Source organism: Fundulus heteroclitus, chromosome 2 (genome assembly GCF_011125445.2).
Source record: "Fundulus heteroclitus isolate FHET01 chromosome 2, MU-UCD_Fhet_4.1, whole genome shotgun sequence".
NCBI classification, from domain to species: domain Eukaryota; kingdom Metazoa; phylum Chordata; class Actinopteri; order Cyprinodontiformes; family Fundulidae; genus Fundulus; species Fundulus heteroclitus.
In genome coordinates, this window is record NC_046362.1 from 11,838,567 (window position 1) to 11,973,245 (window position 134,679).

Below are 134,679 nucleotides of genomic sequence, written 5' to 3' on the forward strand. Positions count from 1 at the left end.
TGCATACTAAAGTCACTGGATAGGACTGACAAATAACAGTTTGAACTGTGGCAGCTTTCATCAGGAGGTGAAAGACGTTATTTGCCGCATTTTAATGTTTTTTGTTGAGCCTAACTTTAAATCAAATCAAATACCTTGATTTTTTTTCTTGATATGAATGATGCATTGCCAGTTTTTGAAACAGTGATGTGAGTTTCTCTCACTAAGGGTCTGTGCCAATAACTAATACAAATACATTGGTTTTGCACTGATTGCACAGAAAGGTCAGAGCAAACTATGATTTAATGCCTAAAATACAGTTAAAAAGGGCATTATGTGTTCTTGGCTCATCAGGAAACTTGACAAAATACATTCACTTGTCACTTCATTAGCTTTTAACACAAATAGCACAGAAGTCGATCAAACTACAGCAACACAAAGCAGCGGTGAAGCGTGTTTGGACTTTCTACGGTTCAAACGGAGCATAAGAATGGGGAAGAGTGGAAGATTTAGGAACTAAAAGCGGCATTGTTGTTGGTTCCAGATGGGCGGCTCTGGTTATTCCTGAAACTGCCGATCCAGTAGAACTTCCATGCAAAACCATCTCTGAGATCTATGGGTAATGGTCTGAAAAACAGAAAAATATCCAACAAGAGACAGGATGATATTGATTTTGTCAATGTCATAGGTTAGAGGAGAAAAGGGCAAACTGGTTTGAGATGATAGAAAGACAACAAATGTAGGTGAGTTGTGGAGAATACCATATGTGAATGTCCAACCTGTCCATCCTGGAAGCAGATTGAGTACAGGAGCAGCGGACCAAACTCGGTGCCCCTCATGTCAGCTATGAGCAGAAAGATGATGCTATAATTCACACAGATTCACCAAAGTTGCACAATAACAGGTTATAAAATGTTTTCTGGTCCAATCTGGATCCGGATCTGGTGTGAACAACACAAAATCTTGTACCATTCATTCGGACTGGTGGTAGTGGTGGTGTGTTGGTGTAGGGGGATATTTTCTTGGCACGCTTTGGTCCCTCTTTGTCCCAGCTGAGCATGTAACACAACAGCACACCTGTATATTGTTGCTGAACATCTCCATTCCTTTATGACCATAGAGTCCCCATCTTCTGATGGCTGCTTACAGAAGGGTGGTGCGTAAAGTCAAAAAAAATTCACAAAATCTCAAAGTAGTTTGTTGACTGTTCTCTAAAGGCATCCACAGTCATCAGATCTCAAACCAATAGAACACCTTTGAGATGGAATAACTGCACATTCAAATTATAGATGTGCAGTCAGCAGATCTGCTGTGGCTGTGTGATGCTATCATGTCAATATGGTCCAAAACCTCTGAGGATTGTTTATGACGCCTTCCTGGATCTATGCCACAAAGACTAAACAAACTTAAAGGTTAATGGGGGCCAACCAGGTACTATCAAGGTGTACCATTGAGCGGCTAGTGAATGATGTGGGACCTGAAAATGAGCCTTGGGTTACACCACAGTTCAAGCTTTAACATTGTGAGGAACCATTTTTCCTACATATGTAAATGATTTTCGATCAGTGAGTTGTGACTTACTCCAGACATTTGAATCTATTTGAGACTATCTGTGGTCAAGAGTGGTAAAAGCTGTGCTTGGGTATAGTAATGCCAGTAATAATGGTTCGCTCTAGTAATCACTGTAGATTGCAACATGAGCTTTTTGGCTCTGCATAGCTCCCTGTTAGCTGTTAAATGAAGCTGTTTAATGGGAAGAAATAGTATGCATGCATGCATGCATGTCTATGTGTGTCTGTGAGTGGGAGGACCAGCTGTGCTTCATACATTTGTGCAGCACCCAAGTCCCCTGGGGACGAGGAAAAAAAAAATACTCCGATTTGTGCCATGCAGAGATCCTATTACACACTGCAACACCCCCACAAACACCAGCGCTCACATGGAGGCTTAAAAACAGGGATTATGGGCTATATTTGTAGGTGTGAATGTAGAGCAATATTTCCTCTCAGATCTCTTTATCACAGGACCAAGCGCTTCCCTTTGATCTGAGCTCCAATTCAGAGCGTTTTCCATTGTGCGGTCCTGTGTGGCTCCCGGAGCCCACTGGCCTATTCACTGGGCTCCATAATAAGCTGCTAATTATCCCAGGACCTCATCAAGTTTCTTTGGGGGCCGCCGCAAAGCCTCCTCCTCGCATAGGTTGGCATGGCGACTGGAGGGGAATAAGGACCTGAAGGAGGCCACCAAAAGGACCGCGGCAGTGTCTTCTTTTCTTTCAGAATAGGACAAAGGACGTGAAATGTGTCATGTGCAAACAATACAGTGCCTTGCATAAATATTCACAGACCTTAGGGTTTTTCAGATTTCATCATCTTACTTACACAGACTTTAATGTCTTTTTATGGGGGGGAGACATATTTGATAAAGCCACACAAAGCAGTGCACATTGGTGAGGTTATAAAACACAAAACATGGTTTCAACTTTGTTTGCAAATAAAACCCAACATGCGAGTTCTGCACATGCATTCAGCTTTCTCTACTTGCATATCGCTTAACTCAGTTTGCAACCTTTAAAAGTATGTTGCTTGTCATTCACGGATGGCATGACTCTGGGAAAGTTCTGACCTCTTTCAGCAGCTTCCACCCAGATTTGCGTCGCTTTTTCTGGCCGTGCAGCGCCCTTCCCATTTCCTGTTGGTGGTCTCATGGAAAAAGTCAGGGCTCCTTCCCTCTGCTTCCATGCGGTAGGAAGCACAAAAACTTACCATATGTAATGCAACAAGTCTCAGCCACCCACCCCAACAAGCAGCTTTGGTGACGCTGCAGAGTCTGGGACCAGAATTAGAACTTCCACCCGTGAACAGATATAAATAGCTGGTGGAAAATTTGGGTTTATTTTAATTCTATTTTTTTTTAATTCAGGGACATTTGTCATTACAAGCAATGTACTAATCGTCTCCCACAATGCCCTAATTCAAAGGCACCTCCGAGTTCCTTCAGTTGCTAGGCGACCACGTAGCGCCACAGCGATGCTCGGAGGCTGACAACCCAGCAGAGAAAAAGTCGATTGTTGGCTGAATCACTATCTTTTATAGCTCTGAGGTTCCATTACACGGCCAGCTGACAGTGACAATGATACACTGTCACTGCTGAGTAATTACCCAGCCCTGTTCATTCCTCTAGCGTATTCACTAACAAATTATGGCAGCTAAATGTTTGTCCCCGAGCTCTGCGACTTGACCACTGACATCAAAGAAGACAGAACCGGTTAACAGTTGCGGCGCATCTTTGACAGACTGGGTTGAGAAGCTGTGGTATTTAAATAGGTAAAAAACTGTAACCTGTTGTAACCTCAGAATCTTTTGTTTTACCAACTTCCTGCAAAAAGGGTATGCAATGTTGCAGAGAGAAAGTGCCTCATATATCAGGTAAAAATGAAGTTAAATCATTGAAATAAGACTTTAATCCCTAAACAAAATATGACTTACAAAAAAAAAAAAACATAGTTCTAGTTGAGGGAAAAGGGATCTTGCCCCAGTTTAAGCAGTACATTGTTTGGTCCTTTGGGATTTTATGTGCTAGACCAACACAAAGTATTATTCAAAATCTATAGTTATTCAAAATCTGGAATAATATGCCAAGCATTTGTATTCAGCCTCTTTTAGTGCTACCTAGCTAAATTAAATCCAGTGCAGCCAAATGCATTAAGTTACCTAATTATTAAGTAGAATCCAACTGCTCCAACCAGGAGCAAAGGCAGGAGAGGTTCAGTGCGTGCAGGGGAACCTCCAGAAAACGCTACCCCTAGGGGGCAGTAAAAACTGCAAGGCCCCCTCCCAGGGAGATCTGCTCTCGGCCAATCTGAGCCTGAAAACCCTGTATTGAATCTAAGTGTTAACATTACCAGCTAATATTAAAAGGATCTTTAGAGCCAATCCGATCCTGGTTCTTCCTATATCAAATCAAAAGGTGCATAAACCATAGATCCTTGTGTGTCTGAAGCAAACAGTTTCCATTTTTTTACCCCATAAAACCATATTGATCAACATGATGTAATATTAAAGTGTAGATCTCATAACACAAAAAAAAATCAAACATGTGAGTCAGCGGAACAGAGCAGTTAAACAAACAGCAACACAATATGAGAAGAGTCCTAAACGTCAAGACCGCAAAGTTAAGAAAGCCTTCAGGCCATTCATGGCACAAGGCAGAAAATAATCTAATCGCGCTTAGGGTCTCTTCAGGCAACTCCTCCCGTTGAAGAATAAGGAATCAGAGTTCTCTGGCTTCTTCATCCCCAGTCCTCTTCTTGGTTCCTCCTCGCAGGCTGGACGATTGAGCTGGATGGTAATAAGTGTTCAGTTCTGGATGGGCACTGAGCATTTTATTTTGCATTTCTTTCTAATAAAACACTTTGTGAAGATGGTCTGCAGACACGAGTCCTTGTTCCCACTAGAGAACAGAAACAAGGTGTAATTAGTGTTCTTATCAAAAAAAACCTTTCATGTGTCATTTATTAAAACATTCTTCAAGCACTTTCACATTCAAGATATTTCTGTGCACAATTATTTAGCTCTCAGAATTCTGCAATTTAAGTATTAGTTAAAAGAGTAATCTTTAAGTTCAAATGTATCTGCAGTAAATTCATAATAATTCTTAACAGAATGCTTTCAATGTGTGTCTTAACTGTTGTTGTCTGACAGTTGAAGTTCTCTGCAACATAATTTCATCAATATATTCGTTTCATGACATTTCCCATTTATTTTGAAAACCCAACTGAGAAAAAGAAAGACTTTCCATGTGAAAGCCTTTTCCCTCTCTCCCTCTTTTTTTTTTTTTTTTTTTTAAAGAAAGCGAGGTGCTGTTCTGCACCGAAAAGACAAAATATTTATACCATGCTGTTACTGTTCAAGGACGCCATGGTTCTACAAACAAAGCAATGAGAGAGAACAGGAGCTTTTGAAAACGCTCTAACATTGTAGAACAACTAAAGCTACTTAAGCAAATCAGAGTTAGTTCCCAAATTAATCCTAAAATAAAGTAAACCTTACATTGTGTACATCGTGATTATTTATTTATTTATTTATTCTTAAACTGAGGATTAAGGACTTTGATTAAGAAGTTGTTGGATGAACGCGTCTCTGCGTTCCTATTTGTCTAGGCCTCTGCAATCTGATCTATGATCTATGTATTCTGAGTGCCAGGTCAGGAAGGGTTAAGGTTCTCTGAAGCTTTCTGTTTTCAGCAACCCTGAAAACCCAGAACCCTTTACAGTCAGTGTAAGGTGTCAGATGACATGTGGGACCACCTTGTCGTCCCTCTGGTTCCACCAGCTGTGTCAAGTCCACAGCAGCTCGTCCTGGGTGCCATGCCCCAGGGGTCTCCACACCCCCCTGTGTGGAACGTCTCTCATTGTAAGGATCTCACCTTACGTCCCGTTCAAAACAGGAATTCCAATGTGGGGTGTCTTTGCTGCTTTAATGTTCCACAGAGAAAACCTTCATTCATTGATATCACCTTCAAGCTGTTACCCTTTTATCATCACAGCCCCCAGCAATCCTGACCAGATCCAAAATGTCCCCATAATTTAATCTAATTAATTACTTATTTTTTGTATGTAAGATGATAACCATTAAATTATCCTGATCTAAAAGCTGTCAGGTTAAAGGTTTGCTAAACTCAGTGTTGTGTTTTTTCCCTTAGGATTTTTAACTGGTTAAAAAGACTATTGAGATATTTGTGTTCTAGTTGAAAGAAATTAAATCTCCATAAATATTGTAACCATTGTACCCTGATGCTTTAATCCTAAATTTACCCATGTTAGTTAGTAGGATGTGTCATTATGCTAATTTTATTGCAACATTACCCATTTTAGCCAGTAATCTTTCTTTGCGTTTTATTGATGCCTGCCAGAGTAGCAGAAATCAGCTTACACTAAGATGTTCATTAAATGAAATGCTATTTAAAAGTTCACATTACTCTACTTATATAGTGAAAACTAATTAATTCATTTATTTATTTAACTGTTGATATAATACCCACTTAATTTATTAAGTTGCTCCATGATTCCATCAAGGTGCTTCTTTAAAAGTTTTCACCTTTACATAATCTTTATGTGTTTTGTAATATGTGTTTTGTTTTAATTGTGTACAACAAAATCTGAAGTGAAATGCATGAAGTCGTGTCTGCAGAACTCATCTGTGTTTGTTGTCGAAGGGTGTCCGATGCCTCAGTCATAGTCCTTCAATGTCCTTTTCCAGTCCAATGTCTAAATTCAGCAGCCCAACATTCTCCTTCTCATCAAGAGTCCATCCTCCAGTCCTCACGCCTGCAAACAGAATGAATTCTGCCAGCATTTTTTGCCAAAGAAAACGCTCCATCGGTTGAAAAGAAATTACAGCAAAACAGTCACAAACATTTTAACTACAGTGTTCCCTCTAACATGACAAACATAAAAGAAACAAAAGGATAGAAAAAAATAAATCAAACTTTGTCTCTGACAAAATAAAACTCAAAACTGGATCAGGCTGAAGTCAATGACATCACCTTTAGTCCTTGTCCCAAGGATCAGCCCCCAAGCCAGAACACACAGACCCAGCCTTGCCGTAACATTCAGATGTTTACATCATGGTCAGATTTGTTTATCATATCTATTGTCCTTCTCAGGTTATACTGTCCCTCTGAGGTTCACCTCAGTTCAGCATAACTAATAACGTCAGATGATTTTGTAACTGTTGACACGTGTAACGTGGCCTTCTGATATTTTGACGCTTTTCAAAATTTCTCATTAGTTGCATTAAAATTCCAAGTAAAAAATAAATAAAATAAATGAATAGAAAAACCTTAGAAAAGCAACCATATTTAGTTCCATACAGTTTGTTCAAAGCACAGTTTTCCCTCATCTATTTAAATCAAAAATCTTGTATATCTAAACTTCTTTCAACTGGACTGGTTTGTGATGAATCATTATTATTATAAGTAATGAGATCTCAGTAATTTTAAATTACTTTAGGGCTAAAAACCAAGTGATAGGATCTCAGCCTAAATTTGTAAAACAGTAAACTTAACAAGCTTATGTAAAGCTTATTTCCAATTTCTAACAAAGCTGAAATATTTCCGTTCAAGCCATGTTAATTTCACCGTGTATCAATTTAATTTGGTCCTGATATTTAATGTTAAAAAACAAACTTTGTTATTTAAATCTCTCTTTTACTGTACCTCTATTGTTAACATAGTCCATGCTTAAAATGTCATTTGAATTACGGAGCTGCAGTTCTCCCAAAACAAATGAACATTCTGAAACCATGAACATTACTTTTACCCCGAATTAATTCACACAGACTGACGTTTAGTTACATAGATACATACACACGTACGGTTACATACAAACGATGACATTCAGACAGACAAACACGTGCAGGCCTGCTTTTTCACCATCTTAAATAGTTCTATGTTTTTCATAATTTTTAAACGTCAACGCCGAAAGATGTTTTCAACGCGTTAAGTTCCCGCTTAGTTTAAAAGGTGGAGAGCGTGCGCTGGTTACGACCTCCCGATGCTTCGTCCACACGCGGTTTTACGCTTCAGTCCCGCAAGGATACAACTCTGTGTCTCGCAGACACTTGGACACTTACCCATTTTTGAAAGTTATACGTCGCTATTAGCAGTTTAGACCCATTTTATCCACAACGGAAGTGCCTAATCGGTCCCCACGTAAACGCTTCCCCGGTGCAACGCCTTTTTAGTTTCATTTCCGTTTCCTTGTTTTTATCCATTTTATTCAATTTTCGCTTTTCTTTTTTCTCTTAATTTTATTTTTATTATTTAGTAGCAGTACTGCAATAAAATAAAATAATAGTAATAATAATAACCCCTATGTGAGAAATATGCATGTTTAATCAAATCATTTCAAATCATTTATGCATGCCATGCGTCTGGGCCCCTACGTTTTTCAGCATGAAATCGAACGTCTCACCCTGGGGCAAGGCTGGACCCTGAAAAACTCTGCCTTTGACCCATTACACTGACTCTTCTGCTTCCAGACTTTTTTTTTTTGTTTGTTTTTATTTATTTTATCCTTTTTTTGTTTTTTATTATTATTTTTTACTCGTCTTTAGCACGATCGACCAACTAAATGAAAGGCCTCACATCCGATGGTCGCCTTTTTGGTATAATGGTCGGGGTCCCCACTTATCAAAGCTGCAAACGTCTTCGCAACAGTCAAGGACTTAAGCATCCCTGCCGCTTTCATCCACAACAGAAGTGGACAGCCTCTTGCACAAACCCAAGACAAGAGGACTTTAAATGGACCAGCTGCAAACTGCTCAGCTGGTCACCTGTTCTCCAGGTGAAAATCACTCTGCCCCTCCTTCCCCCTTGTGGGAAAGTCCGTATTTCAGCTGAAAACGTATTCTAATTAAATTTTGAATTTTAGTTTAATGTTTAAACCTTAGTCACCGTTCGGTATTGCGAACCCTGTTTTATTTGCCTTAAGGATTAAATATAATTCATTATTTCTACCGGCTTTTACTTTTACTACCTTTTAGGTTTACAGTTTTAAATTTAAAAATTTCTTGAGGTATACTTTAAAATGGGGTTTAAAATTTAAAAGCTTGCAAGCATTTTTGACCAATTGCGTTTGTTTTTAAAAGAGCTGGAAAATAATCCCCTTACCGTCTCATGAAAGAAAGGTTCGGATCTTCGCGCCGACGCCCAGAGACGCTCCGAGACCAGGAGCTCCTCCACATCCCTTGAAAATCCATTCGGGGTACCAGAGGCCGGATAACCTCTCCGGGCCGGCCAAAGCAGCTCCTGTCCCCGGACTCCCTCGCTCGTCGGTCGGAGATCTTGTTCGTTTACGCCAAATTGTTGTGGGAGTTTTGGATGGAATATTAAACAATAGTAACTGAGTTCCCATCTTTACTAAATGACGAGACGGTGGTATAACGTTCCAGCAATTTTATTGAGAAACAGAGCAGAGATTCACATAGATGGAAAGTAATCGCACCCCACGGTTCCGCTGCGGTCTCTGTCTGCCCTGTCTCTGTCTGCCTCGCTTTTCGGGCTTCCCCTAATACTGCACCGTGGCCTTCCCATGAGACAAAACAAAGACAGTCTATCGTAAACAATCAGTATCCCTCAGCAGCTGCAGCATTTGGCCTTGCAATCAGAAAACAGTGGATCTTATACACAGACATCAGGTCTCCAGGCCTCCTCTGTCCGAGTGGTGTGAGGCCATAGTGACTTCAGAATAATAATTCTTATAACAGTGACATTTAATCTCAGTAGTATAAAGGCAGCTGTTCTATATAGGCCTCAGAGGTTTGATAAAGAGCATTAGCAAACGCACAGCATCCCAGAGACCAAGGAACACCGCACAGGTCAGTTGTGGAAAGGTTAAAGCAGAACCAGATTATAAAGCAATATCGTTGTTCAATCCATCATCATCTGAAAATGGAAAAATGATGGTACAACTACTGACCTACTGAGACATGGCTCTCCAAACTAAACCGACAAGGAAGCAGCCAACAGGCCCATGGTGACTCTGCAGAGATCCATGACTCAAGTGAGATCTTTTTAACAGAACATCTGTTAGTTGTGCGCCCATTCATGTGGTTTAAAAAAAAAAGCATTTTGAAAAACTGCATTCCTCTCTTGTCTCAGATAAGATTACAACAACAAAATGGCATCCATGGGAGAGCTACAAAGGCCAAAACACAGCAGGGCCCAAAAGGATTGCAGGGGCCTGTCTCACATTTGCCAAAAGAAAAGAAAAACTTGATGATCCTCTAGACTTTTGGTGTACTGGCGAAACTAAAGTGGACCTTTTAGAAGATGCACACGCCTTTACATTTGTTGTTATACCAGCACAGCATTTACAAAGTGAAGATCACACCAAAGGTCAATTGTAGGGGTATAAGTGTGTTGGTGTGGGGATGTTTTGCTGTTTAAAGCTGATCTGCACCTCAGCTATGCAGCAGGACAATGAGCCAAAGATTACCAGGTCAGTTTGCAGCCTTTGAACTTTCCTAATCAAAGCCTGCACTCAAACCATACAGTTTATAATCAAAAAAGGCAAAAATAAGCAATCTTTAAAGTAGCAATCCTTTTTTTTACAAAAGTGTCCATCCCCGTTGAATATCAGTGATCCATACATTTCATTGATAATTAATGTCTCTGTGGATGACAAGTCTGTGGGTTGTTGAATATGTACACAGTTGTGCTGCATAAAGTAAATATCATCGTTCTCTAAAAGGACAAAAAGACAAATAAAAAGCTGTTTGAAAAGTTTATTTGCGCACGTGTCGTTCAAAGTGAAAAAGAAAAAGTTTGATCAGCGTCACATGGGATCTGCATCCCCTCTTTGCCCCCTCTGTTCTGCAAGCAGACTGCCGCCGCTTCACAGTGACACTCATGGATTGAAGCCAGACATTGTCAGCTCATTATCGACACCCTGTCATGTGTTGTCACCCGCTTCTCTCCCTTCTCCTGTGAGTGTGGTGAAAAGGACTGTGGGAGGGTTTTGAACCGAAACACATCTCCCTGCTCTGGCACCTCGTCTGGGAATTATGACTGCGGGAGCAGCTCTGCGTGGGGCCATAAGCAAGCGAAGACAGTGCCTTGGAAATGTCATACCACCTGTTGACTTTTTCACATTTGCGTCAGACGTTAATGTGATATTGGGATTTTTATATATCAGAACAACACAGAAGCAGAAGGGGAGGGCGTTTGGTGTTTCTTTTCCCCTCCCCAAATAAAAATCTGAATAGTGTGGCGTGCACTTAGATTTATTCTCATCAATTGCAACTCCGTCCATGTTCTCATCCACTCTGACCGTCTCCTTCCTTCCTTGGTAAGAAAATGCATGATGTTGTCCCCACCATGGGGATGTTTTCAGGGCAGTATGCAGTTATTTTTCTGCTATTCGTTGAGTTTTTTATGTAGAGAAAAAAGATGACTATTGGTCTTAAATTACCAGAGATTACTCCATTATATGGTACTTGTTTTGATAAGAAGACACTGATGAGACAAATGGTAAGTTGGGTTCAAACAAGTTTTAATGTGCACTAAAAATGCTAGTGGTAGATCTTAAAATGTTGGTGTTGCTTTAAAAGTCGCAGAATCATTTTGGGCCTAAATCCATTTCTGAGGGGCTGGTCAAGGATGAACTGTGGGGACCAATCAAATTAACCGAGACATCTTTCTGCAGCGTTTCCAGGACCAGAATTAAACAAGGGGAGGCAGCATTTAGGTTCTGTGCTCCTCAGCTCCAGTGCAAAAACTAAGTATCTAACCCAGAGCTTGCTCATGAAGGTCACAGATATATTTATCTGGTCATTTTTACCACATATAGCTATGACTTTGTTTTAAATCTGCATTTGATCATTTCTTCCTTTTTGAGCATGATATGTTAACTGAAACAAAAATCTGTATTTTCTCTTCTTTCTTATGCACTTCTTGTTACTGTGCACTATTTTATTTTTATATTTGTATCATGTTCGAAATAAATAAATAAATAAATAAAAATAAAAAATAAAATAAAATCGCTACATACATTTTCCCACTACTGTTTTAATATATTTATTTTACTTTTATTTTGCCGTGATGCACTTTGTCTTACCTAACATGTGAATGGTGCATCATGGTGAACTTTTGTTGTTGAAAAAGGGCTCCGCATACTTTTGCAAGGGACAGTGAGATGTTTGCGGCCTTTTTTTTTTTGAAAGATTTCTTTTCATAGATTCATTCATCTCTTCCTTTTTTTGTCGTTTTCTGCTAAACGATTTGCAGCGTACGTACAGCAGGTGCCAGAAAAGCTCTTGTTGTGCGCTCCTTTCTATTTCCGTCTCCGAAACTTCTGCTTTCCTTTTCGACGTTTCCTCTTTCAGACGGCAGCAGGTTGTACATGAGAACACGCGTGTTGGCGTCTCGTCGCAGTGTCAGGGCGTCTGCAGAGCTCTTCCTGCTCCCTGACAGCTCTTTGATAGGAATATCCTCCTACAGGGACAGACAAAAGTTGAGCCTGGCCTTCTCTTTTCCTCCATGCTGACAGGTCCTCTGACTCTCCTTATACACCTCACTTTTCTGAATCCTCTTGTGCCCCCCCATCCACCACCATCCTAAACAGAAGCTGCCGGATGTGATAGCAGCTGAGAGACAGGAGTGAGGGACCGACAGAGATAAAGAGTATGTGTCAGGGTGGTGTTATGGTTCTACTCACGCTGTTTATAGCAGGAGTTTGCAAGCAGCAGACGGGGAGAAACAGTCAGCACGAGGAGGGGAGGAAATGAACAATAGAGGGGAAGTGATCAGTAATCTGCAAAGCTAGCTGTCAGCCTCTGTCGCAACAGCCTGCCTGGATCTCATTATGGGTAAATTAGTTTGGCATAGAGCCCCCGACCAAAATGTTCATGAGCAAACGAGGAAGTAACTGTGCCTCTGTGTGATTGCGGAAGCTATGAGAAACAGTGAGCGGTAAGATTTGGCACACTTTGTTTTTTTTTTTGGTCCCGTGATTTCCCCGAGTGGCATACAGAAATGAGTTTGCTCTATTACATCTCTCTGCACTCATTACGAGACCTTTTCAAATCCCCCATGTGGCTTGACTGGAACTAGAAAAAAGCACGTTAAAATTTCCTTGCTAAAATATTGTTGCAGGGTTGCCACTGTGTGTTGTGTTGAACGCCTTGACGTTATTGTATTCTGTCAAACAAAAGACTCTTAAACAATAAAGCTGACAGGTCGAATTTAGAAATCAAAGAGCGGAGCGCAGAAGGGTCACCATTATAGAAGTGTTTGTTCCACATCAGTGCGATGTTTTGAAAGAAAACCTGAACTTTTAACAGATTAGCCCTACTGGTGTAGAACAAAAATATATCACCATGATGGCTCAGGAACCAAACAGAAACGCAGCTAAGTTTGAGCTATTGTTGTCACGTTGTGTTCTGCTGCCAGCTCCAACTGGAATCACGTGTCAATCTGGAGGACTATGAGCTAAGAATAAGGAAATGATCATAGCTACACAGACAGCATTAGCTCTTTCTCTTAGGTCTGCTTGAATTTTATTTCTACCTCTGATAGACATATGCCAAATGAATTCACGTGCAAATTACTACTTTTATTACTATTTTTCTCTTACTTGTGATTTTTGATGCCATTCTTTGAGACCATCTTCCATTACCATATAACATAGTAAATATTCCTGGTTCAATGTGTGCATCTGTGCTTTTTTTGTGTCTCTGCTCTGTCTTCTATAACCCCCAGTCGGTCGAAGCAGATGACCGTTCATACTGAGCCTGGTTCTGCTGGAGGTTTTCCTTCATGCTAATGGGGAGTTTTCCTCTCCACTGTCGCTTCATGCATGCTCAGTTGGAGGGATTGCTGCAAAGCCATGGACAATGCAGACGACTCTCACTGTGGCTGTACGCTCTTTCATGAGGAGTGAATGCTGCTTGTCAAGACTCGATGCAATCTGCTGGGTTTCCTTAGATAGGAAACCTTTAGACCAATCTGTATGATTTGATTAAATTTGACTTTATAAAGTACCTTGAGACTACATGTGTTGTAAATTGGTGCTATATAAAGAAAACTGAACTGAACTGAAATGAGCTTCCTCTGTAGGACTCAAAATTAGAAATAGGATGAGGAGTTCTGTCATCTGGGGAAAGTTCAGACTACTCCTCTGCATTGAAAGAAGGCATCCTGCAAGATGCCTCCTGGGTGCCTCCCCATGGAGGTTTTTGCAGCATATCTCACTAAAATTAGTCTCTGGATTCAATTCAATTCAATTCAATTTTATTTATATAGCGCCAATTCATGAAACAAGTCATCTCAAGGAACTTTCCAAAGTCAAATTCAATCAGATTATACAGATTGGTAAAATAATTTCCTATATAAGGGAACCCAGTTGATTGCATCAAAGTCTTGACAAGAAGCATTCACTCCTCCTGATGAGTGATCAGATGGATCAGATCCAGAACTTTTTGGAGAGACTATTATGTATTCCTTGTAACACAGGAGCATATTGGGATGTCCCAAATTGGTTAAATTGGTTAATCTCTTGTTAGTCTCACATGGGCAGAAAGTTTAGAAGCTTTGAGGCATTCGCCATTGAGTTTGTGCTACTGATTACTGGGCTCATAATTGGACTAATTTCTGACACTTGAACAAACTTCTTCCTAAAGCCAGTCGTTCTCAAGTCAAGTCTTACCTCCATCTCCCATCCTCAATGTTCACAGTCTATGCAGCAGCTTAAGTCTGAAAAGTATCACTGGAGGTTAGTAGAGGTTTAGCACATTCCATCATATGACATCATATATAGGGCTTTGGGCCCCATGTGAGTTTGAGCAAAAAAGAGCATATAAATGGCCTGACATCAGAGGCAGAAGAATGATGGATAAATATTCTGTAAAAACAAGATTTGTTGTTGAGACAGGGTTTCCATGAAAACAAAAGATCGAAAGATAAAAGATGAAATGTCTAGACATGGAGAGTGGAAGAAAGACAAAAATGTAACAAAACATAATGGAAACATGGGAGTACTGAGACACAGAAGTAGATAAAAAGTCACATCAGATAGATGTGAAAGCAAGTAGACTGAATCAGGGTGTGCAGGGGAGCATGAAGCAAAACTGACTGGGAAGAACAGACGCTTAAAATAAAAAAAAGGAAACACAATCTGACCGCGAAAGCAAAGAGCAGTAAAATTGAGATAAATTTAACAAAACTATATATAGAGCCATACAACTCACAATGCCGTGCACACCAGAAGAAGAAAACAAAGCCACAAATAGCAGAAAACCACCAGACTGTGGCACAGATCCCTGAGACCACATTTCTCAAGGTTGTGTTGCCAGTCGAGCGCTCCCATGGTGCTGAATTAAAACCGAGTTCATTTCAAGAATCAAGGAATCAAGAATCTCTGTTGTCATCATGCAACCATAATGAAATGTTGTAGAAACATTTGGCTCTGAATGCATACATAATACGGAGACACAAATCAAAAACACCCATGGAAAAACGAAGAATAAGCATTCCTAGAGAAGGTCTTCAGAAATGTAATAACACAATATGAAAAAAAGCCACATTTAAGTTTAAGCTGTACAACAGAGGATAAAGATTTATCAGAAAAGGAAACATACTGTGATTTGTTTTGATAAATATTACAGAATAATCAGATAATAATGAGCTGTTGAAGTTATAAATAAGAGAAGCAGCAGTCGATTAACAGAGTGGTGTAGAAAACTGCAATTTGCATGGTTTTGCCAGGCAAACACTCCCTGAGAAACTAAAAAGTATGCAAATAGTCATTAGCATCTTATAAATGTGACATGTTCATGTTAAAAAAGAGGAAGAACAGCAGTCTATTCATAGAAAGATGTAAAAGAAATGTGTACAGTAATTTGCATGGATAACTAAACAAACGCTCCCTGAGGTGCTAAAGGTGTAGCTCATTCTCAGTTGGATCAGGAACATGTGGAACCAGTGCCATTTTTGTAAACACGTAACATGACCATGAACTGGACTGGTGCTTTATTTGATTCTCAGCAGGCGGCGATAGCCTTCACAGCTTTGGGAATGTAGCTGTTTTTAAGTGAATTAGTTTATGATTTAATGTTCCTCAATTGTTTTTTTTTCTGATGAAAGTGGGACAAACATAGCATTGCACATGTGGGTGGGATCTGTGACAATACGTCTGGCCCTTTTCTGCACGCTTTCGACATTAATTGTGTCTAGATCTTGTAGACGGCATCATATAGTCCCCTTGTGCTGTCCTCACCACGTACCTGTGCTAAATCCTTCCTCTTCTGTACCGCACAGCTCACTGTCACAGTGAGACACAGGATGTTGTCAATTGTAGCTCTATAAAAGTTTGTGAGCAGCTGAGTAGAAGTTTCCTGTGAAAGAAGAGCCATTGTTGGGCCTTCTCCACCAGGCATCTGATTGGTTCTTTCCATTTGGACCGAATGACAGGATTGGTCAGAGTTTTTACAGACCTGCAACTTTCAGAGAGATCTAAATTTTTAACCTCCTTTTTCTGAATACATACTATGGTCAGGATGGAAGGACCATTTCACAAAGTGTTTCTGAACAGTATCACCATCTATAGCTTTAAGGAGGTCACTCTCTTTTGTTTGGACCAAGCACGGTAAGCAGGAAAGGCCATTAAGCATATTAATCCACGATGATTTGCCTAGGGGAACAGGGCAGATCCTCATTCAGTCTCAGCCTTTCCTGCAGATTGTCCCCCATATTTCCACATCTACAGCAGCCACTACTAGATCATTTTGCTCAGAATGTCTTCCCTAACAAGAAGGAACTATGACTTTGCGAAACGATGCCGATATTTGACTATGATCTATTTCTGCCATGTTTCATCGGATTCTGATGTATGGAAACCATTAGGAAACGTGTTGGTGTTGATTTATGGGCCCCATGCCCGGCCTGTGATGAATGGAAGTAGCTGTGTTCGTGAGTATGGGGCGCACGTCCATAAGGAGCAAGAGGGTGAGGCAAACGAGAGAGCCAAAGTCACTGGGAAGAGGGGCGAAGGGGAGAGGAGAACTGCTCGCGTAGTAAACAGCGAGCACGCCATGCAGACAGGAAGAGAGAAAGAGAGAGAGAGGGAGAGAGAGAGAGAGAGAGAGGGAGGGACCGTGCAGAGGGAGACGGAGCTTGCCGTCTGGCAAAACAGCATCCTTCCCTCCCCTCTGCTCCTCCCCTCCGTCCTCTCGGCATCTCTCCCACGGTCCAGCGCTCAGCCTTCAGCTCCCCGGATCCTCCCAGATCCACCCGTGGAAAACACAGCCACCGCTCAGCTCTGGGTTACTGTGTGGTTTTTTTTTAATCATTTGTTTCCCTTCCGTGTGAGGCAGCCACTTGACTCTGCGCAGCTCGGTACTTTCCGTGTGTGCGTGCGCGCGTCTACCTGCGGCGGCAGCAACAGCGGAGGTGGGCGTGCGTAGTCCTCTGACCCTCTGTCGCCCACTCGCCTTCTCCAAGGAGGGGGGTGAGGAGGGGGGGGATATGGATGGACTGCGCCTGCCTCCACTCATAGAAGAGGCTCTGGACTCTACAGGTCGGTGCTGCTCGTTTTTTGTGAGTTTGTTTTTAGTCAGCGTTGCTTTTCACGTAGGATCAGGAGAGACAAGGTAACGGCGTGATGTTTATCTCAGCTGAGGAGAGTGTTTACTCCAGGGGTTTCGAGCCGGAGCTGAGCAGAGGAGATCATGCGCCAAGAGACAGGAGGATGATTGTTTTCGTCATGGGGCTGACTGAGGAGCGGGCACTGGAGGTCAGCTGTATGGGCACATGCAGACATTTGATGGAGGCAGCACGCTGCGAGGTGATGCATATGGCTGCCGGCCAATAGCAGGGAATCATTAAGGCCCCGGTGCTGGCTCTGTTACTTCAGGAGCATATGTTATTCTCAGGCTCAGCTGTTTTCCTTTGCAGGGTCGTAGCTTTGTTCTGCTGAGCATTACTACGTTCAACGCAGAGCATCTTGACTTTCTGAAATAACTGCTTTGTTCAGAGGAAAATCTCAGGAATGTTTTCTCTATGTGTGTGTGTGTGTGTGTGTGTGTGTGTGTGTGTGTGTGTGTCCAAACAAGGAAGAATCTTGTTTTGCATGTTTTGAATGGATGTGCAGACAGGGCGGCTCTGTGAGGGACTCTGCTTGGAGGATGTTTATCAGAGGACTCAGAGAGAACCGCAGGTCCAGAGGCCCGCCGGTCCGCCTGAGTCCAGTGCTTCCTGTGAAGCAGTGCCCTTACACTGAACTCTGGAGGGCTGCGTCCGCATGTGAACAGGATGCAATGTTAAACATAGATAAGTCGTATACACGGCGCTTGTAAAAAAGAAATATGGAACGTCTTCACGTTTTGTCAAAAGCTAGAGCCTGTTTTTGTGGAATTTCATCTGGTAGGCCGCCACAATAGCCCATGACTGAGAGGTGAAAGGAAAGTTACATATGGAATAGTACAGAATGATCCTTTCTTGGAGAAAGTTCAGGTGTGTCAGCAACGAGTAAGGGAAAATCACTACAGAAGAAAAAATAGTCCAGTTTAAAGGTATAGGATTTATAACCTACATCTCTGGCTGTAGGTTTAGAGTTATCGGCCTGCTAGAACAGGACCAGCCTCTATTCATCCTGGTGAATAAAAGCATCCCTACAGGATGGTGCAGCCACCACCAATAATCCCCATTGGGATGATGTGTTCAGGTTGATGTACTGTGTTAGTTTTAAGATGATGGATTGAACAGTGCTTCCTTAGCTGGCCCAATCTTGGGAGATTGTTTTATCAGCCAACCCTTCTTTCCCCACTGTTTTCTCCCTGACCTGTCCCTGGTGTTTTTTGATGCTGTTAGGTCACTAAGGTTCTCCCAACAACTTCTCTGATGCCTTCATAGTTGTATTTACACTGGGATTAAATTACACTGGTAACTAGTAAACTTGTGAAGGCAGCTGATTGCAATGGATTTTGTTTAGAGGTACGAGAGTATACCTGGAAGGGATACAAATCCATGCTAGTTTTTGATGGTTTTATTTGTAAAAAAAAAAAAAAAAAAAACACACACACACACAGATGTGTGCTCCTTTTTTTTTAAACCAGATTAAATTTCAACAAAACACATTGAAGTTTGTGATTGTAAACATTTCGATGGCATCCCTGTACAGCGTCCTCCGTAACTGTACAGTTCCATATATAAGTGATATCTAAACTGTGCCACGTCAAACAAACTTCCATGCATTTCCTGACAGGAGAGAAGAATATTGGACAAAGCCAGAGTTGCAATTCTTGTCACAGTTTCAAAGGTTTTAAGAACTCTCTCTGCTGTTTTATTTGAATCACGTGTTACCATCAGCAGTCAGAAAAGAATACACATTTTCTGTTTTTTTTAGGGATAAAATGTTAATTATGTTCGCTCTAAAAAGCAGTGAGAGAGTAAAACCTGCTTGTTTTATTTCTTTATGCAATGCTGAGCCAAAATATCACAAGGAGAGACATTTCTACCACCAGAGCTTGACAGCAGAATATGTCTTCCAGTGATGTAACTAGTGAAGTATTTGCAGTCACAATTCGCTTATCAGCGCAGTTGTGATAGTAGATCTTATCTTCCTATACATACTTAACCTTAACTGAGAAAAAAAAAGTCCTCAAGTGTTTTAAGAGTGGAAAATTTATAATACAGACTTATTGAATCCGTTGTATTCTCAGTGATGTTGTTTAATACACTGCTGAAGGCTGTGTATTAAACTGTATTGACCATCAACACATGGATGCCGTCTCAGGAGAACATTCTTCCTCCCTAACAAGCTTGTTCCTGTTCTGGTAACTCCAGGGACCTCTTTCCTTTCATCATAGCCCGGGGCTTGTTGTTAACGCGGGAAATTCGGCGTGTAGTGATGGCAAGTGTGTGTTCTTCAGTAATAACCATCCTGATTGTTTCACCGTAATAACAGCAGCCGTCAAGCGAGCGTAAAGTGGACAGAATGATGGCTAGTAATAACTCTTATTGTTCAAAATTACACACAGACTTGCGGGTCTAAATTGCTTAATGTGCCTTTGCTCCGGCTGAGGTCACGTCTGGCTAGACATCAGTCATCAAAGGATTTTCTTGTCTTTCTGCTTGGAATGATTCCCTAATCCACGTGGGAAAAAAAAAGCTCCTCCATCCATGTGCAGCGAAGGCAAAACACAGAAGGTCTTACACAAACACATGCTGTCGCTAATCAATAAAACATCATCAGATGTGCGGCTGACATATGGAAGCTGTCTAAAAACATTATCCTCTGCTGGTCCTCCCACTAGCACGAGCCGCCAAAGCGCTTCTCTCCTTGCGTTCCCACTCAGTTTCTTATTCCCCCTCCGTACCGCTGCCATCCTCTGCTCTCTCCAGCGCCCACACACGCACGCCGACACATGCACACCCATGCACTCACGCACAAACCCTTTTGCACCTGACAGTGTCCTCAGCCCACACAGGCTTTTCTCCTGTGTTCGGCACTCGTGGTGCAAAAATTCCCTCATCAGCGGCGAAAACTTCCACGCGAAACTTCTACGGCTATCCGCTACGGCTCTCTGGACCCAATAAACAGCGGACTTAAGGAAAACTTTGCGGATGTGGGAAAGGCTCTGACAAAATCAGTGAAGGAGAACAAATCATGCATGCTTTTCCAGCCTTCGGGGGCGTCCCAGATTCTTCATTCTCAGGCCAGACTCATTTGGACTCTGTGTTTTTAAGCTGATCTCTCATGACTTCAGAATTACAGTGGGGAAAATAAGTATTGAACATGTTTTTTCTCCTTTTCTAAACAATCAGCGTTCAGTTCTTTCCATACAGTTTGTATTAGCATGTTTGGGATCACTGTCTTTCTAAAAAGAAAAAAACCTTTCTGTAGTTTAAGATTCTCATCAAGAATTTCTCCAAGCTCAGTAAATCTTTTTTTAATCAATTTCCTTCAATCCCAAAAGACTTGCCCCACACCATAGTGCTTTAACGATCCATGGTGTTTTGGGAGTTTATGTGCAATGCCATTCCTCTAAATATCACACATAGTTTGTGCAATGATATCCAAAGTGCTCTACATCAATTTCACTTAACCAACATCTTCTGGCTTCAATGGCTTGTTCAAATGTTCTGCAGCAAGCCTTTTCAAGTTTCAACAGGCTTTTTCTTCGGGAGTGGAGTCTTGCGCAGCGAGGGCACATAGAGGCACCGGCGATTGAGTACATTACTTGGAGTTTTTGTGGAGAAAAACTCTCTGTAAGTGGTCCTTGGCTGTTGAGAAACTCTTTCTGGTTACTTCACATAAGATCTTGACCATACTCAGATGCTCACTGGAGCATTCGGTATGCTTCTGTCATCAATGCCATCTGCATATGTTGCAGAGGTTTTGAGAGGGTTCTTTGCTTTTACCCGTCAGAACCATCTAGGAAATGAGAAATGTTTTTATAGCCCATCAATTACGACTATATCAGCGTATGTTACTTTGCAGTAATAGGAAGCAAGGTTGTCTTCAATTTCAGCTATTTTCTTGGCTTTCTCTGAAATGTTGCAAGCAATTTCCTTCATGTCTTCCATACTTTGTCCATGTATTGTTCTGCTTTATCACACACAACTTAATTTATGGAGTTATTTGTTTTTTGATTTATTTTTATACGTTAACTAATAGGGCTGTTACCAACATTTATTGCAAATTTTGTTTGAATAGATCCATTACAAATATATTTACTGGGAAAAAAGTTTGACATACTTATTTTACCCGCTGTAAGTGCTTCATTTAAAAGTTGATTTCAAAGCACTCTGCGAAACTAAGTGGGCCATATGTAGCTTTGTCCTTGCCTTTTTCCATAAAGGGAGCATTTTTGAAGCTCTCAAGAGAATTGAGAAAGTTCGGGAACTCATGGAGGCTCCTTTCTGCTGATTTCACATTTTCCCAGCCTCTTGGAAAAAGTTGCTGGCAATGTAGCTGTATCATTAGCGCACCCCTCCTCATCCCCAGACTCTTTATTCTTTCTCATTTTTTGCCGCTTCACTCTGACTTTGTGCTCCCCTCCCTCTTGTTTGTGTCACTGAAGCGACATGAAACCTCGCAGAGAGATTGCTTTCAGGTGGGATTTGCCGAATTGTGATCAAACGGATTATTGCTGCATCACTTGTTTTAATGCTTTGTTCTTTCCTGCCATTCATATCTCCTAATGGATTAGTGCACAGATGCACAAAACACACACATTGCTTCAAAAAGACATCCCCTGCATAAATCCCCCACCCAGACGTGCACGATTTTTCTGCATGCTCATTTAATGAGGCCAAATTGTGGCACATTCCACAACATCTTTCTCTTCCATTGACCCACTTTCCTTTTATGGCTTTTGGAAAGTGCAAACATAGATTTTTTTTTGTTGTTTAATTCACGCTGTGTCTAACTAAGTCAAGTCTTGAAGGTGCGTGGCTTTTCTTGTCTCTTTCATTGCCGTTGTTCCTCGCTCTCCCTAGAGTTCTTGGGCACGAAGCGCAAAAAAAGAGACGGAGACAGTCTTCCATTAAGCTCATGGGACCTCCACCCCTCGGTTTAGCTGCCCACTTGACTTTAGAGTCAGCAAATGTCCCGCAGCGTTGACCCTACTCAAGAGGCTCATGATAAGTTCACTCAGGACACGGAGGGGGAATATAAAAAAAAGCAAAAATGACAGACAGAAAGGTTTCCATGGTGCACCAAACTGTGAGCAAAAACTCAGCTGGATCACCATGGAGACATTCCATACGTTGAAGCTTTCACTGCTGGTTTGCAATGGTCACATGATCCTGAGCACATGCCTGCTCCTTATGAATGTTTAATGGACAGGGGAGCAGCATTTGGAGCCTCCATTTGAATTATGCCTCTTTATCCATGCTTGTTTCTTTTTGTCTTTGCTTGTTGCTCCCATTCTCTCATTTGTACAATAATCCACCCCCACCCCCCTCGCCCCGCCCCAAACTCCCTCCCGCCTCCCTGCTTATTTGTTGCTGAGGAAGTGAGGCAGTGCAGGGGGAAAGCTATTACGTCAGAGGAAAAAAGGCCTGCTTTCAGGGGGGGTAGGTGGGGGCGGTGTGCATTATGCATGACCCCCTACACAGACATTCAGCGCTTATGTACATGTTGAACATGTGCAGCTTCTGTATGCTTGTCTGGTTGCTTATAAGCTGAACTAATCATCATGTGCCTTGCAAAAATGGTCCTGCCACTTAAACATTCACATATTTGTCATTTTAAAACAAAAACAAAAAACCAGAGGATTTTATAGGGATTTTATGTGATAGACCAATAGAAAGCAGCACATAATTATAAAGCGGATGCTAAACTTGATGGTTTTTAAACGTTTTTAAATATAAGAAAAATAAAACGTGCCGTGCATTAGTATTCATTCCCTTTTCTCTGATGCCCTGAACATAACAGGCTTCAACCAACTGCTTTTAGAGGTTGCCCAATTAGTAAAGCAGGCTAAGGTTATAGTATACCAGTTTCTCAAAATGCAAACATTTTACAAAGATCAACTAATCCATTATTTGAAAAAGGCAAGAATATGGCACGGCTTCAGATCTACCAAGACATTCACCGTGAATGTAAATAAGACATCATATGCCCATTCCTATTTGTCTTTGTATTTTTATTCTTATTTTCTCTTTTTCTTTGATCCACTGAATATATGAAGATTCACTATATATAGCTAATGCACGTTTCCTACTTTTGCACCTTCTCTTATGAGCCGATGTGGCAAGTGAATTTCTCCAATGTGAGATCAATAAAGCCTATCTTATCTTATCTTATCTTATCTTATCTTATCTTATCTTATCTTATCTTATCTTATCTTATCTTATCTTATCTTAAGACATGGCCGCCCTAAACTGACAGGCCAGTCGAGGACGGCGTTGAGCAGAGAACAACAGAGAGGCCCATGGTAGCTTTGGAAGATCTGCAGAGATCCACACCTCATGTGGGAGAACCTGAATACAAATGCAAGCCAAAGGTTTCTTTATTTCTTATTTGGGAAAAACTTTATTTGTAAAAACATTTGAAAACCATGTTCATAATTTTCCTTCCCCTATTCATCTAGGTTATCACATAAAATCCCAATAAAAAAAATAATAAGTTTGTGTATGTGACGTTACAAAATGTAAAAAAAAAGGTCTACGGTTGAGAAAAAAAATATATAATTTGTTGTAATTGTTTGAAAACTTGCACCCTGGTAGTCACATGTGAGCTACTGCAGTAGCAGCTTCTACCCTACGGCAGGAAAGCAGCGGGGCCACAGAAACTGCTAAGGAATGCCTTTAATAAAACAAACAAAAAGGCCACATGGATTTACATAGGGTCCAAGCTTTCCATATACGATCCAATGGCATCTGTAGAGGGCAAGAGAGGTTCATAAGGACCCTAGTCTTGTAAAATTTCCCATATAGAGATCTGTTCAATGTTAGGCCATAATTTCAGGTCATAATGTTTTGAGAGATCAGTGTATTGTGGAAGTTTTCTGGTGTGAAATTGTCTAGCGCATTTAATCCTGGACTTCTGGATATTCGCATATACAAGGAGGCTAAGGAAGCGATCACAAACAGCGTCTTCACAGCTTTAGACACATATGTGCAGACACACACATAAATCACTGACACCAACACTTGCCTAATTATATTTTCATGCTTCAGCACAAGGCACCATCACACCACACCTGTGAAAACCTGCAGCTCCAGTTTTCTTCTCGCTCTTGTTTTTTTTTTTTTTTTTTTTTTTTTTTTTTACAGCCAAATGTTGCTCTTGCTACCATAACCTAAGATTTGATTTAGCTCGGGAAATGATTAGGGTACAATCTCGCATTCAAATAATGTTTTTGCGCCCAGCTTCGGATCACATTAGACGTGGCTCGGAGATGCAGAAAAGTGAGGATGAAGCCTGTCAGAAGAAGTCAGGGTAAAATGACAGCTCCTCTGTTCTGAACTTCTCCTTCTGGAAAACTCCATCCATATTTAATAAATAGTTTGCTCCAGGCTTTAAAGCGCCGGGCTCACATCAAATGGTTTCCACTGTGACCTTGCAACATGTTCAAAGGTATACAAAGGCTAAAGTTGATGTAAAACACTGACACAAAGTTGTGCACAAGTGAGAAAGAAAAGGGATATGTAGTTTCCAACTGTTAATACAATTACAAACCTGTGACTTGCCTGTAATTTAATGTCAGTATTAATTCAGCTGCTCTGTGTGTGTTTTAGAGGTTTGTTGGGGAACAGCGCAGCTGCAGTCACTTTTTGACGACGGAAACTTCAGAGCACATCATTCAGCGATCGACACTATGTGGACCTTGCTTTTTAAACAGCGGGTTGTGTGTGATTTTTTTTTTAGTTGTAAAAGTAGTGAATCGTGGCAGTGATGGCTTGCCGTACTTTTCCAACCTGCCCTATTCAGAAGCGAGTCGCATACTACAGGGCAGGATGACGATGAATAATTAGAACATCCCGTTGTTCCATCTGCTTTATGTACCGCTCTGTTTAGATAAGATAACAATAAAGTACCAAAACGCTCTGGGTTCTAATCTGACACATTAGGAAAAAGTTAGGGAGCGTAAATACTTTTGTGAGGGGATGAAGGTCTTGAATGCCAGATTGGTAGAGTCTTGTGACATTTTCTGGGAGGTGCTTGGTCACGCTCTCGTGTGAGTTTGGATTCATCACATCGGACCATTTGTCAAATTTCTCGATGCTTTCATCAGAGGGTTTGTTGTTTGGTGAGAGTGCAATGAAAGAGAAGTGTGCTCGCCAAATGGGATAATTGTGTTGGGGAATAAAGTCTGCAACAAATATGTAGATTTACTGTAACTATCTAAAGTATTCCTGCCAGAATACTGGACGTAAATGTTTTATTGGCCCTGTGCATGACGGCAGGAGAATTGCAGCGTCCTCTCTGAACAGCTTGTCTGTATGCGTCACGCACTTCCCTCTCACTGCACGCCTTTGTTTGCCAAATTTTCACTTTTCAATTCAAATTTGCAAAGTGCAAATTCCATTACGTTAGCCGCTCCAGCACTGAGCGCCCAGTCAGAGGGAAAACAAAGAGGCCGTGTTGCCTCATTAATGTACAAATTTAATTTCAGACAGGTATTTTGAGATGCCCACAGAAAGCACTTGACCTGCTTGTTTTCCCTCTTTTCCAAAGTGACAGATTGTTTGTTCCAACGTGGCGAATGGGTTTTGCTGCAATGCGATTAGGAGGGAATGTGGCATGCACAGATAAAGCCACCCTCGGCTTGGAGCTGCAGAGATGACTGCGCTGTCCATCCCTGCTCCTGTATGCGTGCTGCGTCCATGTCTAACACGGTCGCTGCGTGACCGAGGCCCAGCAGCGCAGACATCACAGGTGTGACCGGAGCCAAATTAACTTTCGCTCTCAAGGTGAGGTGAGGTAGCATCCCTACGTAGTGAAGTGAGGGTTTATTTATAAACGATTCCTTGCAGAACTAGTCATACTCCTTGATTTTTTCCACATTTTGTAGGGTTAAAACCATGGATATTGCAGAATTGTATTGGGATCTCATATAACAGACCAACACAAAGTGGTGCTTAATTATAAAGTAGAAGGAAAGTAATGAAAAATTTAAAAATAGGCAAGGCAAGGCAAGTTTATTTATAGAGCACTTTTAAGTAACAAGACGATTCAAAGTGCTACAGGGAGTCAAAGTAACCTAGCTGTAGTTCAGCCAGATGAAATGAGGGCCATATACTGTTTGTGAACAGAAATTTCCAAGACTAACAACAGATTCTGCATTAGTTATATGTCTCGTCTTTGACTCTGGCCAGTCGTGGCTCTGCTGGAAGGTGAAACACAAAACCAGTCTTGAGTCTCTTGTAGCCTCCCAACCGTTTATTTCCCAATATTAAAATGTATTTCGTTCTATCCATCCTAATAACTACATTTTGAACAGCTTCCTTGTCCCTGCAAAAGAAAAGCATCCTTAAAGCATGATGCTTTCAGTCCCGTGTTTCATGATGGAGATAGTGTCTTGAGAGTGATGAGCACTGTTAGTTTTCTCCAAAACATAGACTTTTGCATCTGATGTAAAACATTTGGCCTCACCTGACTAGTGCACCTTGTTCTGCATAGCTGCTGAGTGACTTGTTTTTGGTCAACTTTAAATAGGAATTCATGGGGCCTTGCTTTGTACAATGTTTTTTTTCTTTCTTTCTTGTCCGTCATCCATCTTAGTCTCCCTGTCAACAGATTCTCCTGCATGAGCTGTGGATCTCTGAGGCTCTGGACTTACCATGGGGCTCTTTGCTGCTCCTCTGATTGCTGCTCTCCTTGACCAGCTTGTCAGTTTAGGTGCACAGCCGTGTCTTAGTAGATGTGCCATACTCTTTCCAGTTTTCAGATGATGGACTGAACAGTGGTAGGCAAGATGATTAAAGGTCAGGGTGTTGTTTTGGCATGTCACCCTGCTTTAATAAACCTCCCCACATCATTCTCCCTCTGCTGTGTTATTTGGCCTTCTCAACGCCGTTTGTTGTTCTCTAACAAACCTAGGAGGCCTTCACAAGCGCCAGTAGGGGTTATACATAAATTAAAATGTGCACATTTAAGCTCTGCTAACTATTTAGGTGACTTCTGTAGGTAATTGTTTGTATATGGTCTAATTTGGGGGAGTCTGATAAAAAGGGGCTGAATGCAAAGACACAGCATACTTTTCCAATTTGCAGTTGTTAATCTTTTTGAGACCAGGAGAGAGCATGTGCAATTTTGTTTATCCCATCAGATCCTAATAAAATCCGCAAAATGTGTACAGGAAATGAACAGCTCCATACGAATGCAGAATAAAAAGCAATAGGAAGAAAAACAGGTGGAAATATCTTGAAATAAACAAACACAATTGCTTGAATCCAGGATGGAAATGTGCAATTTCAGTAAAAATAAATAAAATGCAATAAATTCAGCAAATGTAACTACTGAAATAGGAAGACACAAAGGAGAATGTGCCATGCTGCTCAGAAGCAGAAGGAAAAAGAAAATGTATTTTTTAAAGCAGCATTGTTTTAAACCGAGTTGACTTAAGGAATGGGGCTGAGTCCAGCAGAGAGCAGCTTAATGACATTTTTACCATACTGTTTGGGCACCATGAGATCTAAAATACCCTTCAGGGTTGTAGTCTGTACTGTAATATAATGATTTATCGTAGTCAGAAGATTCAGAGACTCATTATGAAACCTGCTGGGGGCCAAGGAGCGAAATGATAAAAGTTATGAGATCCCTGTTCCTCAGTTTAGTTAATTCGTACAACTGGGTTTGTTGAAAGACATTCTGTTGGAGAACTAGCACTGTTTGGGTTCATTAAAGCTGTAAAATTAGGTGAATTCTTACTTTGAGTGTAGAAATCATCTGTCCTTCAACAACAAAAAAGAGATCTCACTGGATAAGACGGATGAGTAAAATCCACTGTCACTACATGCTCTTCAGGAGGAGTGAATGCTGTCTGTGACTCGATGCAATCTGTTTGTATAATTTGATTGAATTGATTTTGTAAATTGCCTGAAGATGACATGTTTTGTGAATTTGTGCGATATACATAAAATTAGATTGAAATTTGAATCTAATTATTTTTTTTTGCTCCAAATTTGATCAACAGTAGGGATGTCCCAATCAGGATTATTTTCTCCACAGAACCCCATTCCAAGTAATTTAAAATGATACATTTGCTGATATCAAGCCTCAGTCTGATACAAGCATATGGATACAGCTGTTCTTCCTGACATTGACAGATATTGTCTTTTCTTGCTACAGTGTTGCACTGCTTTAATTGTAGTTGTTTTAAACTGTTTATTAATTAATTATTTATTAATATATCCCTTTGTCATGTCATTTGTATGCACCAAGGAAACATACATAATAGGTTACTAATTAAACGTTTGTAGACTCTAATTATCTTAAATAAGTACAATTTAAATTTAAAACTAGGTTGAGTTACATTTAATTTCCAGGAATTGTTAGTGTTGTTTGCAATTTTGGATCAGCTGATTTGGCAAAAAAAAAAAAAAAAGCATACAAACATACAAAAAACTAACAATAAAATCTTAGCCTGGAACATATTTTTTAAAATGTATTTAAATTTAATACAACCTTTTTTTTTTGGAAGTTTCCAGTGTAAGATCATGCTGCTGCATTAAAAGACACGTTCGTATTGAGGCTTCCTACACATCTTTTCCCTATGGTACCAATAATTGTGCTCTGAGCAATGAATGAATGTGCTGCTAATTTTAGGGGTCGTGCACTATTCTCAACATTTTGTTATTTCTCTGCATGAAGAATGTCACGTGTAGCGTGAGACTTGGAAGCTCCGCCTATTAAGTTTGTTGCAGGAGAACAGCAAAATGAAATACGGGCTGTATTTAACAAGTCATCATTTAAGCATAAAACCTTGACCTTGTGAACGACCTCTTACTGAGTTGGCCAATAAGAGTTGTTCTGTCATTGCCCTTTTGACAGAAAATGCAATAGCTTCATTTATCTTATATTCATAATACTTCAATCCTAGCTGTGTTACATGCCGTATTAGCCTTGTTTTTCCTTATTTTTCAAAGTTTTGATTTTTTCAGACTTAAATCCTTCATGCAAATCTCTGTTACTGGTCTCCTGAGGTTTTTTTTTTTTACAAGCACTAAGTCTTCTTTCTTCTTCCTAATAAAACTGTCCTTTCTTTATTTTTCATTTATTTAATTCATAAAAGTTAGTCATCGCATGATCCCAAACCAACTTTCCTGAGTACTTAACAAATCCTGCCAGTCTTAAAATGCTGCACTAGTCACATTTAATAGCTGCAAGACTAATGCATCCTCTGAATCATTACCGGGAGGGAAAAATTGTTTAAAGTCGTTATGAAAGGCATTTGAGTGGAGGAAAGATGAGCGAGAAACTTTCCGAAAGACATAAACTTTCTCCATCATAACATTTATCAGGCAGAAGACCTGTAGTTACTTTGTGTTGAAGGTGTCTTATTTTCAGCTATTGCTGTGACAATCGCTGTTTTTTTTTAATGATGATGCAAAAGTGCCTGAAGTGAGGAACTGAAGTGAGCCATTAAATGTGTGCCGCACATGCTCTCCCAGCTGGTAACAGCTCTATTTATGGAGCTTCTAGCAATCAGGTAGACGGCAAAACATGTTGCACTATGGGTGTTGTTGTGTTTTTGAGGAATTGTGTTATGGCACTGCAAGATGTTTAATGTTTTGGTTTTTTTTACAATCAAAACTAAAATATTACAATAACTACGCAGCAGAAAAGAGTATATATTTTGTGTGTGTACAAAACCTTTAGAAGTTTGTTGCCTTTAAGGAAGAACTGTGGCCTCTCTGGTTGCAGAAACAAAAATTCGGGCATAAGAGGAATCTAGAGAGACTGCGGAGAGAGGCTTTCGATTGGCCTCAAGGAAGTTCTGGAAAGCTGTATGGTGGTGGAGGGAGCATTTTAAGTCAGTCTCCATGGAGGAGGTTGGGCCTGAGCATTCGGGAGAAGGCCATTCCATTGGTATGGGGTATCTGCGTGGCTTTTAAGGGCTATCCTATCCCTGTGTGCCCCAAGCAAGAGCCGTGTCCGCATTCTTGGCACAAAGTCAAGCCTGTTCCTAGTGTAGGTTGGACTCTCCTGAGGCTTCCCCTTTTTCACGATACCATTTGTGGTGTTCATAGATAGGATCTCAAGACGTGGTCGTGGAGAGGATAGTGTCTTGTTTGGCTTTTCACAAATCTTGTGGCTCTCTTGTCTTCTTCGGGCCAATGACCTTCGGCGTGTACTGGAGCGCTTCACAGCTGAGTGTGAAGCAGCTGCGATGAGCGTCAGCTCCCTCAAGCACGAGCCCGTGTTAATTATTGACCGGAAAAAGGTGGGCTACTCTCTCTGGGTTGAGAGTGAAGGAGCGGATGAGTTTTAATTTCCTTGCTTTCTTGTTCCTGAGTGATGGTAGGATAGAACACGAGATGGATAGACAGATTGGAAAGTCGTCTGCAGAGATGCCGGTGCTGATCTGGTGTGTTGCGGTGAATAAAGAGCTGAGCCAAAAAGCAAAACTCTCTATGTTCTGACCCTTACCTATAGTCATGAGATATGAATCATGGCAGAAGGAACGGGCTTCTACATACTTCTCCGTAGGGTGGCCAGATGCAGGCAGGGGGGAGGAGCTTCATCACCAGGGGCGGGGTCGAGGTAGACCCGCTGCACTCTGTATCAAAATGAGTTGATCAGGACGATTCCTGGGCACTTCCCTTTGGTACTTGGAGGGGAGAAGACCCAGGACTCACTGGATCCAGTCTGGACTTGGAACGCGTTGGGAGGCCCCAGAATAAGCTGGAGGGTGTTTCTGGGAAGAGGGATGTCTGGATTTCTCTCAGGTACCAGTTACCCCTGCGACCGGGTCTAAACAGAGGAAGATGGACGGATGGACAGAGGAACGGACAGGCGCATAACGCCGAGTTATGCTACATTACACTCAGCAACAGCAGACACCACTTGAAATAAATCCTTCTTCTAATCATACATCCTAGAGAATCTTTGAGTGATATTCAGTGGGAAGTGTTCGGTCTCTTGATGGCCTTTATCCGCCGCTGGCTATACAAGCAGCTGAGCCTCTCTCCCTGCTGCTGAGCTCTGGCTCTTTATGACTAACTCATTACACCAGCATCAAAGTTTAATGACAAAATAGCCCAGTGTTCTCGAAACCTCTCACATCCTTCTCAAGGGCTGCCTTCTTTGAATGAACAGTGTCATGAAAAAAGAGTAAATGAACACCTTAGGATAAAGCATGGGGAGGTTTTGCGCGTCCATAGCGGCCGTGCAAGTGCGGTGAAAAAGTTTTCACACCCCTTTAGCTTTTATTTTTACATTCTGTTACAACCAGCATTGGTATTCATGCGCTTTTAGTCAAAACTTTGTGGAACCAGCTTTAACTGAGATTACGGCTGGAAATCTTACGGGGTATGTCTACCAGCGTTGCACGTTTTAAAAGCTGCACATGTTCCCACTCCTATTTGCAACTTGGTTCAAGCTTAGTCAGAGTGGATGGAGATTATCTGTGAAGATGAACTTTCCAGTCTTGCCAAAGATTCTCAATTTGATTTACAGTAGGTCTGACTTCTAACTACAGTAGACTTTTCTCGATCTTAACCAGGGGTCACCAACCTTTTTGAAACTGAGAGCTACTTCATTGGTGTTGTGTCATACGAAGGGCTACCAGTACTGTCCTTTGAACTAGAAGAGTCAAAGTTCACCTGAACTTAATGTAAAATACATTTTTTTCATGCTTTATTATAGATATTGTCATTTTTAAATCTATATAAATGCAAGTGTGATTAAACAAGAAGAGTAGTGGAGTAAAATGAAGTTTTGGAGGTGGATTGTGTTTTTTTTAAAACGTGGCTCATGGGCAGCACCTGTGGTCCTCGAGGGCTATTGGTGCCCGCGTGCACCATGTTGGTGACCCCTGATCTAAACCCTTTCATTCTTGGTCTGAGTGCATATTTGTGGCCATTGTCCTGCTGGGAGGTAAACTTCTGCCCCTGTCTTAAGTCTTTTTGCTGCTTCTGGCCTCTTTCTCTTCCAGGATTTCCCTGTTTTTATTGTTGCAATTCAGATTATTCAACCCATATTGCAAATTAGGCTTGTAGGCAAAATGTGCCAATCAGCAGCTGTTTTCAACAAACAACTCACAAATAATTTAGAAAAGGTAGGCTGACTGATTTCGCAAGAGTTTTTCAAAGATTCAGCACAAAATGCAACTCTTAATGATCCCTGGCATGAAGAGCTTTTCAATCTCTTCAGGGCTCCTTAGTACTTAGTAGAGCGCTCTTTGCGGTGAATACCTGCTAGAAACGGCTCTGTGGCTATGATTGATGTACCTGAGAGCATTCTTGAAGAATCTTGGTTTAGTTTTTAAAGAGGAGTGATGGCCTAGTGGTTATAGCAGGGCACATGCACCCTGGGAAGACTGCAAGTTCCCTGGCTTGAATCCTATTCAGGTTCCCTGAGCAAGGCCTCGTGTCCCAGAATGCTCCACGGCTGCAGCCCACTGCTTCCTAAATCACATTGGGTTAAATGCAGAGGGCCAATTTCATTGGAATGTACAAAAAAATTGCAATGACAAAGATGTTGACTATTAGTACGTCACTTGGTTTGCTTACTGCAGCTGCCTTTTTCAAATCCCACCTTTCAAGAGAGTTTAGGTCATGCAGGTTGGATGGTCCCTCTGGTGTGACTCAGGACTTCTTCTGAATGCACCTCACTGGACTTTGTTTGGGATCAGGGGGTTGTTTACGGTCCAATGACGCTTTATCTTCAGGTTCCTCACAGACTCCATTACATTTTTTAACAGGAGTTCCTGATATTTAATTAAATCCCTCAATATTCCTCTACATGCTGTGGGTTTTAAATACCAGAGGAAGCAAAGAATTCCCGTAGCATCACTGATTCGCTGCCATGCTTCACTGTTGGGGCGGGTGTTCTTTTCAGCACACGCTTCATTGTTCCTCCTCCAGACACACTGCCGACCCAAAGAAAGGAGATTGTTTTAATTGGTACTGACTCTGTTTTCATTTTGTGTCAGTAGGGGTGTTTGTCTAGGAGTTCATGGATGGAGTCCTTTTATGTGAACCTTACTGTGGAAACAGAAACCTCAGTGGCTACTGCCACCAAGTCTTTTTGGACAGTTTTCTGTACTTTTATTTCTAGCTCTCAATGAAACATGCCTCTTAACAGGTTTTTTGCATCATCTTGTCTCAAGCAGACTTGTTGCACCTTAATGACGCTCTGGATTGTACTCAAGACCAAATCTGAGTTGCAAAATTTGCTCTTTTGACAAATTATCTACATGGGGCAGACCAATTTTCAGAGTACAGTGGTAATTAAAAGCTATACTTTTGTGTAGAATTTGAAACGAATACTTTTACTATTTAAACTGTTCTTGTATAGATTATGGAGCGCAAATGCCAAATTATAACTTATTATTTGAAAACAAACCTGATTTGCAGTACAGGTTGATTAATTTCAATGGCTGGCGTAGTTCTATCCATCTCCCCATCAACTCTGACCAGCCTCTCCGTCCCAGCCAAATGAAAGCCTCCCCACAGCATGATGCTGCCACCACCATGTCTCACAGGGCAATTTGCAGCGTTAGTATGGGTCTTTTTTAAGATATATGAGGCTTGGGATAATGTAATGCTACACTTCTCCATGTTTCTGCTCTGTAGTTACATCCAGTCAGGAGGGAGGGGGAGAAATAATTATCTCAAGAAGCAAAAGCATCCCCAGAGTCATGATTACACACCGGCGTGTATGGCTCCTAATTAGGTAGATCTGTAGTTAATGCACCACCCTGTCCCCCGCTGCACGCTCCTTCCTCTGCGCATCTCACTCTCACACTTCTCCCTGACCAGCTGTTCTGTGGCACTCAGGAGGCACAAATTTGCAACGGTACATTTTCATTTAGCTGCGAAACGAACTCGACCTTAAAGGAGCTCGCTGTCTAAGAGGTGAGGGTAAAAGGACGGCGGGTCAGCGCGTCTGTGGCGTAGAGCAGATTTTCTCGTAGTGAGACTGAGCAGAAGCGTGAGCAGTCTTTTCTCTTTAAAACTCGGCCTTTTGTTTCCCCCTTTTTTTTTTTTGCGTTTGTCTGCGCAGCCCTTCTCACGTCCAGATATAAAGTCTCCGTGCGTTGCTCTACACCATGTTGCTTTGGTTTCTCTGCATAAACAGTCACGCCTGCATCGGGCTGTGAAATAAGCAAAGAAAAGGCCTCGGAGGGCCGTGTAATGTGACACGGCGTATAGTGAGAGTCGCATGTGCCTCATCTCTCTTACTATGAGCGGTAGCTGGTGTTGTTATGGACTTTGAGGTGCATTGCTGAGTGGTGAGTCATAGTGATTGCTTCAGCATACTGGCTCACCCCCCCTCTCTACTTTTCTTTTGCCGCAATGTGTCAGCTAACTCACTCCACCTACTGGCTGCATATTTGTATTCCCGGCGCAGCTCGATGGGTTTAACTCTACCTCCTGAATGTGATGCTGTGCGTTTTTAGGTGAATGCTATGAACGTTTTATTTATGTTTTTTTCAAACCGGGTTTACCCCCCCATTAAGATATGGATTCCTCAAGCAGATCGTTGTCATCCTTTTCACACACAGAGCTCACACCTTTTGTTTTGGGGGACTAAAGCGGAGTAGGAGCTGGTATGCAAAATCATTTGTGCCACTTGGATCTCACAAGATGGTGCTGTTGTTTCAGGCATGGCTGGATCCAGAGAGTGACAGAGATTTTTGTAACATATCAACCTCTTCTTTCTCCCCCCCCCCACCTCCCTTTCTATTATCCGCATCCCTCCATCAGATGATCCCGGCGATCTGAAAGTCGACAGCAGCCTGAACATGGACAACGAGATGACAGCCAAGGAGAGGGGCGTCCTGGAGGAGGACAACGAGAAGGAGGAGCTTGACCTGGAGCGGTCCCAGGAAGACGAGGGGGAAGAGAGGAAGCTGAGGGAGGAGGAAGGGGAAGGGGTGGAGAAGAGGAGGAAGGAGCAGGAGCCTCTGACTGAGGAGCAGGAGCTGGAGGAGCTGAAGGCCCAGGTGCTGCAGCTGCTGCTGGAGCTGGACGAGGCCAGGGAGACGTCCAACAAGCACCAGGAAAGTTTCCATGAGTTGCAAGGTGAGCGAATCCGGTCATGATGCAGACATCTTAGCTTCGCGCTGATCGCTCATCATGATTCAGTTAAACGAGCAAACAGTAAGCACAAACTGTTTGGAAAAAAGTATTCACACCCCTTGAACAAATTTGTGTCTCTTTACCTTTTTTATGTGATCATCATGAAACTGTTCAGTGGGAGAAAAATAGCTAAATGGTTCTCATTTCTTAATAAATAAATAATCTGAAGTGTGTATATTTGTATTCAGCTCCTTCTACTCTGACACACCAAGTCTAATCAAGTCTATTAGTCAGACGGTGTCTTTGGGGTAGCTGCAGATATCCACAGCTCCAGTGGAAGAATATCTCAAGAACAAATCTGGCCTTTATGGGAGAGTGACTCAGAGAAAGGCCTTATTGAATGACATTTACATTTTGCCACGCAGAGAAGACCTCAAACATATGGAAGAAGGTGAACTGGTCTTGCAAGATAGGTGGAGAAGAACTGATACTGCTCCCTGAACCAGTGGTGACACATGGTGGTGGCAGCGTCATACTGCGGGGACGGCAAAGCTGATCAGAGTTACTGGGAAGATGGCTGGAGATAAATAAGGGGCGGGGCCTATTTACCTGTGAAGTGACTTCTGAGGGCAATTTGTTTAGAGCCGTTAGAGCAAATACCCTTTTGGAAATAGCTTCCAGCTTTCCTCTTAAAAAAAAGCTCAAATCATTAAAATATTTTAAGCAATATTTCCGGTTTAGAATTTTTAACATTTCCTTTAATTGCCATAAAAGAATCTTTATCCAGTTTTTTTTTTTTTTTTTTGCTCAGCTTTTCCCATGTAACATCTATACTGTCACAGCTAAGTGTGCATGTCAAGACCAGCAAGCAAAAGTGGACAGAAGAACGGCGCTCCTGCTCCTCTGAACAGCTTAGCTTTCCTCTACAGACATTTCAGACTGAGACAGTCTAAACACGGCCATTTAAACGCAGTCGCTGACGAGCGCCGTTGTTCATAGCTGGTGGGAAAAGGGTGTTGTATCACACCCTAGCAATGATGGTCTTGCAGTGAGTAGGGCCTCAGGAGTAAGGTATGCGACCGCACTGAGCTCAGCCTGTGTTTATGAGTGCTTCGCATTAGAGTTCACCATGAGCTCAGTGGTTTGTCTGGCAGCGGCGGGGGTGTTCCTTTGACAACTGCGGGTCGGCTGAGAGAAGCTTCTAGACGAAGTGTCCTGGACCACAATGACAAATGGCTGTTGGTTAAGTCAGTGTGGGAACAGCCGGAGACTCAGTGCTTCTAGCAGTGGGATGATTCAGATGGATTTTTTTTCACAAACAGTGCAATCAGGAAGAAGCTAATTAGCCACGTTTGTTGAGTTATGATTCTCAGGGTTGAAAAAAGAAAGTATACCCCCTATATTGTTAGGTTTAATGTCTTCGGTAGGTTGTGTTTTATGTTTCGGCTTCGTGTTGATTTTAATCTGTGTGCATTGGGACATGTTACCAAAGCCTAAATGGTATTTCATTCTCTGTTTTATTTCTTGCCTGCAAAGAGACTGGGAAAGAGTTTTTGTTCTAAATAAATGGTTCCTGTTTTTAGCAAAAATGTGTTAGTTGTACCAGGTCGTGTTTGGAACCGTTCGATTTCACAATAATTTACACAATTGGTGCCTTGCAAAAGTTTTCGCAGCCTTTTAACCTTTTCACATTTTCTCACATTACAGCTGCAACCCTCAGTGTAATTAAGTGAGAGACTAACACGAAATGGTCCATAATAGCAAACATGATAAAAAAACTAAGTATCATTTTCAAATAAAAATCTGAAACATGTGGCATGCATTTTAAGATGAATCTCCGCTGAGTCAATACTTTGTTGAACCACAATTTGGATCGGCTCCACGGATTAATATTTTGATTCAGATCTGGACTGAATTTTTAGGGCATTTGTTCTGCTGGAAGTAGACCTTCCCTGTCTCTATTGAAGAAAAGCATCTCCACAGCATGATGCCGCCACCACCCTGTTTCACCAATGTGTCTAGTGTCTTCAAGGTTTGGTACAGTTCTTTACAAGTTATATAAAGCTCGGGATGTAGTTTTATACCCTCATTCTGCTTTCAGAAACTGTCGTCTGTGTTCCTTGAGCTTCATGATGCTGATTTATCACCAGTGTTCTTTAGCAGAGCTCTGAGGACTCACACAGCGACTGAATTTATATTTACATTCAATGACAGGCGAATTGTTATTACTAAATAAGTGACTTCTAAAGGAAATTTGTGAAGCTGGATTTTATTTATGGGCACCAGAAATACAAGTTCCTAGTTTTGTGATTTTTCCCAGCAAAATACTTTGACTTCTTTGTATCATTGTCATGTGGCTTGGCTTAAACGGAGTGAAAGGGTTAGTCAGGTTGTCTGACTTTAAACGCAGGTCATGTCTGAAGAGTGTTTCTTGCTTTTTTAATTCCCATTTGATGCAAATTAAAGGAAGGTGTGTATTCTGCAGGTGTGACTCTAAAAACCTTGAGCCAGGGTCAGAATTGCTCCGCAGTCCCACTGAAAGAGCGACACCTGATAACCCTACGGGTGTGTGGCTTAGCAAACTTGGTGTTATATTCAAATACTTTTAGAACTTTTAAGATCAATTATTTATAAAACCCTAAAACTGACATATGGTGTACTTTCTTTTCTTTTCTTTTTTTTTTTATACCACAGTTATATTAGCCGTACACATTAAGGCATTTCCTTTGGCATCTTTATGCCTGTTCAGGATAATAAAACAGTATTAAAAATGAATCTGGTCGCTCTTAAAAATATGTCTGCTGCAATAAAACTCTGTCTTCAACTAAAAGAAGCACAAGGAAGCTGAAGACAAAGACAGTTTAGAACCCTAGCTATGGAACGACCCATATTGAATAAAATTATTACCCCATAAGAAAATGCTTGTAAAGTGAAAAAGGGCACCTAAAAATGTAGTCATTATAAATAATAAAAAGAATAACATAAAAATGAGCTAAAGTAAACAAATTTCAAACTGGACAGGATTGAACCTTATAGATGATAGAGACTAAAGAGGATTTTGAAATTCAACCCACTTGTTAACCATCTAAAAATGGCTTCGAGTGGCAATAAAAAAAGACGCGTGACCTTGACTGAGACATGAGACCACCAGCAGGAAGAGTAAAAGGCACAGAGTCCTGCTACTAAATACTGCTTGGCTTATAATACCTATCAGATTTATAGAGGGTTTTTACAGTCCTGAGGCTTTTTGTTTTCTCCATCTTCCACACAGCAGTCTTAGCAGTTTGTTGTTCCTCCTCTGCTCACTGTTGCTGCTCTGAAGCCAGTAAATCTGGTTGGAAAATCAAAGCTGGCACAATTTGTACTAACAGGAACCAAAAGCTAATAAAATGCCTAAGAATAACAGCAAAGTTAAGCTGTAAAAATAGCAACCTAATGATTCTATTTTTTTTATATTATCATTATGAGCTTCTATAGTAAGAAATATGCGAAAGGTTCAGACTGTGGCCTTCGGTCATGCTTCAGGTTCCAGCCGCTTATCAACATCTCTCTGGTGGCATTCTGATGTGTTTTTTTTTCTTTCTCCTACCTCTCCGCACACTCCTCATCTCTTCTCTTTCACGTGTCTGCAGGTCTGCTGGAGGACGAGCGCCTGGCTAGCGCCCATCAGGCGGAGACCTTCACCCGACAGATCCAGAATCTTCAAGGTATCCCAAAATACAAACCTCAGCGGATAAAATCCTTCAGTTCCAGCAGGCGTCGGTGCTGCTGTTTGTGTCCCTTTTTTCTGCCGTACATGTTTAAACTGAGAAAGCTCTCCTACATTACCTTATACAGATATGTCACTTTTCATGTTCACATCTGTGCTGTCCAAAAGGAGGCTCGGACACAACAGAGTTCTACTGATATTCTGAATAACCTGAATTATTCTAGCAAACAGGTTTAAGGGTAGTGCCTTCTTTCAATTTTTTTTTTTTAGAAATAAGAATTTTAATGTCACCCAAATAAAAACTATAGACCATATTAAAGAGTAATTCCAACCAATAGTTTCTACTTATGATTTAAAAAAATCACTTTTAAAGTCTCTCTCACATAACCTGGACTTCTTTATCTCCTACTCTTACTCTACTTTAATTTGGACTTTAGATAGTCTCATGCAGAAGTATTCCCACCCATTTTTACAATACATCAGGTTACAACCACAAAGTTCAATGTATTTTATTGGGATTCCATGTGAGACACAAACAAAAAAGTGCATAATTGTGAAGTGGAAATAAACAAATTCTCGTCCAGGACTGCCCACCCATCCTTCCACCGGCTCTGACCGGCTCCTCTGTCCCCGCTGAAGAATGGCATCCCCACAGCATGATGCTGCCCCCTCCGTGTTTCACCTTAGGGATCATTTCTAATGCAAGATGCTGTACATCTATCACATATTTTAACATTGGCTGATATTCCATGAAGGCCAGATTTCTGGAGCGCACAGTTAACATAGCTGTAAAGATATTTCCCCACCCGAGCTGGGGATCTCTGCAGCTCCTCCAGAGTTGATATGAGCCTCCTGGCCGATCCTCTGAATAAATACCTCCTTTTTGCGGCCTGTCAGGTTAACAGCCAGGTTGTGGAAAGAGAATCATACTTTCCGATTTTCGGTCGATGAGTTAAACATGAGATGTTCAAACTCGTTTTCATAACCTCGCACTGCTTTAAAGTTCTCCACATCTTTCCTACCGGCCTGTCTGCATTCTTGGTGTTCATGATGCTTTTTGTTCACTCGTGATCTCTAACAAACCCCTGAGGCATTTCACAAAGCAGCTGGATCTATACTCAGATTAAATGACTCACCCTGTTTACTAACTAGGAGACTTTATTTAAGAGTATTAGAGTAAAGGCGTTACAAATGTGCTCCACTCTTCTCAGAGATTTATTTGTAAAACTTGAAAGACACATCCTTTTGGTTCCACTTCACAAAATGAACTACCTTTTGTTGTTTTGTCGCATAAAACCCCAATAAAAAATACTTTGACATTCGTGGTGGTGATGTAAAAAAAAGTGATAAATCTCAAAGAGTAGATTTTGTTTTAAGAAACTAAACCCACAAACATATTGTCTACAACAACCTTTTATATTTAAACATAACATGTTAGATGACTTGTGGTTCACCTGAAGTTTTATTGGGTTGAATTTTGAGGTGGTTAAATAGGCAAAGCTTTCAGGGATGATTGTAAAGTGGTAGACTCACTTCTGCTTTTGTCGTATTTGAGGTGTTGAGCTGACATGTTTAGCGAAAACAATCTCAGCAATGGTTTCCTAAAACATGAAAGAAAAGCGGATTTTACACGTTTCCGTGTCCATATAGCATCTAAATTAAATGTCTCAAGAAATAAACCAAAATAATATGTGGAACAGAAATTACCAGGGTGATATTTTTCCTCTTCCTGTAAATACTAAACCTAACAATCTTAAGTTTACATTGAAAAGGCTGGAAGAAGGTTACCTTCAGTTACATCAGCTCTCCGCTCAGCAAGCACACACCACCTACACAGAAACACACACAGACCCATTGTAGCAATAGCTCAGGTGAGATCACACGCAAACACTGACACCACAGCCTCACACACACACACACACCTCCTATAAAGAAACGCTAACATTCTCCTGCTCTGCCACAGCCCAGCTGCGCTCCGTGCAGGAGGAGATGAACAGTTTGGAGGAGGAGAAGGAGAGCGAGCTGGCCGAGGCCCAGGAGGAGCTGCGCGTGGCCCAGGAGGAGGTAATCCTGCTCCAGCAGGCGGCGGAGGAGGCAGCTGCGGAGCGGGAGAACGACATTGCGTCACTGCAGGAAGAGTTGTGCCGCCGGCGGGCTGAGCTGCAGCGCTTGACCGAGGAGACCCAGGAGTACGAGCTGGAGATCACGACGCTCAGGGCTGAGATCAGCATGAAGAGTCAGCGCAGGGAGGCCGAGAGGCGAGAGGGTGAGGACACGAGGAGAGATCGGTGTGGTACAGCAAGAGAGAGGGGAAAAAAACACACAAATAATCCTCATAAATGGATCTGCTGTCAGTGAAAGACACGGACCCTTCTTTTATTATCAAAATGTCATATTCTCTAAAAACACACAAAGAACCTATAATGAGATATTATGGCCTACATAAAAATCAAACACAAGGGAGTGGGTAGTCTTCCCTCGCATCACGCTAGCGTCCTGCTGTCAAGCACATTAATCAGCTTTGGGCTTCAATAAATAATACATCATACAGATGCGATTGCAAAGTGTTGCCATGGGAGTGGTGTGTGTGTAGTTCGGATACCAGGGAGATGAAGTCATGACAGGGAGGGACAGACTCTTCCAAAACATGATTTCACTAGTGGCTTCAACAGCTGAGCCAGACATGGACCAGAGGGAGGGGATCTCATGTTTTTTTTTTTTTTTATCTCATTGTTTAATTTTTTTCAATGAAAACATCAGTCAAACTGTATGTTTACGCAAATACGATCTCATACGTGAACATTTTAGGAGTTTTTTTTTCTGTTCCACATTGCAGACCCCATGTCTGATTCTTCTAAATTCGTGCCTCTTTGTTTCCTAAGCAGATGTGGCCTTTGGCTCCATATGTTAGGCCCAGATGTCAGGCGGGTCTGAGCGTAACTCTTGGCAAAAATGTAAATAAGCTTATTTACAAGATAATCTTTAGTACAATGATTTGCAGTCGTGTTAATTCCACGGACAGTGAGTTTTGGCTTATAACTCCCAAACTATAAGTGCCACTCCCAAACTGTTTATATGACTTTGTTCATTGGATGATCGTGCATCACATGACATAGACTCCACCCATTCCTACCTAGCTACTTTTTTTGCATGAGCTGTTTTCCTTGAATTGTTACAAAACTCTTTACATACCATCTGCAAAGGAAACTAAAATGAATTATTGAGGCAGATTTTTTAATTTTTATTGCATTTGATTAGTTATGCAAAAAAGAGACAATTAGCTAGCTAGTTGTAAACTTTAATTGGCCATAATTCAGAAACCATAACATACTCTAACATGTCCTTGAAAAAACAAAGTACAAATATAATTCTGAGGATATGCACTGAGTTTGACAATCCTCCATCACTAGGGGGCGCTGTAATATTGAGAAGTGTATTATGCCAATATGGCTAATTGTATTTTCACCAAATCTTCCACATACAGTCAAGGTCTAACCCTTAGAGAATATATTAAATATGCTTATGGGTTAATAAAAAAAGTTTTAAGATTCCTAATTTGACTCCTAACATTTAAAGAAAATCCCCAAAAGTCAACCCTTTATCACAAAGAGCTTGGATTTCCAGGCATTCTAATTTTTTCTGATATTTGTCCTATCAAGAAATCTGTGTATTTCACACTGTGCTTTGAAAATCATAACCAAATTGAGCACACTGGTTTAAAAAAAGCATAGGTTGTATTCTTTCTCAATTTGGTACAAATCAGGGCTTTTTAAGCACACTACTTGACATTAAATTTTCCAACTCTGTGACAGTAAAGTTAAATTTTTTTCCACAGAATTCATTGATAAATTAGCATGAAAAAATCCAGCAGAGCTATGTAATCCTAAATGGATGTGATTCCCATGTTATCCATGTGGAGCTGTTCGCTTATGCACTCATGTCCAATTCTAGACGTGTGCTGAGTTGGTGGGCCATGTGGCCTGGCGTGCTGGGAGAGGCTTGGAACCCATTTGTTACTGCTTGCAGTTCTAGTTCCACTTGAATTTTTATCCCACTTTGTCTCCTTACAACTACAAATTTCAGTTTATATTATTGGATTTTTAATGTAAAAGATCAACACAAAGCAGTCCACAAATGTAACGTGACAGGAAAATGGTGCATGTTTTTCCATATCTTTTTACACTTAAAAATCTTTCAAATGTGGTGTACATTTGTACCAGACTTGCTTTACTCTAAAACAAGACAAAACAACATCAATAACAGCAAGAAACACAAGGATAAGGTTTAAACTGTTTATGTTTTAAAAATGTATTCCTGGCTTTAAACATCTCATGGTTCCCTGCTCCATCCATCATCTGATAAAATCAGATGAAACGGTGGTATGAAGAAAGAAAGCCATAAGGTGTCTCGTTTAAGGTTTGGCACATACATGTAGAGGACACATGTGGTTGGAGGTGCTCTGGTTGAATAAAACCAAGACTTAAAGTTTTGGCTTACACGCAGTCACTTTGTGTGCCAGAAAACTAACACAGTTCATCAGCCTAAAAAACTCCCTCCCCACAGTGAAACCGAGTAAGGGTAGCGTCAAAAGTGTTGGGTTGCTCTTTGTCAGCAGGGACAGTGAAGCTGGTCAGAGTTCATGGGAAGATGGATGGAGCTAAATAGGGGGTAATCCTGTTGGAAAACGACAAGCAAGCGAGACGCTGCACAAGTATTAAGACTGGGGCAGAGGTTTCCATCCTGTTTGACTGAGTTTGACCCAGAATGGACAAAAGAAATGTGTTTATTGATGTGTAAAGCTGGTGAAGAAATACCCTAAAAGACTTGTAGATGTAATTATTGTGAAAGGGACAATTATTATTAAGCAGATATTATAGAATTTGGTTAGCTATAGCCCAATTATAGGGGTAAACAGAAATAAAAAAAAAAAGAATAACACAGCTAACACAGACTCTCCACTTGTTGTTGATAACACAAGAATTTCTTATTTCTTGTATTAACTTTTATAGAAACTGCTATGCAAAATTTACTGATTAAAAGCATACCATACCATACCATACCATACCATACCATAATACCATACAATACCGTAATACCATACCATACCATACAATACCATACCGTAATACCATACCGTACCATACCGTACCATACCATACCATACCATACCATACCATACCATACCATACCATGCCATACCATACCATACCATACCATACCATACCATAATACCATACAATACCGTAATACCATACCATACCATACCATACCATACCATACCATACCATACCATACCGTAATACCATACCAAACCATACCATACCATACCATACCATACCATACCATACCATACCATAATACCATACAATACCGTAATACCATACCATACCATACAATACCATACCATACCATACCATACCATACCATACCATACCATACCATACCATAATACCATACAGTACCGTAATACCATACCATACCATACAATACCATACCATACCATACCATACCATACCATACCATACCATACCATACCATACCATACCATACCATACCATACCATACCATACCATACCATACCATACCATACCATACCATACCATACCATACCATACCATACCATACCATACCATACCATACCATATCATACCATACCATACCATACCATACCATACCATACCATACCATACCACACCATACCATACCATACCATACCGTAATACCATATACCATACCTAACCATACCAAACCATACCATACCATACCAAACCATACATACCATACCATACCATACCATACCATACCATACCATACCATACCATACCATACCATACCTACCATACATACTATACCGTAATACCATACCAAACCAAACCATACCATACCATACCATACCATACCGTAATACCATACCATACCGTAATACCATACCATACCATACCGTACCATACCATACCGTACCATACCATACCGTAATACCATACCATACCATACCATACCGTAATACCATACCAAACCATACATACCATACCAAACCATACCATACCATACCATACCATACCGTAATACCATACCATACCATACCATACCATACCATACCATACCATACCATACCATACCGTAATACCATACCATACCGTAATACCATACCACACCATACCATACCATACCGTAATACCATACCATACCATACCATACCATACCATACCATACCATACCATACCATACCATACCATACCATACCATACCATACCATACCATACCATACCATACCATACCATGCCATACAATAACAACTGTATAAAGCTTAGGTAGTACTAAAATGCATTGATCGTTTGCATAGGAAGCTTTAGAAGCAAGTATCGATGTGTATTTTTTTGCACATTATATGCAAACATCCCTACAGCTTGAAGTGGTCTTCAAGCCAGATTGTGAAGTAGCGCTGTATGTGAGATGAAATGAGACATTTCTCTTAACACTGAGGCACCAACAATGTATAAATAGACATGAGTAATTATATCGGTAAGTTTATGCACAAACATAATGTGAGCATTTCTGTCATCTGACCTTTTACAATCATCTCTCTCAGGTGACGTGGACCTTCTAAAGGAGGAGTGCCGTGTGCTGAGGGAGGAGTGTCAGACCCTGAAGGAAAACAACAGGGGTCTCACGGAGAGGCTGCAGCTGCTGCAGAGACAGCGGACATGGTGAGAGGTCAATGGCTGCTCAATCATGTGTGTGCTGTCCTCATTTCATCAGCTGGTGGGGATACCCTCTGGAGTGCTGCCCTGAGGCACAGCCATATGTTGTGTAAAAAAATACGTACCACCTGTTTATTCACTGCAGCACATTTGGAGTATCATAGAAAGGAAGGCGCACAAAATGCTGCTATAATTTTGTGATTAGTTATTAAGAAATTCAAAAGATTTGAAAATATTTCAAAATGGCATTTTAAATCGATCTCCCGCAGCTCCAGCGTCTACCTGTCACTCAAAGAGGAGGATGCAGTGGAGGGCGAAGAGGTGAAGGAGGGCGAGGCTGGCTCGGGCGAGGTCATAACCGGGAGTTACATGACCATGACCCAGTCGGAGAACTGTCGCCTGGTGGATGCCTCCATCCAGAAAAACATCTCTTTCGACGGGAAGCCGGCGACGCCAACAAGCTGGAATGGAGGCATCGGGGAGATCTTCTCTCTGAGAGACCAGCTGAAGCAGGCCGAGGAGAAGGCCTCACAGGTTCAGAGAGAGGTAGCGTAGCAATACATTCATATTAAAGACTTCGGGCATTTTTGTATGGATCAGAAGCGTGACATGATAGCAGAGAAAAAGCTTTTATTTTTTATTTTTTATTTTTTTTTGTCCAGTGTGACGGTCTGAAGATAGAGCTGCAGGAGCTGCAGCTTCTGTACGACAGCAGTCAGAGGGAGAGGGCGGAGCTGGAGGAGGAGCTGCAGCGCTGCAAGGCGGAGCTGGAGAAGCTGTCAGGGGGTACTCAGGTGAGGAGAGACCAGACATCACGGTCATAAAGGGTCAAACACGATGGCTAGTGTTAGGTTTTATATCATGACCTGATCTTGCTATATCTTCATTCGTATTCATACTCCTTTTTATTTCAGATTTTTAGATGTTACAGCTACAAGCCGGCGTGTATTTTGCTGGCATTTTATGTGACAGAGCGACTTTTTAAGACAATTTGTCGCACTAGATTTCATTTAGGTGGATCAGAATGAAAGTTTCTGAGTGGAAACGCGACACACACTTTGCTGATAGCAGTAAAGCTTTGCAGTTACTTGTGTCGCATAAAGTCCCAAAATTTCACCAATTGTGAAAACATCTAAGGGGTATGAATATGTTTACAAGGCAATGTACAGTGTAGCTCTGTCTAAGCAACAAATGCACATTAAAAATTTTAACATGTATGTTATATAATGACATGCATGTACTTTTAAACCAGCTTTTCGAACCAAACTCTTTTTGCATGATTAAAGAAATGCTTCTCCCTTTGCAGCTACGACTAACGCATAACCCTCACATTACACCTTGTTGTATCCTGTGTGTGTTGCCCACTTTTTTCTGTGTCCCATACTGTGGCGATACATGTTCTGATACGAACTGACCGGGCCTGTCAGCTCATATCAGCATTCGCTTTCCCCTTTGGGCTGGGGAATAACCCTCCCCTCACGTCCACAGTGTCTGTGTCCTGACCTCTCTGTCATGATGATGATGATGATGCTTTAATACTGTTGAAGGACAAAAACACAACTAAATAAAAAGAAGATTTTCACAATGAAAGGGGAAAAAAGTATGGATAGCTAAATAAAGTTTCAATAGTATTAAATAAACAAAAACATTGTCAGGATGCAATTTGATTTTTTATTTTTATCCTATTTTGCACAGAAATTACTTTAACAAAGGATTTGAATACATTATAACTGGATTTGTACTTGTTCAGTTTGAGAACCAACTAGAATTTAAATGTAGACATATTTTACCATACAAGTTGTTTTTAAGCATTTTGGGAGGTAGGGTCACAGGGGGCGAGTGCTTGCTTTCCAAAAATTAAGTTAGGGCTTATAGTACACTGAAGTATGCTAGTGTGGCTAAATTAGTCAGATTTGTCTTTCGCTCTGTTAAGCCAGGACATATTAATTTATGGTTGATTATATCTTCCCCTCAACAATGTCTCTTGGCGATAAATATTTATAACTTAGGAAATTCAGTTTACTTAGCTTAAAATCAGTGGCATAGAAAACTTTTGCCTTGCATTCCAGAAACATCTCATTTAAAACACCTGTAAACCAAAAACGAGTATGTTTTAAACATATAGCTGCAAAAACTATTTCATGGTGAAATATTCTATATTTATCTGACATAAAATGATATAAACACATTTTATGGAAACAATAAACACTTGGATTTTGTAGACAAGGAATCTGTGAAAACTTTGAGATTGATGTTTTTGGATGAAAGGTTTGTGGGTCATTTTGGTAAATTTTGTTCTAGAAATGTTTTTTTTTTGTCTACAAACAAGAACTGGATGTAGAAACAAAAACGCTTGCTGTTTTTAGTAAAGTCCTGGATACTGTGGGATTAAAATGTAAAGTAAAAGATGTGGTTAATAACAGACAAATACTTTGTGTTGAACCCATCGTTTTCCATTTTAGGAAGATTTAAATTTTCCAAAGAACATCTCACCCTGGAATATTATAAATGGCTCCATCTGCAGCAGCCCACCTGTGGTGGCGGGCATTATTTGTACCATTTAGAATTACGTTCGTGGGCCACACAAATAATTACAAACGGCCCCTGGGCTGCAGTTTGGATACCTCTGCTTTAAATGGAGCCAGATTTGTAAGGAACACGCATTTGTTGGTTGAGCTGCAAAGTTCCAGCCATGAAAAAAAACGTGCCACATCCTGCCTGCAAATGCCAAAATGAACATTCTGCTACTGGCTCTGGTTTGCTCTTGTTTATTAGAGGGAAATATTAAAGTTTATGGAGGCAAGGCATATTGGTAATTAAACAATTTACGCGTTGAACAAACAGGGGCCTCAGTAGTTCACAACCACAAGAGCCTGGCGTGCTCTCCTCATGCTGGTCACCAGCTTAGTCACACAAAGCTGTGGGATGGCATCCAATTCCTCAACCTGCATTTTTTGCAAGTCAGCCAGTTTGGTTGTGTTGGATCATTCTGGCACTACAGCACGCCCAGATTCTGGAGCTGCTGATAAACCGACCTGCTCTGCGGGGATGTGCTATGACAGGATAGAGTTCAGTCCCCTAGTGTTGGAGATATGTGTTGGAAAATCTTATCTCGATATCTCTCTGCGTTGAGATTGCCTCCAGTGATGAGACGCCTTTCGTTTCCAGCGAAGGAGATGCTGCCCCACATCATCACACCGCCTCTACCAAAAGCTGCTTGGCCGCTTGGCAGAGAGGATTGTGAGAAATCTGTTTATAGGTGCAGCCCACCTACTAAACTCAACACTTTCCTTACAAATGTGGCACCATTTAAGGGAACATAAACAGGCTTTTCTACAGTAACGAATAAAATAATCGACCAAACACAAATTTCCTCCTGTCTTGGCTTATTATACTCACTTAGCTTCTAAATCTGGTACAAAGTAGGAAACAAACAATCCATTTATGCCAGGAAACAGGGAATAAAAGAAACTCGGGGGTTTTGTCTTCAACAGCCATGATGGGATGTGTCTGCGTGGTGTCAAACTGTCTACCCGTGCCTGTCTCTGACGCTGTCCTTGTTCTCTGAATGTCCATGACCTCTCAGCCTGTCAGACAACAAATTAACGGCGTAACAAGGATAGAGAGAATGAAACGCCTCCAAATAGTCCCTCGCATTGTTCGTCTTTCTTTTCCCGGCTACTCAAACCATCGCATGCTGACAACAAATACCACACAATCCGGAGCACACATCCTCATGTTGACTCAATGCTTATGTCACCATAAAGTTATGCATTGGCGGCTTAACGGGATGTTGAAATCACTCCATCACTGTCCGTCCCCTGTAAATCCCTGCATTAGACGACATCCCCATTTTTTTTAATGTATTGATTTTTGTCGGTCTGTTTGTTTGGGGTGAGGTCACAGCTCTTTGTGTGTGTGTTTATTATTTTGTCTTATCAGTTCATCCATTCATTCACCCCCCGTCATCTCCATGGTCCTTGTGTTTGTTTTCTGATCCCTCCTCAGAGATTCATCCATCCGTCTGAGCACCCTGTTCTCTCCATCCCCTTCGTAGGAATGATTATAATTGTGGCTGTGGTCTGGTGCTGGTTGTCGGAGCTGGCGTCCCAGAGAGCAAGGTATGGGAGGAGCTTATCTCTACCTGATGCATTGTTTTGTTTTGCTGATCTGGAAATGGCAGACTTCCTCAACAGAAGCGTCTGCGTCTCCAGTGGTCCAGTGAATCGCCAGATACTTTGCAGAAAATTATTATTCATCTTCTAGCGCTAAATAAACTAGCTAACTATTTTGATAAATACATTCCAAAAAGAGTAAGGGCATAAAAGTGCTAAAAAAGAGGAGGATACATAAGTAATAAATTAAAAAACTAAATAAAAACATGCTATTTTGATTATAAAACCACACTGATTGACTTTTTTTATGATGCACTGAAAATCTTACAGAAATAAAATGGACTCCTGCAAATTAGGTTTATTTGCTAAATAAAAAAATCTAGCAGCTGTTTGTGATGAACTAATAAAACACAATTATCAATTTGTATAAATTGCTCAATACAATAATACAATAATAATAATAATATAACAGCTGGTTTCTCCAAATTCAACACAAATGGCAATGATAAGAAATATTGCAGTTTCAAAATAATTTCAACCCCCTCATGACCAGCATCTTTAGTACTTAGTACTGTTTCTGTTGCAGAAAATTATTATTCATCTTCTAGTGCGAAATAAACTAGCTAACTATTTCGATAATACATTCAAAAAACAGTAAGGACATAAAAGTACAGAGCTGATTCATAGCTAGACACCAGCGTCTAGCAGCAATCTTCCCATTCTTCATGGAAAAAGGTCTCCGTTTCATTAATATTCTTGGCTTTGCCTGCTGCAGCTGCCTTTTTCAAATCTCACCAGAGGTTTTCAAGACAACTCAAGACAGCTATGATTGCCCCTCTGTTATCGTTCTTTTTTATTTTATTTTATAAATCCCTCTTAGACTTTGAGACATGCCAGTGATCATTGAGGCTCAAGCTTCAGCTTCATCACAGACTCCATGGCATGTTCCACCCAGGATTCCTTCACATGGTGCAGGCTTCCAGTCCCAGCGAAAGCCACCATGCTTCTCTGTATGCAGAGAACTCTTTTCAGGCTATACTTTATTTTTAGTCATTTAGACAAATACAAGCCATTCAAAGGCCTGAAACGTGCCTATTGTGATTTATTGGTCCAGAGACTCTAAAACATCCTTGGCTTATTTTTTTTACTTGTGAGCAAGTTTTTATACTTTCTTATGCATCTGTGTCAGTTGTGGAGTACATCTTGGAGGTACGACATGGAGCTCTTTAGTGTTTTGTCTTACTGAGGAAGCTGAAACCTCAGTGGCGGCTGCCATCAAACCTTGCTGCAGATTTTTTGCAGTCAGTCGAGGGGTTCTCACCATTTCCCTCGTTAGGAAACTGATGGCAACCATTGATAGCTTCCTTTTTCTTCCACATCCAGGTGGTGTAGATTCAAATTCTTTATTTTCAACAGACACAAAAGAAAAGGAGCATGTATGGACGTTACTTTAAACCAGCAAACCTTACTTCCAACTGCATCTGAAGAATGATTCAAGGCTTTGTATTCTTTTCCTTGCTTTTGCAAGGCAAAATCTTTATTAATAAAATATTATTAATATTAGTTCAAATAAACTATTTAAAATATATTTTTTGTTGCAAGCGCACAATAACGTCTGAATACTGACAAACGAACCTAATTTGCAGTGTTGGTTGAATAATTTTAAGTGATCCTATATTTATAGAATTTAACAACTTTTACTGCTTATTGAAGGATTTTGTGGTCAGGATTTGCTCACCATGTGTGAAACAGTCTAAGATCGAAGGATCTTCAACAAATAAAATGTCAGGGCTTATATTAGTTTTACGATGTAAACGTTTTGGTCAACGTGACAGGAAGGGTGGGCAGTTTGACAATTTAGACCTGAAATCCCTCTAAATTGCAAAATGCTTATACTGGTATTAAATCAAGTTTAAAGGTTTTTAATTGTCTTATTTCTATCTATTTTACTGCTGTATGATGCAATACAACCTTTTATTGCATTCAGTTTGAGTGCCTTCCTCTGTGAGGAACATCTGTATTGTCTCCAGTTACAAACATGAACTCATAAACATTTATTTTGTTTTTATATCACTTGGTAGGATGACTTGCTATCAGGTTCGTCTAATAAATTGTGCATAAATCTGGGTTTCTTTCTGTACCAAAGCTCTTGAGACATCTCTCCTAGTGTCCCATGTAAACAGTTTAAAACAAATGCGTATAGTTTTTCAATAAAAGGTGCATTTAAAGGTTTTTCCGTGATTCAGTTTCCAATCAGTCAGAATGTAAATGTGACGTCTTCTTCTGAACTGAGACGCAGTAAATGTCATCAAAGACTGATAGAATGCACTGTTAAATGCCAACCTTTTAAGTAAACACTGGCATTCACTGTTGCCGTGTTCTATACAATTGTGTAAATAGGTTAAATAAAGGGCTTGTCTACAAATGATACATGTCTTCAGTGGGAGGGATTACTTTCCCAGTAAAGTGTTTTACAGCTTTAAGAAAGACAAAAAAGCTGTGTCCCTCTCAAAGGAAAAAATAAAACTCAAAAAGCCATATGGCATTGTTTTAAGATACACTTTCTGGCAAAAACAAGTTATATACTCAGGTTTGAGCAGACAGATTTAAATGCAATCTGGCCCCCATATAGACCACCCATTAGGGTGTTAATGATTTGACAGTGTCAGGGTCTTAAGATAAGAAAGTTAAGATTCCTTTATCGTCCCACAATGGTAAAATTCAAATGTGACAGTGACAAAATCACAGAAATGTCTAAGGTCCTTAGACATTTTTAAGGTAGTAAGGGAGAACAGGACTGGCGGGTTCATGGAGTCACTAGTCCTGTTCTTCCTTATTGTCCTTCATGTTGAGTGGGCTGGGGTAATTTCACTATATGACCATCCAGCCATTTGTAAACTCAAAATATGACCTATATGACTATTCTGACTGTTATAAACCAAATACCCCAAATCCTGAGCTACTCCTTAAATATCGTGGTAAAACCCATGTTTACAATTCCAGTGAGAAGGTAATATACATTTCTAGAGGAGGTGAAGGCTTTACTTTCTGGGCTTTTATGATGCATTTGGACCGCTCGTTTTCCACGGTGGAATTATGATGAAAACAAATTTTTTAATAAATTGCAGAAACTTGATTTTAGTTAATCGGTTAGAATTTGAATTTTCTCTAATTTACATAGGATCAAAATCATATATGCAGGCTCAGATAAACAGTCATATTCAAAGGAAACACATTATATAGATAAGCACAGAGACTGATGATGTTTCAAAACCAATTATGACTTTTTTCCCCACCTCCAGCTAAAAAAAAAACACAACATTTAAGATCAGAATACTGCAGCAGACCAATAAAAAAGCTACATTTTTCATGCAGAAATGGGGGCTTGCTGACAAGCATGTTCAATATCTGCTTAAAGGAATTTTTTTCAAAAGGTGATTTTAATGTGACAAACAGGCCTCTTAGAAATGCATATTCTAATTTATTGAATATGACTATAAACACTACATACATTCCCCCAAAAATGTGTCTACTTGTCCCTTAGAGACTTGACCACAAACCTTTTGTAGCCATCAACAAAGTTTGTAAAGTGGTAGATTAATTTAAACTGATTTGTTTCCTGCCATGGACCTGCTTTTGAGGCACAGTTCATAAACTCTCAGTCGGGTTAAGATCGAGGTATTAGGAGGGGCATCCCAGACGCCATTTCTTTACTCATGAACCATGTGATTGCTGTCCTATTGGAATACGTCATTGCATCCAATTTTCCATTCGACCCTCAGAAGAAAGGCATTTGATTAGCTGATTGAGATGTTCAAGAACAAACCTGGAACCACCATTCACAGTCTGCAGGCGCAGACTGAGAGGGCAAGGACTAAGTAAGCAGCCCATGCTCAAAAATCAACCCTATTCAATGTTACTTTAATTTACAGCTGCGGATGAGGACGAGTCAGAAGTTTTATTAAATTAAGCAATTCGTTGTCAGACAAATTAACCTCTTTAAAGACAAGAGGAGAGGTCAAGGTGCTTTAAAACCAGATAACGCTGTATCAACTGGCAGCATCAGGATGTGGGTCGGTTCTGCCGAGAGTGTTTCTGGTATGTTACACAAGACGGGTGCAAAAATGAAGGATCAGGGCTGTGTCCAAAGCGTTTTAGCTACCTCTCAACTCATCTGGTAGCCAGCTGACACCTGGTTGTTCCAACAGGACAGTGATCAAATCTGGGTTTGGGGCGGCTAAAGCAGGCTAACATGAAGCTAGTGGAATGGCCCTGACCTCGACCATTGAAAATGTACGGACTTGGCTTAAAAGCTGGGCCTGTGCCAGGAAACAATATACCCAGCCAGAATTATGCTGAAGATTGTTGAGCGCTACAAAATGCATGCCGTTTGCCAGGAGAAAACGAACAGCTCATGCATACATCAGTCAAAGCCCAAAATTTAAATTCTGTTCACACAGATCATCTGTGTTTGTGAATAATACTTTTTTTTTTTTTTACTGGGATGGGGGTAAATTGAAAGCTTCTACAAATTTCCTAACACTCCTCTCTCTGTCTTTCCCCTCAGGGGAGTGAGGTAGGTTGGAACTCCATTGTGGCTCTCTCTGCAACCACAGCGTTGCTCTTAGCAATGGCTGGCTTGTTGAGAGCTCTCGTCCGGTGTTGATTGGATGGGACGGACGTCCGCTTCGGACCAGCCTGCGTTCTCCTACCCCCTCCCACCCGCCACATAAACAGACTGAACTGGAATAGTTTAAATGTAAGACACCTGACAAGAGTGTCATAGAAAACCGATGGGAAGTTTGTTCTCCAGCGAGACGGTACTACATGAAAACTCAGACTGACGCTCTCAGTCTGAGCGCTGCGACGAGGAGCTGCCCTGCAGCCCGGATGAGGAGTAATTTGTTGAATAGATGTACGGTAGTGTTGTGTCAGTCCTCTCTGAATATGATCTTCTTCACTTTTAACATGTGACGAAACTAAGCTCTTGTTTGCTATTGTTCCCTAATTAGGATGTAATTAATTTGTAAAAGTGATTAATTAGGTTTTTTTTGTTTGTTTGTCCTTGTATTGCTCTTCGGTATTTCTGATAATAATGAAAATAATTCTTGACTTGTAAATCTTTAAAAGGTGAGCTGACGTCCAGTCAGTTCCCAGCAAATGTCTTATTCTGCCCCCTTTATTTATAAATCACTTATTTTACTGTAAAAGTCCTACAGGGATCCTCTGGTGGATGAAGTCGGCTCATCTTCACCTATAACTAATGGACATGTGACAGTTCAAACGCGGTCCTTTTTCTTGAGCTCTCTGCTTTATACACCTGCAGTGAGATTCTCTGAAGTCTTTATCTTTTATGAAACATTTCAGTGGCTTTCCGAAGACGCTCTGAAATGGTAATTGGTCTCAGTGACCAAGGATGTGATCAAAAAGTTAATTTATTTCAGCAATTTCATTCAAAATTGGAACCCCATAAATTATAGAGATCTATGAAGTAAAGAGTGATTTTATTTGAAACATTTATTCATGTTAATTTTGACGAGCTGTAAGCTATAATTGTCAACTTTGTGAGCATAATATGATATTATGATTTATTCTATCAGGATTTGTTGGCTGAATGTTTGGGAAAGCTCTTCAATTTGATAAAGATACAGTTGGAAAAAAAATAAGTGTAGAAGGCAAGTATGTTTTAATTTGAGCATCTATTAGAAACAGAGTAGGAATGTGATTTGTGTCTGAAGCTTGTAGATAAGGAAATCATACAACTTATATAAACGTCATGTACTGTTGACCTCTGTATGTATCAAAGGACATTGTTTACATAATGTGAAATGTTCTTTTTTTTTGTGACAATCTTTTGAAACTCAGAAAGCATGCTAGAAAACATATGGAAGCACAATACAATATTTATGTTGGTTACGTGGATTTGGTTTCTTTGTATTTTCTGTAAATAGACGCGACATGCAGTACTTTGGGAGAGAGTTCTTTCTTAAATCCATTTGTACTAGCTTTGTAGAAAGTATTTTAAAGAGCATTGTATATTTGATAGCCAAACTCTAAACTCTGTAAATGTTTATTTATTGTGAGGTTAGTCAGAGGACCACTTACCAGACCTCTTTGCTCGAACCCTACGGTAGCCATCGCATGCATTTAGCCGACCCAGAGCAACTCCTTGTTTTGGTCACTTTTTGAATTGCATATATGCTTTCTGAACCATTTACCTTTAAAGAGAATCTTAATGAGCATCATCTGCCTTCATGGAGATTTTTATAAAATAAGACATGTGCCACAGGACTGCAAATGCCACTACTTGATCCCCCTGTAACACGAACTGACGTCCTATTAAACACTGCATTATGTTTAGCGCCTTGCAAAAGTAATCATTCACCCTGAATGTTTCCACATTTTGTCACTTTACTAGCCACAAACTGCATTTTATTTCTTTAGGATTTTATGCAACAGAGCACCACAAAGTACTGCATAAAGTGGAAGGAAAAGGCGCCATTCTAAGACTTTAATATAGTTTGATCTAAACTATTTTCTTGCACCTCAAGCTGGATGTGTTGGGTCGTTGTCCAGTGGAAAGGTGAAACCTCCACCACAGCCTCTCTAGCATAAATATTCTGTATGTGGCTCCATCCATTGTCCCCTCCAGCTTCTCTGTTTTTGTTCAGACCATATTTCAAAGTGGGGATGATATATTCAGGTTGATTTGCAGTGTTAGTTATCTGCCACACATCGGGTTTGGCATGTAGGCCAAAAGTTTCATATTAGTTGTCATATTCTTTTAACACTTTTTATAGGGCCCCAATTGGCCCTCCAAATTTCCCCACCGTGGGGCTATACAGGTATTTCTATTTTATTCTAATCTATTAAACATCTCCACAATGTTATCCTCATCCTGTCCACTGTGTTCTTTGGTCTTCATGATGCTGTGGATTTTACATCCTAAATAAAGTCCTTCTGAAGTGGTTATTTTGCTCTGGATTTTATTTAAGGGCATCAGAGTAAAACGGGCTGTGAGAACACATCCACGCCACATTGCCTTTTTTATTTGTAAGATCATTAGAAAAGTACGTGTCCTTTTTCTTCCACTTCATAATCATGTAGAAACTTTATGTTGGTCTTGTCTAATCCTAATAAAATATCTTAAAGTCTGTAGATGTTACATAACAAAACGTGGAAAAAGTTCAATCGGTACAAAATACTTACAGATGCAAGGCACTTTAGGACATTGTCTTTATTTCTGAGTTTATTATTAGCATCGTTTGCAAAGCCTCTGTGTTGCACAGTGTTTCGAAGCTTGCTGCTTTTACATATTTATTGCATTGTTTGCTTTCAATATAGTCGTGGCTATTTTGTTACCTGGAGGTCTATTTTGCACTGCGAATGAGTTGAGAAAAATAAATATATCCAACCCACATGATGTGTGAGGGGCCTTCTTTTCCTGGGTAGTTGACCTCACCGTCCATCATGGTCACAAGGTTTTACGTCTCTGGGAGTCCCATTCATGAAAAACATTCAGCTGGAGTAGGAACTGTCTCTGCAAGGCGTCACGTTACGCAGGGTTGTACGGATATTAATAACCTTCCCTCCACAGACGTGACATGATCTCACAGCCGCAGTTTCAATGCAGATGTCAGGAACTGGCGTGTCAACGTTGCTGATGGGGCCTCCAAACGACGCTCGTTACGGCGCTGCACACAGCTCATGGTTTGCTGAGATTAGGGAAATCTAATTACCAAAAGTGCCCGGGAAGAGCAGCTTTGTGTAAAAAGCTAGCCTAGGTTTAAAGTAAATTAGTTTCCCAAGTCTGCAAAACCTCCCTTAGGATTCTGAATCAGGTTTCTTTTTTATTCTGTGTCAGAGTTACAGCTAAAGGATTAAAAACGGTCCTAATGGGCTAATCAAATAGCCCATGGAACTGGGTCTATCTGTGCAGCGAATTCACCCTAAATCCCTTTTTAAATAATTAATATAGTCAACTGACAGGCAAACAGGGAAAAAGTTAATTAAGAAAGGTGCAAGGCATTATAGGGAAAAAGCCACAGGCAAACTTTAGAGATAAAATGTCAACAAACCAGATCAACAGATGGAGCTCAGTGATTTATTTATCTATTTTGCTTTATTTTCATCACTCAATTGTCAATAAACTGGATCATGGATGAGCGGAGCTTTAGCTTAGACTGTGGAACGATATAATTTTTTTTTGATCCTCTGGCTCAAACATAAGAGCTAGAAACACACAGAGAAGCATTTTGTGCACACAAAAGAAGTGAAGTCTTGCAATTTTGTATTTATGTATATATGAAAAATGAAAGAAAATAAATTCTGACACAATGTAATTTTCTTCTGATTTTAAAAATTAAATAGGAATGCCTTGAGGGGCACACGGAGGCATTAACTGAGATAATGACACAAAAATGGAAATAATGTTTACTCTCTTGAAGGCATACAGTCCCATGTCTAAAAACACAATACTTCAAATAAAGGTATTTCATAACATTTCTCAACATGTCCCCCAGCATGATACGGCCACCAACGTGTTTCACTTTAGGAATGATGTTTTCAGGATAATGTGCGTTATTTTTCAGTAACAAAAATCACAGATTTGATCTCATCTGATTAGACCCCTTTGTTCCTGCGTTTCCTGTTTAACTACATAGCTTTTGGAAAACTGCGAACCAGGCTTCTTATGGCGTTCTTTTTGCTACTCTTTGACAAAGGATTGAACACCATAAACTTTGATGTGTCCTTCGGTGGGAAAATTCCCATTGTACAGTGGCAATATCAATTGGCAAATAAAAGCACACAGATTCACACGATAATTTAAAATAATAATAATGTAAAAATATTGTTTGCCCTTGTCAAGGTCTTCAGTCACATCCATATAAATGCAGACGGTGAAAAACCACAGTGCTGGGTTTATTGTACCTCAGGGCAACATTCGGCACAATTGATCGCTCCATTATGTTACAGAGCCTACAAAACTGGGTTTGGTCTTTCTGATGCAGCACTCGACTGGTTTCAATCCCACTTAAAGAGCAGATATGTTTTTGTGTCAGTAGGTAACATTACATCAGAGACCACAGAAACATGTGGGGTTCCCTAAGGGTCCATCCTGGGTCCCCTCCTATTCAATATCTACATCCTCCCTCTAGCTCAGATCATGAAAAACAACAACATCAGCTACCATAACTATGCAGACGACACACAGCTCTACATCACCATGTCACCAGGTGACTATGAAGCGCTGAAGAAAAATGCTTGGGAGAAATTAATGCATGGATGTGCCAAAAAATTCTTTAATTGAATAAAACAAAACTAAAGTAATAATTTTTGGACCAATAGAGGAGAAATCAACAATTACCGCACAGCTTCAGTTGCTTCAGGTAGAAACCCCTGATCAGGCCCGAAATCAGGGAGCAGTGATAGATTAAGACTAAGAAAGTAGAGCACATCACCCCTGTTCTAAAGTCCTTACACTGGCTTCCTGTACCTCAGAGAATAGACTTTAAAATACTTCTGTTAGTCTATAAATCCCTAAATGGCTTAGCACCTAAATACATCAGACTTGTTATCAGAGTATCAACCATTCAGACCACTCAGGTCTTCTGGCTCCAGCCTACTCTGCAGACCCAGAACCAGAACCAAACACAGAGAAGCAGCATTTAGTTTTTATTCTCCACTTATTTGGAACAAACTCCCAGAAAACTGTAAAAGTGCTGAAACCCTGAGTTCCATTAAATCAAGTTTAAAAACCGATTTGCTTAGAGTTGCCCTTGAAGGTTAATCTCCAACTTGTCTTATATCTTGACCTGCTGCTACACCGTTCCACTGCAATGTGCTTTCCTCTGTAATATTTTTATTTCATTTTTCTGTTCATGTACATCACTTTGAACTGTCTTGTTACTGAAATGTGCAATACAAATAAACATGCCTTGCCTTACTCTAAACAAGAACACAAATTGGTAAAACTATACCGTTAAGAGAATAGTAGGACATTTAAATCAGAACATAAAGATTCACATTGTAATAAAATGTTTGTACAAGATTTGTGAAGTGTACGACTAATTGTGTTCTGTTAAAGGCTTTCCCCACCTGAGCTACGAATCCCTGCCTCTCCTCCAGAGTTACCGTTTGTCTGTTTTGCTGTTTATCAATAACATGCTCTTTGCCCAGCCTGTCAGTTAAGCACAATGTGAGGAAAACATGTTTTTCGTATAGTGCTTTGGGCTGTATATTCTGTCTCATGGTTGTATTGTTTTTGTTTATTTATTATAAAAGGGAGATTTGATTTGTCTCTTTCTTGTAAATGTGAACATGTTTTGTGATTTTTCTAAGTAGATTTTTAAGGTTTTCCACTTTGAATGCTTTTCTTTGACTGTGTATTCCTTCCAGGCCACGGTGGATAGCATACTTTTATTTGTTAAGTGGTTCTTATCAGTGCAGGATATTCTGGCGCCTGCTTCAGGTCCTACTTTAAGCGCAGGGGCTGCATCAATGACTGAAAGTGAGGAGATGAGCACCGTGTCTAGAAGCAAACCCACTTTGAGAAGGATGACACCTTGATATCCGACGAGCCCTCAGAGAAGCTCTGACTCACTTTAAGTGACTACATAATCTGTCTTTAGATCAGTTAGCTACTTTACAATGAACGTGATGTAGGCTGGGAGTTAAAAAGAAAACTAAAACCAGTTAAGAAATCTTCTCAAAGCGTTTTGCCCGTAATGCATCCTATGACCTTTCAGGAAACATACCTGGGGTCCCCCCGCTGCGACCACCCTCCTCAGAATGCTTTCTGCATGTGTCACAGTTATTCTTACCTCCCACTTATTTATCAGAGCTGGAGTTGGCAGCTGGTGTCTACCAGTGCTGAGTCACAACACCGTGACAATCCCAGAAGCCTGCTGCAAACACAGCACTTACCCACTCCTCAAGATATTTCTTTTCTATAAACTTATGTACTGCCATGTCATCCTGCTGTCACTGAGCAGATCTGGAGATGACACTTTCATTTGCTGGAAATTCAACAAAACCGACTTTTTACACTGCAGAAGCAGTTTTTACCATAAAAAATTTATTTATTTTGGCCAAAAGATTTTTTTTTTCATGTACTTAAAACAAACATGTAATGTGACTTGCAAAGGTATTCATACCCCTAGATTTATGGTTTGCGTGTTGTTACACTACAACCGAAATCTTTACTTTGGATTAATGTGATGGACCAACACAAAGTAGCGGTTACGGTGAAGGATATATCTGTTGTCTACGTTTGCTTATCCATGTAGGGTGGCAGGAGGAGGCTGGTTTTTAGAGCTTAGCAGGCAAGACACAGGATAGACCCGGACAGGACACCGGTCCGTCCCAGAGAGACAGGACTAAATTATTAAAAAATGTATAGTAGGGCTGGACGATATAGAAAAAAAAGCATATTAATAAAATAGAAATCACATTGATCGATATTGATAATTATCAAAAAAATTTAAAATATACATTTTAAGAGCAGCCCTGGCCATTTTATGATGTATCTTAATGACCTATTTTTAAATAAATGGATTAAAACACAACGCTTTATTCAACCAATGTTTTACAAAAACTGTAAGTGTTAAAAAAGACAAAAAAACAACACGTGCTCTCTGAACTCTCTGAAGGCTGATGGAGCTTTTCATGGGTTTGTGATTGGTTGGGAGGATGCAATGACTGTAGTATTAACCTACATGATAGAATGCACTGTTCTTTTATTGAACTTTTTATTGACCCCTGTTATTTATATTGAACCATAGATTTATCGATCGATATATATCGTTATTGAATTATTGTCCAGCCCTAATGTTTAAGTTAAAAGTGTGGCATGCATCCGTATAGGGCCTCCCTGGTTCAATACCTTGTAAAAACACCTTTTGTTGCAGTCACAGCTGCAATTGTTTTCTCTCTAAGAGCTTCAAACACATCTAGAGCCAGAATGCTTTATCTATTTTTCTTTACAGATTGCATTTAGGTCTCTGCTTTGACTGGGCCATTCAAACACATACATATGCGTTTATCTAGTGTTACTAAAACAGATCTGTATGCTTACAGATTTCCCCTGTCTTATACCAGTTGAATATTTCAGATATAACTTTTTTATATATATCAGACAGAGATAGCCTGAGTAAATATGAATTTTTTTTGATTATTGATTTCTCCTATTAAGGGAAAACATATATCCTAATCAATCTGACCCTATGTATAAAACTGCTTGCCTCTAATGACTGGTTGTGTTAGCTTCTGCGTCAGTTTCTGACACAAAGAACCAAAATTCAGTCTTTTACTGTGAAGGAATATTAACTCACTATTCTTTGCGAATATTTTTTTAAAATTCAGACACATTTTTTGGGTTTAACCATGAGGGGTCTCGTTTAAGTTCATGCCACAACATCTCAACTTCAACCAGGCCAATCGGAAAAGCTTTGTTTTTGAGCGATCCCGTGGAGGATTTGTTTCAGATCATTGCCTTTCTGCATAAACCAAGTAGGTTTAAGCATGAACGGAAGTCTGCAGTGCTTTAGATCTTTTTTCTGGCTTCTCTTGTGACTCCCTTGATACATCATACATCTTGGAGCAACCTAAGCCGCAGTTCCACCGACCCCACTCGGTTTGTGTTTCGACCAGTCCATAATGTCTGGGAAAGGGAAACACCTCCTGGGGGGTTAGACTCAAGACTGATGTCAATGCTTTTCTTCCTCATTTGATATTTTATCCTACTTCAATTTTCACATAGGGCCAGGACGGTTTGGATCATGTTTTCATCCCCATAACAAATAAAATTATAATTTAAAAACTGCCTTTTTGTAGTCCCTCAGGATATGTATGTCTAATAGTAGAAGTGTTTGATGATTAAAGAGTGACAAATAAGCTAAAACAGAAGGAATCTATAAGGTTTCTGCTTGTATGTCTAGGATTGGCGTCCTGCAGGCAGGTGAACCTGTGCCCCACTCTCAAGTCTTTTACAGGCCCAAACTGGTTTTCTCCTATTTTTCAGCTCCATTTACATCCCCGCTGACTCTTACCAGGTTGCATGGCCTTGCGAAAGAAAAGGATCCCCACAGCATGATGCAGGCACTACCATGTTTCACTGAAGGCGTGATGTGTTCAGAAGAAGCTTAATTTTGTGCAGGGCCACCAACCTCAGCTTCACGTCTCCCCTCTGACCAGAGCACCTTCTGCTATAAATGTCAGATTTATGGAGCGTGCAGTTGACTCTCACTGACAAAATGTAAAAAAAAAAAAAAAAAAAAAGACTTCAATGGCCTTGAGTCCTTCTGCAGAGCTCTTTAACTATTGAAAGTGCACAAACCTGAATCTGCCCGTCCAACTAGGGTGTTATTTTTTAAATATAGACCAAAATATAATCTCATAAGCCTCTGTGGGCATGCTGACCTTTGCTTGTCTACACTGAAAAGCATCTCTCACTGTGCTGGCAGATAGCTGTCAAACACAGATACGTTCAGTCACTTCACGTAATGACCTCATCCTGTAAAAAAATCTCTATCTTTTCATCCCTGCAGTAGGATTTGAATGTGCAAAATCTTAGGGGGCAAAGAAAAATAAAACTGTAACGCGACAACCCCGTGGCCCCCCCCCAGGGTCTCACTACTGCTTCTTTTCTTAGTCCGGTTGTTCATCCGCTCGGACCCGCTCGCACCATGACACACATCCACAACAATCGGTCAGTCCCAGCCCACATCCCCCCCTCTCATGCGCCCCTCCCGCGCAGTCGCCCAAATTGGAGCTCCTAAAAATAAGGTGGATGCCACAACTGTTGCGCTGCTCGGGGTCTGACCAATCACGGCCCCGTGCTCCGCGAAAGCCGAGCCCGACTCCCGTTTTCCTCATGGATTAACAAATAGACCATGATCGCAGACGCTGGGTGACGCGGCCCGGGGCCCCTTTATAAACCCGTCTCCTTCCTCCTCTCTGCACGCAAGTTAAACACGCTCAGTCCGCTGCTCCAGCTCACCTGCCTCTGGTTTTTTTAATTTATACTCGAAGGAAAGCTCATCAAGAAGTTACCAGTCAAAGCCTCCTCTGATATAAATTATTGGATCGTTTTAATCCATCACTGCCTTTGACAGAAGAGGTCTTCTTCGCGTCTGCGTCCGAATTATCTCCGGGAAAAAAAAAAAAAAAACAATCCAAGACTGAACTTTCCCTTCGCTCTTTCCCAACGACCCGCTAAAAGTTTTGCAGCGCACTTCCAACACACGGGTGTCAAAAAGAAAGAAAGAAAAGTGGACGCGGAGAGGGCCATCATGATGAGCAACAACTACGGCGAGGAGCAGCTGCCTCCGCAGTACTACCAGGCCACGGACTTTGGGGACGAGGAGGACGACGAGATGCCAGCCACCGAGAAGGACCTGGCCGAGGACGCGCCGTGGAAGAAGATCCAGCAGAACACCTTCACCAGGTGGTGCAACGAGCACCTGAAGTGCGTCAACAAGACCATCACCGACCTGCAGCGGGACTTCAGCGACGGCCTGAAGCTCATCTCGCTGCTGGAGGTGCTGAGTCAGAAGAAGATGTACAGAAAGCACCACGCCAGGCCCAACTTCCGTCAGATGAAGCTGGAAAACGTGTCTGTGGCGCTGGAGTTCCTGGACAGGGAGCACATCAAGCTGGTCTCAATAGGTGAGCTAGTGCCGCTGGGTTGAAGAAGCAAAGTGATGTTGATTTATCGCCTGAACACGCACAGATAATGAGGAGCGTCAGGCATATATATATAGATCCATCTTTCACTGCAGGAGAAGCTGCAAGTCTTTAGGGCTGTGCCTCTACTAGATTTTTCAGTCCAATCAAAAGAAGAAACCTGATTTCTAAGTATTGCCAAAAGCGATCCACTGTTTTTTTTATATTATTCTATTTTAGTATTAGTATGCTTCCATCTAAACCGTTCCTTCTCAAAAATTTTGAAACAAGTACCGCCTGAGCAAACTCAGTTTTCCCAGTACCACCGTTATTATGCAACATGGCTCGGACTTTTTCAGGTCTCATTAAAGGGTGCGGTTAAATTATGTGTCCAATTTATAACTTAAAGGTTTATAGCAGTAGACTTTCCAGAAAGGTACCCAGAAGTCAATAAGGTTTGAGGTTCATCACCAATCCTGAACCGATAAATCCAATATGGCCGCCATGCACTTAAAAATTTGGTAAAATAGATGTCTTTGATGTACATTTCTATGGTGATTTGCATCTGATTCTGCAAAACTCTCTTTAGAAAAGACTTTGCTAAAAAATACAACATGCAGGGAAATACATTGTTATTGCAATTAGCCTGCTCACTGAGCATGTCAAGTAACACATCCCACTGCTTAGCACCTGGTTTGACGTAGATACCAAATCCAAGTTTGGACCCCACAGATAAACAGAACACAGCCAAAGTGCCACCAGCAATTGTTCCTGGTTCGGTGTCATTCACTACATCACAGTTACTACGCTCATATTTACCTTACTAATAATTAAGGCCGTAACTTCTTCTGAACACCACCCAGCTCATCCAGGGGAAGTTGTAAAACATTAGCTCATATTTTGTGTTTAATATCATTGCACCACTCCACTCAGTTTTGAGGATGGATCTTTATCCAGCTCCACCCATCTTCCCATCAGCTCTAGGCTGCTTCCCTGTCCCTGTTGAATAAAAATAACCCCACAGCACTGTTGCCAACATTTTACCTTCTGCAATGAAATTTACGGAGCAATTTGCTGTTTTAGTCGACAGAGAGCCCGTCAAAGTGGTCACAGTAGGTCAGCATTCGCTAGCCTGTTATTTGACCTGAAGAACGCTAAATGAAAAAGCGAAAATACATATATTTTTTTAAGCATTTATAATCCCACTGCTATTTTATTAGTCCAGGTGTGAGGCAGCTGACACGTGGCCTTCAGAGGCCTCTGTGTCGGCTGTGTTGAGTCGGGGTCAGCAGCTTATTGGAAAGCTACGGCCGAAGGTGCCGCCAAGGTCACGGGTTGGACCGGGTCCCTCTCCCGGTGGCTGATCTGCCAGCTTTCAGCTAACTCCTGCTGCTGCGGTGTGCTGAGCTATGGGCTGGAAATGTATAAGGGCTGTGCTAATGAGAATGCCACAGTTAATACACAGATGGGCATGAGTCTCACACACACAGACACACATTTTCACAGACACAGCTGTGTCTGGCAGGTCGGTGGGGTGGGGGTGGGTAGCGCAGCTCAGGGGCGGAGGAGTCTTGTTTTGGCCGTTCTAAGGCCATCAGCTGCTCTTGTGCCGGACGGATTAATTCAGGTGGGATTTTGGGATCAGGCTGTCATACAGATATCGAAGGTTGTATCAGCTTGCCATGGATTTGTATTATTTTTCACACCCGACGGAATCACAAAAGCATGACTTGAATAGGGTGAGCAGAACGAGCAATACGCCATTCAGTCGGGCTCATTTTTATCTTGATTGGCTCTGATCAGGAATCGGCAGATCAAATTCTGAAAAAGAAAAATCAGATTTTTCAATAAATGAATTAACACTAAGATCTCCTGCTGTTGTTGGTCGATTAGCGCATTAGCCCGCAGCATGTGCTTTCATGCACATTTTGAGTTTAATTAAAATCAGACAGGCTTAGACGCTTTGCTTCATAGATGAGGTTAAACGTGTGGTTGACACGTTTTCTTTTTTAAAGCCAAAACTAACACTTTTATCAACTAACCTGCAGGGCTTATTTTTCTATTTTATGTGTTACAGGCCTTGGAAACAAAAATGAAAAGAACGTTAGGTAAATTGGAAATTTTCGTCTGAAAAGCGCTGACTTTCTGATGAAGAGCAGCAGTATTTAGACTATGAAGAGTATTATTTTTTTGGTTTTAGTGTCTAACGATGCTGCCGCATTTCAGTGAAATTCCTGGCAGGGTTGAGGTTTTGGCCGTCAGGCTGTGAAGGGACCCCCCCCCCCCCCGCCCCCCCTTCCCTCTGGTGTGGCCAAATCCAATTTGGAGTGCGGCTCCTGGTAACGGGAGAGCATAGGTCACAATCACAGATTATACCTGAAAGGCTGCACATCATGGCTCATGAGTCTCACACTTACTATGCAGCTGGGCGCGGACATCCCTGCCGTCCGGCCTCGTTAGCTCGCCCTGGGTCAGACTGCCTTGGCGGAAAAAGGGTGCGATCATCACTTTACGTCCCGATACGTTAGAGTAGGAGAAGGCGGGCCCTCTGAAAACACAGTCTGAGCCTTTTTACCGGCGGGGGACGCCGAAGAGAATCACCGTTTGCACATGTGTCACTGTGTGTAACTGGATATGTTTTGATGGATTCCTCTTTGACCACACGGCCACCCTTAAAGCCGGACCGACGTTGCGCCACCTGCCTCTGCCGGTCAAGCAGACACACATCAAACACCGCCGTCCGATTGGGCTCGCTCGTCTACAGAAAGGTTAAAGCAGCGCTAGTCGGCAAAAAGGAAAACCTCTGTAGTTCCCAACTCCTCAGAGGTTGTGTTTGGCTTCCATTGTTGAATATCAGCCTCTGAGTCGATCTTAACCAGCTTGTTTGACAAACTACCCCCCTCTCTCAGAAGTTTAGGAAAAGAGCTGCATGCAAACTGTCAGAGGGCTCTAATCTGCACCTATTTGATTTATCACTCTCTGGCGCAGCAACTTTAGGGAGGTAATTGAAATCCAAGTGGCATTTATGCAGAGAGGGGATTCGTTTCTCCACACATCCTCAGCTGTCACAGAGTGGACCATTGTGACTGCATGACAAACTGTCAGAGGGTCTTCGGCCAGACAGCTGTCTTGGAGAAAAAGGGACCCAAGGGGTGGGTGGGGTGAGGGGTGCATGCGACGAGTGTTACATTCTTTACTCCTCTGCAGCCAGTCATCATTTTTCTCTTAAAATAGCCTGGCCGTCTCGGAAAGACTTGCAGGGAAAATACGTTTGGATAAAACGCAAATAAAATTACCAGGCTGTTGCAGTAAACACTTTAAAAATGTTTCTGACATCTGAACGTTTTTGCACGTTTCGACCACCCATTGTCTCTGTTGCTCTGACTACAGACAGTAAAGCCATTGTGGATGGGAATCTGAAGCTGATCCTGGGTCTCATATGGACGCTCATCCTCCACTACTCCATCTCCATGCCCATGTGGGACGACGAGGACGACGAGGAGACCAAGAAGCTGACGCCCAAGCAGCGCCTGTTGGGCTGGATTCAGAACAAGGTGCCGCAGCTGCCCATCAACAACTTCAACCGCGACTGGCGAGACGGGAAAGCCCTCGGAGCCCTGGTGGACAACTGCGCCCCCGGTAAGGAGCTCACAGCGGCTCACGATGGCTTCAAATGCTGAGTCAGGGTATGTGCGGCGCAGTTGTCTTTGTCTCCTTTAAAACCCCGGTTTGGGATCTCCCCGGTCTCCTTAAAAACAGGCATTCACTGATATTAAATATCGTCATCATAGAAACTGTTTTTAATTTCATTACGTTGAAAGGTTTTTGATTGTGTCTGACAGCGTTCCTGCCAGCTGTCCCAGAACATCTAAACCATCCCACTTCCAATGTTGCAAACCCCGAGGCTCAAGCCTGGCTTTAGTGTTTATAACCGTGGAGCTGCACAACACCCCCAAATTTGGGCACCATTCCTCCTCTTCCATTGATGGGAGGGGAGAGGGAGGGAGGTGGGGGGGTGTGCTTGGCTGCAACAAAATGCAGAGTAATCTGTCATAGGGACTTGCCTAAGCCTCAGACCCAGTGGCCACAAGGACGCTGAGCTGATCCCCAGCCAGCCCAGGCTTTTGCCTCCAACAACGAATGTCAGAGAGTAGGTCCTCCGTCAGGTTTGCCTCACTGAGAGAAAAGTGGGGGAGTGAGGAGTGGGGGAGTGAGGAGTGTGGAACACGGTGTTTGATTGTGTTTATGTGAGCCATTGATCTGAGGAGACGCATCTTTTAAACACTGTGCTGCTACAATGACCATACAAGGTGCTTTTTGTCTCATCTGCTGTTTAGCAACAGCAGATGAGACAGTAGCTGAGAAAGAGGCTGGGTTCCTACACGGTCTGCAACAGTCTGGAGCACTGTGGGAAAAAAAAAATATTTTCCAGGTCTGGATAAGTGTACAAAAAAATAATATCATACAAAAAATATTTTCTCTTCCTGTAGTTAGTTGCTAGACTATTATCGAAAAAATTGTAGCAATCCATCCATCCATCCTTCCTTCTTTCCTTCCTGGAACCCCGTGAGAAACACAGAAGTTCTCATTGAACTCAAAGTTTTAACATTGATGAGACCGCGGCATTCTTGTGGTGCGCTGACACGGGTCTCCTGAGTGAGTGACCACTCCATCGCCTGCACTAATCCAATTTAGGCATTAGCAGCCCAGAGAATGCGAGGCTCAGCCGCGGCGAGCGTGCTGCTGTGGCTGTCGAAGCTGCCTCTTGTGAATGCTCGATAGAGACGTCCGCTGTCACACATGCAGAATCGGTTGAAGCAGAGCAGCGTGGGTAAGGTCAGGCGGTCTTGCAGTTAGAGGCACTGCAGAGATAGCACTGACAGGCTAAGTGGTCTTTTTATAGCCGCCGCCGTCCAGCTCTGCCCTGCGTTGGAGCGGTGCACGCGTTTTCTAATTGGCCTCTCTGCGTTCCTGCTAGGTCTGTGTCCCGACTGGGCAGAATGGGACCCAAACAAGCCCGTGCAGAATGCAAAGGAAGCCATGCAACAGGCGGATGACTGGCTGGGCGTGCCTCAGGTAAGATCCTCCGCGACGCCAGGCACGGAGTGCTGCTCGTAGCTCGGCCGGGCGAACCCGGTCTTATTAAAGAACAGCCAGCAGAAGCAAGAATGTTTGTTTTGCTCTCCTAAAGTCAAGAATGAAATCACAGAATAAGCACAAAGTCAACCCAAAGCAGCCAATAGTTGCAAATACAAACCCCAGTGAGACAACGTTTGATTAGAAAAAGAAATAAGTTAAGAAAAGAATTATGTTTGAGGCTAGTGTTTTCCCAGGATATCATACTGGAGGATGAAATGAAATATTTATTACCCAGCTCACCCTTTTTTTTTTTTCATTTCCATCTTGTTTTTTTGTACCTCTCAGTAGGCGACTGTGTTTTATTCGGTAGAACTTATGAACTTGTTGTGAGATTTCTCAACAGGCACGCAAGCCTGCACCTAAAACATGTACATTTGTAAGTAATCCCCAGAGTGACAATGTGCAACACGCGGGTTGTTTACTTGTTTTTCTAAGGGACGTTGTTATCTATTCTCCACGAGTATTTGCGTTTGTCAGATAGTCAGGGGTGTAATGTCACAGCTCTGCAGACCTTGGGGTGGGGGTGGAATCCAGTGTGGTGTTCTCAGGATCAAATCCCCCATGGTGGCTTAACCTTGTTGTCCTAAGGTTAAATATAACCATTGTGAAGCGTGGCTTTGTGCCACACTGGGATACACAGACAAACAAGTGCCTTAAGAGAGAGAGAGAGAGAGAGAGAGAGAGAGAGAGAGAGAGAGAGAGAGAGAGAGAGAGAGAGAGAGAGCAAGAAGTCAGAGGTGGAGAGAATAAATTGGTTTAATCCTTAAATCCAATTCTATTATGCAGAAAGAGTAATCCACACCCTTGTTGAAAATGATATACAGTTAATTTAAGAATCAGTTTTAATTTGCTTCTTTTTTACCAAAGCATGTCTTCCCCCAGAGCTATATTGGGCAGTTTGAACGGCTAACCCCTGCAACACGTTTTGGGTTTCAGGTGATCGCCCCTGAGGAAATTGTGGACCCAGATGTGGACGAGCACTCGGTGATGACGTACCTGTCTCAGTTCCCCAAGGCCAAACTGAAACCCGGCGCTCCTCTTAAACCCAAACAGCTTTTCCCAGACAAGGTTAAAGCCTATGGACCAGGTAGGTCACCTAGACTTTAAAACCATCGCAATGGATACGAAAGCAGTCATGGTGGGCACCTGGTCCAGTTATATGCCATATATGTTTTAATGCATATGCAGTGTCTTTCAAAGTGTTCACATCCCTTGAATTTTTTTTAAATATTTTGACTTGTTACAGCCAGAAACTCCAATGCATTTTAAACACAAATTGGAAAAGCGTGGCATATATTTATATTTATCCCCCCCTGACCACTACTACTATAAATCGTCTTTCTATAATCACACGTTGCTGCAGTTCCAGCTGTTTTGGGACATGTCTCTACCAGCCTTGTACATCCACAGACTGAAACCTTTCCCCCATTTCTCTTTCTTTGCAGAATAGTTCAAGCTCACTCTGATATTATTGAAATTGTTTTCTGCTCACATCAATTTCCAAGTATTGCCACAGATTCCCAATTGGATTTAGGATCGTTGTGCTGATTGAAGCTGAACCCCAGTCTCAGCTCATCTACAGCCTCCAACCACTTTTCTTTTTATTCAGCTTCACCCATCTTTCCATTAACTCCGACCAGCTTCTTTGTCCCAAAGGCCGATCCTGCCATTTCTGTTTTACGCCCAGTTGATTGCGTGTTCAGAGTGATGTGCAGCGTTGGTTTTCATGCCACACACAGACATCTGTATGCAGGCCCAGAAATGAAACTTTGGTCTCATCTGATCATCTTCTGACAATAAATCACGTACATATGTTTTCCCTTCCTGATTTTTTTTTAAAAAAAGTTAAAGGGGTACACTGTAAATACTTCTGCACCATACCAAGTTTTTGGAAAAAAATATTTTACCTGAGCCTGACTACAGATTCTTGTGCCCGTGCACAAAATCACTCCATCATCTTCATGTGTTTGTTTGAGAATCATGCATTACTGTTCTCTGTTTCTGATAGGCTGCATCACCCAAAACCCCATTATGCAAACCATCACCCAGCATCTCTCTTCCTGTTACGTTACAGGTATCGAGCCTCATGGCAACAAAGTCCTGCAACCAGCTGTGTTCACTGTGGAAACTCTGGAGGCCGGCAGTGGGGAAGTCCTGGTGTTTGTCGAGGATCCAGAGGGGCACAAAGAGGAGGCAAGTCATAAATCTTAACATTCAGCTGACTCTTCAAATTCCCGCAAAGTGTAGCATCTTTTCCTCTGATTTAATTCTGCCTGTCTTCGGCTTTTTATTCTCCAGGCTAAAGTTAAGCCCAACAAGAATAAAAATGGAACTTACACTGTCAGCTACCTTCCAAAAGTGGAGGGCGTCCACAAGGTAAGAACTTATTAACTTTAGGTACATCGCTTGAACTAATTTACTTGTAATATTTGACCATATTTTTTAGACAATAAAACCCACAAAAGGCCAAAAAATAACACTCTGGTTATATCATCATTAAAACAACAATATCCTTATAATCATAATCAGCAGCATAATATTAAAATTATAATTTCAATACCCATTTAATACAGACATGTCAGACTGCCAATGTTTAGTGCATGCAAAATAAATCTGAAGGAGAAAAAAAAGTCAGACATTAGAGATAAACCGAGAATTATCATTATTTTTTCTCTTTTTTATTCTTGCATGATTAAAATGTAAAAGTAACGAGGGTCAGGCAATGACAATACGTGTCGTGGGATACACTGTATGTCTTTATGTCATACTTTCAACACAAGTTGCCGAACAGGAAATGAAATAAAAGACAAATGTGCTTCAGGAAAACACTGTTAGAACAATGACTAAATGCTCTTTTAAGCATCATTAATAACATCCTGTCGAGGAGAAATTTTTAGCCATGTGGGAAACCTGCTCAATAATTTAGCGCCCCTAATTCTTATCCTGCCAGAGGTTGATAAATGTTTTTCGGGAAACAGGCCTTGGATCAGGAATATTCCCTTCGTTGGTTTGTGTCTTTTAGGCCACACCATTTCAGACGTGTCTGACGTTCGCCATCCCTTCTTCTTCCACTTTAGGTGAAGGTGTTGTTTGCAGGCCAGGACATCGACAAGAGCCCCTACTCTGTGAATGTAGCAAAAGCGATGGGCGACCCGAGCAAAGTGCACGCCAGGGGCCCGGGTCTGGATGCTACGGGCAACGTGGCCCACAAACCAACCTACTTTGACATCTACACAGCAGGTGATCATCATAAAACACTTGGTCACCAGAACCATTGGTGGACAAAACCGTCCTTTGTTTGGTGCTGACCCTGTACGTCTCTGCAACACTCAGGCGCCGGTAATGGTGACGTCAGCGTGGTCATCGTTGACCCGCAGGGCAAAAAGGACACCGTGGAGCTCATCCTGGAAAATAAGGGCGACAGCGTTTTCCGCTGCACCTATCGGCCCGTGCTGGAGGGGCCTCACACCATCCACGTGCTGTTTGCAGGCCAGGAGATCCCCAAGAGCCCCTTCAATGTCAACATAGCGGAGGGTGAGCCATCTGCCCGTGTTGCAAATAACCGTATAGACGAATCCCTCTTCCTGACGGGATGCTGGAGTCAGGACGATCTGTCTGTCACCATGTGCCGTCATCTTTGTGCCCTGGAAACAGCCGGCCCTCTCTTTACAGTCCGTAACCCTCGCTGTTTGTCATTTCTAGCTCCGGCAGTTGCTCCTCAGTCAGTGCGCGCCCCTCCTGGAGCGAAGGGCGCCCCTCCCCCAAAACCTGGCCGTCCAAGTTAGTATACGTGTGATAGGAGGGGCTTGTCAAACCATCCCGGCGCCATGCCTCCTACGCCAGGCTCTGTGCTCTGTGCTTTCCTTAAGTCTAAGGGTGCCACCGTGTAACGCCTTTTGCTTGGTTCGCCTGTTCCTTCTCCTTGCTGCTTGGTGGTTCAGTCTGGTTCAGAAAGAGACCAGAGTCAGTGTCGTACCGGTAGTTTTTATAGAGTGTCCGAGTTTGCATCTCTGTGAGTCTCTGCGTTTCTCTGTTCTTTCCTTGTGTCGGTTTCTCTGCTTGTGCTGTTGACATGTTTGTTTTTCCATCATGTCTGAAGTTTGCCTCAGCCAGCACTCCTTCTCAAAGCCTGCCTTCGACATTTCCAAGTGACTGACTGAAATGTTGTCAGATGCTCCCCTCTCTGCACTGTAATGTGTCAGTTTATCCCTCAGCATTGTGTACTCGGTCTAGTGTGCTGTTCAATAGAAACAAAAAAAAAAAAAAAAGCATCATTGTTATTTTAAGGCTCTTGTCTGTCAGCGTTCAAGGATTCTCCGCTGAATTTCGCTTGGATACTAACATCACTGTCAAATGGCTGTCCCCGTTTTTTACCCCTGGAAATAATTGTCTCTCTCGCACTTCCTCCTTTCAGCCGTAAACCCCAACGCTTGCAGAGCTACTGGCAGAGGGCTCCAGCCTAAAGGCGTGAGAGTGAAGGAGGTGGCAGACTTCAAAGTTTTCACCAAAGGAGCTGGCAGCGGTGCGCTGAGCGTCTCTGTCAAAGGACCAAGTGAGTCACACAGGCTTCATTTATCTCCACCACCCTTCTTTTCTGTTCTTTTATTCATTGTCCTCTGTAGTTTGAGCTTGATGTCCGAGTGTTTTATTCACATCTGCATATCATAAATGAAGAGTCAAACTGTGCTGATCCTCTGTGTTTATCCCCAGCTGGAGCGGAGGAGCAAGTGAAAGTGCGAGATGCTGGGAATGGAGTGTATGAGTGTGAATATTACCCCCTGAGGCCTGGGAAATACACAGTGAGCATCTCCTGGGGAGGCCAGCCCATTGCACGCAGGTAGGATTCCTAGTATGGCCTGTGGCTGCGCTGTGCCACTGGACAGTACATTCAGACTGATGCCTGGTGACGTTGTTGTGTGCGTCACAGCCCCTTTGAAGTGGAGGTGGGAGAGGAAGCCGGTTTTCAGAAGGTGAGGGCCTGGGGCCCGGGGCTGAAGACTGGCATGGTGGGAAAATCCGCTGATTTTGTGGTTGAGGCCATCGGCACTGAAGTTGGAACTCTGGGTAAGACCTTTGGTGCTTCTGAGATGTGTGTGAAGCCTCTTTCAGAGTCTTATTGAAGTACTCCCAGCCTTCAAACTTTTTCACACCGTCGCTACAGCACACCTCAATATGTGTGGGGGAAAATATATATAGTTTCCTAGTTATGAACTAGACTCGAAATGTGTGGGATTTAGTCTCAGTATAAACCCAGCTGTTCTGTGAAAGCCTCAGAGATTGTTTAGTAGTGAAAAAACAGCATTGTGAAGTTGTTGATAAAGTTTGGGGTTGAAACGAGACAGAATGTGAAAAAGGCTTTTTACAGCCCTTGATTGCTAATTTTGCCCAGGCTTCTCCATCGAGGGCCCGTCACAGGCTAAAATCGAGTGCGACGATAAGGGCGATGGCTCGTGTGACGTGCGCTACTGGCCCACCGAGCCTGGCGACTACGCTGTCCACGTCATCTGCGACGACGAAGACATCAAGGACAGCCCCTTCATGGCCCACATCCTCCCCGCTGTTAACGATGTGTTCCCCGAGAAGGTAACTAGCAACTCCTTTCTATCAGAGACACATTTCAGGACCATCGGTTTGGTTCGTTTTCTAAAGAGCATCTCTGAAGGTAAAAGCCTATGGGCCAGGCTTGAAGCCCACTGGGGTCATTGTCAACAAACCCACTGAATTCACCATAGACGCCCGCATGGCCGGGAAGGGTCACCTGAAGATCTACGCACAGGTATGCGGTTGCACACGTTCGCAGAGGCTTCATCTTTTATTCACAGCGATGTGGCATTTATATTTCATGAGGCCTCACACAGCAGAAGTGACTGCAAGGGTTTTGTGTCTGACCAGGACGCTGAAGGCTGCACCATCAACATCAAGATCACCGACAGGGGAGACGGCACCTTCGTGTGTGCCTACACCCCAGTCAAACCCATTAAACACACTATCATTATCACCTGGGGGGAGGTCAATGTGCCCAACAGCCCCTTTAGGGTAAGATGCATGCACGGCCGTGGACGCGGCATGCAAAATCAAATGAATTCTAATGTTATGACACTTCACCAAATACAGATAAAGTAAGAGGACTGCAGTAGTTGCACTTCAGCTGGTCTGGGTCTGCTTTAAGCACACTATGAATTCATTAGGTGCTGGTTGGAGAGGGCTCTCATCCCGACAAAGTCAAGGTCTATGGGCCCGGAGTGGAGAAGACGGGGCTCAAAGCTAACGAGCCGACATACTTCACCGTGGACTGCAGCGAGGCCGGCCAAGGTGAGCGTGCACGAGTAGCTGATGCGAGCGGTTAGAAATACTCTCCTGGGGTTTTGATTGACTTAAAAATCTCCTCCAGACTGCGATGCTAAGGCAAGGAAAGGAGAATTTGTCACGCAGCAATGCGTTGTTACCTGAAATAAATAATTGCAACTAAAATAAAGCCTGAGGCAAGGTAGCGACTCCTTTCGCTTTTCTTCTTGTGAGTAAACTTTGTGAACGGGGCTCATTTGTATGCACCATTAGGAGACATAAGCATCGGCATCAAGTGCGCCCCGGGGGTGGTCGGACCCGCCGAGGCTGACATCGACTTTGACATCATCAAGAATGACAATGACACCTTCACTGTCAAATACATGCCTCCCGGTCCGGGCCGGTACACCATCATGGTGCTGTTTGCTGACCAGGTAGGAATGTTTATTTGTTGTTGACATGAATGAGAGCCGTCGTCCATCCATCACTTCATCCAAATGCTGTCATTCTGATCATTCTAATGCTTTTCTCAGGAAATTCCCACCAGCCCGTTCAAAGTCAAGGTGGACCCCTCCCATGACGCCGGCAAAGTGAGAGCGGAGGGTCCTGGGCTCAACAAGACAGGTGAGATCTTTCGGGGTCAGACTGGGATTTTCTGACATAATCCTGATTGACATAATCCAAATCCGATGGTTTGACGGGCAGCGCTGACAAAATGCTTGGTGATTCAGGTGTGGAAGTGGGCAATCCAACCCACTTCACCGTCTACACGAAGGGAGCTGGAAAGGCCAAGCCTGAGGTTCATTTTATAGCACCAGGCCCCGGAGAGGCGGTTCGTGACTTCGAGATCATTGATAATCACGATTACTCCTACACTGTCAAGTACACGGCTCTTCAGCAGGTACAGAGAGCCTCTGTTTGACGAGTACAATTATACGTAACTACGCCTCGTGTTAGTAAGTGTTCATTTGTCCCCTTTCAATCAGGGAAACATGACTATTTCTGTGACTCACGGTGGAGATCCCATCCCAAAAAGCCCCTTCCACATCACCGTGGCGCCAGCTTTGGATATTGGAAAAGTGAAAGTGGAAGGGTTAGAAACCAGTACGTAACATCTATATTACATGCTTTCACACACTCCATGTCAAGCAGTGGTAGTTCAGCATTTCTTTGCACTCTCACTTGCAGAAGTGGAGGTCGGGAGGGATCAGGAGTTCACAGTTAACACGAAGGGAGCAGGCGGCCAGGGCAACGTAGGAGTTAAGATGACTTCACCCACGGGCCGGCCCATCCCGTGCAAACTGGAGTCAGACAAAGCCAAAGGCACCCACAGTGTGAAGTACATTCCCCCAGAGGAGGGGCAGTACAAGGTCGATGTCACCTACGATGGGAACCCTGTGATGGGGAGCCCCTTTGGGGTGGAAGCCGTCATGCCGGCGGATCCTTCAAAGGTAAAAGTTTATTCTAACAGCATGCACGCTGCCATTCAAAAGTATTCACACCTCTTGAACTTCTTCCCACTTTGTGACGTTACTACCACCCTCTTCAGTGTGTTAGACTTCAACAAAATTGTGAAAAGTAATGGTTAATGACGTACGTTTACATACTTCGGCATGCATTTCAGAATCAAATTTATTGCCAAGTAGGTTTGCACTTACAAGTGCAAACCAAATTTGACTTGGTGTTGATGGTGCAGACAAAAAAAAAAAATATATATATATATATTTATATACAGATTACATTTGTATTCAGTCGCTTTTACTCTTATAACCCTTAATTAGGGGTCTTTATCTCCTGTCTTGGAGAGCCACAGAAGTAGCAGGACAATGGCTCTGGAGGAAAAGAGTTTGAGACCCATGTTCTAATAACTTCCAAGCCACCAACTGCTTTCAGAAACCACGTAATTTGTGAAAGCAATTTAATCTCAGCAGAAACACCGAAGTTATGTGAAACCAACTGCTGTGTTTTCATGCATCACATCACATTTGAATGCCTTTGCCGGCACTGCGTCCACATTTAATCCAAACTCTGAGCTCAGATTTTTATTTAGCTCCTCGCTTAGAAAGAACTGCCCTAAACTGATTTGTTTGTTACATTACAGGTGCGAGCCTTTGGCCCAGGCCTGCAGGGCGGCATTGTGGGTAAACCAGCTCCCTTCACCATTGACACAAAGGGAGCTGGTGCAGGGGGTCTCGGCCTTACAGTTGAGGGTCCCTGCGAGGCAAAAATCGAGTGCCAAGACAACGGCGACGGCACATGCTCGGTGTCGTATCTTCCCACCGAGGCCGGCGAGTACGCCATCAACATCCTGTTTGCTGAGCAGCACATCCCTGGCTCTCCCTTCAAAGCCGCGATCCGGCCGGCCGTCGATCCCAGCAAGGTGACGGCTAGTGGGCCGGGCCTGGAGAAGGCCAAGGCGGGGGAACCAGCCACCTTCACCGTGGACTGCACCAGAGCCGGTGACGCAGAGCTCACCATCGAGATTGTGTCTGAGACCGGCGTTAAGGCTGAGGTGCACATCCAGAAAACGTCAGAGGGGACCTTCTCCGTCACGTACATCCCATCCTTCCACGGCACGCACACCATCACCATCAAGTATGGCGGGCACGCTATTCCCTACTTCCCAAAGGTGTTGCAGGTGGAACCCTCTGTGGACACCAGCGGCGTTCACGTTTATGGGCCTGGAGTGGAGCCAAGAGGTAATATTAGCTTTGTTATTCCAATGAAATCTACCTCACAGAGCGAATAATGGCCGTGGAATTACCCCTGCTTTGTGTCTAAATCAATATGAGTGCGAACGCATGATGACTTAGTGTTACTGAGCCCATTTGATGCTTGGCGGCGAATCACCATATAGACCTTTTGTGTTTTAAGGGGTCCTCAGGGAAGTCACAACCCACTTCATTGTGGACGCGCGTGCCCTCAACAAGGCTGGCGGCAGCCGCGTGAAGGTTCGCGTCATTAACCCCTCCGGCGCCAACACGGACACCTACATTACTGACAAGGGAGACGGCACTTACAGAGTGGAGTACACGGCCTTTGAGGACGGTAAGAGCAGAGCGAAGACGCCAATTATCAATAAAAGGCTCTAACTGTGTTGAGTTAAACACATGTGTCAAGTTATTATATAACGCAGAGGATTCTTTTAGTGAGACAGGAAAACATTCACACAGGTCGAGAGGAAAACCACTAAGAGGTGCTTGTTTTAGGACCGTTTGGAGAGAAAAAAAAAAAGACGGAGCAAGCGAGGAAGGGGTATAAATATGGAATGATTCAGTCTAGCAATGATGTGAGGGCCAGAGATCAGGCAGACAGGCTCTGATTTATAAATAGTGTGCTGTGGAACAGAAGCTCTTAACAGGTATGTGTGCTGAGGCTGCCTGCGCACAGGGAATGACAGGGAGAATATTAATAGAGACCTATAACACAAAGCAAAGAGATCACAGAGCACCTCTCGTTTCGCCAGACATCCTCTAATACTGTAACAGTGTGGCTGGGAAGCTGCCATATGGGCCCACAGAGAGCGCTCTGTCAGAAAAATGTTGTAACAGAATAACGAATAGGAAACAGATGCAACGTCTTGTATGTTCACCCGAGCGTCCGCACTCCAGATAGTGTCTTTTATAAATAAACAGATGTTGATCTCCTTATAAGGGACTGTTCGCTGGCCTATAATTAACAGCGAGAGCGCAACAGCTCAAAATTTCTGCCCGTCACCAGACCGTTGTTCAGATTTCTGTGCTTGCGCACAGGTATGCATCTGATTGAGGTCCTGTACGATGCCGCGCCTGTTCCTAAGAGCCCCTTCAGAGTGTTCGTGGTGGAAGGATGCGATCCGACCCGCGTGCGTGCGTTTGGACCAGGCCTGGAGGGAGGAATAACCAACAGGCCTAACTGTTTCACAGTGGAAACCAGGTAAGGTTTAATCACACAGAGGGGAAATAATACTAAAAAGCAACAACCGAAACATCATGCCGTTTCTCTGGGATCTATAATGTATTACTCTAAGAAATTGTTAAATATGCAATTTTTAATATATAACAGCACAGAATAGATAAAACATTGAAAATATTCGCCTCAGAAAGCCTGTAATCAAACATCTCCTTCTTCTCAGCAGCAAGTCGAGGGCATCTGACAAAAAAGCAATAGAAAGTATATCAGGGAAGGACTGACAGAAAGTTTTATTGTTTTGTATGGTGCCTGTGCACCTTTTGAAGGCAGACCTAAGTAATTTCCCATATGGCCCATATCAAAAACCACCACAGCACTTGACAGTTCTGAAAGTCCTCAAAGGAGGCATGAAGAGTCTCTCCGGCAATGTTCAGATCCCCATTCCTGCAGCGGCCATTAATCAGAACCTGCACAGAGGGTGGGACCACGCTATCCTACACAGGGATGCAACAAGCATAGGTGTTTCATCTGTTGCTTCCTTAGTGGATCCAGAAAGTCTGGATTTAGTGAGGAAACCGGGCGGTGTGATCCAGGAATCGAGGAATAAACACGCTGGCTTCTCTCTCTTAGGGGTGCAGGTACGGGAGGCCTGGGTCTGACGATCGAGGGAGCCTCAGAAGCCAAAATATCCTGCAAAGACAACAAAGACGGCAGCTGCAGCGTGGAGTACGTCCCCTTCACTCCTGGAGATTATGATGTAAATATCAACTACGGAGGCCAACCCATCCCCGGCAGTCCGTTCCGCGTGCCGGTGAAGGACCCGGTGGACCCGACCAAGGTGAAATGTTCCGGTCCAGGTCTGGGTGCCGGAGTGAGGGCCCACGTTCCTCAGACTTTCACAGTAGACTCTACCCAGGCTGGCCAGGCCCCACTGGACGTCAAACTCTATGGACCAACAGGTAAAAAATAGGATAAGCATAAAAATCTTTAAAAGCCATAGGTCAGAATTGTTGTGAAGTTGTGGTAAAAGGTCAATAGCAGGAAATATCTTACCTACACAAGATAAATCTTGCGGGTCCTTATTTGGTTCAAATCCAGATTAGGTGGTTTTGGAGGCTAAAGCTATTATGTCGTTTAATAGGGAGCCAAACAAAGGTGGACTTGGACAATTTCTATCTATAAAATGTTGCAGCAGTTTGCGTAATGAACCTTTTCTCATGTTAACAGTATCGGGTGCTCCAAAAATTATCTTCCCTGTAAAATACTTACTGATAACTGATCATGTGAAGCATTTCCAACCTGACTGACTACGTAACAGAAAAGTAAGGCAGTATTAATACAAAAAAAGATAGCATTCACTTAAATTGCTTTTAATATCCTTGGTTTTTACACCGCTTGATTTTTCTGTCCAATAATTACTCTGATAGAAGCATTTTAGACGTCCTGGTCTCGGTGCCTGTTTCCCAGGGGAAGCTCATCTCTTACCTTCATTTACGATGTGATGAATCAATCAGGGTTTATTCGCTGAGAACTTTTCATACGTTCCAATGAAATAAAGACATTTTTAGAGTTTTTATAGACATTCGTGCAAGAAACAAGCACACCAAAAAAAACCACTAAAGTAGCTAAGTAAGAATTATGAGGTGCCTACAGTTTGACGTCATGTAAAATCTCACCATAATCATGAGTGAGTAAACACTAGAGGCAGATATAAACAATATAAAACATGTTACATTGCTGGAAATCTAAATTTACAAAATAATGTGCTTTAACCAGAAAATAAATACCAATAAGTAATAAAAAAAACTTTTAGTTCATGATGAAAACAAAAAATGGGCCACAAAACTAGTCTAAAATAGAATACATATTAATTAATTTACTATTTAATTGTTATTATAATGGCTAGAAGATCAACAAAAAATGTGATAAAAAACAAGGAAAGATAAAATCACTTCATTAACTTATTAAACTGATAAAAATAAGCAGTGGCACCCTGCTTTGGTTTTGGCCCCTCTGAGCCGTTAGCTTCAGATCCTGAGACCAACTAATCTGGATTCCTGCTGAAAAGATATCTACTTCAGATGAGATACTCACTCCTCATGACCTTCCCTCACAACCTCACTGAAAAAAATTCTGAATTACTCCTTTAAAACCTTCTGCGCGCTGCTTGCTATGAGGAATTAAGCGTGCAATATTGCTAATGTGCTTACAGGCACCGTGGAGCCTGTAGGTGTGAAGAACAACGGTGACGGCACCCACACGGTTCACTACACCCCGGCGCAGGACGGTCCCTACACTGTCGCTGTTAAATATGCAGATCAGGAAGTCCCACACAGGTTCAGTATAAGATTAATGAGTTTATAAAAACAAAAAAAAAACACCCAACCAGGACGTATGTTCAGATACGTCTTAATTAAAGCCCTCCCTGCCTGCATTTAGGAGAAAGAACGTTTGCTTCAGCAATTTTTTCCGTCCCTATTCCTCTTTTGACTCAGACGCTCTATATTCTCTCCCTCCTTTAACAGCCCATTCAAGGTAATGTCTCAGCCTGGGCACGATGCCAGCAAGGTCCGCGCCAGTGGCCCTGGTCTAGACACCAAAGGAGTGTCTGCCAGCTTGCCTGTTGAGTTTACAATTGATGCCCGGGATGCTGGAGAGGGACTGCTCACTGTGCAGATTCTGGTGAGCTCGGCCGCCATGTGCGGTAATAATCTGAGCCATAAGCTTCTCTCTCTCTAACAAACCAGCATTTGCATGTTATTCACAGGACCCAGAGGGCAAGCCGAAGAACGCAACCATCCAAGACAACAGGGACGGCACCTACACTGTGTCCTACGTGCCTGATTCGACAGGCCCTTACACCATAACCATCAAGTACGGAGGAGATGAGATTCCCTACTCTCCGTATCGAATCCAGTCGCTGCCCACAGGGGATGCCAGCAAGTGTCGCCTCACAGGTAAGTAAAAGCTGTGACTGTCATTTTTCCTAACGAAGAAAATGATCGTCTTGCTTGTATTCATTTGCCCTTTTGACTTGCAGTTTCAATCGGAGGACACGGAGTTTGTGAGTCGCAGCTATCCTCCTTTCTTTTGTGCTAATTTACATCATATTGATTCTCGATGCAAAGTTTACCTTCCGTTGTCTGCCCCCCTGACAGCGAGCCTCCAGAGGCTGCAGACCTCGGAGGATACGGTGATCACGGTGGATGCCAAGGCGGCCGGAAAAGGCAAGGTGACCTGTAAGGTGCTGACGCCACAGGGGATGGAGTTGGACATGGATGTGGTGGAGAACCACGACGGTACCTTTGACATTTACTACACGGCCCCCGAACCTGGGAAGTATGTCATCACCATCCGCTTCGGAGGGGAGAACATCCCAAAGAGCCCCTTCCATGTGGTGGTGAGTACAGGATAATCAGATAGCTGCGACAGATGTGTGCGCTATGCGCTCCGGCATTAAAAATAAATGTTTGTTTTACTCTGCGTCGACAGGCCTCAAATGAGCCAGTGGTTCCCCGCGACCCTGTGGATCCTCTCTTTCGCCCCGTTAACTTCCTGGTTCCGTTCACGCCACAACAGGGAGAGATCAGGGGTGAGACAGACGAACAAGCTAACAAAACCTGCTAAATGTTTTCGTTTATCCAGGTCACTGATATCTAAACGCTTTATGACTTCAGGGGAGGTGCGCATGCCTTCTGGAAAGACCGCCCGTCCACACATCACCGACAACAAGGACGGCACCATCACGATCAAGTACCAGCCCACAGAGAGGGGCCTGCACGAGATGGACATAAAATACGACGCAAATCACATTCCGGGTCAGTTTTTTGTGGCCCTTTTGCCTTGGCTCTGCATTTTAAAGCCAATAAATGTCAGTCGGTTCAAATGTTTCTTTTCTCTCGCCCTCCACAGGAAGCCCCCTGCAGTTCTACGTGGATGCTGTGAACAGTGGAGTGGTGACCGCTTATGGTCCGGGCCTGAGTTACGGAATGGTCAACAGAGCTGCCACGTTCACCGTGGTCACCAAGAATGCAGGAGAAGGTGACAAAGAGGCATTTTCAAATCTCTCTTTAGGAAATGTTTACATGATAACGAGGCTTTTAAAGCTGTGAATAGTGAACGACTTGCTCTCTCTCTCTCTCTCTCTCCAACAGGCGGTCTGTCGCTTGCAGTTGAGGGTCCCTCTAAAGCCGAGATATCCTGCAAGGACAACAAAGACGGCACGTGCACCGTGTCCTACCTGCCCACAGCTCCGGGAGACTACAACATCATCGTGAAGTTTGACAATAAGCACATTCCTGGCAGCCCCTTTACGGCTAAGATCACCGGTGAGGAGACGAGCCACGTGTCCATGCAGACGGGCGTTTCTCCACCCCGAACGTAAACAGGTGCAAACCCGATTCAGGGGAAGAAAAGCGCTGAAGTGTCTGTGTTTATTATGTCAGGGGATGACGCCATAACCAGGACATCCCAGCTCAATGTCGGCACCTCAGCCGACGTGTCCCTGAAGATCGCAGAGACCGATTTGAGCTCGCTGACTGCCAGCATCAGAGCGCCATCAGGCAACGAGGAGCCCTGCCTGCTCAAAAGACTGCCCAACAGACACCTCGGTGAGATGGTTACTGCAAAAATCAAGTGATAAAAAGAGCAGAACAATTAGAAAGTATTCAGCTGATGATGGATTTATGTTTCGGGTGTAAAAGGCTGCAAAAGACTTTAGGCCTGGGGCATAGGCTCAGTTTCCAGCAAGACAGCATACAGCCAGAGCTATGCTTAAATAGTTTTAGATAAGTGATTATTACTGTGTGTTATTTTCACGTAAAACCCCAACACGAGAAAGCAATGTAACGTCTTTCCTGTCTTTTATACTCAGTTTTAATCTTTCTTCTCTTTGCTCGTTATTGCAACAACAGGCATCTCTTTCACCCCAAAGGAGGTTGGCGAACATGAGGTAAGCGTGAGGAAGAGCGGGATGCACGTGGCAAACAGCCCCTTCAAAATAATGGTCGGCCAGTCGGAGATCGGCGAGGCCAGCCGAGTGAAGGCCTTCGGGAAAGGGCTGGTGGAGGCGCACACTTTCGAGATGGCTGAATTTTTCGTGGACACGAGGAATGCAGGTGAGTTTTCCGGTGCCCCAGCTGTTGGGTAACTCGCGTCTAGACGAAAAAGCAGAAGTCTGACGATTCATTCTGTCGGCGCACAAGGTTACGGGGGTCTGGCGCTGTCCATTGAGGGTCCGAGCAAAGTGGATATAAACTGTGAAGACGTAGAGGACGGGACGTGCAGGGTCACCTACTGCCCAACGGAGCCTGGGAATTACATCGTGAACATCAAGTTTGCTGAAAAGCACATCCCAGGTTAGAATGAAGTCTAATTTGATTTATTTTTTTTTATATTTAATAGGGAAAAGGAAAGGACAAGAAGTGTAAACAGCAAAAAAAAGAGCCAAAAATGTATTACTGAAGGAAAAGCCCGATTCTTTTTGTTGTGCTGTTGTCTGATCAGAGTCAGTGTAAGAAATCTGGTTGTATTGTTAGTTACGTAATATATATTTTATGCTGAAAATAAGCGTAAACATAAGCAACAAATGGTGCTTTTATTTACTTGAGTAAGTTGCTTTTAGATGAAAAAATACCAAATAAATAAGTAAATAAAAATCAGTTTTTTTAAATGTGAAAACAAAAACCTTAATTTTTTCTACGTGTTTTCTGTAGGAAGCCCTTTCACAGTGAAGGTGACCGGAGAGGGAAGGATTAAGGAGAGCATTACCAGGAAGAGACAGGCTTCCTCTCTCGCCTCAGTGGGCAGCACTTGCGGCCTTAACCTCAAGATCCCAGGTGAGAACATCAGGCGGTCAGAAGCGGTTGGAGGGCGGCGGTCAACCGCGTTGGAGTAAATGAAGCGAAGGGCGCACACGCTTACACCTGTCTCCTCGCCGCTGCTCCCTGTCTGCAGGAAACTGGTTCCAGATGGTTTCCGCTCAGGAAAGGCTAACCAGGACGTTCACCCGCAGCAGCCACACGTACACCCGCACGGAGCGCACGGAGATCAGCAAGACCCGCGCGGGGGAGACCAAGAGGGAGGTGCGGGTGGAGGAGAGCACCCAGGTGGGAGGAGGGGGAAGCCCCTTCAGAGATGTGTTTGGAGACTTCCTGGGCAGAGAGAGCCTCAGCAGCTTTGCCGGCATCACCGCCAGACCCGAGCGTGAGTCAGACTTTAATTAAGCCCGACAGCCTTGTTGTGAAAATCTTGATTACATCTCACCCCGCTGCTCTGACCCGCAGCAGCCGAGAGCGGCTCCCAGGCGATGACGGCGCAGGTGACGAGCCCCAGCGGCAAAACGGTGGACGCAGACATCGTGGATGGAGGGAGCAGCACGTACAGCGTCCGCTTCATACCCCAGGAGATCGGCCCCCACACGGTGAACGTCAAGTACAGCGGGCAGCACGTGCCCGGCAGCCCCTTCCAGTTCACCGTGGGGCCCATGGGTGAAGGCGGGGCCCACAAGGTCCGTGCAGGAGGTCCGGGCCTCGAAAGAGGCGTGGCTGGAGCACCATGTAAGACAAACTGAGTTATTTAAATTAGAATGTGACTGAACACAGAGCGACATGATTTAAGTGTTTGTTTCTGTTAAATTTGTATGGATCTCCACTACTGAAACCCCAAAATTTACTTTATCAGGATATTAGAATATATACACAAGAATATATTCTCCAGTCATTGGAGAATAAGCTACAAAAGGGCTTTGCTAAATAACATGGCTGATCACAGAATGCCATATCTATGCATAGTGATGGAAAGTTGTAGCCTCGTGAGACCATCCTGATCTCGCGAGCTTTCAAGGTTTCACTCGCAGATCAGTCTGGCTACTCTCCGTTAAAGAAAATTTGGAGCCGTTCACCAAACGAACGTCCAATCAGCGTTGGCTTTGAGGCGGGTTGAGGTGTGACGCAACGAGAAACACAACAGTTCAGTCTAAAGAACATGGCGGCTTCAGCCGATGAAACTAGCGTTAGCGTGGCTATCGAGCAAGTTTTATCGGAATTACAGAGTATTTCTTTGCTGAGCTAACGAGCCTTTACCTGCAGCAGCAAGAGTAGCTTGGCTTGTGGTTGTGTTTTAGTCGTCGCTCGTAACAGAGAGACGAGGAATCTGATTGGTTTATTTGGCCCGTCTATCACCAACACAGGCCAATCAGCTAACCAGTATTTTCGCCCCTTCCCAAAATTACTTCAACGGAAGGTTTCCAGATGGATATGCGAAGCAAATCTATCTGGCGGCGTCAGGTTAGGAAAGTTGAGTGGAAGGATAAAAAACGCACAGGTCTCTTTTATTTGGTAATTGAGGTCCCAGAGTCTGGGGGAAGAGCGGAGAGGCACCCAATCCAAGATACTTTGGATCGGGTGTGAAGTTTCATTTTATTTCCCAAATGGGGCTTGGCACCTGGCCGTTTTACAAAAAAGTACCAAATCCTGGTCAAGTGGCCACTTGTGTTCACTGTGCTTGATTTGATAAAAGTTCATAAATAATCTAACGGCCATTTTCGAAAGGAAGATGAGCGACATCAGACCCAGTAATGGAGGCGAGCTGAAGGCCTCTGTTAAAGTCAAGTTAATGCCTCACTGCTGTGATAACCTGTATGAGATGCTGCAATGATGCAATATTTTAATCTTCTTTACTGCCCTTTTTATTCCAATTAACTTTTCACAAATATGCTTGGATGCAGAAGTCTGTAAAGAGTCAGCTACCATAGCAGTGACCCATTGTGGCTTATTCTCTCCTCTGTGAAGTAACAGGAAGGCTTTCTTGTTTTTTTTTTTTTTGTAATAAGAACATTTTCTGGGTCTCATTTGTTAACAGAACAAATGAGCCTTTATAACAGAAATAAACGCTTAAGATATGGACTTCTTTGTGTAATGAATGTATGCGAGTTGCATTTTTAGAGCTGAATTACTGAAATAAATTTTCGATAGTATTCTAATATTTTGAGACACGTTCGTGCCATTTAAGGATTGTTCAGGTGATTTCCTCTCTAACCTTTCCCTGTTCCACCCTCATTAGCTGAATTCAGCATCTGGACCCGCGAGGCAGGAGCTGGTGGCCTGTCCATCGCCGTGGAAGGCCCGAGCAAGGCTGAAATCTCCTTTGAGGACAGGAAAGACGGCTCCTGTGGCGTGTCGTACGTGGTGAAGGAGCCAGGTAAGAACTCCCGCGGAACGCTTTTCCTGTTTATTCTTGTCTCTTTACCAGTCGGCTCTCCTGCTGCTCCCCACTCCCCCTTCCCCCCCTCTCCCCCCCGCTTCCCTGCGGTTCACTTGATTGTGAAAGTAAATAACATGTCTGCTTCCCCAGGTGACTATGAGGTGTCAATCAAATTCAACAACGAGCACATCCCTGACAGCCCGTTCATCGTTCCAATCGCTACACTGTCAGACGAGGCCCGCAGGCTCACTGTGACAAGCCTTCAGGTGGGCGCGCACACACACACACACACACACACACACACACAGAGACACACACACACATATATTCTGTTAATAATAACAATCGGATTAATTATTTGCACAAAAGATATACACATATACAAAATGCAAGAGCTGAACCCCAGATGGGAAGTATGATTTGTGGTGGATATTTCTGTCTGATAGCACTTTGCCCTTGAAGTGTAACTGAATGCCAACGTTGGAGCCGTACGCATGACTGTAATACTGCGATGCTGGCCGGCGATGAAGGGCTGGATTAACTGTGCCTTGCTAATGTGGGGCAACACAAGCTGTGCTATGTGGGCTTTTGGTTAGTTTATGTGCGTTTCTCTTGGAGAGGCAGCAAAACAAGGAGTCTCGGACTAAGTTACCTGAGACAGCTTACGAGTTTACTGCCATCACTGAGGAGGTTTTGTGTCATTTGCGAGCACAAAGCTAAGAGTGTATGTTTTTAGTTAACTGGATGACACTTTAGAGCTGTTTTGTCCACTAGAAGCCAGCGGAAGTGCCTCTGAAGTGTTTTAAATATCACATTACCTGTGTCTGATCGGAGCTGTTTTCTGCTTGGGGGGCAACGCTTGGCAGTAAACTCTTAACTTTTTCTGCCTTGCATACCCAATAATTCAGTCTGAGCTATTTCAGAGCTGGTGACTCATACAGGTTGTGTCCCTCCAGGTGTGGGCGCATTCAGTCCCTATGAGAGGTTTACATACCGTTCTTATGGACACGTACCACATATTGATTTTGGATCTTCTCTTCCTGCCGAGATATCTGACCAGTCCTCTTACAATAAATGGTGGAGTTTGCTTAAATTGGTTGGTTTCTTGACTTATATTACATTTTCAGGCATAGCCCCAAGATTTTAAACAGGTTTGAGTTCTGGGCCACTTCAGAGTTTTTTTTTTTTTTTTATTCTTGTTAGCAGTTCTGAAACCTGGCATGACAGCATTTTTAGGACCATTGTCCTGTTGAAACTCCAGCTTTTATTTAAGTTATGCTGTTCAGGTATTGAAGAACTTTGAGGAAGTCCTCAATCTTTAAATAGAAAACCATCCAGTTTTATAACTACACAGATCCTGCAGGGGATGCTGCCACTGCAATGCTTGACAGCTGCTGCACTGTTCTTTGGCTTGAAAATCTCACCTTGACTCCTCATAACACATTTACCGGTATTGTGGCCAAACAGCTTATTTTTTGCCTCCAGAAGGCATACAGCGTGTCTATGTGAGCAGCTGCAGATTTCAGATATCCATTTTGGAGCAGAGGCTCTCTTTTTGGGTGGTACCTTGTCGATGTTAAACTGGTCTCACTTTGGACATCCCGTTCCTGCGGCTTTAGGCTTATTATTGGCTTGAGTCATGGTGGTTCCTGGGTAGTTCCTGAACATAATGAACAACTTTCCTTGATCCGGGAATGATTTGGGTCAGATGTCTGAAACTCAAATGCAGTTTGGCATCCCAACAGGACCAAGACCCTAAACACAAATCAAAAATAGCTCTGGGGGGCTTACATTAAGCTTCCTCAATGGCCATCCCAAAGCCCTGACCTTAAACCCACTGAAAATTAATGGACTATGATTAAAAGTGGGCTCCATGCCAGGAAAACAACCATTTTGGAATAAGCTCGCATGAGAATAGCAAACAAACTTCCTGCCAGAATTATTCCAGAAGCTTTGTTGATGGATTCAAAAAGTGTGTGATTTCTCTGCAGCTAGCTGGGCATCATTTATCCAAATATTTGTCTCTTTACATCTTTGAACTTGTATACATAACTTTAAAACTGTTTAAAACTTTAGAAAACCCACAATAAATTCAACTGCCTCATCATAACTATATATTTTGGCTGTGTTCACCTTGTTTTCCCACAGGAGAAGGACATAAAAGTAAATCAGGAGGCCTCCTTCATGGTGCAGCGCAACGGCGCCCGAGGCGTGGTTGATGCCAAAGTTCACACGCCTTCCGGATCATCTGAGGAGTGCTACGTCTCCGATCTCGACGGCGGTATGGAAAGAGCAGATGAGGCCAGACGATTTAATCTTAGTTAAAGGATGAGGAGCAATGGTTCAAATGATTTCCACTTTTTCTCGTAGACAAGAGTGCCATCCGCTTCATTCCACGCGAGAACGGCGTTCACTCTATAGACGTCAAATTCAATGGGTGCCACATTCCTGGAAGCCCCTTTAACGTGCGAGTGGGAGATCCGGGTCTGATTGCTGATCCTGGTATGGTCACTGCACACGGAGCCGGACTTCTGGGAGGAACCACAGGTAGATATCGCACGTGCCGCTCACATGCTATGGCGCTACGTTCAATGAATGAGCAGCTCTGGTAAGATCTGCGCCTCGTTTCTTCCAGGAGTGCCCTCGGAGTTCGTGGTCAACACCTGTAACGCCGGCTCAGGCGCTCTCTCCGTCAACATCGACGGCCCCTCCAAGGTGAAGATGGACTGCCGGGAGTGTCCAGAAGGCTACAGGATCACCTACACGCCGATGGCGCCGGGCAACTATCTTATCACCATCAAATACGGCGGGCCGCAGCACATAGTGGGCAGCCCCTTCAAAGCCAAAATCACAGGTCCGCTCCACAGTCATGTTCCCCATCTGATCTGTGGATGATGAGTGTCACACATACGAGACAAATGTTCTGCTGAAAGAAGTGTGGAGGTTGTGAAGAAAGAGTTATGTAAGAACGTGTTTGTGCTGCTATTGATAAAAGCGGCCAGTCTCCTCCACAATAGCAGTATATTCCCATCACTGGTTATTGTTTTTTTATAATGTGACTTAAAGGAATACCTTCACGATTCAAAGAATTCCCCAGGATTTATGAGACTTTACTTTATCCTCTAGTGGTATTACATTTTTTTTTGTGTTTGGGCTCAGGCCACGTTCTCTCACTTTTGTGTGGTACTGAACTAATCCCATGAGCAGCAGCTTCTGCTCTTTCCTCGTTTCTCTGTCAATACTGAGCGTGTTATGTAACGTCCAAGGCACGACAGTTTTAGATAAGGATTCTCTCTCTCTCCTCTCCTGCAGGCACAAGGCTGTCAGGGGGACACAGCCTCCACGAGACCTCCTCCGTCTTAGTAGAAACTGTCACGAAGACCTCCAAAGTCGGCGGTGCCTACAGCTCGTCTTCCTCCGCCACCTCAGCCAAACTGACATGTGACGCCAGCAAGGTGGTTTGTCGTGGAGCGGGGCTGTCCAAAGCTTTGGTCGGGCAGAAAAATAACTTCACCGTTGACTGCAGCAAAGCAGGTGAGAAGATAAATTTAGGACGCGTCAAAGAATTGTCAACACAGGACAGACAGAAGGGTTTTTCATCCGCTTGGATGCGTTTGCAGCGAATGGTCACTATGATCATTAAAGCTGCCATCCAGCGCGGGGGGTGGGTGGGGGTGGTGGGATTCTCACTAAAAACTGACAGTAAAAAGACATCTGAGTAAGAAAGTATTGATTTCCACAGCAAGGTTTCACAAAATCCATTTTTAAAGGGAGATTGTAAAGAAAAATAAAGATTCTTCTTCTTTGTGTGTATGTGACAAAGGTCGCGCTCATCCGTAAACGTTATGTTGAACGAGCAACGTTTGAAAGACTTCAACATTGTAATGGATTTTTATATCTAAAATGAGTTTGACTGATTTTAAAGAAAATCCAGGCTGGTAGCTTTAAATCTCCATCCTTTGTCTCTGTCCAGGTACCAACATGCTGATGGTGGGCGTGCATGGACCCCTAGCTCCGTGCGAGGAGGTTTATGTCAAGCATATGGGCAACAAGCTGTACAATGTCACCTATACCGTCAAGGACAAAGGCAGTTATACCGTCATCGTCAAATGGGGCGATGATAACGTCCCTGGGAGCCCCTACAAAGTGGCTGTGCCTTAAAAACTGCAAAACGCAACCATTCTTCCACCTCCACCTCTTTCTGATCATCTGCAAACAGCATTCAAGCTCCTTTAGTTCAGGCAGTTCATTCTGCAAAGCGCTCTACAAAAGTGAAACACAAGGAAAACCTTTGCTTGCATCTTTACTGATGCCTGATTATCAGTTGTGCCAAAGTTTTGTATTAACTTCAGAAAGTGAGTTATACACTAAAATGTTGCTATGCATCCACATTCGCAGTTAGAGTTGTTTAGACGGCTTGGGTGAAGCTTGTCGATTAAAATGTTTACTGTCTTTACTGTTTTAGTGTAAACAGATGACATAATACAAATGTTAAGATACGATCAACTTCTTGACAGGATTACAGTTTGATGTTGTGGTTTTTGTATGGTTTAAGAATGAAAGATTGATTTTTTTTGTTATTAACCTTTTTTTTGGTAAGTCTTTGAACACCTAATAAAGATTTAATTACTAACGTTCCTGACAAAAATGACTGCTGTTATTTGATCAAGCACATTGCAGGCTGACACTTATTATTAATTGTGGGGTTTTCATAGTTTATTCGGAAATTTGCACTTCACAAATTTAACAAAGGATAGCAAGACAAAAGGCATTTTTGAAAGAAAGCCATGAGAAGTGTTGTTTGCAAACATGGCTTACTGTGTTCACTTTTAAAGATTAATTTCCCAGCATGGCAAAATCCAACAAATACCTGTGGGAGATAATTAAAACATAATTAAAGATGCAAGAAGAACAGAAGCTTTATTAAACATTCAGACTTTGTTGCGTTTAACCTTTGGATATCCAAAACATTGGGTGGTGTAAAAGACGCTGTATATCTTGTTAAACATTACACCTATGGTGAAACATGGTGGCAGCATCATGCTGTTGGGATGCATCCTTTCCTCAGAAAGATAAAGTGAAAATCGAGCAAAATGAGCAGAGCCGGCAGGAAAACCCGTTAAAGGCTGGAAAATTCTTGACACTAGTGCAAAGGTTTACCTTGCAACAAAGAGCGACCCAAAGCATACAACCAAAGCAACTATGGAAATCACATTTATGTGTTAAAATGGCCTAGTCAAAGTTCCAACTAAATCTAGTCATAAGTCTTGGATGCTCTCCTTCCAGTCAGACTAAACTTGTGCTATTCTGCTAGGAGCAAATGACAAAAATGTTGAGATTAAAAGTGACTTCAGAGTAAATAAACATGGCTGACGAGGAAGAACGATGGCGATAGTTTGTGGACCAATTTTGACAGAGAAGAAAACCCATTACAAACGGAAAAGGCTTTGGTTAAAGGAGTGTCGCAAACGGGGGCCACTCTGTTTGCTGCACTATGAGGTGAGCTGTGTTTTTTTCTCCGGGTCCCTTCACCCCCCTTTTTGAATGGCAACACGTCACATTTAACAGGGTGCCGGGTCGTTTGTCCCCGGGTATCACCACATATGCAAGGATATCAGGCCTAGACAATCCAACATGTTGAATATCCCCGATTTAAAGGCATACTATGCAACATTTTTCAGTTAATTAATGTGTTCCATACCGTTTTGGATGATTAAATGAGTAATTTCAGGTTGAACAAAGGTTTTCTCGGCCGCCCTGGTGGTCTGTGGGGGAAATACCGTACTTGCAATTGCAAGAGCCCTCAGCCCGCACCCACAGGCTCAGAAGTCTCGTGCAAGACCGCGAGAGTCGGTCTTGCTTTACGGCGAGAACTCCATGTGTTTTTGCCCTGCCATTCACTATATGCACGCGCAAAAGCAACAACAAAGAACCGCGTGTTAACGTCAAATAAACATGCAAGCATGTCGATTTTTCTTCTTCTTATTATTATTATTCTTATTATTATTATTATTTATTTATTATTATTTTTTTTATGTTAGCGTGAGATTGGCGAGGCGGCCGCCTCCCCAAGATAGCGCTGCGGGAAACCCTGATGTTCATACCTTCACTGTGTTAGTCATTGTTTGTACTGCAGTTTTTTCGACTATCGTTGCGTTCGCCTGTCTGCTAAGCTCAAAACAACCGCGCCTGGCTTGACGGAGAAACCAGAACAGCTGAGCATCTTTACGACAGTGCACTTTTACTTTCGCCCTCTGGGGGGAGCCTAGCTGGAAAATCATCCCCGGTTGCATAGTATACCTTTAAGGTCAGAGCGGACCAGATCACTCTTAACACTAGTGATGGGTCCGGCAACACCGATGCGTCGGCGCATGTGTCGGTCTCATAGAGCGAAACCCGTGTCGATGTGTGTATTGCTACGGAAAAGTCACGTGACCGATACAGGAACTGTTTCGGTCACGTGACCAATACAGCACCTGTTTCGAACTGACTGACGCGCCAAACTGTTTCTGTTCCCTCTAAGCTGCACGCGTGTGCATTCGCGCACAGCAGCGCGCACAGCAGAGCTATGCTGCGCAGTAAAGAAAATCCAAGCTGAACTGTAAACAAAATAACGGTTAATAATGGTTAATTTTTAACTATTTTGCAACTCTGGTGTGATGGTGTTGTACCACAGTCTCGCTCTGTGAGCGCCAGGTGCTGATCGGAGTGCACCACTGATGGATGGATTCTGCAACGCCTTTTTGGTTGGGCGGGTTGCGCTGTGCGTCTTTGTTCTGAGCGCCGTTTCAGAAAAAAACGGCTGATCTACACTGAGTAGAAAGTTGCTACTCTGAGTAGTTTTTCCTCCCTTTGTCATACTCAGCATGTCCGATTTCAGAACAGATGATATCAGTCAGGTAACTAAACACAGCGCCCGATCAACCATTTGTAAAAAAAATAAAAAAGCCAGTCCACAAGCATCCTCCTTCACATTATTTATTGACGGGTATCTAAAAAAAAATCAAATATATGTTTAATTCAAATGAAAATATAAAATAATACAATGCAACATACAGTGATTTAAATTGTATTGTGTATACTTGGTCATCAAATCAGTGTCAGTTAACTCTGTCAACCAGGTTGCCTGTAGGGATTTTTAAGGTCCAGCAGGTGTCAGTATTCAGTGACACAGTATCGGCACAGTATCGGCACAGAGTTGTAATGTGTCGAAACGTTTCATGACGCCTCATCGACCCATCACTACTTAACACATATAGTCGGAGCATGTCGGAAGGGGAAGATCGGGGCAAAAATCTGGCTTATCCTGCTGAGTGAACCAGCTTTCGGTCTTTTTGAATTTTTTATTTAAAAATTTTGAAAACCACGTATAATTTTCTTTCCACTTCACAGGACTTTAACAAACCTCTGAGATGGTCACATAAGCTCTATTTATACTCAGATAGTATTAGACAAGTTCAATCATATTAGAAACTGTTGAAGGCACTTGCACCAGATTTTCATCATAGTAAAGAGGATTAAACGCAAATACACTCCACACTTTTCAGATTTTTTTGGTAAAAAATATACAGCGTGTCTTTTTCCTTTCCCAAAACACTTATGTGCCACTCTGTGTTGGTCTAAGACATGAGATTGTATTAACATACATTAAAGTTAACTAGACAGAGTGGGAAAAACGTGAAGGATTCGCACGCCTTTACGTTTTTCACATCCTTTTGCAAAGCGCTGCGTGTAGCTACAGTAGATTCTGCAGGTTCAACTCCCCACTCCGTATCAGTGACTGAATCTCCTGCAGCTCTTCATTTATCTTTAATTCGCCTCCACTACTGGATGTTGCATTATGAAAGAGAACCCACCAGGATACTCTCCTCCTCGTCCTCTGAGTTATGTATTCTGTACATGTCCAGATGCAATCACAAGATGGCAGCATAGTCAAGCTCACATCTGTATATAAGCCTAAACAAAAAATCTCTATTGTTCCCGGTGAAGATTAACTACACCACCGTCACCACAAGGGAGCCCGCAGATAGCAGAAAGCAGAGGCATCAGCTTCCATTGTGTGCGTAATTAATCCTGTTGGATCACAAACGAAACACAAGTGGTTTCTGTTGTGGCGCCCCTCGCGAGGGGGAAGGGTGAGGCACAAACCAACCAACAAGAAGAAGAAGAAGAAGAAGGAGCACTGTTCTTCTGTCTCCCTGTGATATCCCTCTATGACCCGTGTGCGTGTTTCTTGTGCCCAATGCATTGTTTTCAGGCCCGAGTCCCACAGTGAGTCAACCATGCAGCCCCCGCATGGTGACACACTCCATGGGCACAAGCAGCATTCTTCATAGAGAGGAGCCTATAATTAGGTGCTAATTTTCTCTGGTTACTCTCTGACACGATGCTGGAGGCCATGGAGAGGCAGAGACAGAGAGAACGTGCTGGTTGCATCTGATGAACAGAGGCTAGAGCTTCAACTCCAGGAGGACCATTTGGCCACGGGGCTGGAGCTGCCTGATGCTGCGTGTGCGGCGAGGACAGGGACCTAGGCAGGGTCAGGGCCTCCCCGCGTCTGTCCGTCCTTCCCCATCCTTCCCCATCCTGCTCCTTTGGACTGGGACTCACGCGTCTGTCCGCCGCAACACGTTCATATCGAGCTGCTGCCAATTGCATCGTGGAGGATCCAGCTCCTCCCCTTGCAGGCAGCAGCCATCAAGCTGGCGAGATAGAGAAAAAGAGGAGGGAGGGAGAGAGCGAGGGGGGGGGGGGGAGACAGTGAGAAAGATAGATTAGAAGGATTTAAAGAATCCAGATAGAAGAATAGGATGCAGATGCACACATATCTGACAGAACTTGGGGAGAAAAAAAATCAATCATTCCCAAATTAAATCAGAGCATAAAAGCGGCTACTGGACAGACCTTTTTCAAAAATCAGCTAAACCATTTTTATATATAGTTTATCATCTACAGAGAATGTAATGGTGAGTTTCTTTTCTCTTTTATATATTATAATCAGAATAAAATCTACCCTCCTAAAAACAATTCTCCACACACACCTGGCTCTGGTGACATCATGCTGGGTCACACAGATCTGGTATTTTTCTTGTTATTACCATGTTTTAAATCAGCGTTTTTCTTTAGTTCAGGCGACGTGGCACGGAATGGGCACACCATGTAGGGAGGCTGACAGTCCTCTACGCAACCATTCAAGGGTCAATTCCCTACAGTGGGAGTATAGCTGCATACAAGCAACAAGTGCTGGACAAAACGAGCGCCGACCAGGAGGGAAAAAAGCTTGATGAAGTTGAAATCCATCCTCTTCATCCAACACATCAAACAAACAAACAATGGAGCACCACCACATTTGTTCAGACTTAGGGTTCCTGTTTGTACTTTGGTAGGTGAGGCAATGGATAGTCCGTCTGCTTCCGCAGGATTCCCGTGCAAGTGAATTGACATCTATGTTTCTGGCAGACCAGATTGTATTTTTTGGCCTTGCCCACATCAATCAGCTCTGGTGTTAAATCGTCCTGCTACAGTACTCCAAATATATATATATATATATATATATATATATATATATATATATATATCTTTTTTAACCTATCCCCAACATGCAATGAGTCTTGAATTGCACACAATCGCAATTTTAGTCAAAAACATTTTAATGCCTGTATTGCTCCACTGTATATTAATAAAACTGACAAACACAACATCCATCCATTCCTTGTCTGTACCTGCTTATCCATGCTGGGTCACGGGGGTGAGATTGGGTGGTGGTGGGGGGGGGGGGGTATAGTTTTGCCTATCTCCAGCAGTCATTGGACAAGAAACAGGTAAACCCCGGATGGGTCGCCTGTCCATCAAAGGACAACATAGATAGACAGGACCAACAACCAAGCACACAAACCCTTACACCTATGGGGCAATTTGAAGAGAACAATTAACCTTACAGTCATGTTTTTAGACTGCGGGAGAACCCACGCATGCACAAGGAGAACATGTTAACTCCTTACAGAAAAGCTCCCGGGCGGAGATCCGAACCAAGACTCTACCACACACAACTTCCAAATTCCACTACATGGGGAACTTAGTGCTTGACTAAAATGTCAACAAAGTAGTTGTTGCTCCAGTGTTCTTTTACACTTTTCTCTCCATCATTAATGGTTTAAGCCAAAATGTAAATTTCTTTTTTATATTCTTTTTCTGGGTCTCTGTGGCACTAGTGGAAGATTTTTTCAGAGTAGCCTGACAGGAAAGGGGGTTTGAGGGGGGCAAAGGGGGGGAAAGGACCTCAGGCTGGAATCGGACCTGGGTCATTCATTGAAAACGTAGGCCTTTGTAAATTTTTTGTGCTCACTAACCCTGCACCGTTGGAGCATGCAACCAAAATGTAAGTTTCAAGGAAGCACACTCACAGCAAAGGGAGATAGCTTTGTTGAAAAAAACACAACAACACCATTGTCATGGTTTCTAACTCAGAAAACTACAGCATGTTGGGCAAGTGGGCTTTTACTTTATTTTTAATAACACAAGAATTATAAATCCACACATTTAAATGAGACAGCCTGCTTTCGGACAGAGTTTTTAGATGTTTGATTTTAGTTACCAAAAACCTGTTTGGTTGTGAAAGGGAGGTGCAAAACAGAGAAGAAATTTTCAGTTTAGAAAATCATCCAAGTTAGAGTGAAAAATGGCCTTAAAATGAGCCCCAACATGCATACACCTTAAATACAGCCCATAGCATTGTCACCATGCCAGTGAGCACCAGAAGTAAGAAGGAAGGAAGAAATGCTGGCAGCCATACAGAGAGAGGTTACGGTAAGCTAGAGCAGTATGGGTACAGACTGCATGCAGTGCAAATTATATAACTACATTTTATATAAATTATATAAGAACATAAACACAAAAAGAAGGTGCTATCTTCCAAGTTGGTGGAAAAATGGCAAATGTAGTTTTTTTTTCTGCCAGCTACTCCATATTATCTCAGAAGTATACCCAATAGATTTTAAGACAATGTCTTGAAAGTTGCATAGGGCTTAATGCTTTTTTAAATTACTTTGCCGGTTGGATCCCCTGTGTCGACTGTCTCAGCTGTTGTGTCCTTGGGCAAGACACTTCACCCGGATTGCATGTTGGTGGTGGTCAGAGGGCCCGGTGATGCCGATGTATGGCAGCCTCGCCTTTGTCTGTCTGCCCCAGGGCAGCTGTGGCTACTAACATAGCTCACCACCGTCAGGTTGAGAATAGGAATGTCAGACTGGTTAAGGCGCTATACAAGTACAAGGCATTTACCATTTACCATTACTTTATCTATTCTACTAAATCCCGATATTTAATGCAATACCTGACTACGGGAAGGCATTTGACTCAAGCTTGCTGCATACACCTGATAACTGCGTAGGACCAACATTGGATCTCGTTCATGGCAGAAACAAACCACGGTAGAGTGTCTTTGGAACCGTACCAAGGAGGTGGTCTCAGTAAAGTTGTTTTGCTCCCCGCCGCAGCGTGACTGCTGCGTTCATGTCTACACAAACAAATCGCTCTAGGTGGAGAAATGAACAAGAGTTCATTTAAAACAAACTGAACACCTTGGGTAAGAAAACACCCTAATTGAAACCTGGCACGCAGCAACTCAAATCCTTCTGAATCTGTGTTGAAATCAGTGAAAAGTCCCTCATCCACCCACTGTGTTTACTAAATTCAGCCGGCCAGCTTGATCCTTGAGCCTTTCGTGATGTCATCAACCAAAATACACACAAAGCAGAATTAGCAGTCTTTTCTTAATATATATATATATATATATATATATATATATATATGTTTTACTATTTGAAAAATCCTGCACTGGAAATCTATATTTCTTCACTCAGGTGCAATGGATTTGTCGCTGTATATTTTGTTATGAAATAAATAAAAACACCACAGCACGGTATCTTTAACCTTCAAAGCGTCCTCATTTGTGATGGAGCCGGTGAATTGAATGATGAGTCATTAAGTGGGCTCTGCAAGGAGATGTTTTTTGTTTCTTACATTTCTTTAACCCACTTTCTCACCCTCTTTTGCCCACACACACACACACTCACACACGCGTTCAGGCATTGGGATTATATTAAGAGTAACATTGTGTTAAGGCATGCGTCTTTAAGCTTTTGAAGGTTGTGCTCTCAGGGCAAAAATCTCATTTTGTAGCTTGCCTCTATCATGCTGACTCCTGCTCTCCATCCGCTCTGCTCCAGCCTCCTTCCCGCCCTCTCTTCCCTCAGATTTAATTTTGCCCTCCCAATCCTCAAATTCCAATCAATCTAAGCTTCTGCAGATGCAGTGCTTTGTTTCCCATCTCAACACTTTCTGTCACCTCAGGCTCTGTCCTGGGGCCTCCTTCTCTGTTTTACCTCTGACCTTTATCTGTCAGTGCGGCCTCTATCTTCCGTCCCTACAGACTTTGTCACAAGACGCTGACATGTCTTGAAGAGGATAAAAAAAAGGGGGAACACTTCCATGGTTGAGCAAACAGACAAATAAACAGACTAAATGAATGTTTGCACAAACAAATGGCTGCCCAGCAGGTTAATAAATGGACGTGCAGACAGCGAAAGAGGAGGGATTGCTGTACCAGTAATTCATCTGTTTAATTTCCAGCCCAAAGGCAGGGGGACATAATTGCTTCATGCATAGTTGATACACTGAATAATCAAACAAATACATTTGATCCTTTATGTTGAAACACGCTCTTTGAATGCCAGGATGGTTTTTACAGGGCTCCTTGAACTTTTTCATATTTTGTAAAGCCACAAACTTTAATGAAAATCTCAAAACCTTATGTGATAATGTTCATTTTTTAATTTACAGTGCAAATAAAAGAAGTGAGGTGTGCCATTGTTTTTTCATCCTCAATTTTACTACAATACCCTGAAATATGATCAATTACTTTCATAAATTACCCATTTGTAATGATTCCTGTCAGTATTTTAATCTCAGTATAAAACCAGCTGATCTGGGAAGGCCTCAGAGATTTCAAAGGGAACGTCGGTGAGCAAACAGTATCATGAAGACCCAAGAGCACAGCAGAAAGGTCATAGATAGAGTTGTGCAATAATTTCTGCCAGGACTGAGTTATGAAATATTATCCTACAGAAGAATGTGAAATCCATGACCCAAATGATAAATAAAAAGAAATGTAAAAATGGCAACAGCAGCCCTACCAACACGTGTCCGTCTATCTAAACTAACAGGAAAGTAGAGCATTAGTCAAAGAAGTCAAGAGGCCTAAAGGAGCTGAAGACATTCCCACCTTAAAGTGGGAGGATTTGAAAACAGAACAATTTATTGTGCTGTCCATAAATCTGGCCTTTGTGGAAGGTTTGCAAGAAGAAAGTAATTGCTGAAGGAAAGCCGTAAAAAAGTCCTAAAGTACAGGGCATAGCAAGCATGTAAAGGAATGTGCTTTGGTCAGATGAGGGCAAAGCTGAACGCTTTGCCTACCTGCAAAATGCTGTGCGAGGTAGAAAAGTTACACTTTTAACATCACACGGAGAAGATGATCTCCGTGGTGAAATATGGTCGAGGCTGAATCATGCTTCAGGGATACTTTTCTTTAGCAGGGAAAGAGAAGCTGTTGAGAGTTGAGGAGTAGATACGGGGCAATAAATGAAGAAGACTTGATGAGGCTGCAAAAGACTTAAGCCTGGGTCAGGAGTTCACCTTCCAGCAGGATGACGACCCTGAACAGGCAGCCAGCGCTGCAATGGAATGGTTTTAATAAACCACTGACTCAAGGCGGCCAAATTCAAATGCATGCCACAGCTTAAGACAGCAATAACACAAACATCTTTTCTCCCACTTCATGCTCCGCTTTGTGTTGTTCAATAAGAGCCTTGAAGATTGTGGTTGTAAGGAGATAAAATGTGAGAAACAGGTATCGTCTTAGTAGGGCGCTACCCTGTTAGGGAGGGGACTTTTCACGTCTGATTGTTGATGATGATGATGATGATGATGATGATGATGATGAGTCACACATGGGATAAGTAAGGACTGCTCGGTCCCGTGTTGGAAACGGGACCACGTTTTGTTTTATTCATACAGAACAAACATGAAATATTTATTACAGCGTTATTGCATTATGCTTTCTTCTGTGTCTCTTACTTCTCTTGCACACAATCTTGATTAAAAATCGGATGGACTATTGCTGCAAATTGGCTAAACCCCCTCCCCCCCCTCCAACTCCCCCGTGCAGAAGTGCAAAACAATACAAAAGGATGAAAAGGGAACTCCCATCAGGCTCCAGCAGATTGTGTTCATGCAGCATGCAGATGCACGAGGCGTGAAGCCGATCCGGCGCACCTTAGACCCGTTTGCTAAACACGTTGCACTGTAGAGAGGGACGGATTTCAGTTGATGGAAGACTCGAACGAGAGATGCATGCCAAAGACCCTCTCGCTTCTCCCTGCACAGCATTTTTCACACGGGCAGCAATAATTGTGCACACATGCACCAGATTAGACACTTTGCCCTCCCCAAAGACACACACGCCGACTCACACACATATAATCTTGACCCAGGCAGACGCATGAAAAGAAACAGCACGACGTGAAATGGTTTGGCTTCATGAGGTCTGTTACTAGCAACAGCCCGCGGCAGGAGAAGAGAAAGCTGTCCTCCTGTGCTAGAAAAGGTGTGCTTGCACTTCCTTTGTGGAGCAGCAGGGACGTGTCAGGGGCAAAGTCCCCACGTCTCTGTCTCTAATTGGAGCGTGTCCCTCCTGTGCTCTGTCCCTGTCGCACCATGGTGGAGACAGGATGCTGCGACTAATGTATGGCCCCCCCCTCGGTGGAATGCCTCCCCCGGATTTGCTGGGGCCGATGGCAACCCACGCTGAGGTTCAGACTACAGATTAGAGGCAAATCAGTAGTTTTGTTTGTCCTCTCCAAGCAGGGCAGGGCATGCAAGCAGAGAGAGAGAGAGAGAGAGAGAGAGAGAGAGAGAGAGAGAGAGAGAGAGAGAGAGAGAGAGAGAGAGAGAGAGAGACAGAGAGAGAGAGAGAGAGAGAGACAGAGAGGGAGGCCATATTCTGTGATGGAGGGCAACAGATGTGTATTAGCGTGACTGATGTGCTCTGGGTAAGCAGGTACCGCTGGGTCACAGACACCTGGAGAAGGGAACATTAGGCCGTTCAAGCGACCCCCGGGGATACTGATGTCGTGTTTGTTTTGATCAATGATCGAACGGCGAACAGCAGAGCCAAAGGCAGATACTTTGCAGTAACACCTTTGGAGAAGATTTAGGGGGAGATAACGACGTTGTAATTACCAGCGCTAAATCGGAACTGTAGGTACTCAATGAGCTATAAACAAGGTTGCTTCTGCAGCCCTTGGGGTAATTGTTTCAGGAGCCCGCAACAGTTTGGTCCGGCGCTGGTGAAATTGGAAAAGGGTGGTATCCTGTAATTTCTCAGACCACTGAAGCGCGACCTGTGTGTGGGCTGGAAACTCCAGCCGATTTCAAATGGAGGCATAACTCTTTTTTTTTTTTTTTTTTTTGTTCCCTCCCTCTGTAAGACTCTAAGTCGCTGCTCTCAGTCAGCTTTTAACCCAGGAGATGATACGGGGGGTCCTGCGGGTCATTGGATGCCACACGCGCCGCATTTTTACATTTCACTGAGTAAGCCAATTCCTATTAGAGAATATTAATGTAGTCACAGCCACAGAGCTCATGCAAAACGTTGTGTTAGATCATGTGCACAGGTGGTTAAATAAGCGGCACGTTCCGGGGAGCAGAAACAGCTTACACGAATAGGAATACAAGCCCATTTGATGCGCCTTGCAAATGTGCCGTCTGTTAATATTAGCATAATGGAATTCACAGCACACTCGCAGAAACTCACTAATTCATCCCAGCGTCAGGCCAGGCTAAATAATGCTGCGGCCCTTGAGCTTTGAAAGTGCGGTGCGATTCCAAATATTGCAGCAGAATGCCAGTGTACAACCTGAACAAGTGCTAGGTGTAACTGCTGAATGATAATGAAAGCACACATAGGGAGTCTCTCTGTCCATCATGAAAGCTTGACCAAAGGAGAGTCACGAACCAGCAGTTCATTGCTCTGATCCTGCAGGACCGTGCTCATCTGCCCACAAGCAGACAAAGCTGAAACAAAAACTCACGGTCAGTCTGGTTGCTGTGATCTTTAAAACATTTTTCATTTTATCCTCTCTACTGGAGAGAGTTGCTTTGTCTGAAATTACAGCCGCAGCTTTTTGGGATATTTCTCATGCACCTTTGTACAAACTAAATTCTTTGCCCGTTTTTCTTTGCAAGATAGCTTGACTTCAGTCAGATGAAATGCAAAGTGCTTGTTGGCACTTTATTTATCCTATTTTGTGAGTCATGTAGGAATAGAAGGGCCCATCACAGAACTGTTCATACAAAGTTGGGAGTATAAAGTTCTCTACCATGTCTTGGTATACTGAAATATTATGAGTTGCTTTCACTGGAACAAACAGCCTCACAACATAATCCCCTCTGCAACAAACTTTGAAGTCAGATTCAACAATTTGGAATAGATTTAAAAAGTTAATTTATTTCAGTAACACAATTCATTTAGTAAATTATATAAATTACACACAGACTGAGGTTTTCACGTTAATTATGATGATTTGCATGCTTAGAGTTAATAAAAAGGTGTTATTTAAGATTAGAACATTACATCAGTCCAATTAAAAAACATTTTAATACAGAAATGTGGGCTTAATGAAAATAATGTTCAGTATCCGCTTTCAGGTTATTTTCAAGAGATGTTTTTAAATTTGACAAACAAGCCTCAACACATATTCTAATTTATTACACATGCCACTTGACATGAGGCAGTCAGGTAAGAGCAGTTCTCCTGACAACTTCCAAACCCTCATTTGTGCATTGGACTCCCAGACAGAGAGGCACGATTCGTAGCTCTAGAGAACACATCTCCACTGCTCTGGTGTCCACGGGTGCCGTGCTTTACAGCATTGCATTTGACACTTTGTATTGTAATTGGTGATGTAAAGCTTGGATGAAGCTGCTGAGCCATGGAAACCCATTCAGTGAAGTTCTCTGTGCACTGTTCTTGAGCTAATCTGAAGGCTACATGAAGTCTGGAGGTCTGTAGAGATTGTGTCTGCAGAAACACACTGACCTCTGAGCACTACAGAGATTCAAAGATTCTTTATTGTCACCGCGTGTTACTGAGGTGAAATTTCCTTTTGGCCTCTCCGGTTCAGAGTACACTATGAATCAAGACAAATAGACAAACAAACAGGCAATGAACCAGGGTTAAAGTTTTTTTTTTTGTGTAGCATTCACAGATAACAGATAATGTAGTAAGTAATGTAGTAAGGTGCTTATTGTGCAATGATGATTTGAGGCTTCATTTACAGCAATGTGCATTTAGATATTCTGAGATAATAGTGTGCAAGTAGGCAGTAACATTAAGGTGATTGTAACGTATGATGGGCTAGTAACAGTGGGGGTGATTTTAAAGCATTGGACTGCAGTCTCCCATCAGGGGGCGATTGCCCTCACAGCTTTTGGTAAGAAGCACCTGGCTTCGCACTTTGAGTTGCTGTCCGTGTAAGTGTAATTTACCCCAAAATCAACTTTTTTTTGCAGATAAACTGTATAACCTGGACCTACTGTTGCTACTTTAATGTTCAATCTTTTACATTTTCATGTGAACTTGTTTAGTTTTGCAATATTTTGTCTTAAAATTGTCTTAGTGCAAGCCCTGATGAGCAGTGGCTGTTGAAGTTGTATTTTCCTATTGGTTCAAACGGAACATGCTTTCATCATCATAGCCCTGGGTTCAGGTATAAAAGCATCTCAGTCAGACACAGGCCTGAACAGGAACTGATAAGGCTATGTCTCGCTGGGCTCCACAAAGCCTCCCTCAACCTCTGGTGAGGGGGGGGGGGGTGAGAAATCCTCAAACTCAAAAGACAGATCCACGGCAAAACAACCAGTGTCACTCTGCTCACTCTCCATGCTTCAATATGTCAAATTAAGTTAGCGGACACTTTCTCTTGTCCTGAAACCCACCGCTCATCCCCATGCTTAGCCCCGCCCCTCAGGGTCCCTTGGCACTGCCCACTTGGATGGCATTGCCCAAAATTGGTCTGGGGCTAGGGTTATGCTTTTATATCAGGGTTAGTTACACTTTAACAGTTGCTTCCACTTTGTTATATTATAATAGTAAGGACATTTCCCAACTGTACTTTGTTTAAATCTAACATCCCCCCAGGGTACCATGCTGAAATTCCCTGAGCTCCTCAGAGTGGTCTCCTCTTTCACAAATATTTATAGAAACTGTCTGAATGCCTAGGTGCAGGATGTTGTACACCTGTTGCCATACCTTGCTTGGGGATGGTCTTATCCTGTTTGAAGATGGCGGAGCACAAATACACATAGCAAGGCACACAAAGACATGGGTGAGTTAGTGAGTTTTGTGTCAAAAACTGGACCACCGAAAACCCACAAATTTGAGGGGTGACCCAATCCTTTTGGCAACATGGTTTACTTACCCATTGATAACTTGTATAATTACTCTTTGAGGAGACTTATAATAATTCAAGTTACTATAACATTAATTTTAATATGGGATCAACAAACCTTTTTTTTTCTTTTGATTGAATGAAACTGAAATGAATTTAACAGAATTCTAACTTTTATTTTGGCTTCCTCGGTCCTTGCAGTAGAGTTCAACCCATGTAAGCAGAACATGACTCTGAGCCTGAAGTACTTTTATCAGCGTTTCAATTGCACCAAATGAACTCCGAGCCCGTGTAGGAAATTACAGTAAATGGGCCACTGCAAACTGATGTCATTATCGGCTGCTGCATGAGAATATGCAACAGCAAACATCCCTGCTGTCTGCCTGTGAGAGACACTCGGTGGGTATAGATTAAAACGCCCCCGCTGAAGGTACATGCAGATATAAATGATATCATCTTAATCACATTAACACGCGTGCATTTCAGAATCTGTCTCCCCGGCACGCCATGATTAATTATGTTCTGCGTATATTGTATAGAATCTCTAAACTAGACACCTCTGAATACAAAATCACATCCTGGTTTGTGTCCAGGCCACATTAGTGTCAAGTAAGCTCATCAGAGTCCCCCTGGGAAAGTAACAAAGCATGGTTCCATATGTGCAGATATAAGTTTGTAGCTTGTAGGTTTTCCCCACACGCAGCAACATTTCAGCGATGTTTCATGTTCAGTTGATGTCATGCGTTTTCATCTGACGCACATTAGAGACGTCATTACTCAGAAGTATAAAGACTGCTGTACTTGAAGATTGGAGGACAAATCTGGCTGCAGAAGCTCTCATCTCCGTCTGTTGCTAATCTTTTTAATGAAACTAAGCTCTATGCCATATCTGGGATACTATAATCGCTGTGCTAAATAACACACAGTGACATTTACACAGCAGATATGAGATGATGCTGTGCTTGTAAGACTCGGTAAAAGGAGAGGAAGTCATTGGAGGCATGTTAAATACAATTTCCCACACTTTAATGTGATCATTTTTTAACAATTTTCATATGAAACTTGCTTTATTGCTGTGTATACAAACATTATTGTGTGTATAATGCTCAGTTTGGTTCTGAATCCAGCAGGAAACACCGATAGCACTGATTTCACAGCTGTCTTTAAAACCGAGTAGTCAATGTTGGATTTATAACAAGTTTTCTTATTTTTATAAGTTATGTCTTAAAATTGCCAAACAAACAAGCATAGGTAATATGCATGTAATAATTATGGATTATGGGGACTTTCTCCCGTTAAACTTTAATTTTCCAGCACGTCATGTCAGCCTGACCTGGAGTCACCTCAGTCCCACGAGGCTTTGATGTCATCTGACAAGGTGACGTTCTCTGGCCCACAAGCAAGCCGGACAAAGAGAACGCTTGAATAGTCAAGAAGATTACCTTTTAAAATTTTTTGCTGAGGACTGCTTTTATTGTCTTTTTTTTTTCAAAAGCATCAGAATGTTCTAGGGAGACAAGGAAATTACAAGTCTACTTCAATAAGGACCATATTAGTATTTATATTTAGAAGTACTTTATAAAGCTTGCCACAAGCCATGTAGGGGACCTAGTAAACATACGAAAAACAGTACCCTGGCCAGATGGGACCAAAATTAAAATATGTAATCTACATACACAATGTCCTCCTTCTGCTACCTCCTCATCCATTTAGCATACATTTGGGGCCAGATAGTTGGGGGCAGTACAGCAGCAGAGGCATTACAGTCTTGGACAAAGCATTAACCTATTTTCTTCTAGGCATAAAAGAAGCAGAAAATTTGTTCAGGCCACAACTGACCAACATATTTAAAAAATCTTCTGGTGTCCTGGCACTCCCATTTCTAAGTTGCCATGTCAACTGTTCAAATTGCCATATCAAGAACTGCCACTAGTCTAAGGCAGAGGTTCAACCTCCAGTAGGAAACAACCGTCAACACACAGGCAGAACTACATGTGTTAGAATGATCCAGTCAAAGTCCAAGAACGATAAGAAATTCAGCCTCTACTTCTAAGATATATAAAGCTGGTAGACACATATCCCAAAAAAAACTGGAACTGCAGCAAAAGTAGTTCTAAAAAGTATTTATTTTTGGGGACTGAAAGCAACTGCATGCCACATTTTTTATTTATTTTTTATTTCTAAATATAATTTCTTTCCAATTACGCTCTCCATTGTGCTGGCCAATGACATCCAATATTTTTGTGATGCATACGACCTGACTTTGATACATTTTAAATGAAACTGATAAATCAGCATAACACAATAAAAATGGCATTTTATATAATCTAAATGTAATTTAATTTTATATATAAAATTACAAATAAAAGCTAACTAATACTGTTAATTTATTGAACAGAAAACATTCACATCGATCCATCAATGAGCTAAGAAGGACAACAACGCTAGAGGGTCGCACACTATTCAGCAGAATGTAAACGTAACGTGTGCATTTACAATATTTTGATTGGACGATTCAAACTTGGTGCCACAAGATTTGTCTACTGAGAGTGTGTTGGGCATTCGCACTGCGATTTCAGAGGTTCATTATTTAAACAAATGTTAGGGGGACGGCCCCAATATCAAGGCGCCTTAGGAGGATTTAGCTTACTGAGCTTGTTTAGTTTTCTGGCAGACTTAGATATTTAGACACACATTTTTATAACAGAATTTTATTGGTGAGGGAATCTTTTTTTACAATATTACTCTATAAAGAATGATCTAATCTCACTGATTATTGTGAACATAGAGCTCTAGAGCGACATTTGGTGGGGCCAGGCCCCACTGGCCCCAAATACAGAGATGCCACAGGTAGCAACCCTCTGTTTTTAAATAAAGGATGATGCTTTAAGAGCAAATAAAAAAGCCTTGGCCCTCCCTGTAATAGCCCTAAAAACATCTCCCAATGTTACTCAGAAAGTTTTGAGTTATTTCACTCAACAAACAAAATTCAGAAAAGGCTACAAGGAGGATTTCCTATGGCAATGTAGAGTTGTTCACTGACTTCGGTAGCTGTACATGTGTACAAAATACTATTTCAGTTCAAGTTGATCTACAAGACAAAGTAGTCCAAATGAACAACTAAACACTGAAAAAGTGCAACTGTCTTAGGTGCTTAAAATGGCAACTTCATAAACAGCACTGATTCATATTGGTTCTTGGAGCACTTTACATTGCAAACACAATGCTTTGCTAACACAGTCTCCATATCTAGTTAGGAAATAATGTAAAACCTACCTTAGATTTTGTAGTTGTAGTTTGGTTTACTCTTTTCAAAAGCAATTTTTTAAAGCCCATTGTTTTTTTCTAAATAGATGGCTTTGGAACATCTACAACCTAATACTGAGTAGATAGCATTTTCCCAAAAATATATAAATAAATAAAGAACCCTAACCTATCTTGAAATTCACTGCAAGATATTTTTAAAAGTGACCTATAAGATTTGAGCAGGATAACCTTTGAGGTCTCTGCGTAAAGCTTTTTCACAATCCCTTTTCTTTTTGCACATCTCACAGATGGCTGATCAGATGGAGATCTCAGTTATTTGGGTTCCGTCATGTTCCAGAATTGATTGCTGATGTGTAGTAAAGTGGGTACCACCTATAGAACCTGGACTGTGTATGTTATAGAATTTAATATTTGACTTTCTTTTGCCATAAATCCTTCAGTTTAGCTTTTTATTCAATTAATTTCAGTCTTATTTATGTAGCTCCAATTCACAACACATATCATCTCAAGGCACTCTGCAAAGTCAAATCAATCAAATCATACAGATTGGTCAAAAAGTTTCTTATCTAAGGAAACCCATTACATTGCATCAAGTTTTGACAAGCAGCATTCACTCCACCTGAAAGACCGTAGAGCCACAGTCATCTGTATTGTTGACGGCTTTGCAGCAATCCCTCATACTGAGCAAGCATGAAGCGACAGTGGAGAGGAAAACTCCCCTTAAACTGGAAGGAAAACCGCCAGCAGAACCAGGCGCAGTTTGAACGCCATCTGCCTCAACTGACTGGAGGTTAAAGAAGACAGAGCAGAGACACAAAAAAGCACAGAAGCACACTTTGATCCAGGAATCCTTTCAATGTTAAAGAGGTTAATGGCAGGTCATGACTTTGTAAGTGTTCACATACTTGATTAGCAACTATTTTCTCAAGAATTTTTGATGAGAAAGGGAGTTTATAATTAATTAAGACAAGGTTTCTTTAGTAAAGGTTTAATTACAGCTACTTTGAAAAGCCTGTGGTACATATCAATTTACTAAGGATAGATTAATCATGTCCAAAATGAGGGCATTAATCAAAGGGAACACCTCCTCAAATAAGTTGGTTCGGATTGGGTCTAACATACAAATTGAAGGTTTAGATGAAGCTAAAATCTGTAATGACTTTAGGTGTGAACCCAAAATTCAGCTGAACACAGAGTTACGTTAATAAGGGTTTATTGGAAATGCTGTCAGACCAGCATTTAAACTGGTCAGGTTTAAAGATTCCTCCATTGCTGCCTCACTTACTGAGAACAAAGAAACCATGTTTTATTAATCAGTTTTATTTATGAAGGATCCCATAAAGTCATTACTGCTGAGAGCCAAGGGAATGGATGGATCAACAGAGCTATGACTCTGGGTAAGTGTATCAACTGTACTAAAGAGAAACCTGGGATTATTTTTATTCTCCTCTATTAATGATGAAAAATGTACTGGTCTAACTCTGCGAATGGTCTTTTTATACAACAGCAGACAGTTTTTGCAGATTTGGCAGTATCCCTCTAGATGCGTAGAGCACCATTTTCTCTCCAATTTCCTAATGTTGTGCTTCAAAGATTAAACCAGGGAGCCAGCTTCCTCTGAATAGGGCTATACTGTCTGATGCAACATGCAAGGAAGGAACACCATCAACAAAAGCATAAATTTGTAAAGGAGAAGACATAATATTGCTGCCATCTGCTGGACATTTCTGTGATACTGAGGTAATTAAAAGGGGGGCAGACTCTTTTAAAGCTTGATACAGCGTTATTTGATGGATCTACTATAATCAAACCTTCTTTTGGCGGTGGAGAACTTAGTTAAATTGAACTCAAAGGTTATTTTAAAATAGTCAGATAGGACAGGGATGTGAGGAAATACTGTTAATTTGTTGTAATCAATGCTATATAACAGCACAAGGTCCAAAGTATAAAGGCAAGAATGTGTCGAATGTGTCGACACATTCATAGCTAAACCAACTGAGTCTAAGATAGTATTAATGTCAACGTTAAGATTATCACATTCAATGTCAACATGAAAGTTAAAAGCCTCCACTATAATGATCCTGCCAGTATTTACTCCTAAATCAGATAATAAGTCTGAGAACTGATTGAAAAAATGAGACTAACACTTTTTAGTTGCATGTTATACATTTCTGAGAGGCTCAGAAAACACCAGTCAGAATCCATCTTCCTTTATCCACTCTGCGGCTATCTTTGGCATCACCAGAAGCTCAGAAATATTTTCTGTTGTTTCCTAGGAGGAAAACAGAAAAACATCACAGTAAATCTGATAGTTTTTTATATTTGTTCAAACCTATTACAGAAACAAATGAAAAAGTTTATGTCTGTGCCATGGCTTCAGTCTCTTTTTCAGAGAAATTCATCCGCATCTACCTTTCTAAAATAAAAGAAAAGCAACCTTCGTTCATTTCTTTAGTCTGGTGGTTGAGATTTGTTCTCATTCGGTCTGCAGCAGCAGCCAGACACACATCAGGCTGCAGCAGCACGCTTAGTGTCCTGACACATTTCTGTCACAGACACAATTGCCGCAAATGCCCAAAGCGATGCTCTTTGTGGAACTGGACCACACAGGGAGTTCTCTTCTCCCCATATGGCCACCATATGGATACAGGTTCACCTGTTGCCCTTCCTTGGACCACCTTTATGAACCACAGCACCATGCAAATAATCTGGCAAGCCAGATTGATAATGTGTAGCACTCTCGGTGTAGTCCTACACGTTGTCATTCTTGTGTGTTTGTGAACACACAAATACTGTGAGAATTCAGCTTGCAGGCAAGGTTACCATGCGTAAGCCTACAAAAATAAAGCTGTTAAGGTTTGTTTCACATTTCGTTATGTTACACCCATATAATTCAATACATTTTGGGGATAGCCCAACACATACTTGTGCATCATTCTGAAGTGGGAGAAAACAAGGGCAGCAAACATTTTTATTACAGATTAAAACCTGAATAGAGTGGTGCGCATATGTATTTAGCCATCTTTACTCTGATATTGTGAAGTAAGACACCCAGACCAATTGCCTTTAACTAATAAGTAAGAGTCAAAATGTGCCAAAATTTATTTCTGTATAAATACAAGGAAAATGTGAATAGAAGCTTATTAGAAAGCATCAGTGGATCACATTATAAAGACCAAGGAATGCCTGTTTTCAGTTTACCAGCAGACAAACAGGGTACACATTAACTAACCATAAGAAGTTAAGCTGATCAGATGAGACCAACATGAAAACTCTGCGTATCAAAATTTCCCCAAAATCCACAGTTTTTACAGTGGGACGTGGTGGTGGCAGCATCATGCTCTGTTGATGCATTTCTTTGGAAGGGACAAGGAAGCTGGTCAGGATTGATGGAAAGATGGATGGAGCTAAATACAGGTAAATACTGGAAGATACATCCTATTAGAGGATATAAAGGAATGTAGAGCTGGGTAGAAGTTCCCCTTCCTGCAGACCCTCTACAAAAACCTACAGCCAGAGGCATAAGCGGATCGTCTCAAAGCATAATATTGAATTAAAAGGGTACAGTCAAAGTCAAGACCTCAATCCATTTGAGAATCTTAGGCAAGATTTGTATACTGACGTTCACAAATACCATCCAATCTGAATGAGCTCCAACTCAAAGAGGAATGGGGAAACATTTCTGTCTGCAGATATGCAATGCAATGCTGAGAGACACTCTACAGCAAACCTGCAGCTGCAAATGGAGCATACAGACATACAGACTCAGGTAGGACGAATACAAATGCATGTCACAGTTTTAGGTTTTGCATTTCTGCAAAATGTTTGAAAACCATGAAGACCTCCATTATGTGTTGGTTTATACTGATTAGAATGGGACAAAATGTGGATGAGTATTAAAACATCCGCAAGGCACTGTGCTTTATGTTACCCATCCATACATCACTCCAAGGCTGTTATCAAAGACAAGACGTGGATGCTGATCAGCCATTTGGTATCAACAACAATATAGATTCAGACAACTTTGTTACACATACGCCTCAGGTTTTTGATGTCTTGCAGTTGAGCATGGCTCATCAGAGCCATTTGTTCTTCACTCTGTAATAGACATTTGAATAACTTTTCTTTTTTTACACAATATGGGAGGGGTTAGGGAGAGCTTACAATTATGCTATTATTCCCTGTGTGTCCTGTTAGGCTAAACATTTCAAATCCATCAGAGAAGGCATAATTAATCCGGTTCACTTGAATGGGATAATAAACCCTGTGTAATACGCTTCACATGGAGGTGATTGGCAGCTAGTCTTTTTGCCTCTAGGTGAGCCTTAGAAAGGGGAAGAAAGTGCAACGGGGATCACATGGGTGCTAATGCGAATGCCCTTGTGAGCACGTGTTTTCTGTGCGTTTGGGTCTTTTTTTTTCTGCTGTGTTCCAGTCCCAGCTGTGTCTCATTAACGGCTGTCGTTTTAATCCTCTTAGTCAAATCCCATAATTTTGTCCATCAACAAAAACACAAGCAACAGGGCAATGATAGAGTAACTGGTTTCAGGGATTCAGGAGGGGGAGGAAAGTCAGGGCAGAGTCAACAGCAGTGAGGTTGCATCCAGACAGATGTTATGTAAAACAACCCTGAGGTCTTTGAACTATTTGATGAGAAGCTACAGTTAATCTGACTTAGACTGTGCAGATTTCTAGGAAAAGCGTGGATTTGCCGCTTGTAGCTTTACTTTGCTCTTCTGCACATTCTCCTGGGGTGATGAGCAGTTTGGTTAGATTACATATCCCTGCATCTCCCTGTTTTTAATATAGGCTACATCGGCAGTTTCCCAGGGCGGAATGAGAAAGGGAGATACATGTGCGCCGTGTAACTTATTTATTGGTCGGTTGCGCCCTGAACAAGTTATCTATTGCATGTATGCATGATCAGTCAGTGAGGAGTTGGTTGAGGAGGCGCCCCCTGCTTGCTGCTGAGAATACGGAGAGCAGGGTGCCGATGATAGAGTGGCCACATGGGTTAATGTTGTTTATCCCATAATGTTCTCTCTTCTTTTAGCTGGACTCTCCTAACTGGAAGCATTTCTGTGGATGTCTGTATCACAGAAGCAGCCTTGAAGGGCTAATAAAGAAACATAGCAGGGCTAACAGCTCTTTTGTCAACCACAGGTTTAGGGCAGTTTAACGTGCAGCGTGATATATGGCAAAGGGTGCCATTAAAGCAGAACCGCCACTGATCTCCCGCACCTCCCAGGCTGATTTTGGATTTACCCATGAGTATTTATTTGAATATATATCACTGATTCAGTGTCTGCCTCTCTGTGGCCGAGCGGTTCTCTCCCCCCTCCATGATGAAAGCTGTTTTCTTCTCTTTCCTCACACTGACAGCTGGTGTGTGCTCTCCACCAACAACACTTCAGCTCAGACCAGCTCTATGTATAGATCGCTCTCATTGAAAACAACTATTTTAGCACCTCCTGCATTCTAAGAATACACATTCAATATTCTGCCATGCTTTATGCCTTATGCAAATGCTCCTTTGTCTGCAAATGAGATTCAGTAGTGCTGCAATGCACAATCTCTTAAAAAAAAGAAAAAGAAAACCGCTAGCTTCTCTTAGCGACGAGAAACCTAACAGGATTGCCCAAATGTCAAGCTGTCCCCTGAGAGGAATTGTAATGTACACAAAGCTTGTGGTTACTTTTAATTGTGACATTTATGAGACATAAGAGAGCAACATTTATTCTCCTTTTCTTCTGTGGCAAATCTGGCCAGCCGGGGGATTCTTTTTGTTCCATGAGAGCGAGTTGTCCATTAATTGTGAGTATAACCGGTGAATCGATCTGTCAGGTGGTATTTTCCCAAGCTGCAAATTAGTTTCCCTGGAAGCTGTTGGACTAAGTCGTAGAGAGCTGCAGCGTGTCTGCACCCTGGGTATGGTAATTCCACACTGTGTTGCCACGGCTTCCCATGATGACTATAAAGTTCAAATAAACACATTGCAAATACCATCTTTTTGCTCAGTGCATGGGTGCCTTTAGTGACTACCTCCACCAGGAGCTAGGACAAGCCTCACTGCTTTACTTTGCCGCAGTGTCATCCTGGGCTGCAAAACAAGATTAAATTGGTTCTGCTCAACTATTTGCTGTCAGGTAAAAGTGAACGGTTCAGCTTCAAAGCAAAAAGGTACTCTTAGGCCAGACACTGAGGCTAACAACAGGGATCGTGGAATTTATGCATAAAGATGCAAGTGTACAAATACATTGCTCTGCAAAGGTATTCATCCCTTTATTTCTATTGCATCCACAAACTTCAGTGTATTTTACCGTTTTTTTATTTGATAGACTAACCCAAAGAAGCATGCATAGGTATTATGTCCTGATAAATATTTTGGGGTAAGTCTCTGTCTGATTGGAAAATTTTACCCATTCCTCTTAGCTGGATCTAGATTTAGACTTCAACGGGTCCATTCATTTTTGCTGACTTGGTAGCTTCTGGGAACTCTTGGTTTAATTACATTTATTTTAGGGGTGTCAGAGTAAAGGGGGAATAAATACAAGGGCATGCCACACTTTTCAGATTTTGAACATATAAGTTTTCTGCCACTTTAAAATGATGCAACACATAAAATCTGAATAACATATGTTGGAATTTGTGGTTGAAAGGCTGTATGATTACTTCAGCATAGCATGGTAAACTGAATTGTAAGTTAAAACAAAGCTACAAAGATGCTAAAATAAAACTATAAGTTTAAAGAAAGCCACACAGAAAGATGCCAGTGCTGTCCTGAAATCAAACATGTTCACGCTGAAGCCCACAGACCACACAGTTAAACACTAGCGCAGTGTCAGAAGTCTGTCAGTTCTTGTTTGGAGGACGTGAGAGCTTGGGCCGGATTTGTGACCATTGTGACTGTGGGGCATGTTTCTCCCTCTTTGGAGAAGATGATTAATTTCTGTTATTTACATTACCGCCCCGAAGGCTTCTGGGCAGGCCTCACGCATTTGTCATTTCCTCTGCGCTGTTTTTTAAATGGAAATGAAATAGATGGTGCAGCCTCCTGGGTCTGCCTTACTGAGATTCTTTTAAGCAGGGAAGACACACGAAAGAAGACGAAGGAGAAAAAGAAACAACTATTTGCTCACAACGAAACGGCCATGTCAACATGGTGCTGCAGCACGCGTTCACACTGCAGTCTTTTGGCTCCAGTAAACAACACTCTCTCACCATTCATTCACTGCTCTAGTTTAATTAGAGCTCTGATTGGACGGGCTTAGTCCATAAACCAGCCGTAACGCTGGTGCAGTTCAGCTGCAGATCTGCACCGCTTCTCAACTCGACGGCAGCTTAGCCTCCCTGGCTGCAGAGCACCCCCAGATGTCTGTCTGTGAAACATTTCCCCCACACACGCAGGCATCCCACACACACACACACACACACACACACACACACACACACACACACACACACACACACACACACACACACACACACACACACACACACACACACACACACACACACCCATCTTTCAGTCAGGCAACTTGTGAATTTCTGCTCGCCCTGTTCTCACTTCCTCCTCCTCTTCTCTCCCTGCAGTTCAGAGCTCAGTTCTTTTCACCCCTTGGGAGCATGGTGATAGAGTAAAAGAGAAGCGCGAGGAGGAAACAGGGAGTTAAAGGGAAAGTGGAAAAAAAAAAAGACTAGAAGGTGTCCCGAGAGTGCAGCTGATCCTCTGGGTGTCACTTTTTGCAGCGTAAGTGAAAAACAGCATATTTACATTGTCTCCCCGCCCAGCCCCACTTCCAGCAGAATCACAAAAAGCCTTAGCTTTGATTTTTTTCCAGTCAGAAGAAGAAAAATTAAACAATTACTTTGTTGCCTGTGTTGCAGCATTTAGCTACTTTAAATGGCATTCATGTTCAGCAATCAATCAGTCTTTCAATGCCTCAAAAAACCTGAAGACTCCATTTATTTCCCAGCGAGTGACCATTCTACTCCAAACACAACTTATTTATGAACGATTTAGTAACTGAGAAACAAGCACTCAAACTGTGACTGATTAAAAAATGTTGATTTTTCTTCAGAGATCTTCTTTGTCTCAGAAGCATAATGTTTGTAACGGATATTTCATGGCCCAGTTCTAAATTAAGGCTTTGAACTAAGACTTATAATTACTTTAATCTAAAAGACAATAAAAAACAGGAGATAAAAACAAGATCCAGAAGAGTGCGCAGCTCTCATAATAAGGGTCTCATGCTAGGGGGAAAGATGTAGATCTTAGATATGCATGCATTTTATGCACATCACCGCGTAGGACGTTGCTCATTAACATCTGCATGTGACAAAGACAGAAGAATATTTACAGTTTACATCTGACTGAGGTTGTTCCATCATTTTTTGATGTGTCTGATGTTGTTGTATGACGCTAAATGAGATTGTATTTCTTTGCATGGATTTAAACCATAACAGCTCAAAAACATGAAAAAACATCGGCTGCATTGCTCCTTGAGGTAAATAAAACTGAATTGATTTATATTTCAACGTATTTAGGAGAGTTTTAGCACTTTGTAGTGTTTTAATGTCGATTTAAGAAGTTTGCTTTGCTGCCGTTCCATTTTCATGGCAGTTCAAAAATTTGCGTGGCTTACCACACACTGTTACGCAACTTTCATGTTTATATGTGGCAAGTTTTTTGTGCACACATAAACTTCATACATGGGGCCCTTAAACCGCTACAGCAGAACCTGAAAAGAGTGCCTTACTTTGGTCCGACACATGCTGTTGTTTCACCACTTTAAACTGCCTTTGATCCTATGGACATTCAGTTCCCACACTCCTATCGCTTGGCTTAAAGGATGATCTGGTTCCTTGGACAAACAGCGAATTCTGTCGTCTGGGAAATCATACTGGCACTGACAGGTGGGATTGACATTTGGGTTTGGAGGTTTGGGTTGCTTCCCTACTCTGATTCAATCCAGAAATGGTTTAAGGGCAAATGCTCTTAAAGAAAAATGCCGAAGGACACCAAACATATTTTCACAGTTTGTGGAATAAGACTACGATCTTGCACAAATGTTACAAAGTAGATAAACATAGTATAAAAAACATAGAGCCGTTTACTGCAATTAAATTTCAAAAGGGTGATCAGTTCTCTCTAACAAGGGGGCCTGCTACATTACTCAAGATACAGGTTTATGTCTTTATTTATTTATTTATTTATTTATTAGATGTAGAGATAGAGATTTATACCTCTATCTCTACATCTCTATCTTTGTCTCGATCTCTATCTACATTTATATCTCTATCTCTGTTTCTGTTTCTATTTCTATTTAAAGCTATATCGCGATCTTTGTCTCTGTCTTTAACTATCTCTATCCATATTTATATCTCTATATTTATATCTTTATTTATACCTCTATCGCTATTCATATCTCGATCTCTATATCTCTATCTCTGTCTCTATCTATATTTATATGTCTATCTCTGTTTATATCACTGTCACTTCTTTATCTGGATTTATATCCCTATATCAATAACTGTCTTTTTCTCCTTCTCTATCTCTAGCTATATTCATGTAAATTGTAAATATGCATCCAAACTGTCCAAATGATTCTAACAAAAGACACTCTAATACCAATGTTGCAACTGCAGATGACACAGATATTAACAGTGGTCCACATGAAGTTGTGAAATTTAACATTATGTAGGCATTGTGAGAGTCTGAGCCAGCTTTAAAAGCAGCGTAGCAGGCTTTGTGTGCACATTTTATTTGCACTTCAACAGATTGCGGCACGAGGCAGTGCCTCCGCTGCTTCCCCTGACTGCATGTCGCTGATTGTTGCTTGCGTCTTCTCTGACAGAATTTACCTTTTTGATCTCAGCCATTGAGCTATTTGCTTCACATTTGTAGTTCAATGCAAACAAATGAGATGGATGAAAAAGAAATCGTAAAAACAATGTCACTTTTTGATAATCTCCTGTTACTCGGTCCATACATTTAGGACACAAGCGTGGTTCTTTTAATAAACTTCTCTCTGGAAACTATCATTTAATATTGTTGTATTTTCCTGCGTGCCAGGTGCAAATGCAGAAAATTAATAAATTGTGTAATATCTGAGGGTTAGGCCTTGTGCCCATGACAACAATCCATCAAAAACTGGATCTTTTTTTCTGTTTCTGTTAACACATCTAGATGACAATGTTTGTTTGCCGTCTCTGAATAAACAACACTAGTAAATGTTCTTACTGTTGACCAAGGAAAGGACAAGGAACAGGAGTTAGGAGCTTTGATTAGACTTTTCGGGCGGAGCCTCTGCTTATTTTGTGTGTGTGTCTACAACAACAAAGACTGTGGTGATTTTGAATCCTTCAACTCTGGACCCCATCTTCGAATTGTGCCATTGTCAGAGGAAATGTTGTGCTATACGTGAACAGCGAGAATGCAACAAAACTTCAACATTTTAAACACAAGATTTTGCTGGGACCTCATTGTGGACTGGGCCAAAGTAGTCTCTGAAATCTGGGGAGAGGGATTATCCCGAAGGATTGGTCAACCAATCAGAAGCCAACCTGGGGTAATGTGAGGACTTCTTAGCGATAAGTGGGTTCTACTATTTTTCTAAAACCCGTTCTTGGGACATTTGCAGCATCAGATCCAAAATCGTAACAATCCATCACTTTAGCCACAACAACTACCTAATGACTGAGGCTGATGTCACTATTGAAAAACATTCAATTGAATAAAAGACAGGTTTTCGTACAAATTCTGAAATTCTAAATTAAATAAGCCATGACTAGTAATCTTAACAGAATCTCTTCTTCTTGCTGTCTTTCATGGAAACAGGCAGCACCCTGATCACTAGGAAGGTCAGGGTTGGTAACGTACGCTCATTAGCTCTGACTAAATGTAAAATCTGGTGACGCCATTCAAACGGATCTGAACAAAGTGAGCTGCTGTAGACGAAAAGCCAAATCCGAGGTGTGTGTTTGCTCTACAGCTCCATCATTAGAGCCTCCTGAGCTTCAGTAAAACCGGCTGATTGGAAAACAGCAGCCTCTGATGAACCTTAAATGAGTTATGGCCATTTTTGCTTATCAAAGCAACGCCAGGCTCATTCCATGTTAAACAAACACTTCATATTCCCAAATGAGACGGGTTGACGTTTGCTCCCCTGGGCTGGATTACAGCAGCCGGCCTATGGCTATGATCATAAGTTAGCGTATTCATAATAGGCCCGGCCCTCTAAGCAAGCTGACCTGTTAGGCCCGGGACTGCTTGACAGCAGTAATTACACATGGGAGCCATTCAAATGAGCGTGATTAGCCCGTAACAAGCTGGAGGAGTGAAAGGAGGTGATTAGACAACTGCAGACTGATTCATCCGCCGGTGGGGAAACAAGCAGGTGAGTGTTTGTGCTGCTTTTCCACGGTAACGGTTGCTTTTCTGATGTTTACTCTCATGGTGGTGAAGCCAGCCTTAATGAGAATCCTAAATTGTAATAAAAAGTGGTCTCACTATTTTAATTTCTGCAGAGGGTACACAAAGGCACAGAGAAATGGAAGGGCTTTTTATGACATTATGTTTACTCAGGCAGATCAGAAAGTGGAGATCTACAACATTTAATAACATGGTTTGAGTTTAGGTTGCTCACTAGTGTTTCCTGCAGCCTCACATTTAATTTAACCACATGCTTGTGTTGTCAGCAAAGCCCCCGAGCTACTCTCCGAAGCCCCAGGATTGCCCTCGGGCACTTTCCTCTCCTTTTGCAGATAAAGGACCACAAGGCTTTGCATATCAAAATTTTGCTCTTTCGTATGCTACAATTTTACAGTGCCAGTCAGAAGTTTACCTAAACTTAACACTTGCATGGATGCTAGTGTAATTTGATAGTTTTAATGATTTATTTGAATGGTTCCTTATTAAGAGTTAATGCACAACAACTTTAATTAATTTTAAAACAAGGATTGTTTGCACGTTTGAAATTTGGTCATTTGTGAAGTTGTGATTTTCTTCCCTATCTACACAGGGTCAAAAATATAAATACAGACTTAAAGATACGTACACACATCCCCACTAATGTCCCTTAAGAAGAGAAAAAGGCACTTTTTGTAGCCATCAGCAAAGTCCTGTCATAATTCTGCCTGGATATTTTACACTTCTTATCAGGAATAGAACAGGTACATCTAAAAAAATTTGAATATTGTGTAAAAGTGCAATATTTTTTGCCAGTAATTTCAGAAAGTGAAATGGTTATTTTAGAGATTCATTACACATAGAGTACAAAATGTCAAGCTTTTATTTTGTTGTACTTTTGATAATTATAGGTTACACAAAGTAGAAACCAAAAATTCAGTATCGCAGAAAATTAGAATATCACATTAGACTAATCAAAAAATAATGTTTTAAGCACAAATATCAGGCTTCTGATAAGTATGGTCCTCCACTTGCATGAATCACTGCATCAACGCGCCGAAGCATGGAGGCGATCAGCCTGTGGCACTGAGTAGCTGTAGTGGAAGCCCAGATTTCTTTGATTGTTGCCTTCAGGTCTTCTGCCTTGTTGGGTCTGGTGTCTCATCCTCCTCTTGGCAACAGCCATGAGTTTTCTATGGGGTTCAGGTCAGGGGAGTTTGCTGGTCATTCAGGAAAAGGAAACCCAATTGTCAGCTTTTGGTACCTTTGGCAGTATGGGCAGCTGCCAACTGACCCAGAGTGAGAGACCGTTTAAAGGCTGAGGAAATCTTTGTAGATGTTTTGAGTTAATTAGTCAATTAGGTTGGGACACTATGAGCTTCCGATAATCAACTTTTCCACAATATTCAAATTTTCTGAGACACTGAATTTTGGGTTTTCATTATCTGTCCGCCATAATCATCAAAATGACAAGAAACAAAGGCTTTGAATATGTCACTCTATGTGTAATTATTTTATATAACATGAGTTTCACTTTCTGTGATGACTGGCAAATAAATATTGCACTCTTACACAACATTCTAATGTTTTTAGATGTACCTGTAGAGCTGATCTGAAACATACAAACCAACAAGTTTAAAAGCAAACTCAGCATTTCCAAAAGCTTGATGGCAACCTAATCCATCCATGGACCACAACAAGAATGGTTTCATAATATAAAAGCATAAAGGTGAGGCTTTTGAACCCAATAACGCTGTTCAATGTGGGTGCTAGGACCAATATAGTTTCTTTTACGACCTTGTAACTTGCTCAGACTCTTCAGCATCAACTCCGATAATGATTGAAATTTGTACACTATTGGGTGCCCGGTGTTAAAAAAATACACATTAAAACTGGGTTTGAAATGAAGCTGAAGCGCAAGTTCAATTGAAGAAACTCATCGCCTGCCTCCATTCAGAGTCCGATCCGCTTCTGATGTGAGCCAATCAGCTACGAACTGCACCTCCATGAAGCCAATCAGCATCCCGCGCTCATCTTAAAAGCAACTTCCAATCCACGTCTCAGCCTGCTAACCAGCAAGCGCAAACGGATTGCATGTCGGATTTACGAATCAGATTTCCGATTCAACCCACCCCCAACCCCTTCTCCACCATCGTAGCTGAGTTCATCTAGCTTCTAAGACGTTCCTCCATCCTCAACCCATCAGAGTGTTTTCTCCCTTCAGTCTTCATCACTCCCTATCACCCCGCTATTGGTCCGGCAGAGGACCACCATGTTGGGCCCGGTTCTGCCAGAGGTTTCTTCCCAAAGGGGAGTTTTTCCTCTCCACAGTCGCTTCAAGCTTGCTCATCATGGACAGTTCATGCAAACCTGTGTTTATCAAGTTGGACATCTATCTTAAACAGATCATCATATGGACTGAACAAACTTCTTCTATCTCCACTCCACCACCAGTTTCAGACCTGGGGGGGGAACATACCTGTTCTCATACATCTACTTATGCATATTAAAGTATAATTCAGCATTAATGTTCCTGCCGAGGTCTGAGCGCCAAAGACTTAAAATATTGTGTCAATAAAATCCTTCTAATTGCTATTTCTTTCTCTGTGAGTTTTTCAGATTGAAATGAATATATGGGTTGACATTAAGCTTCTGTAATGGTCCTGACCTCGGTCCTGTTAAATATATCTGGACAATCTTGAAACCAGGACACCAGTTAAAATAAACTCTGCTTACGATAAGAAAATGGGTGAATATTAAGCTAGAGCTGTGTTACGAGCTTGATGAAGTCTACAAAAATGCGTGGGTGTGCAGCTTGCTAAAGGACATCTATCCAAATATTAGTGGAGGAGGTTTATATATATATATATATATATATATATATATATATATATATATATATATATATATATATATATATATATACTCGCACACAGTATTTGAGAGTGAACCTATGTGAAATAGATGATGAATGAGAAAAAAAAAATCAAACTCGTGTACTAGAGTCTAGTCAACAAAATGCTTTGAGGTTGTTTGTTTTTTATCGTCATTCCAGGCTGGAAAAAGAAGATAAGAACTCATAAGAGCTGACAAACAGCTCGAGCCGCTGAACAGTGCATGACATTTCTAACATTTTTCTTTTGGTGAGATTTCATCACGCGCTTTGTTCAAATCTTGTTCTGTTTGGATATTCATGAGCGGAGCTGACATCCCCTGTACAGCCACTTCCACAGCAGCTGCAGTCGCTCCTGTGGGTGTACAAATACCTAATCGCCTGTAACGGCATACATTAAACATTTATTGACAAACTTTTAACAGGGTTCCCAGGATGTGTGATATTTAAAGGGGGGCCGAGAACATCACAGCAGCTGAAGAGGAGCCGCGTTTTCAGGCTTTAACGCAGCTCGTGACTGACGTGTGGCCCAGCACACAACTTGGTTAGCAATGAAGTGAGATCCACCAGTAAAAAGTCCCCCTTCCTGCATTCTGGTGCTATGAACACACAAACAGTAATGATCGTTCGCTCAGTTTGAACAAAAAAAAAAAAAAAAAACATCTCCTGCAGCAGGCCGCACGCAGCAGCCGCCGTCATTAATAACTTAACAACGATGTACAATAATCTGAAACTGAAACATTTGCGCAAGGACTCAGTTTGAGATCCAGCCTGGGGTGGGTGGGGGCTCGTTGCTCATGTGTAACAGATGAATTATCAGTACAAGGCCCTTCGCCGGCTGTCTGTCATTGCTTTGCTGTCTGACGTGCTTTTGGGCGACGAGCTGACGGTGCTGAAGGTGTTAAAGGGAGCACAGGGACTTATCTCCTCAGCTGTAAAATGATTTTCTGTCTCTTCAGGAGGCCGCGTGAAAGCGTGTGCGCGTGTGGGGGGGTATCAGTGATCTGAGAGTAATTAAGATATGGGCTCACATCACACACGGGGGCTTTGCACGCGGGAGACAAGCAGATAAAGTTAAATGTGAAATAGTTGAGTTTAAAAAGGAGGGACTTTGATTAATTACAAAACTCTCAAAGGATGGCACACCCCCCTCTCTTACGCGCTGAGCCGCTATCCAAGTGGAGCAGCTCTGCCGCCGATGACCCCAACACCTCAGCTTTATCTTCAACAGGCAGGTTATCTCATTAGTCGCCAAAGCTCAGCCATTCATTTGCGGCGCTGGTCTTTGTGCCAGACTCAAATGTGTCATTATATTTGTCTCAAGCTGTTCCATGTAAAGATTTTCTTTAACGGCTGAGGCAGTCGCGTCCTCCATGGAGTCTCTATTGAGTTTATGACTCATGCCTGCAGTTGTGTTTTAACTTAGACTGTGTACATTTTCGCTGCTAAAAGGGCTCATTACATGGCTCGCTCTGGGATTTATTACTCTGAAAACATCTGTTAACACCATGATGATATATCAACACTAAAATAAAATACATATGAAGATCGTATATGAGCTGCATTATATCAATGATACTTCTGGCATTATTAGCTCTATGAAAGGATCAATGCAGTTTACACACCTGTTCAGTGCGCACAATGGCAGACTTAAACTCACAACGGGGGGAGTCTTGTTGCATAAATGAATGGTTGCAACAATGCAATACCACACTAAATCGTGGCTCTGCATTATATATATATATATATATATATATATATATATATATATATATATATATATATATATATATATATATATATATATATATGTGTGTGTGTGTGTGTGTGTGTGTGTGTGTGTGTGTGTGTGTGTGTGTGTGTGTTTGGCACATCAAAAGATAATTCAATGTTATAAAAGTATGAAACAGAGGTTAAGCGCATAAGATGAAAACATTTTTCAAAGGGTATCAGATTCATACAATGGTGTGTGACTTTTTGCTGGTCTTCAACGTAAAATCCCAATGAAATACACTGAAGTTTGTTGTTGCAGTGTGACAAATTGGGGAAAACTTCATTTTTGACAGCTACTGCAGATGAGTGTTGTGTGATATTTTTAAATGTTCTTTAAATGATTCTTGAAATCTTGAAATCATTTTATTGTTATGTTCTCTGGTATTTATAGACCTATGTTGTAAAGTTTTTTATTAACAAATTAATGAATGAATCCCTGCGATAGACTGGTGACCTGTTCAGGGTGTACCTGCTTCTCGCCAATTGATAGCTGGAGATAAGCACCAGGACCCCTTGGGACCCCATGAGGGATAAGCGTGCATAGATAATGGATAGATGGATGAATGAATTAATAAATGAATGGATATGGACTTTTAAAATTAAACTGAAGTATAGTCAGAAGTAAAAAAAAAAAGAGAAAAAGTTAGCACTTCCACCAAAGGAATCTAGCTGATAATTGGAAGAAAACAGTCGGGTACAGAACATCTGTAAGCTGCAGAAATATCCCTCACATCAGCCCTGCACTCTGTCTATGAGAAATCCTCCCAGCTATTGATACGTGTGCGATTTTCTTGATTTAAGAAACCCTCTCTTTTCCCATCCATTGAATTTTCTTTTGAATACAGGTCTTTAATTTAGGAGAGATCCCTCATCCTTTCTCACTCATGCGCAAGAACAGGGTAAGTAATCAGTCTCTCTTTCTGTCCGGGCTCTGTTTATGTTTAGGCACTGTTCTTTGAGACTTCAGTGGGTAAGGATATTAACGGCACTGAATCAGATATTTCAAAACTTTAAACCACTCATAATTGTTATACTTTATAATTTCCTTTCACTGTCTCCAATACTTGAGTAGAAGACAACTGGGTTTAATGGCTAATGGCCAATTAGGGCAAGTGAGTCACTGGCTCTACCTGTTATTCTGCTTAATGTTTATAACATTTCCTGGTGATCGATACATATCTGGAATGATGCCGTGTGAGTCGTTTTAGTCGTATGTCCCAAGGTGTTGAGAAACCCCACGGGGGACAAATCAGTGCTGCAGAGTTGGTCTTAGAAAGATGAAACCTGAGGTCACCTCCATTGTTTAGCATTGTTTTTCACGTTGGATGTAGACAGCTTATTTCATGCCTCTCCTATACCACCTGTCTTCCCTATCCAAAGTGTGCCCATTGCTGTCTTCAAACGATCGTCCCTTGTCCTTGAGATGTAAATGAATGATGTAGAAGTCTGAACATTCCTCACTGCACCGGCATGCATATCCCACACCACTGAGTTTGTGTTTGGGTGTTATCCCCAGGATGAACCACTCTCTGGTTTTCAATGAGAGGTGAAACATCTTAAGATTTCTCAGATTTTTCACTTGCTGCACTGGTGCTGTGCTTGGACGTGACCGTGACTTAATAATAATTGGATAATAAGGGAAGTAGGCATGTGGACGGAAAAAAAAGAAGGAATATTTAAAATAAAAAAACAATCCATGACAAATTAACATTATCTAAAAATCACACCTTTAAGAAAGATGGGGGAAAAAATCCTGCACAGAAACGACGCATGAACTGAAAGCTGTAACATCCGTTTGTTAATTACCTTCAGCGGTGCTAAACACCGTTGCATGCAGGTTCTGTACTGCAGTTGGTAGGTTTTGATAGACTCAGCAAAAGAAATGGGAACAAGTCACATCTTTTTGACAGGCTGCAGCTGCTAACAAAGGCCCTAAAGATCCAAGTTAAAAATACTTGTTTACCAGGCTGACACTACACGGGTTCATCACTTGAGAGGCTTTTTATGTTTGAATAATTCATCGGTCAGAGTTAAGCAGCTTAAAAAGAAATTCTGAAAATGATCTGGGACTGGCCTGAAAATTAATGAAATTGCCAAAGAAGAAAATAACCTTCAGAAAATGTATCTGAAGTATTGATCAAGACCACATTAAAAGGGTTGGAAGAAGGTTTAGTTGCTTAAAGCAAAATATAGAGAACTGAAGGATGACTCAATACGTTTGGACTGAACTTTTCGGTCCAGAAGTTTACATTATTTAAAGTACATCTTCTAGATGCTTAAGTTTATCAGTTTTAATAACGTGAGTTGGCTGTTTCCCCTTTCCAACTAATCAAATTCAAACAGTATTTATATTAACCTAAATGAACTCAGTGCAACCTGATAGTATTGATAAATGGTTTCATCATTTTCTCCATGTGTGTATTTTCCAAAATGTCTGCCTCCCCCTTCAAGCCGTTTCTTCTGAGGATATCAGCTCAATATGTGATGCCGCAGCATCAATTTTGTCACATTTTGAAATGCTTTGGCTCACCTCCTCATGGAAAATAATGCTTTAATTTACAGTCCGGGGAGCGGCACGAGAAGCTGAGGGACAAGAATGAAGAAATAATCTACAAAGAAAAAAAAAAAGCCAGAGGATTCATCACTATTCACATTCCTTCAAAATGTGGTTGCTTGCTCCAGTTAGATTGATAACAAAAGCTTTTTTTGAAGGGTTATTCCTCAGTTTTAGTGGGAAGAGTCTACAGTTTCACAGTTTTCTTTTTGGTGAATTTATGGTAGAAGTTGAAACAGCTGACCAAAGAAGAGGAAGGGAGGAATGGAGGAAGGAAACTGGAGGGATAGGTGGATAGATTTAAAAAAGGAAGATGGATGGATAGACCTGATCTCAGATAAGTTAAAACCTATCGATGGATGGATCGATGGATGGATGGATGGATGAAAGTATGGATTAATAAATGGATGATATAAGGAAGGAGCATGGATGGATGGATGGATGGATGGATGGATGGATGGATGGATGAAAGTATGGATGAATAAATGGATGATATAAGGAAGGAGCATGGATGGATGGCTGGGTACAGCTTTTAGTTAATATGGTAAAAGAAAATGTACATGAATATTTTCTACGCTCTGTTTTGTTTTTCCATGCCCATACATACGGAGCCTGATTCAACTTAAATCCCATTCCAGACGTTTCCAGGCTGCACGGCAACCCTGTTATACACACTGAGCAATCACACCGAACTGTTTGAAGTTTGCCTTTCAACATTAATTTTTCTTGGTTTAATCACAACACACCTGCTTCAGTGACAAACCCTTGCTCGCTGGTTGTTATTTCTCACAGGTGACAAATCCTCCCTTCATGCTGGCGAAAGATACCGAGCCAAACTGGAAAAGGAGGGGAAAAGCGACAGTGAGTGAACAAGAAAGAAATTCTGCAGTCCACGTAAAATGAGGAGTCGTAAGAGCTCTGCACTGTGACTTCAAGATGATATTTCACCCTGCACAAACAAGATGAGGCGCACAGAGAGAAAGAGCATTGATCTAGCTGGCACCAATCATAATACAACTACCCCATCCCTCCCCCCCGCCCCCCAAAGTTTGCTTTCTGGCATTCAATCAGGACTTTATAAATCATTTCGGGTTATAAATCGTTCTGCTGCTTAGGCCCCAACCCGTAGTGCTGAGAGATGAGAAACTTGACGGTGAGCGTGCGTGTGAGTGTTTTTTATTTTTGTGTGTGCGCGCGTGTGTCTTCTGCTTCTGAGGCATCATCTGCCATCTGGCCTCCAAGTACAGGGGCCACATGGTGGGAAAGCAAATGTCACTAGTCAGGCCAGCCAGTGCCAAGTCCTGATGAATGACGTCAGAAGAGGCCTACACTGCTCAAATAAACAATCCAGCCACAAGCTTCAATCCCTCCGTGACCCTTCATTTACCTTATTGCTGTTTACTTGCAATGATGGTGACAGTAATCTAGGAATTAAAGCTTAAACTACAAGGACAGCAGGGACGACAAAAGTCCCTCTGCAAAAGAGTTAAATGGCATGAAAAAGAAGTTACAAGGATGTAAATGTAGAGATTGTTGAGATTTATAGATTGCTACAGTCAGATTATCTAAAATCCAGATTGAATAACTCATGGACGTCTGAGCCAGCAGTAAATCCAGTGACATTTGTAAATATTAATCAGCTGAAATGGCAATAAAACGCTGATCGCGATCCAGTGAAACGGAACCTCGCGTCTGCCAAACAAATATTGTTTCAACAGTAAGAAGATTAGATAACATTTTTTGGTATCTCATATTTTTTGGAAGCCGTTCCTTGTGTTCCAGCAGAAACGTCTCATAAACTGATGTGCACTGGTGATGAACAATGAACCCTCAGTATGCTGGTTAATGTTGAATCGGATTCTGAGCAGAACTCTGAGGCTAATTTCTGTCTTTATCTTAGACATCACTTTACTGCACAGAAGCAGCTGAAGCGGAAAGGTTTCAATGCCTGCCATGAATGAATAAAAAAAGGGTGGAAAAAGTGAGACTTTGCTTCAATTCTAGGCGGTGGACATGGAAGCTTGTGAACCCGTAAAAACATTTTGGTTTTAGGTGCTCACATAGCATCTGCTTACCCCGCCCTGCCACTACTAATGAGTTCAACACATTCAAACAATGCAATGTCCTTGCAAAGAATTACCAGTGCAGTAAGTGTTTGCTAAGCGGGGGCCTTTAGCTTTTAATTACACATTATGCACCAAGCCCACATCCTTTTTTTCCCCTGCACTGCAGCAAGGCCACTGGATATAAAACAGACGAGGGGGGAAAAGTTCAGTTTGGTTTAATAGTCATGCTTCAGATTTTTTTTTATTTCAGCTGATGTGCCTGCCCTTGTGCAGTCGTGGCAGTCAATATTTATTTTTCAAGATGTCTCAAAGCCCCACTTGCTGCAGTGGATGTGCAAGAAACACAAACAATCACAGCAAAGACAACTTACTTTACCTCCTACGTCTCTTGAACAGATGACAGGAGCTGCATTTACCTATGAATACACAGAAAAGTTGACGGATGGAAAAATTGATTCATGTTCATCCCATTTAAGTGATTCAGAAATCCCTAATCCGGAGGGACAAGAAGGGGCCACAAAAAAAAAAAAAAACTTTTCATGGAAAAGTAAAACAGAAATTACACAAATGAGGAGTACTGAACAAGGCACACTTTCTACAGGATGTAAATCCAAAGCGATCCCATAAAGTTAATGACAGCAATACATCTATCAACGACTATGCAGGAAAGAGAGATGGTCGAACACTAAAAACCCAGAGCCTAGGGTGCTCTCTTTAAGGAATACAAAAAATGAAGTACACAAAGTTAATGGCAGCTATAGCACTAATAATGACTCCATCCGACACAGAGATGTGGCTAAATACAAAACTACCCAGTCACGTTCTATCGGACACAAAACAAAGAGAGAAAGCAAGGTGAATAGCGATGTCCTTCGGATCTATTCAGGATAAAGACATGCCCAGAACTCCTTTTAAGCAAGTGGAAAGAAAGAAACAGCAAAGTTTCAGGCAGCAACAGTGCTGTCTGTGGCTCTGTCACAGAAGCTTAACATATTGCCTGTATGACTTTTAATGTGAAGTAAAAGCAAAAAATTGCATGAAAGCAATTGCAGCAATTCTTCTGCTAGTGGCTCTATCAAGTATAGAGATACACCTAAACATAGAACGCTGGGCCAGGAATGTCTTTCATAAAAATTTGGAAATTAGCTGTAAGGAGTAAATTTATCCCCATGTAATTCTTTTCTCTTTCTAGAGGGCAGTGTATGTACAACTTAAATATTTAACTACTAAATGACCATTTAATACTGATAGTTCCATTAGGATATATTAGTCTGGACATGCTGAGCTTTATGTAGTGCCAGGAGAGACCTATGATACTGCAAATATGCTTATAATGACAAATTATATGGAGAGCACTACAAGTGTTGGGAGCCAGACATATCCATATTGCAGACTTGCAGTTATCTGACTACCAGCGGTGGATAGACTACACATTATCCACAAGGTTCTCAGGCATTAGTCTGCTACTCCGGCCAACTCCCTTCCCTACAGCACAGCGGCGCATGATCACACTGCTTTACATTTAGTACCCGCTCACACATGCATGCGGAAACAACAACACCAGCTGCCGTATGCAATAAAGAACCACGAGGACCTACTCTATTTTACACATCCACAGGGGGTCAATAACTCATTAGAGCCAAGAAGAGGCAGAGGCAGCTGAGGGAGCTGACGTAGTGGGAGGTGGGCTGCTCGGCTGTGTGCTGTTCACCTGCAGACATCCGCGTGTCATTGTGAGGTCACGAGGACGATTTGCGTGTTCATTAGCAGCATTTCATAAAACACACCAGGGGTGTTTCTGAGTCTTAGACTGGATATTAGTTGGAATTGTCCTGCTTTTATTCTCCTTCTAGGAATTTTCCCCTCCAGTTGCGTGGCCCCTACTTCTCACCCTATCAGCTCTTTATTCAATACCGTTATATTGCCTTCCATCATGCTGAAGTGCTCACTATTGAGGTTACTTTGAGGTTAAAACAGATTTCTGCAGAGCATTGTCCTACTGAACCTAATTTATACATTAAAGCAAACACTGGCACTGTAGATCACTCATCAGGGTCATATTGTTTCAGTAACCCATAAGATAGCCTCAATCCTTTCACAAACTTGATTTTTTTTTCTTGATATGAACTGAATAAAATGGTGGCTTCCCTCTTTGCTTCTTTTCTTAACAAGCCCTGGCTCATCTCCAGCGAAAGGAAGACTCATTTGTTTAATCATCTCAATCAGTGAGCGGGGCCCGACTAAATATAGAAAACAGAAAACAAGCAGCAGTGTGGGCTGCATTAGTGTACACAACGGACAGTCTGTTACTGTCAGAGCATCAAGTGCAGAAAAATATGGCTGCGTGTGTGCAAGCCCACACGGATGTCTAAAGCCTTATCAGACAGTGCGTGTATGTTTGGGTTTGTTTTGGGTGCTTGCCTCTGTATTAAAGCAATGAACACCATTGAGAACCTGTTGACAAAATTCATCCTGTTACACAACCCATCAAATCCCTGAAGTCAAGTTTAACATGCGAGCAATCATTATTTGGACCGATGGATGGAGGATTTGGAAGTATTTATTAATTTATTTTTCACCACAAGCCACTGTCACGATTTTTTTTTTGTTGATTTAGATTCTAGCCTTGACTACCTTGACTACTAGCGGCAAACATCAACGTGTTAAACACAAAGGGATTTCCTGACAAAATTTGCAGAAATAGCAACAGAAGGTGTTCAACCTTGTTGAGGACACGTGCACTAATTGCCTGCCGCACGAACCTAATCCATAAAGACACAAACTATGTAATGAAATCACCTGGGCTGCTTTATGTCGACGCTATTCATCTGAAATCACCTTGGAGCTCAACCTTGGAAATTTGTGCTTTCATGAAGTGTGTCAGTGCCTCGCATTGTGCCATTCATTAGATCACAGAGGAGTGACGTATTTGTTTTATAAGGGAACAAAGGGTGAAGCTGCAGTTGTGCTGAAAGAGAAAATCCACACACTAAAAACTAAAAATGCCAAGAAGGAATAAAACATCACATTTTATCGCTCAGTTTTTATTGTTTTGTAAACAATAATGGTCTGTTCAATATTAACAAACTGGAAATATCCCAAATAGATGGTATCACCACAAAACTATACAATTAAGAATTTGGCCAAAAATGGTACTCTGCCAATTTCTTATTGTTTAACAAGCCAAATAATGAAAATGTTGTTATTTCCTAATCAATAAAAATTCATTAAGATTTTGAACTGACAAAATGTTTTTGCTATAAACATATAAACCAACCATGTGTCTGATGAAAATTTTGGGAAATTTTGTGGATAGTTTTGTAATTCCTTTGATTTCTCTTAGTTTAAACTACTACCTGAATCATAGAAACTGCAGCACTTTTTTATGTATTACTGTCTTTCAAATAAAAAAAGGGGGGATTTGGTCAAAAGTTAGTAATGCCACATCAGAAGCCCAATCAGTGCACATTTATGCATAACATCACCTGATTAATATTAATTAAAACGGCTACCAAACCAAATGGTCATTTGCAAACTGTGTTACATGTGATAAGTGTCACTGTTTTAGACCCCAAACTATTCATATTTTTCTTGATTGGAAATATTACTGATTTTTTTTTGTAAGCATGAAAGTAAGTACAAGTCTTGTTTTGAGACAGACAACATATGGGGGATGGGCAAGTATTACACTATGGGCTTCACACAATAAGGGGAAATTCCAGTTACTCACGTGTTTTTTTCTCATAGCAAACAGGTTTAAATCGGAGGACTTTCGCTCAGTTCTTTCTGAAAACGTTTCAACACCTATCCAGGAGTCTTTGTCAGTTCTGCCTAAGAGGATGGGCCTCCATGTCCTTAAAAACAGCAGCGCTCCAACTGCAGGTTGCTCAAGTGTGAGCCACCAGAATTGACAAAGACTCCTGGATAGGCGTCGAAACGTCTTCAGAATGAACTGAACAAAAGTCTGGTTGCTTCTAATTTAAGCCTGTTTGCTGTTGCGATGACCTGGATAGCTGAGAATTCACACAGGAATGTTTTTCTAACATTATGATAAAAGGACTTTAAACCATTTGAACAGCATTTGGTAAAAAATAAAAAAAAAAAAAAAATGTTGACTCTGTGGCAGCTTGTCAATTCAGGGTGCTTAGGCGTTACACACTCCCATCAAAATTGCAGTACTAAAGTGTAGACAAAGTAAACATAAATTACAAAATGAAAAGTGATTTTGTAATTTAATGGGAATGCTAAAACCTTAAGTTCTTTTTTTAGCATTCCTATTTGGGATTTCTTTTGGGGGTTAAGCCTTTTTTGAATAGGCCT

At 42.0% G+C, this 134,679-nt stretch overlaps 2 protein-coding genes across 10 annotated transcripts; both read left to right on the forward strand.

Moving 5' to 3' along the window:
- Positions 1 to 16,638: 16,638 nt before the first annotated feature.
- LOC105938494 (coiled-coil domain-containing protein 136) lies at positions 16,639 to 57,127 on the forward strand. Of its 6 annotated transcripts, none has more exons than XM_012880241.3 (9): positions 16,639 to 17,056; positions 34,870 to 35,187; positions 38,817 to 38,891; positions 40,857 to 41,159; positions 45,483 to 45,600; positions 45,864 to 46,140; positions 46,257 to 46,388; positions 49,603 to 49,715; positions 54,277 to 57,127. In XM_012880241.3, the coding sequence occupies exons 1-9, from the start codon at positions 17,005 to 17,007 to the stop codon at positions 54,287 to 54,289; spliced, it is 1,401 nt and encodes a 466-aa protein (XP_012735695.1). In that variant the 5' UTR covers positions 16,639 to 17,004; the 3' UTR covers positions 54,290 to 57,127. The 6 variants fall into 6 exon arrangements, 5 of the variants coding, with proteins under 5 accessions (XP_012735695.1, XP_021163140.1, XP_036003708.1 ...); XR_002426691.2 differs by having other exon boundaries at positions 16,640 to 17,056; positions 49,652 to 49,715; positions 54,277 to 54,305; XM_036147815.1 differs by having other exon boundaries at positions 17,013 to 17,076.
- A 6,496-nt stretch (positions 57,128 to 63,623) lies between these two features.
- LOC105938572 (filamin-C) lies at positions 63,624 to 92,524 on the forward strand. 4 transcript variants are annotated; one of them, XM_036147828.1, is made up of 47 exons: positions 63,624 to 64,376; positions 67,764 to 68,012; positions 69,352 to 69,449; positions 70,449 to 70,599; positions 71,587 to 71,705; positions 71,811 to 71,888; positions 72,590 to 72,752; positions 72,846 to 73,046; positions 73,215 to 73,292; positions 73,927 to 74,064; positions 74,223 to 74,349; positions 74,440 to 74,576; positions 74,902 to 75,095; positions 75,175 to 75,288; positions 75,405 to 75,548; positions 75,701 to 75,824; positions 76,071 to 76,231; positions 76,331 to 76,421; positions 76,529 to 76,698; positions 76,784 to 76,901; positions 76,986 to 77,248; positions 77,899 to 78,496; positions 78,672 to 78,845; positions 79,550 to 79,712; positions 80,319 to 80,647; positions 81,901 to 82,024; positions 82,214 to 82,370; positions 82,456 to 82,645; positions 82,729 to 82,752; positions 82,847 to 83,088; positions 83,181 to 83,280; positions 83,366 to 83,506; positions 83,601 to 83,729; positions 83,843 to 84,016; positions 84,134 to 84,298; positions 84,602 to 84,805; positions 84,893 to 85,045; positions 85,403 to 85,525; positions 85,644 to 85,892; positions 85,973 to 86,245; positions 87,750 to 87,887; positions 88,041 to 88,156; positions 90,039 to 90,171; positions 90,261 to 90,437; positions 90,526 to 90,744; positions 91,203 to 91,424; positions 91,864 to 92,524. In XM_036147828.1, exons 1-47 carry the CDS (start codon positions 64,001 to 64,003, stop codon positions 92,049 to 92,051), a joined length of 8,199 nt encoding a protein of 2,732 aa, XP_036003721.1. In that variant the 5' UTR covers positions 63,624 to 64,000; the 3' UTR covers positions 92,052 to 92,524. The 4 variants fall into 4 exon arrangements, with proteins under 4 accessions (XP_036003721.1, XP_021163127.2, XP_036003734.1 ...); XM_021307452.2 differs by having other exon boundaries at positions 85,976 to 86,245; XM_036147841.1 differs by lacking the exon at positions 73,215 to 73,292.
- The last annotated feature ends 42,155 nt before the right edge of the window (positions 92,525 to 134,679 follow it).

Coding starts and splice junctions, on each gene's coding strand:
- LOC105938494 (XM_012880241.3), top strand. CDS start 17,005: ATGGATGGACTGCGCCTGCCTCCACTCATAGAAGAGGCTCTGGACTCT. Junction 35,188..38,816: donor AAGTTTCCATGAGTTGCAAG/GTGAGCGAATCC, acceptor ACGTGTCTGCAG/GTCTGCTGGAGGACGAGCGC. Junction 38,892..40,856: donor ACAGATCCAGAATCTTCAAG/GTATCCCAAAAT, acceptor GCTCTGCCACAG/CCCAGCTGCGCTCCGTGCAG.
- LOC105938572 (XM_036147828.1), top strand. CDS start 64,001: ATGATGAGCAACAACTACGGCGAGGAGCAGCTGCCTCCGCAGTACTAC. Junction 64,377..67,763: donor CATCAAGCTGGTCTCAATAG/GTGAGCTAGTGC, acceptor CTCTGACTACAG/ACAGTAAAGCCATTGTGGAT. Junction 75,096..75,174: donor ACGATGTGTTCCCCGAGAAG/GTAACTAGCAAC, acceptor GCATCTCTGAAG/GTAAAAGCCTATGGGCCAGG.